Source organism: Crocuta crocuta, unplaced genomic scaffold (genome assembly GCF_008692635.1).
Source record: "Crocuta crocuta isolate KB4526 unplaced genomic scaffold, BGI_CrCroc_1.0 scaffold431, whole genome shotgun sequence".
Taxonomy (NCBI): Eukaryota; Metazoa; Chordata; class Mammalia; order Carnivora; family Hyaenidae; genus Crocuta; species Crocuta crocuta.
This window is the reverse complement of record NW_027528859.1, coordinates 2765125-2907836: the sequence shown is the minus strand read 5'-3', so window position 1 is coordinate 2907836 and position 142712 is coordinate 2765125. Positions and strand designations below refer to the sequence as shown.

Genomic DNA, 142712 nt, shown 5'->3' with positions numbered 1-142712 from the left:
TTTAAAAATGATATATAGCGGTGGGCAACTTTAGACGACTTTACTGTGATGTTAATGAACTTTAAGTTTCCAGGTACCCAGCAACGAATACATTTCGATTCCTTGACCCTCCAAGTCATATAAGCCTTAGACTCAGAAAACCCAGGTCTCTCCCTGATGGCACCCTCATCTTTTCAGAGCTTAGGTCTCCAAAGGTCTTAGCTGTCCTGGGTGGGAGATCCCTCAGGTCCTCCCAGCAGGGCCCCAACCCTGGTGTCCTGGCCTAGTGATTCCTGAGTCTCCTGTCTGGACCTCCTCCTTCTCCAGGATCTTCACCTTCTCTGACTCTCCCTTTAAAAACCCCACCCTGGCCTGGCTTGGTGCTGGACCTGGGGGGCTCACACCCAGCAGGGTGCCTCCTCCCCAACTCCCAGTCTGGTGGAGGCGACCATGGCAGACCTGCACATGACTGCAGGACTTTTGGTACTGTACTAAAAGGGACAACAGGCTCACCAGAATTCTGACCAGCTTGGGGACTTGTATCTCCATGAGCTTGGTAAGGAAGGGTGCAGGATGTGGATTCCTGTCCCAATCTCCTTCTGTTACTGCTTCCAAAGGAAAAACTGAGGCTGTCAACCACTGGCCATTAAGGGATCCTTCGTCCCACACTCCTGAGGGTTGGGGGGGGGGTGTCCCTCTTCTATCCCAGCACCGCGGGGCAAAAGTCATACTCACCAAATTCGCAGGGGCCATCACGCACCTTGTGCAGGTGGCCGGGGTGCGCGCGGGGCGCGTACCGGGCGCGCAGGCGCAGCGAGCAGACACNGAGCGCGGCATGGTCTGCTTCGGGACGGCACTGGCGCCTCTGCTTCGCGCAGCGCTGGGTTTCGTGCGCGCCGCGCCGCCACCCCGCCCGCCCCGCGGCCGCTGATTGGCCGGGCCTCCACCGCGGGGCGCCTCAGCCGGCTGCCCGGCCTGGGACCGGAGCCGAGGGGTGGGCTTCCGGCTGCCTCAATTCCCAGCTGGAGTGACGTCCCGATACCTGCTCTCCTAGACCCATTGGGTTCTTGGGAGGAAACAGACCACTCCAGGCGGGAACTTGCCCGAGGACGCTGTGGTGGCGCCGGGATTGGGTGTACGGTGTCCAGATTCAAAGCTGGGTCCAGCGGTCCTGTCCCTTAATCCTCCCACAAGGACGCGCTACTTTATTTTGCGTTTAGTAGGTTTCAAAGTTTTATTTTAAAAAGGGAATACATAGTTTAAAATTTCAGAGTTTACAAATGGATACAATGATGAAAAGAGTCTCCCTTCCACCCTATGATCCAGTGATCCACCCCAGCCTCAAGAGGCCACTCATTATCGGATTCTTGTGTCTTTGCAGAAATTCTGCATGCCCATTAAAGCACGTATGGTTGCATAGCTCCTTCCTTTAAACACACAACGCGCGCGCACGCACGCACACACTAGCATGCCCTGAATGTTACTCTGCATTAAGTTTTTCCACCTTTGGTATTTCCCATAGTTTCCCTACCTCTTACCATCTCTGAAATAGGGCTTGTACAAACAATGGAGCATTGTTTAATTGCCCCCCCCCCCATGATACTAAAGTCATGGTATATTTTACAGTCGAAAGTGACTTTGGTTGTGATGAGATATGGTCATCTATTTGGGGTTGACCTCAGACCTTCAAACTTTGCACAGTGTTTAACTGCACAAAACCCGCAGGTATTTAGTCAGTGTTCAATCCTTTTGTTACTACAAGTAATGCTGTGATGAATGTCCTGGCTCACGAGTGTCAGCATATCTGTGGTTCGTGGACAGTGCATGTTGGAAAGATATGGTAGCCCAGGTTTTTGTAATCAGATATTTATTCATGTGGCCTGTGCTTGAAGCCAGGCTCTGTGTATCCTATCCCTGGCCCAGTCAGGGAACCCACACAGGACACCCTAAGGAGTCGTGATTGCTGGAGTTTGGTGTGTGGCCAAGTGAAGACATTGGTTGGAGGGAGGAACTTGCTGACCAAGCTGTATGGAAGGCTCTTCCTGCCTTCACACCTTCATCCTCATTTGCCCTGTGCAGTTATTCCTTTCTCTGAGCTCTTAGAGATGGAGGGGCCTTTTAGGTTGTTGTCCATTTCCTTTAAAACTGCCTGCAAAGCCCATAGCCCAGTAAACTCTGGTTCCCAGAGTGCCAATTAACACTGTGGGCGACATCTGCGGGTCTCATGAGATTATGGGGAAAAGAAGGGATGAGTTCCCCTGGCAGGGAAGGGGATTGAGGCACCTGTGATGTCTGGCGGGTGGTGAGTTCCCGTAGTGTGAATTTCTACCTTCTCTGCTCACAGCTGGCACACAGGGGAGGCTAGCTCGTACCGCACTTAGAGGGGATGCATGCATACTCAGAAGCTGCTAAAGTGGGTGTCAGTGTCCCAGTCTGAGGAGCTAGGGTGGCGAGAGATTTCTCCATAAATGAACCATAGACTTGAATCTCAAGCTTAACAGTTCGGCCATTCATAGAAATCCCTCATCCAGGCTGGGAGAAAATAAAATCCCTGCCTCCAAGCCCCTGGCAGGCCATTCCAGAGCAGAGAGAGGGGTGGGTTTCCATGCAAGGGAGGGGGAGTTATAGAGGGACAGATTTCACTTTGGTACTGTGGAAGAGGGAGCATAGTCAGATGTTGAAGCCAGCTCTTCAACGATGGAAATTTAGATGTGGGGCAGCCAAGATATGACAGGGGACTTGCCCTCCTGTTGTAAATAACTGTAACACCCAGAAAGATTAATACAACAACTGTTTGCAGGTACTGGCCTTGAATGGGGATATCTGAGTGGATTCAAATGAAGGAAATGAAGTTGAGAATCTTGAGCCTTTGAGTTATTCTAAGCCTTTTTTAAATTTTTTTCTTCCAGTGGAAGCAGCCTACCAGTTATGTTGGGGTAGATTCACTTTCCCCTGGTTAAGGATCCTGTGTGAAGTTACCCAGGGCAAGTTACCTGGCAAGGCAAACCCTTTCTTTTCAGGACCTACCCCACCTGGGGTGCCTGGGTGGTTCAGTTGATTAAGCGTTGCTTTGGCTCAGGTCAAGATCTCACAGTTTGTGAGTTCGAGCCCTGCATCAGCCTCTGTGCTGACAGTGTGGAGCCTGAAGCCTGCTTCTAGTTCTGCATCTTCTTCTCACTGTCCCTCCCCCATTCATGCTCTGTCTCTGCCTCTGTCTCTCCCCAAAATAAATAAGCACTAAAAAAAAAAAAAAAAAAAAAAAAAAAAGACCTGCCCCACCTGCCTTTTGTGGCACCAGTTCCATGAGCTTGAGCAGGGCAAATACAGAGTCTAATCTGAGAAGATAGAGCTTTTATACCACAAGGATGTCAAGATTTTGCTAAATTACATTGCAGCAACTTGGGAAGCATGTGCAGGAATGGATTCTAAGAGTGAAAGACCAAAGAGGACAGAATATAACTCTTGATTGAGTTGATGCAGGTGTTCTGGGTTCAATGTGTTGGTTGGTGTAGCTGGAAGTGACTCTGTAGTTTACTTAGCTGCTTACGTGAAACTGAGGCTTAATGATGACCTGCATTTAGTTGAGATACCAGGACTTCCCTAGTGTGTTGTAAAGGAAGAAACAAAAAAGGCTTAGAGGAGATCTTGAAATAAAGTTATTACAGACAACTTGCACAACCGCCCACTACGTTCCCCAAGGGGGTCCAGAGGACGTCTCCTCCCCTATGACATTGGGAAATTCATTAGCAAGGGGAGCTCTGGTATCCTTGAAAAGCTCTGTGTGTCCTCTCTTCTGTTGGCCACATATGATAGTAACAGAGCCACCCTTGAGAGGAGCTCCCTGAGTCCTCTAGGGATGGTGGGATTGCAGAAGAGCAGAGACCAAGGGGCAGCACTTAACTGCCAAAGACATAGCAGGGTGCAGCTACCATGGTGGCCTGTAGGATGAGGAGGACATCCTGGTTTCGACTCACAGGGATCTTTGGCATTGTCTGGCTGTCACACTGTCCCTAGGAAAGAAAGAGTGAGCATCCTACTAAACTGTTACTTGCTGCGTACAATAGGAACACTGGTGTCCAAAAGCTGATTTGAATCGCCAGGGTGTCTTATCCAGTTTTCAGACCTAATGTGGAAGGGGAGGCCAGATCTCTTTACAGAAGGATGCTATACAAATTCTACAAATCCTCCTCTAAGGCCTCCCTAGAAGGGTATCTGACCATTTACTAGGGTGGCTCCCTGTAGCCCACAGTCAAAGGGAGGGGAGTGACAGCACTCAGGGCCCACATGCAAATCACAGCAACCCCGCCTGTGGTTGCTTCCCAGGTCCCGCAAAGAAGAGACACACTTGGCAACCAGCAGAATCCCAACATGAGTTCTGTGACGCATGGAAGCAGGGCTATCATAAGAGGCAGGGCCAGGGGAAAGCCCCTTGAACTTTACCTTTTCACCCAGAGAGTGAGCAGCTTCCTCGTAAATAATTGAAGGCAATGTCACCTTGTCATTGGGAGGATTCGTTTTCTTAGAAGACCACACAGCGTCATCTCACTTGAGGAAAGCATTTGTCTCCTTTTAACATGCCCTTGGCTCTGCTCCTTTCAAAGTAATAGTATGTCATTATCGTGCAGAGAAACATTCAGTCTCTTCCAGAGCCAGTGTCAACATAAAAATGTACAGTTGACCCTTGAACAACATGGATTTGAACCATGCAGATCCACTTATATGCAGATTTTTTACAGTATAGTGCCGTAAATGCATTTTCCTTGTGGTTTTCTTAATAACGTTTTCTTTTCTCTAGCCTACTTTATTGTTAAGAATATTCAATACACATGACATATAAAATATGTGAGTTGACCGTGTTATTGGTAAGGCTTCTGATCAGCAGTTGACTGTTAGTAGTTAAGTTTCAGAAAGCCAAAAGTTCTATGCAGGTTTTCAACTGTATGGATGGTCAGTGCCCCTAACCCCTCCACGCTGTTCAAGGGTCAACTGTAGTCGTTTTTGTCTTATTCTCAGATGTCTCCCTGTTGGGGAGGGGGAGATGGTTCTCTGTTCATCCTGCTGCATCACATCCCTAATTTGTAGATTCATAGATTCATCTTCATTCAGCAATCTCTCAGAGGGCATGCTACTGCTTGCCAGGCCTGTGTGGGGTGCCGGGGGTGGTTAGATGAGTAAGCCAGGTGCTGTGTGCTCAGGAAGGTGGCCTCAGGAAGGCAGATTGGAGGCGATTTTGTGCAATAAATGCTGCTTCAGCAAAGTGCTTGGGGAAAAGAGTCCACCTTCTGGAAAACGTGTTCCCTACGCTGAACCTTGAGCAGCCAGTAAATGTTGTCTAGGAAAGGAGAGAGAGGGAACAGTGTGGCTGAAAGCATGAAGACCATAGAGTACATGGCACAGTCAGGAATGAGGAGACGACTCAGCCCAGCTGTGGTGCTGTGGAGAGTGCGGAGGCCGGAGAGGTCAGTGAGGGCCAGATCACTGCCTGGCTCAGCCAGCTGAGAAGCTTGGAAACATGGAATCCAGGCCTGTAGCTCAAGTCTGTGTTGCTGTCTGTGCTCAGGTCTGTGTTAAAGAAGGACACTTTAAAGGTGTGGGCTGGGAAGGGATAAGAAATACGCACTGAAGAGCCAGAGGATAAGTCTTTGATGAATGTCCTCCCTGGTTCTCTGTTCTCTTCAGCATCTTTTCTCAGAGCTTCTACCAAATGCAAGGTTTGTGTTGTGGCCACCTGTGCACATTGCCACCTGGTGGGAAATGCAGGGATTGCAGACCTAGCAATAACATCCCGCGTTCATTAGTTCACTCTGTACTTCCTAATGATTCGAATGAACCAATGTGCTGAGATAAAGCACTCTCAGTTAGGAGGAGAGAACAGAAATAGTCACTGTGTGCTCAGAGGTGTGAGTCTTCCTGAAGCAATGGGGTTTTTGAGGGAGACCAGGCAGGGCTTCACAGAGGTGACATGTGAGCTGGGTCACGTAAGGAAAACAGGTCTTTAGAGACCCTCTCTGACATCCTCACTTTACAGAAGGGCATGACTGCAGCATAGGAAGGAAAGAAACTTACTCAACGTTACAGAACCCTGCAGGGCAGAGCTGGGGTGGGGACCCAGGTCTCTGGGTGTCCTGGCCTACACTTCCTTTCCCAGTACATGGTTGGCCTTCAGTTTAAATGGGTCCCCTCCTGGTGCTATAGAAATGGCATTTGCTGGGTGGGATCTGCTGCTCTGGGCCAGCCCTGTACAGCCCCTGCCCAGCACGCTGTCCTAGTCTGCCTTCTTGAGCAGTATTCTCATTGTCTGCATTCCATCTGCCATCAATTGCAAGCACCAAAACCTTCCTCAGGGAGGACATGGTGCTTGAGCCAAGATCTTGGCCAACATGGGAAGAAAGCCCAAAGTACGTCCCTAGAGAACCTATCCTCAGAGACTGGCATACTTCTTGGCACACAGGTGCTTTGTAAGTATTGTGACATGAATGATTGGGTGAGGGAAGTATTGCCAGATGGTACCTGCGAGGTCAGTCCACATCTCGTGGACTTATCCGGAGTTGAGTCTAGTCCTGGAAGATAAGGGCCGAAAGTCACGAAGGTGACTGCCCAGTTAAGGAGTTTGTCTTTATTCTGCCAGCAGGGGGAGCCAGGCTCATTTGTGACAGAGAAGGGATGGGATCGGACTATAGATTTTGTTTCATTCTTTTTCAAAGTGAGAAAAATTGTCCCTGGTCTAGGGTCATACCCGCTCCTGAAAGCCATCATTGTTACTTAATGAAGAAATTGCCTCGATCATCTGGATATCTGGGTTCTTCTGTTTCTAAATTTAATAATTAAGCTGGCCATATGTCTTTGGAATAAATAAAGGCTGTTCTGTGATAAGCTCCCAAAGCTCAGGCAACAAGCACTGCCTTTGTGAGGGACTGCTGGATTCCCTTCTGTCATGTCACCAGAACCCTGAACCCTGCTAAATACACGGTTGCAAGACAGTAAGTCTGCCTAACCTGGGTTCTTTCTTCACTCTCTGCCAACCGCAGGGCCATTACATGGCTCCTGGGAAGAGGTCTAGTGGAGTGCTGTAGGGCTCTGTTCTATTCAGGGCTTTTATCGATAACCTGGATGAACTCAGCAGAAGTATCCAAAACTTCAAAAGGGATAGATGTGCATTGATGTGCATTGGATAGAAGAAACAATATTTGGAAAGGTTGCATACGTTAGAATGGTAGAGGGAAATCAGATGTTGAAATGCTCTGCAAATGGATGTCAAGTGCTTTGTTTAGATTCAACACTAAAATGAAAAAACATGAGGGAGGGTAAATTAAATATATCACCTAGGGTTGTGTCCAGGTTCAAAGGGGTCATGTCTGGAGCATCGTAATCCCTTAGAAATGGGTCCCTATTACTATGGAAGAAATTTTGCTGAACTTGAGCATTTTAGAACAAGTGTTTTAGATTTTCTCCCACTTTAAAGTGGCTGCCTTCCCAGCCTCCCTGGGGCAGTTGGTGGCAACTCAATAATGACCCTTCCTTAATAGTCTAAAAAGAGAAATTGTAGAATTGAGAGAAACCACGATTACAATCCAAGAATTTAAAATAGTCATTTGAAGCACAGGCAATGGAGCCAGGAAACACCTGTGGGATGGGCTCTCCCGGAAAAGATAGTATCTCCTTGTGTCTGGAAGGAGAGGGGCTTTGCAATTCTTTTCTCTGAAGCTTGTGGCATGAATGCACCAAGAACTGATTCTTCCAGGGAAGGAGAGGGCCTGGTTTTCGAGGAAACACATTTCCAGTGTTTCTTTGTTTCTGGACATCCAATAACAGAGTTATGTGGGACCCAGTCCTCATGTTCTCTGACTTTTTTATTTTCCTTTCATTATTTTCAATTTTGAAAATAAGCATTTACAAGGCCTCCCTTGTATCCCAGAGGCATTGAACCAGATCTAGTCATGGCTTCAAAGCCACTATGATCTATGAGGGGAGCTGGGACTCAGACACAGTGATCTGTCATGTGACTGTATACTCAGCACCCAACAGAGAGTAGGTGTCCCCAGATGGCTAAGGTTCCTTGAGTGCTTAACGTGTGTCACACACCCTCCTAAACGCTTTATGGGAACTCGCTCATTCAACCTCATATGACCATGCAGCATGAATACCTTATCTCAGATTACACTGAAGGTCAGAGAGGTTAACAGTAACTTGGTCAAAATTATCCAGCTAGGACACAGTGGAGCTGACCCCAGAGTATGCACTCAGAACCCCTGTAGCTGACTGCTTCTCCACAAATATGTGTCGCATAGCAAAGAAAGAAGGCCTCCAGTGTGCCATGAGAGAGATGTAGACCACACCAAGAGAAGTAAGAGTGCACCCTGGTGACTAGGAGACACTTGACACCCAATATTACGTGTGAACTAGGACTTACTGAACAAAAACGATGGTGAAGAAGGGGGAGAATATGGTCAGGGTTGGAGTGAAGGGATCAAACACATATGGCCTGAACTTGTCAGTCATGGTGTCTGTTTGCTACCTGCATGATCCTCAGTTGATCAGACCAGGGGTGTTATGGACTGAATTATGTCCCCCCACCTCCAATTCATATGTTGAAGCCCTAACCCCAGTATTTTAGGATGTGTTTAAAGATGGGGCTTCCAAAAAAGTAGTTAAAATTAAAATGAGGCCATTAGGATGGGCAAATCCAATTTGATTTGTGTCCTTCTAGGAAGAGGAGATTAGGACACGGAGAGAGAGACACCAGAGACACACATGCACAGGGTGGAGGCCTCAGGACGGCATTGAGAAGGCAGCGCTCTGCAAGCCAAACGGAGAGGCCTCAATAGAAACCAAACTTGCTGACACCTTGATCTTGGACCCCTAGCTTCCAGAACTGTGAAAGAATAGATTTCTGTTGGTTAAGCCCCACTGTGTGGTGGTATTTGTTATGGCAGCCCTAGCAAAGAAATAAAGGGCTGTACGACTGAACCAAAGACAGAAGAACATATGACCTACCTGGGGGTAAAGATAAACTGGGGCAGAGCTTTTCTGTTAGTGGTTAGAACTGGTGGACCCTGCAAGGAGGGGATAGAAATGGAAAGGATACTCATCAGCTGTGGTGAGTTGAAGCCATGAGAGAGCAGAAACCATAAAAAAGCAAAGGCGCTGAACCATAAAGAGGTTGAAGCAAAAATGCCAAAAGGGAGAGAGAGATGAGAAAGACGGCTCAGCCAAGGGCAGGGAGGAACCATTCCCAAGAGTGGCTTCAGTTTCCAGCTCGTTCCCAGTCTGGGTCCCAAACCCCTTCAGGGGAGTAAGAAGAAACCCAGTTAGCTAAAGACAACTTGAGAGGACTCCATTCCTTGCTTCCTAAAGATCCAGAGAAGTGTGAAAGCTGTGTTTAGGGAAGGATTGGCAACTCACAAAAAATGTAATGTGCGCAGGAAACCAGTGGAGATCAGGCTGAAAAGAAGGTTGAAGCAACTCCTGGGAAGGTTTGGAATGCCCGAGGCAGGAGTGCAGGCCATGGGAGGGTGCTTGGCAAGGGCAAGGGAGGTCTGAGCTGTACTCTGGGAGATGTGTCTCTGCACTAAGCCTGGGGGCTGGAGGCTGCAAGGCTGGTAGTGAGCTCTGTGGTAATCCAGGCATGAGGCGCTGAGGCTGGCACTGGGGCGTAGCAGTGTGAATGGAAGGGAAATCATGTCCATTAGGATGAGGACTAGCTGCTGTAACAAGCAAACTCCACAGTGTGCAATGACTCTAACATAAAAGATGTTTATTCCTTATTCCTGTAAAGCCTCAGATGAGCTATTCCTCGTCTCCTCAAGTGTTGAAGGGGGAGTGGGCCCGGGCTCTTTCTGTGTTGTGGCTGCTCCATTCTGAACGTCACCTCCTCCAAGCTGGCAGAAGGGAAAGGAGGAAGTGAGCCCTCCCACACAGAGGTGAAGGGATGGGTGAGCACCACTGGGAGGCAGAATGAATGGAGTGAGAGCAAGGGAGGAGCTGCAGACAATTCTCAGGGGGGTGAGAGTGTGGTAGGACCATTACCTGGCCTAGGAGCTGATGGATGTGGTGAAGCAACAGAACAGACAGGGACACCTGTGGTCTAGTTCCCGTTTGGCTGGGAAGACCATTTGGAAACAGTGTGACCATTGAGAATCCATAGCCATTGTGGTAACTGGGAAATCTTAGCTCACCCTCAGCAGCAAGAGGCATGCTCTGCCCTGACCAGGATGCGGCCACGCCTTATATGCCTGCATCTCTCTGCATGTTATTCGGTTCTTAGTCCTGCTGACAAGTGCTTAACTCTTGCTCTGTGTCTCAAGCTCAGCCTCCCAAGACAGATGGTCTGCTGGGCAGTGTGTCTATCACAGATAATAGGTTGACATAGTTTATGCCCGGCTGCTGTTGGGTCGGGCACCTGGTTGGGTGGGTAGTGCCCTGAGGCAGAGTCCTGACACAGCTGCTCATGACCTGGGCACAGCTCTGCAGGCATGGCAGGCTTTCTGAGGCTTGGCCAATCCTGTAAGTATACTTCCCCTCCTTAAGCCTTAGTTTTCTTGCCCTTCAAATAAAGGACTTGGACCCCCACGATGCTTACGAGTCCTCCCCATTCTGTGCCGCATCAACTAGGGCAACATTTGCTATAATGAGTAAGCCCACACTTCGCTGGCTTATTGCAGTAGAACTTCATTTCTTGCTCACGGACCAGTGTGCGAGAGGACAGGTGGTGCAGAGGACAGATTCCTCTACATAACGACGCAGGAACCCAAGCTCATTCCATCCCATTTTTTTAGGGCCTTTGAGTCCTAAACCAGCAGATGGAGAAGAAGCTAGTAAAGACACACTTGCTTTGGCCCAGAAGTAATTCCTGTCACCTCTGCTCACATTCCGTTGGTGAGCCTTATTCCCATGCTTGTTCCCAGATGCCAGGGCCCGGGGAGGGTGGCCCTGGCAGGACAGGTCCTTCCAAGCAGCAGCCTCCCTGTAGGGGAAAGGAACAGGGATCCTGGTGGACAGCTAACTGGTTCTGTCGCATGAGTGGGGTTCAGTTTTGAACTTGTTCCCAGCCTCTTCTCCCAGCAATGGGTGGCCTTGTTTCCAAGGAGAATCTTGAAGCCCATGGTCCTAGTTTCCCACTTTATTGCCTCGAGGCAGAGTCCTACTTTATTGCCTGTCATAATTTTTATAGCTAGCCCAAGAGGCCTTAGCTACTGGGCAAAGTTCTGATAGCTCAGGGGGCCCAGCGCCCACACAAAGGGGCTAAAAGAGGTAGCAAGTGTCCAGGAGAGAGGAAATAGGAGGGATGTTCCTGCTTTGCAGGAGAAGAGGAGGAAGAGCAGAAAAATAGTCAGTTTTGTTCTGAAACAAGGAAGAAGGCCACCGGCCTGCTTCCATTTCTCTGGTAAATATTTGACTGGATGTTTGCCTTTTCTCTGAGGTTTTTGGGTGCTGTGAAGAGAACTGGGCAGAACATCAGGATATCCGAAGCAGTCAATAACCAAGAGGCCAGAGGAGCTCAAAGAACAATCCAGAGAAGGAGATCGCTCACTGGGACCACAGGCAGTGCTTTCCCACCAAGATGATTTCTACAAGCTCCAGGTGAGTTATCAGAGTCACACAGGGCACACAGGATGACCACACATTCATGGCAACTGTCTTCTTTGCTGTTGGTGATTCATGGAAACTGGGAGGAAGGCATACGTTTAGTTGTTTTATAGGTGGGTTTCCATGTGGGAAGGAACCATGGATGGGTTCCTGGGTCAGTGGACACGTTCTGTTTATCTTCAGTTTGGAGCCAGAGTAAAATGGGAAGAGCCCAGATATGGTGTTGGAAGACCCAAGTTGGAGTCTTGGCTCTGTTGTTTCTGGGAAATCTGAGAGCATCCGTTTCCTCACCATAAATCAAGTGTAATAACCCCAGCTTTGTGAAGATCATGTGAAAAAAGAATGTGAAAGAATATGAGGTCTGTAAAGTCCTGTCCAAATGCCAGGAATTAAGAATTCTCACTGAAACGTTGAAACTTAAATGTTTAATTAAAAAATTTTTTTAATCTTACTTAATCTTATAAGACTTGAAAAGACTAGCCCAAAATATGACAGAAAGTAGAACTGTCACTTTCTGGTGTCGCGGTGTGTCTGGTGAGATCGTCGAGGGATGCCGTGGAGGGTGAGAGACAGAAGAGGCGTCATGGATAGACAGACGGAGTCTGTCTGATGGGAGCCCCTCGGGAAAACAGATGAGGGTTTCCCCACTGTCTGAGGGCGGAGCTTCCTTCCCACGAAACCTTCCTTGAGCCAGAATGCTATAAAGCTGTTACGTGGAAACATTTTTGAGCATTCCCAGAGCCCCAAGATGACCTCTCTTAGGCTTTTCTGTTAGAACACATCTTCCCAACAGATGCACAAAATAGATGGAGATAAAGTACCAGTGCTCACAGACGGTTCCAAGCTCTAGTGGCTTGATGGAGATGCTGATGGAGTGTGCTCCCCGGGAAGCAGCTTGGCGGCCCGTCTCCCTGTGGGGGTGCCTGCTGCTTCTGTAATGGTTCAGCTCACTGCAAAACAAACGCTGAACACTGTTTTTGCTTTTGGCCTTTTTTCATAAAGGAAAAATCCTCTTTGAATTTCTTTCAGCTAGTGAAAATAAGTAGTAATGGAGGTCTTTTATAAAAGCGAGTGGCATAATATAAACGTTTGAAAAGCGGGGCGTACCTGTACCTGAAGTCCCAGGCATGGGGAAGGAGGGAGGAAGCCTGAGGGCACTGGCCTCTTTCTCTCCTCTTTCCAGCTGGCTCCTTGGGCTGGGAGGGAAGGGCTAAGAGGGAGCCCCCTCCTCCTTGGTTGGATGTGGACTTCAGGAAGGTCCCTCTGGTCACAGGGTGGAAGGGGGATGAGGGCGCAGTGTGGGAGGTATGGGGCGTGGCATCCCGTGACCCTGAAGTCCCGGGAGGGTGAGGGAGCCTAGACTGTGGTGGTGACTTTAGGGATGGAGACGTGTCTGGATTCAGCAGGGATTGGAGAGTCTACCTGACGGGGCTTGATCCGGGGGTACGTTGGAGGGCATGCCTCTGGGTCTCTGGCTTGGCCTAATGGGTGGATGGTGGCGACATTCCTGTCATGAGGCCCCCTGAGGAGGAATGGGTTGGCGGGAATGTTCAGTTGGGGTGCGTTAGACTGGAGCCCCATGGAACATCCCAAATGAGATGACCACAAGGCAGGCAATTGGATGTATGGTCAGAGCTCAGAATAGAAGTCTGAGCTGGACCCAGAGAATGTGGCCCACCCCATGGGGTCCCGTACCCTCTGGACCCCTGGCATTCTTTCAAAATCAACCCCATGTCCCCCATGGCCTCCAGGACCTCCTCTTTATCATGGTCATCTCCCTGGACCCCAGGCTGGCTTGTGCGGCCCTTCTCACCGGGCAGGACTCAGGCCTGAGCACGTCGTGCAGACTTGTCTGACCAGTGAAGAGTAGGGGGTCACTGTCTTCTCTGAGGACCCCAACACGGGACCTTTATCAATGTCTTTGTGTAATTGTAATGTGTGAGTCTGTTTCCTGTTTAGAAACTATACAAAGATGTCAGATTCCAGCTCTACCACTCACTAGCTGAGCGACTATGGGCATTTACTTCACCTCTCTAAAGCCCCAGTTTTCCCATCCGTGAAGTGGGAATAATAGTCCATACTGGGGGTGCCTGGGTGGCTCAGTTGGCTAAGCGTCTGACTTTGGTTCAGGCCATGATTTCATGGTTTGTGGGTTCGAGCCCCACATCGGGATCTGTGCTGACAGCTAGCTCAAAGCCTGGAGCCTGCTTCTGATTCTCTGCCTCCCTCTCTCTCTGACCCTTCCCTGCTCACACTGCCTATCTCAGAAATAAATAAAACATTGAAATTTTTTTTTAAATTAGTCCAAACTGCACAGGCTGTGAAAGGATTAGGTGAGATAATAACTATAAAACTGTAGCCCCATGCCTAGCACGTGATGAACCTTCAATAAATAGTACCTAGTATTACTGTTATTTTATTAAGTGAGAAGAAATGAAAATGAACGTTGCTTTATTGGATGTTTAATAGAGGAGGGAGTGGAAAAATGGGCTTTTGTCTTCTTCAGTTACCCATTTTTTTTTTTTGTGGCAACTCTGAACTTCTCAGACACGGGTGCAACACCCCCATACTCACCTTCTGAGTATAGGAACGGCTGGCCATTCCTAGCTTTGCTGTAAGCTCAGAATAAATGGACGGGGTGAAAGCAGAGGAGAGGAAGCAGAGACCTGGACACAGAGGGGGAAACGGGAGCCCCTGGGAGAAAATGGAATAAAGATACAAAAGGCCCGTTAATGCCTCATGTCTGATCCTCACGGTTTAACGTTAGTACCTGTGTTTGAGTCCTCTGTGGACAAGTGACAGCCTCTCTCTGAACCTCACTCTCTGAGGACCCAGCAAGACCTCAGGGCTGAGACTGCCATGTGGACTGTAAAGCCCCGATCTTTCCTGCGGTGCCCATAGCTGGGCCCAGGGGACGATCCCATGGCTCGTGTGCCCCAGTAGAGAGCCCTGCCCCCAGCCTGGCCGAGCTGCTTCTGTCTCTTGGAGACACTGGTGGAGCCAGGCCCCCAGCCACATGTCCAGCTTTTTCGTACAATGGCATCTGTGTCTCTCGGTGATGCTGGCGCCACCCTGGGAGAGCGCCCAGGGCTGCCCTGGGGCCAGCCACCAGGACTCCACCTCTAGCTTGTAGAACAGCATCTGAGGGAGGCAGCTCCAGGAAGGGGGAATCCAGGCCTCTGTTAACAAAGCACCATTCATACCCATTCTCTTTTTAAAAAAGATTTTTTAAAGTTTATTTTGAGAGAGAGAGGGAGAGGGAGTGCTTGTGTGTGCACATGAGTGGGAGAGGGGCAGAGAGAGATGGAGAGAGAGAGAGAATCCCAAGCAGACTCTGCACTGTCTGCAGAGCCCTACATGGGGCTTGATCTCATGAACCATGAGATCATAACCTGAGCTGAAATCAAGAGTCGGGCACTTAACTGACTGAGCCACCCAGGTGCCTCCATACCCATTCTTCAAAATGATTTAGGGAAGTGCCGGCATTCCACCCATTCCACAGACAAGCAACTGAGGCTCCAGAAGGAGAAATGATTCACTCCATGTTGCAATGTGTCTGACTCCAAATCCCAGGTGCTTCTTTCCAGACAGATCTGAGGTCTCACTTGAGCACGAAAACACCCCATACATGTCCTCTAAAGTAGGTAATTGACCTAGGCCTGACCACTTCTAGCGGTGCAACAAGGTCAAAATGAACGGGCACAGTCAAGGCAAAAGAGAAGGAAACAGATTTGGACACAGAGAAGATAGCCCTGGGGGAAAAAATGGAATAAAAACAGGGTGTATATGTATTTCCCCTGATTCTCAGAGCATCACAGAAAGTGACAGAGACAAACTATCAGGGACTAAGAGAGAATCAGAGAGAAGACACATAGGACTTTCTGGAAAGGCCTGAAGTGGGGCCATGGGACTGGGAAGAAATGGGAAGAAAACAAGAGATGTGTCTGCAAGGTGGCTGCCTGTGTGGGTTTTATGACAGTTATGGGCTTAATTTTTATTTTATTTAAACAATTTAAAGTTTTAAAATTGGAAGTGTACATATTTATAGAAAAGAAGAGGGAATAATATATTAAACCCGTGTATGTATTCCTATCACCCAGTTCCACGGCCAGTCTTGTTTGGTGGGCATCTCCCTCCTCCAGCTCCTCCAGGCAACCCAATCTCATCATGGATTTCAGTTTTGAAAGGAAGTTTGCTTCCCCCCTTGGAATTCTAGAAGCTGTGCACAAATGACCCAGCCCACAAAGCCAACTCTTCACAAGCTGCCATGAGCCTCTGGTCTTCATCTGACAGAGTCCTCCCTGCCCTGCCCACAGGAATGGAAAATTACATTGAAGGGTCCTAGACTGTGAGTCAGAAAAGTACTTATGTGAGAGTCCACATTGCTAGGATTCAAGTCCTGCTGGCTCCTCCACTTATTAGCTGGGTAGGCTTGGATAAGCTTCCTAATCGTTCAGTGCCTCAGTTTTCTTATCTGTGAAATGGGCTGATAATAGTACCTCTGTCACAGGGCTGTCAGGAGGATGAAGGAGTCACTAAATACGCGACCCCTAAAGCATAGCTTGATGCACAGTGGGCCCTTGAGAAACGTTACCCATCCCTCTACCCACTTAGGGAACATTAATGAGCACCTACCGGTCCCACAGGCTGGGCCAGGAGCTGGGCATGCGGAGATGCCTGAGAAGGAGGTCTGCCCCCAGGGAGCTCCCCATCCAGTGGGGACATGACCCAGGAAAAGACAATTCCAGGCAGTGGCCTGCCTGCTATGTCCCAACCTTCTCCATTCACAAGTGGCCAGACTGAGACCCGCAGGTCCTCTGGACCTGAGGAGCCATGGGGCTAAGCAGCAGAGCTGGGTGGCCTGGACACAGTTGTTCCTGGCCAGTCCTCTTACACAAGGGTCTCAGGTGGCTCTGGAGGGCGGCGGGGCCAGTCCAGGCAAAGGTGCTGTGCTTTGGGCCACCCTGCCTGCAGCATGGCAGTGGGGAGACGGGTCACAGGGCCAGGCGTGGGCAGCCGCCATGGCTACTGGTTAACCAGGTGAAGGACTTCGATTCAGCCCCCTGCAGGGGCAGGGGCCAAGGGCAGGCGAGTCCCTGACAGCCCCGTGTCCTAGCAGGACAGCAAGCTGGCTGTCCGTGCCGTGCACTGGATTGAGAAGGGCTGGCTGTAGACTCTCTAGGGACAGAGGAGCAGACAGGGTCTGGAGTCTGAGGAGGTAGAAATGCAGTCGGTGAGAGCTCCTTTTCAGCCCAACCTAAGGAAAATCTCTGATCCTTGGTCAGAGCTGTACAGAAGCGGGAAGGGGATGGAAAAGAAAATCAGTTCTCATTGAGCATGAGGCAGGCACTTGACTCTTACTGTGTCTGATCATAAGGTAGCCTGGAAGGGAAACATTAGATCCACTTTCAGGATGAGGAGAGTAAGGCTCAGAGAAGGCATAGCTCACCCACCGTCACACAGCCACTGAGGAATTGGGGGAGAGCGCGGGGAGCGGGGGGCTGGGCTTGCTCTCAGGTCTGCCTGGCTCCCAAGCCAGTGCTTTTCCCTCTAGGCCCGTGACATGGAAGGGTTGGCTTTATAGGGAGAGGATTCCTACCACCAGAAGTGCCACCTGAGTGTGGGTATGGGGGCTGGGGAATGTCCTAGAAGCCACTGAAGCATCCGAAGGGGCTGGATTCCAGAGCCTCTGGGTGACCAGGCAGGTGTCTGTGACTCCTGACTGAGTGGATGAGTGCTTTACCTCAAGGGTGGACAGGAAGCAGCTGTGACATGCGTGCCTACCACACCCAGTTCTACCGGTATCTTATTCTCCCTCTCCTCCTCCCCCTTCCTTCCTTTCTTCCTTTTTCTTTCATTCATTCATTCATTCATTCATTCATTCATTCATTCATTCAGCACCTACTTGGATTTGTTATGTACCTGTCCCAAGTCAGAAGCTGGGGATAGGGCTGGGGTGGAAGATGGTTGGAGTTTAAAGTTGAGTGAAATGCTTCTTGCTTTGGGAAAGCCCAGGCTAGAAGTGAAAGCCGAGGCCTGAAGAAGGCACCTGCAACAGGAAGCACAAGTGGTGAGTGCCAGAGAGCGATGTGGCTACGGAGTGGGGTGGGGGGTCCTTCCCAGGGGAGGCCGGAGCGACGGACTCTGGCACCAGGGAGATGAGCCAGGACAGGAGGTTGGTGCAATGCCCCGAAGGGCAGCTGATAAGGGCTAAAGAGTTTCCAGGTGATCTCACCTGTTTGGGAACCCCTTGGTCCAAGGACAAATACTTGCAGAAGGTGCAGTGAGTCAGAGGCCCTCCGGGATGGTGCATCCCCGCCCCAGCAATCACCTCCTGGTCAAGGCTTTCAAACGGCTGATTGAGAACCATTCATGGGCTGTAAAATTAATTTAGTGGTTATGACCGGCACGTGACAAGATAGAACGGACCAGAACAAAATGAATAGAATTGAATCAGATTAAAAATAGTAGAGGATGTGAAGCGTGTTGTGTTGCGAAAATTTGTTTTGCATGTCTGTGCACAGCCGTGCGTACACGCACACAGGAACTGGGTCATGGCTGTCGTGTGTGCTTGACCACAGCTATGACATATAGTCAGAAACCTTAAAGACACTGAATGGGTCCAATCTCCTCGTTTTGCAGAGCATGGCAGAAGAGGGTCGGTTGGGGCACTAGCTCCCTCCTGTGTTTTTTCCTCTAAACTTACCTTTCTCCCAAAGCATAGTTTATGTCGAGACCAGTTTCCCAACTTGAACACTCCTTATTTTTGTCTGTGCCCAGAGCCAGGGCCTCATCTGTCCGGCAGTGTGCCAGGAAATGTGTAACTGTGTCTCTGGAGAAAAAAATATATATTTAATACAGATTATACTGATATAGTGGATGTATCACACAACTCACAAATAATGCAATATACACTGCTCTCTATTACAGATTCCATAGAGCCAATTAATTCTCACAAAATGCTTTCATTGATTTTTACTGAACTCTTATCTGTAGCCGACCTGTAGTTGATGAACAACCATAAGTTCGACATGAATGTTATTTGACATTTTTATTTACATTAATGAGTAAGACAAATGTGAAACAATGAAGGCAAGGGTTACGTCAAAACTTCCCTCATTCATTGATCAACAGAAACTATTTCCTAGATGAATAGGATAAGAGGTTTTGAATCCTGGGAGATGACTTCTTCAGTTTTTTTCTGCTATTCACAGTGTGATAGCTACAAACATAAAATTAAATGTAATCTGCACCATTAACATTTTCTCTATCAATTTTTAAAGATGTTTATTTACTTTTGAGAGAGAGAAAGAGAGAGAGAGAGAGAAGAGAATGCATGGTGGGAGGCAGGGAGAGAAGGAGAGAGAGAAACCCGGGCAGGGTCTGTACTGTCAGCGCGGAGCCTGATGTGAGAGGCTCGAAGTCCCGAACTTTGAGATCATGACCTGAGCAGAAACCAAGAGTCAGATGCTTAACTGACTGAGCCACCCAGGTACCCCTTCTCTGTCACTTTATAGACAGTCTACAAAACAATAAAGCAAACCCTGATTTGTAGTGTCTGACCCATTTGCATGGTGTTAATATTCCCTCTGTGGCTCATTTCAGGCTGCCCATATGATGTCGCTGAATGTGGGCGTGGAAAGAGATTGTCAGTGACACCATAACATAGTTTCCACCCTGCGGATGCAATAGATATAGATAACCTCATGATTAGAAAGTGATAGGTTTTGAATCTTTGCTACCTTTCTTTTTTTATTTTTTATTTTTTATTTTTTTATTTTTAATATTTTTTTAAATTTATTTCTAGGAGAGAGAGAGAGAGACAGCGTGAGCAGGGGAGGGTCAGAGAGAGGGAGACACAGACTCCGAAATAGGCTCCAGGCTCTGAGCTGGCAGTCAGCACAGAGCCCGACGCGGGGCTCGAACCCACGAACCGCGAGATCATGACCTAAGCGAAAGTTGGACGCTTAACCGCCTAAGCCACCCAGGTGCCCCAGCTACCTTTCTTTTAAATACAACTTACTTACTTACAAGTTTATATAACTTCGTTTTTCACAGTGCTGGTGTTTCACAACGGGCCTGCAAAATTCCTGTCCCCAAGCTGGTATAGGCCAACCTGAGCACACTGCTACATCTGCCTGCAACTCTCAGGCAGGATGGCAGAGAGGGTGTGCCCAGCAGTGGGTCAGGGTAGCCCAGAAGCAGACACCCCCACACATAGACTGCTGTGTTGTTAGAGGTTCCACAAGGGCAGGTAGGCACCACACACACATAAATGCACACACGTACATGCACACACTCCTCTTCCTCCTTCCCTAATCCTCCTTCTGTGCTGAGCACCAAGGTCCTGCTGCTGCCCACCCACGAGGTGCCTGAACTCATGAGTTTCACTTGAAATAGTCTTGGGCATCCTGACTTTTTTCTGCTCACTCGCCCTCTCTGGGCCTCAGTTTCCTGAGGGAAGTTCCCTTGGAATGTTTTTTGGTTTTTTTCATTTAAGTTCAAGTCAGTTGACATATAGTGTAGTATTGGTTTCATGAGTAGAATTTAGTGATTCAGCACTTACATATAACACCCAGTGCTCATCCCAATAAGGGTTCTCCTTCATGCGGTCACCCAGTTAGCCATCCCTCACCCACCTTCTTCCATCAACCCTCAGTTTGTTCCGTGCATTTAAGAGTCTCTTATGGTTTGCCTGCATCTCAGAGGACATTCCTGAGCCTCTCCGTGCCAGGCACGGGCTGACCTTGGGAACCAGAGATGAGTCTGTAGGGTGTGAAACCTCTCCTGGCTTCAGTCCCTCATTTTAAAAAGGAGATAACACAACCTGCCTCACAAGATTCCTGCAAGGATCAGATCATCTGAAATAGCAGAATGGCTCAGCCATAGTGGCACATAATAAAGTGATATCCATCAAGGAAAGTTGTTCATATGTTTAACTTAAACTATGGAGTGATAATGTTACGGACAAAGGAAGCCAAAGGATTATGGGGCAGAGACCTCCCATGGGCCAGGGATCAATGAGGGGGTGTTTGTAGACAGGAGCTGGGAATTCAGACCACCCATAATCTAAATGCACCAGCTGTATAGCTTGCCTCAGATTGGCCATCACAGCATTTTATTAAGAATTTTTTAATTAGGGGCGCCTGGGTGGCTTAGTCGGTTAAGCGTCCGACTTTCATTTAGGTCATGATCTCGCGGTTCGTGGGTTCGAGACCCGCGTCGGGCTCTGTGCTGACTGCCAGCTCAGAGCCTGGAGCCTGTTTCAGTCTGTGACTCCCTCTCTCTCTGACCCTCTCCTGCTCACGCTGTCTCTCTCTCTCTCTCTCCTAGAAATAAATAAAACATTTAAAAAAAAAAGAATTTTTTAATTAATGAGGGGCACCTGGGTGTCTCAGTCCGTTAAGTGTCTGACTGTAGCTTGGGTCATAATCTTGTGAGTTTGAGTCCCACATCAGGCTCTCTGCTATCAACACAGAGCCTGCTTCAGATTCTCTGTCTCTCTCTGTCTCTCTCTCTCTGCCCCTCCCCCACTAGCGCTCTCTCCTTCTCTCTCAAAAATAGACATTTTTAAAAAGAATTTTTTAATTAATGAAAGATTTGTAATTTACCACCACCCACCATACATGTTTTCACTTCATGCTGATTTCACACACGTCTTCACCTCAGAATGGTGTTTTATGGCTTAGGAATGGCCTTTAGTCTTTTCCCTGGTTACAGAGCAATCCATTCATTCATTCAACATGTGTTTATTGCCTCTAGTCTGTGCTGGGCACTTGTTCTGAGCACCTGATAGATGGGCACAGCTGTCAAGCCACATATCTCTGTGTACTGCAATTCAGAAAAAAATCATAAAAAGATAGTCGAATGACCTCAAATCCCACTACCCTGAGGTGACCACGCTTCATAACTTAGGATCAAGAAAGAATTTTCTTTCACTTTATGGTATATCATAAACGCGTTTCCAAGGCATCATCTGTGGAAAGCAGATCTTCTGCATTTGAGGGTTTTGTCTCGCTGCTGTCCTGTGGTGTCCACCCTTCAGTGTTCCTGCCCCGCCAGCCCTGGAACCACCCGGAAGCAGTAGGAGTAGTAAAGACCAGGAAAGGGGCCTCAGTGGCTCTCGAACTTGGGTTGACGGCAGTAAGCTTCGTATGTTCACCGCAGCGGCTGCCGGAGAGGAAGTGTAGCCCAGAGGTTCCAGACTCTGCAGCTGGGACCCCTCGAGCTCACCTGTTCCCGGCTGCTGCCGGACTGACTGTCAGTTCAGCCCCTGCAAGCAGGAGACAGGCCAGGCGGTGAACCTGCACAGGCAGTCACCTGCCCAAAGGAGTCTGACGGGTCTGTTATACTGACACGGAAATTTCCTTTCTAGAGTAAACACATTTTCTTTCCTTGTTGAAATGAAGAAATCAAGTGTAGTCAGATCCCATTTTTGCTTTAAAACTATAGAGGTTATAAACACGCATAGTTATGGAAGAAGAGAGGGCCTTTATTTACTGCTTTATACATTAGTACATATTTTGAGTGTTTTACCATGAGTGTATATTACATTTCAAACATTATACACACGCATGAGAGAGACTGACAGAGTGAGGGATAGAGAGAGAGCGTGCACACACAAGCGTGAGAATCTGGGCATTCTGGCACATATCTTAGGCACCTCTCTGAGTATTTCCCTAGCTTACATTTTTCAGAAGTAGGATTCCTTAATGTGGAATTGCTGTATTTTGCCAGTCCTTAGTGTATATATTGCAGAATTAATCCTCAGAATGGTTAGACCAGTTTATGCCCTTACCAGTAGATGGATACTAACTTGTCTTAATCTACAGTAATGCTAGGTAGTACTTTCAATAATTCTCAATATAATAGATAAGACAGCATTTTATCTTAAGTTCTACTTTTATTACTAGTTGCAATTTTAAGAACTTACTGCATATTTGTATCTCTTCTTTTTAGTGGCTTACTCTTCTTTGGACATTTTTGTTCTTGTGGTATTTCTCTTCTAATCTCAATTTTATTTTTTTTCTCTTCCTGTAGTTCGTTGGAGTGATTGAATTTTCTTTTTTTCATAGATACTTTTTAATATATGGGTTTACTCTGTATTTGTATTCTTCCAGGAGTTCCCTGTGGGTTCTTAACATACTTACCTAGCACTGGATTTTTCTTATAAAGCCCAGAAAGAGAAAACAAGCTTCTCCATCATCCTGCTAAACAGGAGAATGTGAGTGATCCCTCTGAGTCCACATCCAGCCCCAGCTCACCCCACCCCCCACAGGGTATCACATGGGATTTTACCTCCAAACTGGCATTTCACACATTTTGTTTCACAAGAACTAATTACACAGATATTTAACAAGATATTTTACTCATTCTGTGTTGGCTGCTGCATTTAAATCCTTCTTCTTCCCAGACACCTCTTTCTTTTCTTAATTAATTAATTCATTAATTGTCACTCAACACATCTCCAAAGGCAAGGGAATCAAAAGCAAATATGAACTATTGGGACCTCATCAAGATAAAAAGCTTCTGCATGGCAAAGGAAACAATCAACAAAGCTAGCAGGAAAAGATAGTTGCAAATGACATTNTATATAGATAAGCTAGGAGTCATTCTGTTTGGCTCTCAAGAGAATGAATGTTTCTGAATTGGCTTGTTTGTGGAAACTATCATGGGGGCCCTAAATGTGTCAATCTTTGCACCTGGGTTTATGTTTTAGCTACTCTTATCTATCCTCATCCCAGCTGCTAGTATAAGGGAGGGTGTTTGTGGACTGTAGGCCTTGAGGAAGGGACTTCTATGCTTCACCAATTAGCAAAGATATATGTAGTAACTATGTTCTGCCCTTATCTGTACCTTAACCCCAAAATAGGCTCTTTGTCTCAGGGCCAGGTACAATTGTAACTCTTGTGTTCTTAACCCCCTTTATTATCTAAGTCTTGGATCTGCAAGGCCCATAGGAAGAGCCTTTTGACAATCATCCACAGTGCTTTCAGCTAAAGGTAGGAATATGCTTTTCCTTATGAGGTATCTGTGTTCAGAATATGGGTCTGATATGGAATATTGTGAGGCCTGGTCAATACCAGCAGGCTCATTTCCAACATGAGCCAGTAGTAGCAGAAGAAGATACCAGTTTTCGTTTCTCATGGCAGGAGCTGTGCAAACACTGCCATTTCCTTGCTGTGACTACCATCCAGAGAGGCCAGTGTGGCTCCCGGCAGGTGGGGGAGGGGGGAAAGGGGTTATGGGCGTGAAAGAGGGCACTTGTTGGGATGAGCACTGAGTGTTATATGGAAACCAACTCGACAATAAACTCTAATAAAAAAATCCTTCTTCTTCCTAGATACCTCTTTCTTTTTTAATTAATTAATTAATATTTAAATTTACATTCAAGTTAGTTAGCATATAGTCCAACAATGATTTCAGGAGTAGATTTCTTAATGACTCTTATCCATTTAGCCCATCCCCCCTCCCACAAACCTTCCAGCAACCCTGTTTGTTCTCTATATTTAAGAGTCTCTTATGTTTTGTCCCCCTCTGTTTTTATATTATTTTTTTTAATGTTTTATTTATTTCTAGGAGAGAGAGAGAGAGAGAGAGAGAGACAGCGTGAGCAGGGGAGGGTCAGAGCGAGAGGGAGTCACAGACTGAAACAGGCTCCAGGCTCTGAGCTGGCAGTCAGCACAGAGCCCGACACGGGTCTCGAACCCACGAACCGCGAGATCATGACCTAAGTGAAAGTCGGACGCTTAACCGACTAAGCCACCCAGGCGCCCCATGTTTTTATATTATTTTTGCTTCCCTTCCCTTATGTTTGTCTGTTTTGTATCTTAAAGTCCTCATATGAGTGAAGTCATATGATATTTGTCTTTCTCTGACTAACTTCACTTAGCATAATACTCTCTAGTTCCATCCACGTAGTTGTAAATGGCAAGATTTCATTCTGTTTGATTGCCAAGTAATACTCCATTGTATATATATACACCACATCTTCTTTATCCATTCATTCATTGATGGACATTTGGTCTATTCTCATACTTTGGCTATTGTTGATAGAGCTGCTATAAACATTGGAGTGCATGTGCCCCTTCAAAACAGCACACTGTATCCCTTGGATAAATACCTAGTAGTACAAGGTATTTATCCCTTGCACTTCCCTGCCCTTGCTGGGTCATAGGGTAGTTCTAGTTTTAATTTTTTGAGAAACTTCATGCTGTTTTCCAGAGTGGCTGCACCAGTTTGCATTCCCACCAGCAGTGCAAAAGAGATCCTCTTTCTCCTCATGCTCACCAATATCTGTGTTGCCTGAGTTGTTAATGTTAGCTATTCTGACAGGTGTGAGGTGATATCTCATTGTGGTTTTGATTTGTATTTCCCTGATTATGAGTGATGTTGGGCATCTTTCCATGTATCTGTTAGCTATCTGGATGTCTTCTTTGGAGAAGTGTCTATTCATGTCTTTTGCCCATTTCTTCATTGGATTATTTGTTTTATGGGTGTTGAATTTGTAAGTTCTTTATAGATTTTTGGATACTAATCCTTTATCTGATATGTCATTTGCAAATATCTCCTCCCATTCCATTGGTTGCCTTTTAGTTTTGCTGACTGTTTCCTTCACTGTGCAGAAAGAAGCTTTTTATTTTGATGAGGTCCCAAGAATTCATTTTTATTTTTGTTTCCCTTGTCTCTGGAGATGTGTTGAGTAAGAAGTTGCTGCAGCCGAGGTCAAAGAGGTTTTTACCTGCCTTCTCTTCTAGGGTTATGATGGCTTCCTGTCTTACATTTAGGTCTTTCATCCATTTTGAGTTTATTTTTGTGTATGGTATAAGAAAGTGGTCCAGGTTCATTTTTCTGCATGCCGCTGTACAGTTTTCCCTGCACCATTTGCTGAAGAGACTATCTTTGTCCCATTGGGTATTCTTTCGTGCTTCATCAAAGATTAATTGGTCATACATTTGTGGGTCCATTTCCGAGTTCTCTATTCTGTTTCATTGATCTAAGTGTCTGTTTTTGTGCCAGTACAATACTGTCTTGATGATTACAGTTTTGTAATACAGCTTGAAATCTTGGGATTGTGATGCCTCCAGCTTTGGTTATAGATTCCTCTTTCTTATTTCTTGAGAATTTCCTCCATTGTTTTTTCCAGAGAGGGTCTTTTGAGTCCTTGTGTTTCTAAAAATGTTATCTATGTGTAAAGGTATATAATTATTTAAATGTATATTTACTTAGAATTCTGTGCTCAGGATTTAACAGTAAGTCTGCTAATTTTTTTGCCTACTATTGCTTTTTGCACCCCTCTATTTCCTCCTAGATTTATGCTTCTTTTTAAAAAATTTTTAATTAATTTTTAGAGAGAGAGAGCACAAGTGGGAGAGAGGGGCAAAGGGAGAGAGAGAAAGAATCTTAAGCAGGCTGCACGCTCAGCACGGAGCCCAATACAGGGCTCCATCCCATGATGCTGGGATCATGACCTGAGCCAAAATGAAGTCCAATGCTTAACCAACTGAGCCACCCAGGTGCCCCTAGATTTATGCTTCTCATAGAGGAGTTCCTGTAGCAATGACCTAAGGGAGGTTCTGTATTAACTTGTCTCCTCAGGGATAAATCCCTCTTTCTTGAATTTTTGGCTACCTTTTGTGGTGTAATCTTTCCTTAAATGTTTGATGGCTCTTGATTGTGTGCTACTCTTTGTGACTGAGCTGGCCACTGGGTACCGGCTTTGTGGAGGGTGGCTTGTCCTAAGGCTGCTGTCAGGGCAGCAGGGCAGAGGGGGTGGTGCCTCTAGGTGGGTGCCAAAGCTCCTGGTCCCTCGCAGGACCATCTGTGATCCTGAGCACTGCCTCTGTCTCTCTGTCTCTCTCTGTCTCTCTGTCTCTCTCTCGCTGTGTGACCCATATACACTACTCCTGGGGACCACACTCATTGCCCCTGGATGGTCAGCAGAGATGGGAAGACAGTGAAGTCTCTGTGAGACCCCATCTCATCATTCTGTGGGCTGCTGGCAACCCCATCCTGCTTTCCTTCTTGCACTGAGGGTGTAGAACACTTCGTGTGTGGCCCCACAGTCTGTAGCCTTGTTGGCTCATGCTTTTTCTCTTCGCTTTAGTCCCAGTTGCTCTCCATCGTTCAGGTCTTCTCCTAGTTTCTGTACCCGTGGTACATCCCCTTCTTGCTTTCAAAATCTTTGTTTTCTTTCTTTATTTCTTTAAAATAACATCTTTGGGCGCCTGGGTGGCTCAGTCAGTTGGGCTTCCGACTATCGATTTTGACTGAGATCATGATCTCACGGTTCATGGGTTCAAGCCTGCATCAGGCTCTGTGTTGGTGGTGTGGAATCTGCTTGGGATTCCCTCTCTGCCCCTCCCTGCTCATGTGTGTTTTTCTCTCTCTCAAAATAAATAAATAAACTTAAAAAAATCTTTATCATTTTGAGGGTTTTGTATGGAATAAGGAGATTGACACATGTTCTCAGCATACCTTCCTAAAAGCAGAAGTGTGAGCTTTACAGTTCTATCAAATTTCTGATGGCCCAAATTCCCGCACCTTCTCCACCACTTCTAGGATCTTTCAGACCTACAGTTAGACATAACTGGGGAACATTGGGGTTTTAAAGAACTGCAGGGATGTGTGCCCTGCTCATGGGTTCCCCAGAGGAGTGCTCTTCCCTGAGACTTCTGAGGGAAGGGCATGAGCTGGAAGTGGAAGGAGGCCCAGGAGATGACCAACAGGTGCTGCAGGGGTGGGAGAGAGTCTGCACTGGCCTGCAGGTCCTGAGGAGCGTGTAGATGGGGTATAGAAGAAGTTTGAGCAGCAAGAACAGAGTTTACTAGGCACTGAGTCAATGTCCGTCTCAAATTGATAATGGTTACATAGTACACAATCATGTGATTGATCAAAGTACTTCTGAATAAAATAGAAATCTTTTTGTTTCCGGTGCCTGGGTGGCTCAGTCGGTTGAGTGTCTGACTTTGGCTCAGGTCATGATCTCACGGTTCATGGGTTCGAGCGTCCTGTTGAGCTCTGTGCTGACAGCTGGGAGCCTGGAGCCTGCTTTGAATTCTGTGTCTCCCTCTCTTTCTGCCCCTCCCCTACTTGTGCGCGTGCTCTCTCTCTCTCTCAAAAATAAATAAACATTAAAAAATGAAATAACAAAAAGATCAGATGATTGGGGTCCCTGGGTAACTCAGTTGGGCACCTGACTCTTGATTTCAGCTCAGGTTGTGATCCCAGGGTTGTGAGATTGAGCCCTGTGTCAGGATTCTCTCTCTCTCTCTTTCTGCCCCTACCCCCTCTCCATTTGCCCCTCTCCCCCACTGGCATGCTCTCTCTCTCTCTCAAAATAAAAAAAAAAAAAAAATCAGATGATCTTAGTGGTGTATAAGGCGAAGTCCTGACAGTGATGCTCAATGCTGATAGGTCAATGCCTGCAGCAGTGACTGATGATGTGAATGTGTTTTTTGGCTGTTTTTCAGGACCAGGCAGCTAAATGGCACCTGTGTCAGCTCGGTGGACATGGAGCTCTTCCTCCATTACTCCCTCATCCCATCAGTAAGTAAAGGCAGAGAAGAGCAAAGAGGAGAGAGGAGGGAATTGGGTTTTTCCCATACAGACTCCCAAAAGGGCCTGAATAGGTCAGCAGAGAGACATCAGCTGAATTTCCTTAACTTGCTTTCTTATGTTATGCACCAAAACACAGGCAGAGGAAGGATTTTAAGGGCTAAAGAGTCAAGGACACTGGTTTTTAGGGATTCAAAAAAGGTTCTTCTAAGGAAGCAATGACAGCTGAGGTCTGTTGGAAGATGTAGTAAAGAGCCTTTCAAGCAGAGAGGAGAGCATGTGCAAAGGCCCCGTGGAGGAGGTGAATGGAGAGCATGAGTAGCTGAGAAGGCTGGTGTGGCTGGAGTGAAGAGCTGAGGTGGAGTTTTCTGGGAGGTAAGCAGGCCTGGGCCAGGTGGGGCCCTGTGGGCTCTATGTGAAGCAGTGGTGTCTGCATTCTAAGTGCAGTGGGAAATAACTTGAGTATTTCCAGCATGTAGCTGGTGTGATCAGATGTCTGTTTTGAAATGATCGCTCTGATTGCATTGTGGGGATCAGGTTGCAAGTGGGCCAAAGAGGAGATGGTTTAGATTTTAGCTCATCCTGGATGGTGGTGGTCAGCTCAAGACATTGGGAGGTAAAATAGTAGGACTGAGTAATGCATTGGATAGAATAGTTAGGGAGAGGAAGGGTTGAGGACTGTGTGGGTCTCTGACTTGCACAGCCAGAAGGATGGCGGTATCTGTCATTAAGGAGAAACAGAAGAGATCCAGGTTTGGGGTGAATGAAGGCAAGGCAGGGAGGCAAATGATGAATTCCATTTAAGACATACTGAATTTAAGAAGTGCCAACTCTGTAGTTAGATGAACAGTTGGGGAGCTCATGAACAAGGTCTGGGCTGAAGAGTCAAGCTGAATCTTCTGGGCATTGGTGGCCATTGTATGCATGAACATGGGTGAGAGGACCCAGTAATAAGAGGAGTGATCCTTGGACTGAACGATGAGGAACTCCTGACTTTAGTGGTTGAATAAAGAATAATCCAGCAGAGGAGACTGAGAGGTAATGGAGAAAACCCAGAAAAGCCCAGGGTACAGGTTGTTTCTAAGAGGAGGAGGAAGCGGTCAACACTGGAATGCTGCTGAGAGATGAAGCCAGATTTGGGCTTGAAGTTTCCATTGGATTCATGGTAGTTTTCAACTTTGGCCAGAGTTCTTTCCATGGATTAGGAGGGAGAAGCCAGGTTAGGGGGCTGAAGAGCAACGAGAGGTGAGGAAACAGAGACAGCAAGTGTAGACAATTCTCAAGAAGTCTAGTAAAGGGGAGAGAAAAATGGCATCAAGTACCTGAGAATATGATTGAATTCTCAAAAAGCAGAAAATAAAAAAGGATTTGCAACCTGACAGGTATTATCCCCTTTTCACAGGTGAGGAAACTGAGGCTTGGAGAAGCTGGGTCTCTCTTCCAGTCAATATGTGAGAGAGACTAGATTTGAGCCTGTTCGGGACAACACAGAGGAAAGCTCAGTACAAAGCATTCCGGAAGCTCAAGAGCGTGTGCAGCTAGCTCCCTGACTCTGGGGACTGAGGAGTCACAGACACTCTGAGCTCTCCGCTCACCCACATGTTCTCCTTCAGGGAGGGCCTGCTGACACTCTCATCTTCTCTTCCTGTAGCTTTTCATCATTTTGGTCTTGTCCTTTCTCCAAAGACGAGAGCACCTTAAGCAGAGAGATGATACTTCTTACCTCCTGGGGAACCACTTTGCAATCATCATGTGAGTTGAACAATTGCTGATCGCTACAGCTTGGGGTACCCTGTGTTTGGGGCCAGCACCTACTATAAGGTCAGGATAACATCCCGTTACCTCCCCAACCTTGCCTCCTCTCCACCGCTCCTTTGCCTCCCTGCCTCACCCCAACCAAGCTCTGGGGGTTCAGAATTGGCATCCAAGCCATTTCAGCCTCAGCACCCACAGCTGCCTGCATATGATTAAAATGTTTCAAGCAGGTGCAGCTCACTATGGGAAAGGCCTCCCCAGCGTCAGCTCTATGGCCGCCTCAGGAAGCAGGAAGAAGAGAGTTCTCAGTTGGTCACTGGCAGCAGCAAACGTTCACACTGGCATGGCACCAGGAGACCCCGCGGACCAGGCTGCCCTCAGGGCCTTTCTGGTCTGCCATTCTGAGCCTCTGCACCCCTTCTCACATTTTCCCTTAAGCTCTAATTGCTTGTATCTCTGCCCCATCACCTTTAATAATTGATTATAATAGTGATCATAACACAGATAACAGTTATTGCACAGTGACTGTGACCCAGGCACCAGACCCATTGCTCTGCCTACATTACTTGGACGAACTCTCTTGCCAACCTAGCATCTGGAGGCCGTTTTCCCCACATAATGGATGAACAAACTCAGGCACAGAGAGGTTGAGTGTCGTGTCCAAGTCCACACAGCTAACAAGTGAAAAGAGCTTTAACTGAGGTCTGGTAGATGTTTGCTCTGATTTCCCCTGCGTCACAGCCTAAGCAAGCTCATGCGTGTAAACCTGTTGAAGTCTCAGCCTTGGGCTCTGGAGAAGGGAGAGGACGCCAAAGTGTCAGGACCAAGGCTAGTGGTGACCTAGTGCTTCAGGGTGACAACTCCACCTGCAATGTCCAGGGACCGCCTGTACCAGGTCCGAGTAGCAGACTCCTCCGGGATACCACCCGTTGGAGGGGTCAGCCCCTCCCAAAGTGCCAGGTCTGAGCCACACTGGTTGGGACACAGAGGCAGACTACCCTGGGCGTTTGACTTGCAGGGCCTGGATTAGGAGCTCGTATGGGTCACACCAAACTGCTTTCGGTTCAGTTGACAATGGCACCACCTGCTTGCTCCCTGGCCACTTTCCCATCAAAACCCCTGCTTTTCTGAGTAGTTTCGGCCCCTGCCCTCACTCATTAAAAGCCTCTCACACGTGTGTGGCATGCCAGTGTTTGTCAAGCGGCCCTTCATTTGCCGCCCACAGTGTCTCTGTGATACGAACAGAGTGGGGCTAGCCATCTGTTTTAAAGATACAAAACAGTGTCATTTATTGCTGAGGCACTCCAGGGAGGACTGATCAAATGCAAGTCATTTCAACAAAATGCATGTCCACAAACATGCATTGAGCACCTCCGCTTTTCAAGGCCCTGTGCTCTGTCCCTACCCCTTGGAGCCTGTAGTTTCCTAGACAAGTAATGACACAGGGGGGCGTGCTGAAACACGGCAAGGCAGAAGCTAGGTGGGCCTGGTTGGAGTGGTTGGGGTAATGGAAGGAAGTGGGGTGGGGGCTTCCTGGAAGAGGTGCTCCTTGAGCTAAGCCTTGGAGGTGAAGATGAGCAAGACTAAGGGTGTATGAGGGGAGATCCAGATCCTGCCCCCAGGTCCCTGCCTTCATGTGTGACTTCCTAGTTGCCATCCTGAGTTTTCATCCAAGCTGCTTCAGATGGCAATTCTTCTTTGTGAAGAATGTGATTGCTTCGGTTGATCTAGACAAAGCTATTTTGGTCAGAAGAAGAGATGGCTATCCCATAAAGCTTGTTTTTGTAAAAGGATATGAAAGGATTTTATAAAATTATAGAGATTTCACAGAAACTGCCAGGGCTGGCCTCATGGTAACTGGAACTCTAAAAATGGGCATCTCTGGGAGACTGATTTTATTTCTGCCTCCTTGTGTCACGGGAGCCCCTCAGCACCATTTTACTATTGTCCTCTCTGCTGTCCGACTTTATCATCTGACTTAGGATCTCTGCTTCCCTAAAATCACTGCTTGCCTCTACCACTGACTCTGATCCCAACTTGGCATGACTTTCCAGAACAGAATTTTAACAGCTACCTGGCTCATGTCTTCAGGGTGAGAAACCCTAAATACAAGACCAGGCATTTGATTGGCCTATCTAAAGTCAGGTGGTCACCCCTGGTCCAATCAGCTATGGCCAGGAAGGGATGCTTGTGTGGAACCAGCACAGCCCATGAGTCCCAGACCTTCTCAGGGATATTGGAACTCCCATAGTGGCCAGGTGCGGGGCAGGCTTCCAAGCCTGTCTAGCAGATAATCCTTGCTTTGGTCTCTCCAGTCATATTGTCTGTGTCTCTCATAAGTGAAACCCACCCCATTTTGTTTGTTGTCATGGCTATTGGTGTCCTTGCTTGTGTCCCCCTCCCCAAACCCCTTCCTCAAGGCTCCTCAGGGGCAAAGTTTTTTGTCTTCCTCACCTCAGTACCCTGAATCCATGCCTACCCCTAGAATTGGCACCGAGGGCCTCAGACAATGTCAGCTGGAATGAGTAATTTTCCACCTGATAATCCCTCCTCAAGGTGGGGTTGCTATTTGGAAGTGATAGGGGAATGAGCCACTGTCTGGCCTCACCAGCTGTTTCTCTTGTTCACAGACCTCTTGACTTTGTGGGCACCTTTAGTAACCGATGGTCTTATGGAATCGCCTTTGGGGCCACAGCCAATAAAGTCATGTTCTTGTTCTCAGAAGGGTACCAGCCCTTGCAGATCCCGCAATGGGCACAAGGTAAGGGCTGCCTCGTAGCTGCTGGGGGTTTCACCATGGCAAGTCTTGCTCTCAGAGACTGCCTGGCCGGGGTCCTCTGGGGTCAGGGGATAAACTTTGTGAGCAGTCAGTGTTCCCCACCTGTTATTTGCCCCAGGAAGATGCCTCGCCCACCAGATCTCTATGCTTACTTATGAGGCTTTCCCCCAGTGAGATTCAGGCTCCTTTAGACATAGAACAAAGGCTCAGAAAGTAGGTTCGCCATCACCTACCCCCAAAATCTCTCCTAAGTCCCAGCCATTGCTGCCTTCTTGATATCAACAAGCTCCAGGATTCCTCCTCACAGAACAATGCTTACTTCTTTGTCTGTTGGTTTGTGGTCTCATCAATCCCCGGGCCTCATGTTCTCCCTAAAGGATCAGCTCTAATTTACAGATTTTATCATCCTAATACAATGACTCCGAACCTCTCTGTTCAGCCTGGTTCTCTCTCAGGGGCTCCAGACCTATCTGAGCAAATGCCTACCAACACCTCATTAGTCTTTAGGGAAATGCAAATTAAAACTGAAATGATATACCACCACATACCTTTTGACGTATACAGTTTGATAAATTTTGGCAAATATTTATATCCATGAAATCATTACCACAATCAAGGTAACGAACCCCTTAAGTTGTCCCCTTCCCACTCTATTCTATCACTACCCTCATCACTAATCTTTTTCCAGAACTTTATATAAATGGGATCATAGAGAATGTACTTGTCTGTGTGTGTGTGTGTACACTTTCACACAGCATGTTATTTTGAGATTCATACACATTTAACATGTGCCAGAAATTCACTCTTTTTTTTCCTTTATGGGTGGTGCTCCAGTAAATGGAGAAAACAGAGTTTGTATACTCATTCATCTCTTGATGGACATTTGATTTATTCACAGTTTTTGGCTCTTGCATATAAAGCTGCTCTGAACATTTGTGTACAAATCTTTGTGTGCACCTGTGCTTCCATTTTTCCTGGGGAAGTGCCTATGAGTGGAATGGCTGGATCATATACATCATGTAGTAGATCATACTTAAATTTTTTTTAATGTTTATTTTTGAGAGAGACAGAGACAGAGCATGAGCAAGGGAAGGACAGAGAGAGAGACACACACACAGAATCAGAAGTGGGCTCCAGACTCCGAGCTGTCGGCACAGAGCCTAACACGAGTCTCAAACTCCTGAACCGTGAGATCATGACCTAAGATGAAGTCAGATGCTCAACCAACTGAGCCACCCAGGGGCCCTGAGATCATACTTTTTAAGGAAATTGTCAAACTGTTTTCCAAAGTGATGGTTCCATTTTAGATTATCACTGTCAGTATGCGAGACTTCTCATTTCTCTATATCCTTAAGGAACACGTGGTCAGCCTTTTTATTTTTTATTTATATTTTTGTTGTTGTCAGTCTCTTTAAATTTGTTTTAATTTGAATATAGTTGACATGCCATGTTAAATTAGTTTAAGGTGTATAACACAGTAACTCAACATCTCTATGTTATGCTCTGCTCACCACAAACATGGCTACCATCTGTCAGCGTACAACACTATTATATTATTGACTCTATTCCCTATGCTGTGCCTTTTTGCTGCTGTGACTTATTCACTCCCAAACTGACAGCCTATAAGTCCCCTTCACCCATTTTGTCCATCCCTCCACTGCCCCTAACCCCTCTCTGGCAGCCATCAGTTTGTTACCTGTAAATATAGGTCTGATTCTGTTTGTTGAAGAAATATAGTAAGTGTTGGTGAGGATGTGGAGAAAAAAGGACCCTCATGTACTGTTGGCAGGAATGCAAGTTGGTATAGCCACTGTGGAAAACAGTATAGAGGTTCCCTAGAAGTGAAAAAGAGAACTACCATCTGACCCAGTAATCCCATCACTGGGTATTTACCCAAAGAAAATGAGAACACCGGGTGCCTGGGTGGTTCAGTCAGTTGAGCATTCCACTCCTGATTTCGGCTCAGGTCATGATTTGAGGGCTGTGATATCAAGCCCTGTGTCAGGCTCTACATGGAGCATGGAGCCTGCTTGAGATTCTCTCTCTCTCGCTCTCTCTCTCTCTCTCTCTCTCTCTATCTCTCTCTCCCCCATCCCTCTCCTCTGCTTGCACCCTATTTCTCTAAAATAAAAAAAAAATCTAAGCACTAATTTGAAAAGATGTAAGCATCCTATGTTTATTGAAACATTATTTACAATAGCCAAGATATATAAACAACCTAAGTGTTCATCCATCGATGAATGGATAAAGAAGATACAGTGTGTGTGTGTGTGTATATATATATATATATATATATGTATATGTAGTATATATATATACAGTGTATATATACATATACATATATATAAAGAAGATATAGTGTATATATGTAGCATATATATATGTAGTATATATGTATATAGTGTATATAGTGTATATACACACACACACACACAATGGAATAATAGTCAGCCATAGAAAGAATGAAATCTTGCCATTTGTAACATGGATGGATCTAGAGGGTATTATGCTAAGGGAAATAAGTCAGAGAAAAACAAACACCATATGATTTCACCCATTTGTAGAATCTAAAAACCAAACGAATAGACAGTCTTTTTAATTTTAGCCATTTTAAGAGGCATGTAGTGATGTCTTATTGTGGTTTTAATATTTTGATGTGCTTTTTGCTATCCACATAGCTCTTTGGTGACATGTCCAAATCACTTTCCTTATTTATAAAAATTGGATTTTTTATTTTCTTCTTACTGAATTTCGACAGTTCTTTATGTAGTGTGTACGCGAGTCCTTTATCAGACATGGGAATTGCATTTGCTCCTAGACTGTAGCTGTTTTTTTCATTCTACCAATAATTTCTTTTGAAAAGCTGCCTTAAAAGTTTGATGAAATCTAATTTATTCATTTTATTTTATGGCTCATGCTTATGGTGCCCTAGAAGAAATCTTTGCATAATAGAAGGTCACTTAGATTTTCTCCTATGTTTTTTCTAGAAGCTTTTTAGTTTTATGATATGTTGCTTTTCGGCCTGTGATATATTTTGAGTTAATTTTTGCTTATAGTATGAGGTCTTGGTTAAGGTTTTGTTGTGTGTTGGGGTTTTTTTTTTTTTTGGCTTGTTTTGGCTTTTTTTTGCCTTTGGTTATCCATTTTTTCCAGCACTGCTTTTTTATCCTTTTTATCCTTTGCCCACAAAATTGCCTTTGGACCCTTGACAGCGTCAGTTGGCTCCACAGGCACGGGTCTGTTTCTGGACTCTGTTCTGTTCCGTTGATCTGCAGTGTGTGAGGGTTCCAATTTCTGCACATCCTCACCAACACTGTTTTATATTTTTAAACCGGTTATAGCCATCTTAGTACGTGTGATGTAGGATCTAATCACTGTCTTGATTTGCATTTCCCTAAAGATTAATGCCGTTGAGCATCTGGCTGGGTCAGAACATTATTTCTTGGTTCGTGGCTCTAGATTCCTCTCTTCAGTTTGCAGGAAGTGATCATGTAGATGTATCCTCTGAACATCTTCATGCGTCCCGAGTCCACCTCTTCCCTCGCTTTTGTCTGGACCCTCTATTTCCCAGCTCCTGGTGTTCCTGTGCTTCTCATCTTGGGGTCTTCCTGTCAGCCGTCTGCGTCAACGGGGGGCTCGGGCCGGGTATCATAGCTTCCGTCTCTTGTGTCTGCTGGCATTTTGGGGTTCTGTTCTCGGGCCTTCCTCCTCTTCCTCCTACTTCGGGTGTTGTTACCAAATGGTCTCGGGACCTGGCTTTGTTGTCGATGTTGCCTCCAGGTGTGGGGTTTGCCATTTTGGTTGCTCCGTCTGCTTCTGTGGCAGAGGGACTTCCGGCAGATTACAGAATTATGCTGCCGTGGCTTCCAACCTCACAGAAATTATTCCTTCTATGTCGTCCTTTCCTGCCAGCCTCCCACCTGTCACAGTCACAGAAATAATGACCAGCCCCAACCAGCCATTTCCCATCCTCTGGGGGAGGAATGCCCTCCCTTCCCTTCTTGCCATCTTACAAACCCCTGCTTATATTTCCTGGCCTTGCTATATGTCACCACTTTCAGGAAGCCTTCTCTGACCCAGACCCCAGGTGAAGTCAGTGGCTTCCTCTCCTTGTCCCCACAGCCGATTGAATATGCCTCTGTTGACACACCACTCACCTTCCTTCCTGTCTTCCCTATTGGACTATAAGCATCTCAGAAAGCAAGAGACTTGTTCATTCCTCCTGCAGCCTTAGTGCCTGGCCCTGGACCCAGCTCAAAGCAGCTGGGTAAAGATTGTCTTACATGAGTAGGTTTTCCTAGATCTTTCCTCTGAGGGCTAGTCAGTGGCAGAATGAATCTTATCACTGCCTCGTTTAGAGAGTATGTGATGGGTATAAGAAGTTTTGTACACACACACACACACACACCCCACCACCACTCTTCGTGTTGCCCTGGTGGACTTACAGTGCTTTACTCTGTGATTGCTGTTTGTCCATCTATGAGGCCTGTCTCTGCACTTCACACTGTGAGCCAGCCAAGGGCAGGGACCAAGCCTTCCTCATCTCAATAGTTAGCCAGCACCTGGCATGGAAGACGTCCCAGGAAGGGTCTCTTGCAAGAACGAAAGACATTCGCACATTCCTCTTTGCTGAGCTGGGGCTTGTCCACTCATTTCCTTGGGACCTGAGGCCTGTGACTGGAAGTCAGTGTAAAGCCCTGTCGCTTTGTTGGGATAAGGGCTCATAGCATCTCTGGCCCTGTCTCCCCCAGCCTTCGTGCTTCTGATCGGAGGCATGGAAGTCGGCCTGTCTTACTTCCCCTTCTTTGCCTGCCTCTCGTCGGAGTTCCAGCTGGTCAGCTCCATCCTCGGCTTCAGCTACTCTCTGATCTGGTAAGACGGACGCTGTGTGTCTGCCCTCCTGTGACTCCTTTGCTGTGGCTGCACTCTGGACAAAGGGCTGGAGGTGACCCGAGAGCTCCCTTGGAGGGCATCTTTGCTCAGACAGAGGCCCGTGATGGGCAGGTGGGGTGACTGGTCCCAGGTCCCATGGTGGCCTCTCCCTGGGACTGCACCTAAGGCTGCAGGAGGTCAGGTATTTCTTTCTGCTTCATGGACCACTCTCAGAATATTCCAGAAATTGGGGTTGTAGAACATTTCATTTCTGTCAACTGCCATGGGTCCCAATGGGAGATGTTGGAGACCCATTTGGATGCCTCTTCTCTGTGCTGTCATGTCTCCCCTGGGAGCCCAGGAGAAAAATCCATGTGCCTTAACATGGCATTCAGGGCCACTGTGGTCTGGCCTCCCCTGTGTCTCCATCCCTAGCAGTCTCTAGCACACACCTCCAGTCACACCAGACTCTTGCATTCCTTCATCCACCCACTCATTCACTCAGCAAACATGCTATTATGTCCCTGCTATGAGCCAGGGAGTGTGCTGGACAGCAGGATAGACCCCTTTGGGTCACACGTTCTGGCCTCTTTGTCTATATGTTGTTATTCTCCCCTGTGGGTTATCTTCCCCGACTGGATCCACTGACAGACCCATGCTCACCCTTCATGGATCATTGACCCCACAGATGGAGGACTTCTTGACCCTCCTGGTGATTTCTGTGCTCTCAGCATTGGCCCCAGACCCAGCCTGGAACCGGCCCCAGGAATACTTGCTGAGTGAATCTTCCCATGAACATTCTGCTTTCTAGCCCCTGCCCCCTTACTGAGCTGGCTCCCCTCCTACAGCACTTTCTGTGGGGCAGGGGTCCTCAGGCCCAGTGTGTGGGCCACTGCAGGGGGCTCTCCAGCACCTGACACACCGTGGCTACCATTCCTAAGTTTGTAAACAGCTTGCTTTATAAGATTAAAGAGAGGGTATCCAGGGTTAGACATGGGGTAATACCATCTTTCCGGCCTCTGACAAACCCTTGACCCAGGGAGGAATGGGTGGTGGGAATCACTCAGCAGCTTTAAATCCTGGGAGATGAATCAAGCTTGACTATGACCAGGCGTGTGTGTCCCGTGGGGCCAAGCCTTGAGGCTCATTCCTCAGGGCAGCGTTTCCAGACAAGGACAGTCCCAGCAGAATGAGTGTCAACACCAGTCAGGAGACCTGAGCTTCTGTCCTGGATCTGAGTGTGACTCTGGACAAATGCCTTTCCCTCTCTGGGGAATGATGAGGGCAGGGAGGAGGAGATCACTCAGGGTTTTTGTGCTCTGCTGTGTGGATCCCAGGATTGTGTCCTATATGAGGACAAGTTAAGTGAATTTGGCGCATGTACTTTGGCACGAGCAGAGTGCTCCATCTGGGTGGGATGTACACAGAGGCCTGGCAACCAGCCCTTCCAAGGAGTCGGGGAAGAGGAGGGAGCTCCAGGCTGATGGGATCTGGGCATCTTCACAGGGCCCAGGCTGGGAGAGACCACAGTGCCCCAAGCCTTGTTTTTGTCCTACAGGTTTGCTGTTACCATCCTTTACATCATACAATGTCCCCATGGGCAGGTGAGTCCCTGCTGAGCTATGTTTAGAGCATCCAGTCCTATCACCATGACCAGTTTGCTGTGTGACATTGGGCAAGCCTCTGCCACTCTCTGGGCCTCAGCTCCTTCATATGATGGAAAGGAGAGTTGGAGCCATTCGTGATGCTTCCATTTGTATAGCATCTTACCTTCATCAGGATGCTCATTCACAGACAGATGGTCTCTCAGTTGATGTTCAAAGCAACCCCCCAAGGTAGGGAACCTCTCAGCAGACCTATATTACAGGTGAGGAAACTGAGGCCCAAGTTTATTAAGTAACTCTTAAGAAATAGCAGACTTGAGGGGCACCTGGGTGGCTTAGTCGGTTAAGCATCCGACTTTCACTTAGGTCATGATCTCGCGGTTCATGGGTTTGAGCCCTGCGTTGGGCTCTGTGCTGACTGCCAGCTCAGAGCCTGGAGCCTGTTTCAGTCTGTGATTCCCTCTCTCTCTGACCCTCCCCTGCTCATGCTGTCTCCCTCTCTCTCTCTCTCCTAGAAATAAATAAAACATTAAAAAAAAAAAAGAAATAGCAGATTTGAGAGTTGACACCAGGTCTGGTTGACTCCAAAGCTCATTTCTTCTTCTTTTTTTAAAAAAAAAAAATTATTTATTTATTTTGAGAAAGAGAGAGAGAGAGGGAGGGGCAGAGAGAGAATCCCAAGCAGGCTCGACACTGTCAGTGTAAAGCCTGATGTCGGGCTTGAACTCAAGAACAGTGAGATCATGACCTGAGCTGAAATCGAGTCAGATGCCCATCTGACTGAGCCACCCAGGCACCCCTAATTTTCTTTAATGTTTATTTTTGACAGAGAGAGAGAGAGAGACAAAGTGTGAGTGGGGGAGGGGCAGAGAGAGAGGGAGACACAGAACTTGAAGCAGGCTCCAGGCTCTGAGCTGTCAGCACAGAGCCTGACACGGGGCTGGAACTCACAAACTGTGAGATTGTGACCTAACCGAAGTCGGACGCTTAACCAACTGAGGCNCTTGAAGCAGGCTCCAGGCTCTGAGCTGTCAGCACAGAGCCTGACACGGGGCTGGAACTCACAAACTGAGATTGTGACCTAACCGAAGTCGGACGCTTAACCAACTGAGGTACCCAGGCGCCCCTCCAAAGCTCATTTCTTTCCACTCCTTCATGTAGCCCCAGTTTTTCATAAAATGGAAATCTCAGACTGAATGAACCCTTCCAGCTTTGTCATGCATTGTCCTCAGAATTGGGGGAAACCAGTTCATCCATTTAGCCTTGTACACCAGAAAAAGGAGTAAGATGAGAGAGGGAGCCACACTGCAGCTAGAAGGGTTACTAGGCAGGCAAGGGGACCAGGAGGCCCCCTCGGCCAGGAGCTGACGGGAGCCTTGCCAAAGCCTCTCCCAGACTTGACCAACCTTGGAGGATTACAGGGCGTGATGAGGAGTTGGGGAGCTGGACTGGAAAATGAGCCTGGGGGCTGGGGTTTCCCTCTGCATCTCTGTGCTGGGATTGAGAACATTCTGGCATACCTCTGCTCAAAAAGATGCCCTCCTCATCCTGCTCACAGTGCCTGAGATTCCAGATCACAGGCATCTTCTTTGGTGTCTTGGAGAGCTTCCTGTCTTCCTGAGGTTCTTTTGAAATTCGGGATATTCATGGTTATTGAAAGAGAGGGCAGGGTCTCACTTCTGTGCTCAGAATCACAAACATTAAGAACTGCTGGGTGCTAGGTGTCCTAGGCTCAGTCTCCCAAATTAACTACTGCATAGTTCAAGGCGCTTCAAGGCACCTTGAAGACCAGGTGTTAGTGCCTCCCCAGTTCACTGCTAAGAAAGTGAGACTCGGGCTAAAGGGACTTACAGTTAAACATCATGGAACTAGAATCCAGACTAAGGTAATACTAAAGATTGTTTCATGTTCTCAGATGTATCTGTGGAAACATTATGTATAAAAATGAGATGCTGAAGAGTCTAAAATATCACATATTAGGAGAGACTTTAAAGTTAATTCATCTAAATAGTGTACTGTTATGCAGCATTAAAAGTGATGTCTGCAAATAATTCATAACTGTGTGGGGAGCTCATTATGATGTAGACAGACCTATGTATTTGGTATAATCTCAATTTATAACAGATATAGGTGTAAGGATAGATACAGAGGAAAGACACTGGAATATTGGCAGTGGTGATGTCTGATGTCTAAGCAGTGAGCGTATGTTGGAGAGGAAGATCAAGGGGAGATATGAGCCCCACATCTCAGCATGTCTGTGTCCCACACCCAAGCATCACAAATTCAAAACCCGACTCCCCATAGGGCAAGTGCTCTGGAAACATAAAAAAACATGAAACCAACCAGTAAATTGTGAAAGATAAATTACAATATTATTTACCTTAAAACAGTGGGGAGAAAAAGCAGGTTTTTTAGTTCCATTTTAATGGAACTAAAACCATGGAAAAACTATGAGCACCATTTTGAGAGACCCTTCCTTCCTTCCTTCCTTCCTTCCTTCCTTCCTTCCTTCCTTCCTTCCTTCCTTCCTTTCTTCTTCCCTTCTTTCCTTCCTTCCCCCTCCCTCTCTTCCTTCCTTCCTCCATCCTTCCCTTCCTCTCTCCTTCCCTCCTTCCATCCTCCCTTCCTTCCTTTCTTCTTCCCATCCCTCCTCCCTTCCCTCCTTCATTCCTACCTTCCTTCCTCTCTCTTTGTTTCTCCTCCTCTCCATATGTTTCTCTCTCTCTCTCTCTCTCTCCTCTCCAACCCTCTGCTCTCTGTCTCCCCTCCTCATCCCTCTTTGTCTCCTTCTATCTGTGGTGTGTATTTTCCAAAAGTAACATTTCATAACTAATCAGAAAAAGCTGATTAGTGAAAGCCCTTTGTATAAAACAAAATGGGTTACTAGAGGGGTTGTGCGAGGGGGGTGGGGCATTAAGGAATCTACTCCTGAAATCATTGCTACACCATATGCTAACTAACTTGGATGTAAATTAAACAATAAATAAATTTTTAAAATGGGGGCGCTGGGATTCACACCCAGGGCTGCTGGACTCTAGCCCCCTGCTCAGGTGGTGATTGGAGCTGGGGGAGCAGAACATGACCGCTGACGGCCAAGCCCTGAGAAGGTGGGCGCAGTGCGAGGGGCCTGGGGCAGGCAGATTCCTTTCCACAGCTTTCCCGGGCCAGGCCCTGCCCTGCCTAGAGCCCACGCCCCATGCTCTGCTTCTGTTGCAGTTTTTGGGGAAGTATGAGACTGTCATGTTCTACTGGCCCTCACTGCTGTGCCTGGCCTTCCTGCTGGGCCGCTTCCTGCACATGTTTGTCAAATCACTGAGGGTCCACCTGGGCTGGGAGCTGCAGATGGTGAGTACTGAGTATGAGCACCATGTGTGTGCTGGCAGGTCTCGTCTTCGCAGCAGCCTCATGAGGTAGGCGCTATTTTTACTTCTCCCATTCTGCATGAAGAGAGGTGGACCAAGAGAGGTGAGTTGCATTGCCCAACAGCATGTTGCTAGTCTGGAGTGGAGCCAGGACCGGAACAGGAGAGTTTGGTTGTTGAGGCTCTCTCTTAACCACTGTGCTCAACCTGAAAGAGCAGCATTACCCACATTCCTGCCCCCTGTGACAATAACCCATCAAACCCCCCCCCATGACCCAGCAATAGCACTGCTAGCAATTCACTCATGGGATACAGGCGTGCTGATGCATAGGGGCACATGGACCCCAATGTTCACAGCAGCACTCTCAACAATAGCCAAATCATGGAAAGAGCCTAAATGCCCATCAACTGATGAATGGATCAAGAAGATGTGGTTTATCTATACAATGGAATACTACATGGCAATGAGAAGGAATAGAATCTGGCCATGTGTAGCAACGTGGATGGAACTCGAGGTTGTTATGCTGAGTGAGTAAGTCAGGCAGAGAAAGACAGATACCATATGTTTTCACTCATATGTGGAATAGGAGAAACTTATCAGGGGACTATAGGGGAGGGGAAGGGGAAAAATAGTTAAGAAGAGGGAGGAGGCAAACCATAAGACACTCTTAAATACTGAGAACAAACTGAGGGTTTGAGGGTGGGGGAGAGGGGAAGGGGGGTGATGGGCATGGAGGAGGGCACTTGTTGGGATGAGCACTGGGTAACCAACTTGACAATAAAGTATAATTTAAAAAAAAAACACGAAGAGACCAAAACCCTAACAAGGGTTTGTGAGCCCCAGTGGATACCTCTCTGTTTTCTCACAGGAAGAAAAGCCTTTTCTGGAAGTTCACCAGGCAGAGCATGTCAAGCGGCTCCTGAGGAAGGCCCCCCCGCAGTAAGCCCCAGTGTGTTCCATTCACCCCTTGGGGTCTGCACCGGTGTTGATGATCCCTGACAGTGCTGGAGACCCTGAGATGACTCGATGGGCACATAGTAGTCAGGACTCTTGTTTGCTAATGACAGAAACTCCACTCAAACTAGATTAAAGAGAAAAAGGAAATGTGTGGCCTTCCATAATTAAAAACTCTAGAGGTGTTCAGTTCAGATGCAGATAGATTCAGTGGCCTAATTGATATCATAACCAGGGCTGGTTTCCTCATTTGCTCTTAGTTCTGCTTTAATCTGTGTTAGCTTCGTAGTTAGGTGGGCTTCCTCCCCCTTGGTGGCCCTCAGAATCTCTAAGCTTATATTCTCTTGGTTTAAGATCCTAGGAAAGAGAAACTTTCTACTAATTCAAACCACACTCCCATGAGTGTGTTTCACAGAGTTGCATCAGACCACATGCCTTCCCAGAACCAATTACTGGGCTAGGTGATTAGAGTAAATGGGTTGTTGGGCCTGTCATATGTTCATCACTGGAACTAGCAAGTGGTTCAGCCTCACTTAAATGGTAGGACTGAAGGGAGGGAGCAGGTTCCCAGAGAAACACTGCAGGGGCTGTTACCAATACCAGAGGACATAGCTCAGGGCCACACAGAAGCACCTGGTCTTCAGTGATCAACCCTATCCCTGCCACTGCCACTGTCTACCAGGGGATAAGCCCTAGAAAGGGGACGTGTCTAAGCCAGGGTCATACAGTGGCAAAGCTAGTACTCTGGTTAGAACTATGTTTAGTTACATGTAGCAGAAAATGCAAAATAACAGTGGGGACACACAAGAGGGAGATTTATTTCTTTCTCATATAAAAGAATTCTGGGGGTAGGTAGTTCATACTGACCCTGGACTGCCCACCATGGTAGGTTACTGGTCGCCTGTCTTTCTGCTCCAGCTCTTAGTAACTGTCATCATGAAGTTGTCTACGGTCCAAGATAGATGCTGGGGCAGGCTCCAGCTTGGACCAGCCTCTGTATCTGCATTTCAGACAGCAGGCAGGAGAACAGAAGAAAGATAATGGGGACCCTCCCAACTGTGTGAATTACACCTCAGTACCTCCCCAAACTGCCACATCCGGTGACATCTGACTGACCTGTGCTTAGTCTTGGTCCCTCTTTGGTGTAAGAAAAATCAGAAATCATAGCGCGTGAGTTTCGTGAATTGCTGTACTGAATAAAATTGAATCTCTGTTCTTAAGAATAAGGGGAGAATGAGAACTGGAATCTACCAGTATTCTCTAAATTCTAATATGAAGCAGAGGTTATTTTCAGAAGAATCAGGCATTTGTTTACCAACCACATCCTCTCTTTTCTGTTATTTATTCCTTCACAGGGAGACAAAAAAGTCCTGGTTCCAAACCAGGGTATATGAGTGGGACCCCTGCTTTCAGTTCCCAAGCAGAATGATTGGAACCACCGTGTTGGCTTTCATATGCCTATACCTTGTAAGTAGATCCAGACAAACCCTTTTCTATTTTATAAGTGGGATGGAGTTAGGGCAGGGCTTATTCTTTAAAAGCTGGGTCAAAATTGTGTCTGTACATCAAAGAAGTACAATTTTTTTACCTCCACCATTTTTATTCCAAGGACACTTTCACCCACATGGTGAATAACTAATAAATATAACTGAATTATTTGTGGAGACTTCCAGTTGTCTATTCCATGTTGAGAGCTTATAATATGCCACTCCATCCTAACAACAAGTAAAAATCTGAACAAACTGAAAATCAGCAGTTGTTCTTAGATCCATAAGAGAAGAGAAGTCATGGTGCAAACCATTGTTCCTAAAATTGGAGACATGTGGACCTAGAAAATCACAATGGAATTGGACAAATCAAATCCAGCAATGTATAGGATGAATTATACACCACAACCAAGTGGGATTTATGTTAGGTATGCAAGCCTGGTACAGTATTAAAAATCAATTGATGTAATCAGTCATATCTATAGCTGAGAGAAGAAAAATCACATGATTGTATCAACAGATGCAGGAAAAACATTTAACAAAATTCAACACCAGTTCATGATAAATTTTTTTCAGTAACTTAGACATAGAGGGGAACTTTCTCAATCCGATAAAAAAAAATCAAAAAATCTACAGCTAGCATCATCATATTTTATGGTGAGAAATTAGAAGCTTTCCCACAAAACTCAGGAAGAAGGCAAGAATGTTTCCCCTCATCACTCAACATCTACTTAGGAAATCCTAGCTAAGTAATAAGACAAGAAAAGGAAATAAAAGATACACGGGTTGGGAAGGAACAAGTAAAAATGTCTTTGTTTACAGATAACATGATTGTGTATGTAGAAAATCCAAAAGAATCAACAAAAAACTCCTGAAGGGGCATCTGGTTGCTCAGTTGATAGCTCATGTGACTCTTGATCTCAGATTTCTAAGTTTGAGCCCTATGTTGGGTGCAGAGATTACTTACAAATAAAATCATGTTAAAAATCCAACTCCTAGAACTAATAAGCAGTTATAGCAAGGTTGAAGGGTACAAGGTTAACATACAAAAGTCAATTGCTTTTCTATATATCAGCATCAAAGAAGAGGAATTTGAACTTAAAAAACAATATCATTTACATTAGCACCCCCCAAAAGGAATACTTAAATGTAAATCTAATAAAATATGTACATGATCTATATGAGGAAAACTACAAACCTGTGTTGAAAGAAATCAAAGAAGAACTAAATACATGGAGAGATATTCCATATGCGTGGATAGAAAGATTCAATATTGTCAAGATATTAGTACTTTCCAACTTGATCTATGTATATTGGGATTGATCTATATTGGAATTCAGTGCAATCTCAATCAAAACCCCAGGGGGTTAGTTTGTGGATATTGACAAACTGGTTCTGAAGTTTATAGAGAGAGGCAAAAGACTCCTAATAGCCAACACAATATTAAAGGAAAAGAAGAAAGTTAGAGGACTGACACTACTTGATTTCAAGCCTTACTACAAAGCTACCCTAATCATGATGGTGTGATGTTGCCAATACAGACAAGTGAATCAATGATAGAGTGCTAAGAAATAGACCAACATAAATATAGTCAACTTATCTTTGACAGAGGCGCAAAGGCAATACAATGGAGCAAATATTTCCTCTTTAACAAATAGTGCTGGAGCAACTAGACATCCACATGCAAAAAAAAATGAGTCTAGACACATACCTTCCTAAATATTAAATTAAAATGAATCACAGACATAAATGTCAAATGCAAAACTATAAAATTCCTAGAAGGTGAAATCATAGAAAATTTAGATGACCTTGGGTTTGGTAATGACTTTTTATTTTTTAAATTAAACTAAATTAATTATTATTGTTTTTATTATTTGGCATTACCAAGCATTATTAAATGTTACATTATTTCAAGTATACAGTATAGTGATTCAGCAATTCTATACATTACTCAGGGCTCCTCATGATAAATGTACTCTTAATCTCCTTCATCTGTTTTGCCCATCCCCCTACCCACTTCCCCTCTGATAATCACTGGTTGGTTTTCTATAATTAAGTGGTGAAGATTTTTTTAGATATGACACCAAAGACACAATCCATGAAAGAAAGATGATAACCTGGACTTCATTTAAATACTGGACTTCAGTAAAACATTTTACTCTGCAAGAAGATTCTGCTAAGAGAGTGAAAAGACAAGCCACACACTGGGAGAAAATATTTGCAAAAGACTCATCTGAAAAAGACTGTTATTCAAAGTATACAAAGACCTCTTAAAATTCAACAATAAGAAAACAAATAACCTGATTAAAAAATGGACCAAAGACCTTAAATAGGCACCTCACAGAGAAGATAGACTAATGGCAAATAAGCAAATGAAATCATGCTGTTTAGCATATGTCATCAGGAAAATGAACATTAAAACAATGATCAAAACAATTACTACACATTAGAATGTTAGAATGGCCAAAATTCAGAACACTGCCAACACCAAATGCTGACAAGGATGTGAAGCAGCAGGTATTCTCATTCATTGCTGGTGGGAATACAAATGGTACAGCCACTTTGGGAGACACTTTGGTTGGTTCTGACAAAACTAAATGTACTCTTACCATATGATCCAGTAATCACCCTCCTTGGTATTTACCCACATGCACTGAAAAGTTATGTCCACACACACAAATAAAAAAACGTGCACATGGATGTTTATAGCAGCTTTATACATAACTGCCAAAATATAGACATGACCAAGAGCTCTTCAGTAGGCGAATGGATAAATAATCTTTGATACATCCAGACAATGGGATACAGTTCAGCACTAAAATGAAATGAACTACCAAGCCATGAAAAGACCTAGAAGAAACTTAGATACATATTAATAAGTGAAAGATGCCAATTTGAAAAGGTTTACGTTATATGATTCCAACTGTGTGACATTTTGAAAGTCTAAATTATGGAGACAATAAAAGATCAGTGGTTGCCAAGAACTGGGGAGAGGGAGGGAAGAATAGGCAGAACACAGAAGATTTTAAGGCAGTGAAAGGACTTTGTATGGTACTATCATGGTAGATACATGTCATTAGACATTTGTCCAAACCCACAGAATGTGCAACACTGAGAGTGAACACTGATATAAACTATGGACTTTGGGTGATCATCATGTTTCAGTATAGGTACATTATTTAAGTTTACTTTCTCAAGAAAAATAAATTAATGTTGCCATAATTCTGACTTTCATATTTTATTAAGCACAGACTCAAAGCATTTCATGTAGTCAAAGTTATCTGAGGTAAAATGTCTGGGTCAAAAGGAGGGTCAAAATGGAAAGATAGAAATGGGAAGACCATATTGTCTTCCAGATGATACCTATATAAATTAATCCTGTGATTAAGTTAAAAAATTTTAATGTTTATTTTTGAGAGAGACAGACAGACAGAGCTTGAATGGGGGAGGGGCAGAGAGAGGGGGAGACACAGAATCCAAAGCAGGCTCCAGGCTCTCAGCTGTCAGCACAGAGCCTGATGTGGGACGTGAACCCACAAACCATAAGATCATGACCTGAGCCAAAGTCAGATGCTTGACTGACTGAGCCACCCAGGTGCCCCTCCTGTGATTAAGTTTTAAATGAAAGTATGAGTTAGGTGATGCTGGAGTACCACATAAACCCCTAAATTTTAGTGACTTAACACTAGATATATGTTTGCCTATGTAACAATGTTGAGTAGGTATTCAGGTTTGGGGGGCAACAGTCCTCCATGTGTTATTCTCTAACCGAGATTATTCCATCATGTGCCTCATTATCCCAAGAAACTTCACCCTCTGCATCCAGTCAGCAGAAGGGGAAGGTGCATGGAGGAATGCATGTGGGAGGTTTTCAAAGTGCCCTTGTAGAATAGCACACATTCCTTCCACTCATCTTCCATGGGCAAGAACCTTGTCACATGGCCATATCTAACCCCAGGGATGCTGGGAAATGTAGTCCAGCTTTGTGCCCAAAGAGGGGGAGAATGGATTTTAACTGGCAACTGGAGTTCTCTGCAATGTGAATAACTGACTTGGAGTTATTGTGTTCGTTTAGTCTTTAGTGGTTATCTACTGTATGCCAAGCACTATGGTAAAGAGAGAAGAGAGCTGATTCAGCAGAGTCTTGGCCTGGGAGAGACCCATGGTCTAAGAGAAGGGGATATGATGTGGTATGAAGTATGTGCCATGTAGAGAGAGACAAAGAAGAGATGAAAGTGCTCTGAAAGTTTGGTGCGTTATTCTAGTTTGAGAAGCTCCCTGAAGATGGTGGCATTTGCACTGCCCATTCAAAGACAAACAGTATTTGGCTGATTAAGTAAAATGGTAGTAGGAACTCCAGAAGCTTTGTCATGATGGAAGGCGGTATGAAGGCATGATGACAGGATGATGGGAGTGAGGAAGTGTGGCACATATACAGCAAACAGTACTTTCTCCAATGTGGTTACCACGAAGATGCAAGAAGAAAGCAGTGAGAGATATGGCTGGAATTGTCCCCAAGGTCTCTTCTTATTCAAAGTTAGACATTCATTTCACTTGGAGGTAATTAATGCTTATGGAGTGACTTGAGCCCTTGTAGGACTTAGCCTTGTATGCTGTAGAGTGAAGGAAAGAATTTGGGGTGACTCCAGAGATGTTTTCAGAGAAGTCACAATCCCACCCATCTTGGTATCGCCAGTGTTCAGAATCTATTTTTGGTGTGTTTTGAACTTCAAAGAGTTTTGACCTCATAACCAAAGAGAGGTCAGTATGTTGTTTACTTACTAGGCTGGACTTGGATAAGACTGAAATGTTTGCTCTTTGCGCCAGTTCATTGTCATGGAGTTCTGCATGTTCATGTATGTGAGAGATGAGCTGGATGTGTTTGAAGGGGAGCTGGAGAACTACATTGCCTCTATGAACGAGACGGGGACCCTGACCCCAGTCATCCTGCAGGTGAAAGAGCTGATGAATGTCAGCAAAGGTAAAACCATCCCACTCCCTTTGTTGGGAAAATTAGAAAGACTTATAACTGGTGGTGGGTGCATGCCTGGAATAATTATTGCTGGAGTATTGCTACTAACTGCACAAGGTGACTGCGTTTGGAGAAAAGTGGGTTACAATGGATCTATGCCTCCCTGGGTGACTAGAAGGCCAGTGAGGTCAGGATCCAGGCCATTTTGTTAAAAACTATTTGGGGCTGAACTGCACACTCCTGAGAAGTTTCTCATTTTAAATAGCCTATTTGGTTCTGATGCCAGTGGGAACAACTAAAATCATCATACATTTCTCACTTTGGAAAAAATAAAACAGCAAGACTTGGCTTTTCTTTAGGATTATATGGAAAATGTATTTATGTTGTTCAGATTTAATTTCTGCTTAATTCAGGCTGCTATAACAAATTACCATAGACTGGGTAGTAGAAACAACACACACTTGTTCCCCAGTTCAGGGGTCTGGTGAGTTCAAGGTGCCAACAGATCTGGGGTCTCGTGAGGGCTTGCTTCCTGAGTTCCAGACGGCCATCTCTATGCATCCTCAAGTGCTGGAGACCAGGGAGAGGAAGCAGGCCCTCTCCCATCTTTCTTATATGGGCACTAATCCCAAAAGCCATGTCTCTAAATACCATCATACTGGGTGTTAGGGCTTCAACATATGAATCTGCCCGTGGCAGTCACTTTCCCTTAAAAAGGCAGCTTTCTTTGAAACATTCTAACTCTGTGCCCATTGCCTACAGAGGGAGGAGAGTTCTTCTCTCTTTCCTGCAGAGAAAGGGCCTGGATAAGATGTCAGGTACACTCTGTGTGATCAGACAAGTCAGGTCCTCTCTCTTGTACCCTGGTTTCCTCATCTTTAAAATGGGGCACGGGGGCTCCTGGGTGGCTCAGTCGGTTGAGCTTCCGACTTGGGGTCAGGTCATGATCTCACAGTTCATGGGTTTGAGCCCCGCATCGGGCTCTGTGCTGACAGCTAGCTCAGAGCCTGGAGCCTGTTTCAGATTTTGTGTCTCCCTCTCTCTCTGACCCTCCCCTGCTCATGCTGCCTCTCTCTCTCTCTCTCAGAAATAAATAAAAACATTTAAATAAATAAAATGGGGCACGGATAGAGGAGCTAAGGTTTCCAGAAGCCTTTATTTAATGGCCATAAATTACCCTTAAGCCATGAAACAGGTGTTGCCAATACGTTTACTTAAGACTCATAAGCTAGTAGAGTATTTCCCAGAGCGGGGAAATGGATCTACTGTGAATTGTTTGAGGAAAATTCTCTTTCGTACTTGTGACATGGGAAGTTACCTTTCTTTTAAATTCAAGTTAGTTAACATACTAACTTAGTTAACATAACTAACATAGTTAGTTAACATAGTCTTGACTTCAGGATAGAACCCGGGGACTCATCTCTTACATATGACACTCAGTACTCAACCCAAAAAGTGCCCTCCTTAATGCCCATCACTCATTCAACCCATCCCCCCACCTACCACCCCTCCAGCAACTCTCAGTTTGTTCTCTGTATTTAAGAGTGTCTTATGGTTTGCCCTCCTCTCTGTTTCTATCTTATTTTTCCTTCCTTCCCCTATGTTCATCTGTTGTGTTTCTTAAATAGCACACATGAGTGAAATCATATGATATCTGTTTTTCTCTGACTGACTTCTTTTGCTTAGCATAATACTCTTTAGTTCCATCCACATTATTGCAAATGACAAGATTTCATTCTTTTTCATTGCCAAGTAGTATCCATTATATGTATATACCACATCTTCTTAATCCATGCATCAATTGATGGACACTTGGGCTCTTTTCATACTTTGCCTATTGTTGATAGCGCCGCTATAAACATCGGGGTCCACATGCCCCTTCGAATCAGCATTTTTGTATCCTTTGGATGGATACCTACTGGTATAATTGCTGAGTCATAGGGTAAATGGAAAGTTACCTTTTATGTGAACACTGGAGCAGATACTGCCTCTTCTCTATCACCACACTTTATTGTTGCCCTTGAACATTTGTATTCACCTTTAATGTTGATTTATGTTCTGCCTTTTGAGTCCCTGAGGACAGTACTCAGCAAGCATACTCTAATCTTTAAGTTCAGTAATACCAGTTCTAAGTCATACTTTTTTAAGTTTACATTTCCACCCCTCTTCTTGGCAAGTTTTTGTTTTATTTATTTTTTTTTAATTTTTAAAATATTTTATTTTTTAGTCATCTCTATGCCCAGGGTGGGGCTTGAACTCACGACTCCAAGATGAGGAGTTTCACCCTCCACTGACTAAGCCAGGCAGGCACCCCTGGGCAAGTTTCTAATGCCAACTTGAGTTACTTGGCTCTGGGTGAACTGTAGTAGTAAATATATCATCTTGTTCACTCATGTTTTACTCCATCTTACATGAATTTCCTCACGTGTTTAGGTTCTTTGAGAATCAAAATATAAAAATCACTCTGTCTTGATTTTTTCCAGCTTTAAAACAGCTGCCCTCTGGCCAAGAGAGACTTCTTTTTTCTTTTAAAATTTTTAACATTTATTTATTTTTGAGAGACAGAGAGAGAAAGAGCATGAGCTGGCGAGAGTCAGAGAGAGGGAGACACAGGATTTGAAGCAGGCTCCAGGCTCTGAGCTAGCTGTTAGCACAGAACCTGACGCAGGGCTCAAACCCATGAACTGTGAGATCATGACCTGAGCTGAAGTCGGATGCTCAACTGACTGAGCCACCCAGGCGCCCCTGGCCAAGAGAGGCTTCTAAACTGAACATGCTTCATCTTTGTTTGAGAAGATAAAGGTGTGTAGTCATGTTCTTGCTGCTGGCTGGCGGGAGCCTGCACTCACTCTGCTTGTGGCCAGACTCCTCTAATTCTTTCCTTTCCTTCAAGGATTGCTGCACCCCCAGGGGTGAGACTTTTGGTGGTTTACTCACATCCTTTGTGTTGGTTGAGGTTTGGGATATAGCAGTTGCCTAATCCTGGTGATTCTGGGGCAGAGACATGTTTGAAACTTGAAAGGAATGAAAATCAGCTTCTTTTTCCTTCTCTTTAAGAGAGTTTTTTGAAGATCTAATTCACACGCATACAAATCATCCATTTAAAGTACAATTCAGGGGCGCCTGGGTGGCTCAGTCGGTTAAACGTCCAACTTCAGTTCAGGTCATGGTCTCACAGTTCATGAATTCGAGCCCCATGTTGGGCTCTGTGCTGACAGCCCAGAGCCTGGGGCCTGCTTTGAATTCTGTGTCTCCCTCTCTCTCTGCCTCTCCCTACTCATGCTCTCTCTCTCTCTCAAAAATAAAATAAACGTTAAAAATGTTTTTAAAAAGGACACCTGAGTGGCCAGTCAGTTAAGCATCCAACTTCAGCTCAGGTCATGATCTTGCAGTCTGTGAGTTTCAGCCCCACATCGGGCTCTGTGGTGACAGCTCAGAGCCTGGAGCCTGCTTCCAATTTTGTGTCTCCTCTCTCTCTACCCCTCCCCCACTCACACTCTGTCTCTCTTTCTCTCTCAAAAGTAAAATAAATATTAAAAAAATAAAAAGCAAAGAAAATAAAGTACAATTCAGTGGTTTTAGTATATTCTTAACCATCCCCACAATCAAATTTAGAATATTTTCATCACCCTAAAAAGAAATCATGACCATTTGCAATCATTCCCCATTTCCCCTCAACTCTCCCAGCCCTAGATTACCATTGTTTTCTGTTTCTGTGGATTGGGCTCTTCTGGATTTCTTACATAAATGTGGTCTTTCTTCATTGGCTTCTCTCACATAGCAAATGTTTACAAAGTTTACCTATGTATAGCATGGGTCCCAATTTCATTATTCTTTATTGCTGGATTTTAAAAATAGTTTTTAAGTTTATTTACTTTGGGAGAGAGAGAGGGGGCACAAGCAGGAGCGGAGCAGAGAGCAAGAGGGAGAGAGAGAATCCCAAGCAGGTTCTTCACTGTCCACATGGAGTCCTATGTGGGGCTCCATCTCACAAACCATGAGATCATGACCTGAGCCAAAATCAAGAGTTGGACACTTAACCAATTGAGCCACCCAGGTGCTCTGCTGTATGTTTTTTAATTACAGCCATCTAGTAAGTGTGAAATGAGATCTTTTTGTGGTTTAGATTTTCATTTCCATGATGGCTAATGATATTGAGAATCTTTACATGTACTTATTGGCCATTTGTACATCTTCTGTGAGTAATGTCCATGGAGATTCATTGCCTACTTTTAATTTTTTTAATGTTTATTTTTGAGAGAGAGACAGAGAGACAGAGCATGAGCATGGCAGAGGCAGAGAGAGAGGAGACACAGAATTGGAAGCAGGCTCCAGGATCTGAGCCCTCAACAGGGAGCCTGATGTGGGGCTCGAACACACAAACCATGAGATCATGACCTGGGCCAAAGTTGGACACTTAACCTACTGAGCCACCCAGGTGCCCTCGTTGCCTACTTTTAAATTGAATTATTTATTGATTCCTGAGCTGTAGGAATTCTTTATATTACACATAATCCCATAGAGAGATACAATTTGAAAATATTTTCTCCTAGTCTGCGTGTTGCTTTTTCACTTTTTGGTTGGTGTCCTTTGCAACACAAATATTTCAAACTTTGATGGAGTCCAACATATTCATTTTTCTTTTATCACTTGTATGTATTTAAGAAAACATTCCCTAACTTGAAGTCTACAAATATTTATTCTCATATTTTCTTCTGAGACTTTTGTAAGTTTAGCTTTTATGTTTAAGCCTGTGATCTATTTTGCATTAATTTTTGCCTATGCTGTGAGGTAATGTTCCAACTTCCTTGTTTTGCATGTGAATATCAGTTGCCCCTGTCCCATTTGTTGAAAAGCATATTCTTTTCCCCACACTGAATTGTCTTTTCATCCTTGATGAAAATACAGTGACCATGAGGGTTTACTTCTAGATTCTCAGTTTATTACATTGATCTGTTTGTCTATCTGTATGGCAGCACCCCACTTCACGACTAGCTTTGTAGTAAGTTTGAAATCAAGAAGTTTGAGTCTTGCAATTTCCTTCTTCTCTTTCCAGGTTGTATTGCCTGTTCTGGGTCCCTTCATTTTTATATGAATTATAGGATTTGCTTATCAATTTTTGCAAAAATGGCATTGGAATTCTGACAGGGTTGGGTTGAATCTTTAGATAATTTAGGGAGCCTTGCCATGTTAACAAAGAATGTCCAATACACAAAAGCGGCGCGTCTTTCTGTTAATCTAAGTCTTCTGTAATTACTTTCAACAATCTTTTGTAGTTTTCAGTGTATGAGTTGTATACTTCTGCTAAATTTATTCTTAAGTATTTTTATCCTTTCTGATACTAGTGCAAATGCAGTTGTTTTCTTAATTTTCACATTGTGCATTGCTAGGGTACAGAATACAGTTGATTTTTATATATTTGTCTTGTGTTCTGCAGACTTGCTGAACTCGTTTATTAATGGTTTGAATATTTTTGGTTGTTTGTTTATTCCTTGGGATTTTTAAGTATAAGAACAAATCACCGGTGAATAGAGATAGTTTTATTTATTCCTTTGCAGTTGGCTGCATTTTCTTGCCTAATTGCCATGGCTAGACCCTTTAGTATGATGTTGGATAGAATTGGCAAAAGTAGATGTTGATTTTCTTAGTCCTGAACTTAGAGGGAAAGCAGTCAGTCTTTCACTGTTAAGTATGATGTTACCTGTGGGTTTTTTGCAGATGCTTTTTATCAGGTTAAGGAAGTTCTCTTTGGTTTTGACTTTATGGAGCATTTTTAATGCTGAAGAGCTGTTGGGTTTGTTTGTTTTTTTTTAATGCTTTTATTGGACTGACTGAGAAACAGCTTGTCCAGAAGGTTTTATACCTACAAATCATCTCCCTTCCCTCTTTCTCCATCCCTTTCTCATAAGCACACGGGGTCACATGAAAGCATGTTAGATACAATATATTAAAAACTGTGAGTAATGTCTGTGGAGATTCTCCACAGGATCGATGGGATGAAAGAAAGATGAAAAAATATTCAAGACCTCTTGATTCCAGTGATCCTTGGACATGGTTGCTCTTTACTGGAGGTGGTAAATAGAAATAAACTATTAGTGGTTTTACAAGGATGGAAGGTAACTATGATGTGTATACTCCCTAACTTTCCCTTCCCACTACTCACTGTAGATGGAAAATAATAATACCAAAGGAGAGGCTTGTGCAGGAAGTAAAGTATATCAAGGGTGTGTCTGGCTGAAATGAAACAGAAATATAAGCAAGACTTTATTCTCACAGCCCTTTCTGTGTGAGCTTCTGCATTTTGAAAATACTCTTTCTGGTTCATCTTGTCAGACCTCTCATGTCCCTTTTTCTACTTCAGGAGTCTGGCTGGTGACCATCTTGCCCGCCTCCCTCACGTGTGTGAGCTATCTGTTCCACATACTGGCGTGTTACAGGTAAGAGGGCTCTGGGAGTCATTTGCGTGTCTTCAGCCAGAACCTTTCTAAAAATTCCTAAGCAGTGACAGCAGTGCCCATATTGGAACCAGGGAGGTGTGTGTGGCCCAGAGACAGCCACATCCATTGGGAGTAAAACAAACCCCAAAACGAAAAAAACTATTCATTTGAGCTTCTACCATAAGCTTGATGTTGTGCTTAGAATCTTGATTTTCACCACAACCGGAGAGGTACTTTCAGCTCTGTTTTTACAGCTGAGAAGGCCGAGACTCCACAAAATAACTCACCCAGGCCATTAGCAGTAGGCCGTGTCCTCTACCCTGAGGGGCCTTGTCGCTTCTGCTACACTCGGCATCCCTATTGGGTGTCAGGCCTGCCCTGCTCTCCAGGACTGACCACACGGGGTTCCCAGAGGGTGCATCCAGCTCAAAGGGACATCAAAGGAGATAGGGTCAAGGGCACCAGGTGCATCAGTCTCAGAAGAGCAGAGTAGGAGGAGGGGACGGCCTTCAGTATGTAGTGAGCTCTCCAGTGCAGACAGCAGTATCTGCCCTCCCTCCTCTCTGTCAGCTCCTTCCTCCCCCCACCTCAGTCTCTCACTCATATGCAGTCACAGGATCCCAGGGCCAGCTCCTACCCCTCCAAAGCATCCTGCCTTTACATCCTCCCCATCTGGCTGCACAAAGGGTGGGTCCCTGGCAGATCGCATTCTGGCACGAAGAGGCCCCAGCTCTCCATCACAGCCCTAGCCTCTTCCCTCTTTCGCTTTCTTCTCTCCAGACCCCTTGGGTAGCTGGACACTACTGCCCTCCCCGACCCTGCCTGATGCAGGGCTATATCTGCTCCCCCCTTCATTGACCTGCAGGTGCCTAGGAGATGATTAGTGAGACATTAGACCACAACTAGTCACAGCCGCCTTTTAGAGCAGGCTGCACTGACANGCACCAGGTGCATCAGTCTCAGAAGAGCAGAGTAGGAGGAGGGGACGGCCTTCAGTATGTAGTGAGCTCTCCAGTGCAGACAGCAGTATCTGCCCTCCCTCCTCTCTGTCAGCTCCTTCCTCCCCCCACCTCAGTCTCTAACTCATATGCAGTCACAGGAGCCCATCTCCCATTCAGACTCCACAGTTTGTTACCCTAGAACTAAACATTACTCATTTTCTGCATCCTTCCAGAAATTTCCTCTGCATCATGAAAATATATCTGTGTGTTTATATTCCTGGTGGCATACTCTACTCTGAAACATAATAAAAACCAGAGATGCAATTTTGACTTNGGCACTGTGCCAGTATTTTTATTTTTCTTAGAATTATTACAACCTATATACAGCCTCTTTTTTAAAAATGTTATAAAAATATTTAGTATAAATCTTTCTCCCATTCAGACTCCACAGTTTGTTACCCTAGAACTAAACATTACTCATTTTCTGCATCCTTCCAGAAATTTCCTCTGCATCATGAAAATATATCTGTGTGTTTATATTCCTGGTGGCATACTCTACTCTGAAACATAATAAAAACCAGAGATGCAATTTTGACTTTTCTAACAGACACGAGTAAAATGTAAAAAAGGAGATGAAAATAATTTAATAATATATTTTATTTAACCCAACATAGCCCCAAACCATCATCTTGTCATGTAGTAAATATACAAACTATTAATGAGATATTTACATTCCTTATTTCATACTAAATCTTTCCAATTTAGTGATTATAATGTTGCAAAACCTCCTGGAAAATGCTGGAGATAGAATATTAGGGGGAAAGTGGGACATAGACGTAAATGGGGATTGTGAACATAACCAACCTAATCTTTGTGCCAAGGACCAGGCTGAGGCCAGCACATAGGGAAAGGAGGCAGAGGATTGCTGGGGGGCTGGGCTTATGAAGGGCTGCGGTTCCTACCAGGTGCATCTATCATTAAAAACAGTTTTCCATTTTTACCTATTTTGAAATATTATTACATGAGTAATACATATGCATCACAGAAAAAGTAATAGAGCAAAGTGAAGAAAATAAAAGCCACACATACAGTCTCAACTATCACATTCAGTCACCATTAAGACTGGGGAACTACATAATATTTTTGCATAATATGTTAAGATTTTTAAATCATCAGGGAAATACATGTCAAGACCACAGCATGGTAGGTACCCAAAGACAAGAAATGATAAGTATTGGTGAGGACATGGAAAAAAAGGAACCCTCATGCGCTGTTAGCAGGAATGGAAGTTAGTGCAGCCACTGTGGAAAACAGTATGGAGGTTCCTCAAAAAAGTAAAAATAGAACTACATATGATCCAGCAATTTCATTTCTGGGTATTTATCTGAAAAAAACAAGAACAAAAACAAAAACACTGTTTCAAAAAGATATTTGCACCCAGTGTTTATTGCAACATTATTTTCAATATTCAAGATATGGAAACAACCTTAGTGTCCATTGATGGATGAATGGACAAAGAAGACGTCTCTCTCTCTCTCTCTCTCTCTCTCTCTCACACACACACACACACACACACACACACACACACTGAAATACTACTCAGCCACAAAAAAGAATGAAATCTTGCCATTTCCAGCAACACAGTTGGAACTTGAAGGTATTATGTTTAGTGAAGTCAGACAGAGAAAGACAAATACCATATGATCTCACTTATATGTGGAATCTGAAACAAAACAAAACAAAAACCCAAGCTCACAGATACAAAGAAGAGATTTAAGGTTGTCAGAGGCAATGGTAGGGGGTGGGGGTGGGTGAAGAGAGTCAAAAGGTACAAGCTTCTAGTTATAAAATAAATGTCATGGGGAGTTACCATGCAGCATGATGACTGTAGTTAACAGCACTGTGTTGCATATTTGAAAGTCAGTAGGCGTAGATCTTAAAACTTTTAATCACAAGGGAAAAAACTTGGAACTATGTAAGGTGATGGATGTTAACTAGTCTCCTCTGGTGACCATTTTTCAACATGCACAAATATGGGATCATTACGTTGTACACTTGAAACTAATGGAGTGTTATATGTCAATTATATCACAGTTTAAAATGTATTTTATTTTAACATAATTTAGGAGAGAGAGAGCACATATGCGCACAAGCTGGGAAGGAGCAGAGGGAGGGAAAGAATCTTGAACAGGCTCCATGCTCAGCGCAGAGCCTGACATAGGGCTTGATCCCAGAACCATGAGATCATGACCTGAGCCAAAATCAAGAGTCAGATGCTCAATGAACTGAGCCACCCAGGTGCCTAAAACAGATTTGAAAAATATTTTTAAGGCTAATGAGAACTGTCCCATGAGCCATGGTCAGTAAGGGAAGCTGACCTGGCTTCCATGTCCCTCCTCAGGCTCTTCTGTTTGCATCGCCTGAGCTCTGAGTACATAAGGCACTGTGGTTATGAGCATTACTGAGTCCTCACTGTTTCTCTAGAAAGCACATGAAGAGGCTGTGGGCAGGAAATAAGCACTTTCTCCCTTTGAAGTTCCATCATCCTTCCTCGTCGGAGAGTGTGGTGAGTCTACAGAGGCCTGTCTATGAGACCAAGTGGCCAAGTCCTGCTCTCCTGCCCCTTTGACATCCTGGGGGGAGGAACAGCCCTGCACTGGGCGTCCAGAGTCCTCAATTCTAGTACACTCAGCTGCTGGGTGACCCAGGATAGTCACTATCCCCGTCTGGCCCTTGGTTTCCTCATCTGTAAAATGATGACAGTCACGGCACCTGTCCTGGTGTGTTGGTGGGTGAACCTCAAATGAGGCAGGGATGCTGGACCCATGTATTAGAGGTAATCAGTGTTTTCTCCCCTCTCCATTTCCTTTTTAAATCTCAGGTGGCCATTGCAAGGTACTCTGGCTGGCAAATAGCCTATATTCTGTGGGGTAAGTGTTATCATGTGACCCATTCCCTGGGCACCGGTGGGGTCCTGGCTGTGAGAGAGAGAAGAGAGGTGAGGCAGAAGGGGGTGGGGGTGGGTGAAGGGAGAATCGCACACTCACAAAGCTGTCCTTACTACCTGCCCAAAGCCCATGAGGCAGAAATGCTAAATGTGGTGGTGACTTAGAGGAGGAAGTGACTCTCCACACCCAGGGCAGGACACAAATGCTTTCTAGCAGGGTTGACATTTGAACTGCAGGCCAAGCCGCAGGTCCGCGGGAGGAAAAGGGAGGTCATGCCAGGCAGAAGAAACAGCATAAGCAAAAATGCCAGGGCCTTTGGTGGGAGGAAGATAGAGGGGGGTCTTCACGGAGGGACATATATGACCAGGTCGTGAAGGGCCTTGAGTGACCGTAGGTTCTCTTGGCCCACAGGCTACCTCATCATCCACGTGGTACAGAGCCTGTGTGGCCTGATGATCATGTACAGCCTGGTGTTGCCTGTCGTCCACAACCAGGGCCTGGAGATGCTCCAAGGACTGGGCATCGGGACGTGAGTGCGGGGTGGGCTCGCTGTCATCGCTCTGGGCCTACACACTGCTGGACCCTCAAGCTGCTATTCAAAGTACCCCTTCCCTGTTGGGCTCTCACCAGTTCCTGGACCCACACTCTCAGCTCTGCCCGAAGGATGAGCCAAAATGGCAACTCATCTCAATGGGAACCTTATAGTTCATAAGATGCTTCCATTCTCATTGTTCAGTGGGGTGCTCACAATTGTGCCTGTAGGGGACACACATATATCCATTTTATAGAGGGGAAGGTTACAGTTCAGGGAGGTGACAAGGGAGTCTGGATGGTACAGGGGCAGCAGAGAGGGAGTCTGAGTTTAGGTTTTAGATCAGCTATGTGAGCTTGAATAAATTGCTTCTCTGAGCCTCAGTTTACCCCATATAGAAGTTAAGAGTGAAGGCTGCCGTTAATGAGAATTCACTATGCATCTTTTCTCTTAAGAAGGCTTTAAAGGCTGGGTCTCATATTAACACTCATCTTTCAGACAAGGAAACAGAGGCACAGAAAGCTAAGCACTTTGTCCAAGTAGGGGAAGAGGAAGGGTTGGGAGCCAGCAGTCTGAAGCCAAGGCCCCATTTAACTGCTACCCACACTGCTGCTCAGGGGTTGCAAACACAGGGTGTGGCGCTGTCTGGGAACGTCCCTGCTCTGACCTCCTCGGTTCCATATTCCCCCAGAGCCCTGCAGGAGCCTGGGCAGAGCCTGCCCGTCCACTCTCAGGACCTTCATGAGCTCCTTAAAACCTGAATGCTTGTTTTTGCTTCCCATGCTGTTAAACATGCACCCCCGTTGCCAGTCATGGACAAAGGGACATCATTAAATCCTGGAGTTCTAGCATGGAGCCAAAAGACCTGACTATGTGACTTTGAGAAAGTCACCTCCCCTTTGTGAGCCTCAGTTTTCTCATCGGACAGTGGGTGTACACAAAGCACAGAGCATGTGCCACACTAGTCTCGCCCTGTGTTTCAGCCTCACCATATCCATCGTCCTGGGCCTCATGATTCTGCAGGTATGGATCGCCACTGGCTGCTTCCTGCAGCCAAAGATGAGCGTGGCTGACAAGCAGAAGCCCTTGGCTCTCAACAACAGGTGAGGGCAAAGAAGAGAATGGGGCTTGGAGGCTTTGGCCTTAGCAGTCTCTCCTTCCTTCCTCTTCACCCTAGGCAGGTTCCTGGGCAGACAGTGCCCTCTCTGAGTGTGAGGGGCAAGGGCTCAGGAGTGGGCTCTGGAACCAAACTGCCTGGGTCCAAATCCTGGCACCACTCCTTATGAGCTGTGTGACCTTATGTGACCTTACGTGACCTTACTAGACACCTATGAACCTCAGTTTTCTCATTTTACAAATTATTGCACACACTTCACAGAGGTTTTCTGAGAATGAGATGTGTTAAGATACAAAGTCAGAATGACAGTGTCTGGCCCATGGTGCTCCTTTCACTCATTCAAAGCCGTTCACTCAGGGAGAAAACAACAGGGGCATGGGAGATAAGGAGATATTGCTATGTGACCTGCCTGGAGAACGTCACGGACACAGACACGTGGCCACAGTAGGCTCCAGACAGTGTGAAAGGCTCATAAGAGCAGCATGGGTAATGGAGAGAGGCAGGGGTGGTTCATTTAGCTGCAGGTGGGGCATTTGAGCTGAGGTCGGTAGGGTGGTGGGATTCCTATGGGGAGAGCTGAGGAGAGGGTGTGGCCAGCAGCCCTCATTGCTCAGATGAAGGCAGGAAGCCATGAAAGGGCAAGACATATTGAGAGAACCGTGAGAATCCAATATGGTGGCCTTAGATGGTGACGGACAGAGAGGGGGCACAAAATGATGACCCCAGAAAGGGCCCTCTCAGAGATGGCCCAGAAATCCAGCATGCAGAGTTTGGGCTTTATCCCATAGGCAACAGGGAACTACACAATCAAGTTTCCCTTGGAGGAGTTGGAGCAGTTCCAGCTGGGGGCAGGTCACTGTTACAACAGACAGTGGGAGAGCCACAGCCTCTGTAACCACAAAGCCAGCTGTAGCCACATGAGATTTCTTGTTGTACAGGAAACCTCAAAACCCAAGGATCCCATGAAACATCACAGTCTCCACTGACATTTGTCCTGCCCCAGGCTCAGCGCCTTCTATGCTGTATCTGAGCCAGTCCCCAAACCAGTGCTGTGTGGTGGGGACAGTCAGCTCCCGCTTATAGCACAAGGTCACAGGGCTGGGAGGTGGGAGAAGCAGGACTTGACCTCAGGTGTGGGGCCCTGAGCCAGCCTGCCTAGCCGCCTCCTCATACTGAAAGGGTGCTGCCTGTCTACCTCCTTCTGTTTGCAGGAAAGCTTTCCACAACTTCAACTACTTTCTGTTCTTCTACAATGTGCTGCTGGGCCTGGGCGCCTGCCTCTCCAGGCTGCTCATCAGCTGCATCCTGGGCACGTGGCTGATTGCCCGCATCGACAGGACCATCATGCAGAACGGCTATGAGGGGGCAGACATGGGTAAGTGGCCAATCCCTAGATGCCATACATTGGGTGGGGGGTGGGGGTGCTGGTCTTGTACCTTTGTGGTGCCTGCAGGCCGGATACCAGAGGCCTGGACTGCATGCTCTTCGCCTCAGAACTCGGCTTCTCATGGAGGCTATAAAGCTGAGTAGAAAAAACATTCAGGGGGCTCCTGGATGGCTCAGTAAGTTAAGCGTCTGACTCCTGATTTCGGTTCAAGTCATGATTTCACGGTTCTTAAGATCGAGCCCTGTATCAGGCTTCGTGCCGACAGCGCAGGGCCTGCTTGGACTTCTCTCTCTGCCCCCCTCCCCAGCTTGTTCTCTCTCTCTCTGTCTCTCAAAATAAATAAATAAAGTAAACTTAAAAAAATAAAAAAGAGGGGCGCCTGGGTGGCTCAGTCAGGTAAGTATCCGACTTTGACTCTGGTCATGATCTCGCAGTATGTGAGTTTGAGCCCCACATCGGGCTCTGTGCTGACAGCTTGGAGCCTGGGGCCTGCTTCAGATTCTGTGTCTCCTTCTCTCTCTGCCCCTCCCCCACTTGTGCTCTGTCTCCTTCTGTCTCTCAAAAATAAATAAATGTAAAATAAATAAATAAATAAGGAAAAGAAAACCACATTCAGCCTAATAGTCAGAAGACAATTCAGGTGAGTAAGTTACTGCATATTTGACAGACCTTCAAGGTATCATGGAGAGGCATAAGAAGTACTGGAAATTCTATCTGAACAGTTAAAAGGTAATTTATGAATGCACAGCTCTGAAAATTTTGAGAAAAAACACATCTCGGAATGCCTGGTGTGTCATTTTCTTAGTTAAGAAAATAGTCTATTCAGTTGAAATACTCCAAAATCAAGCCATTTCTGTAGAGCAAAAGTAGCTTTTGTTTTATTTCTGACCTGTGTCCATTCATTCACTCATCCATTCACGGTAGGACTGAGCCTTTCCCTATCAGCCACAGCTCTCCTCCTGCTTCAAGCTTCACTGTCTTCAAGCTTCGGATGGATTAGAGTCCTATCTTAAGAACCCTTCCTGCTCTTTATACCGAATTTTCTAGATTCTCAGTGAAAATGAGGGCACCATTTAGGAACAAAGTGTCACTGCAGCTACATCCTTAAGAGCACAGGCTCGAGCATCCTGGGACACAGGGCACACTGCATGGCCCGACCTGGCTTCTGCGTTTCAGGGTTCAGCGCCTGGATTGGCATGCTCTATGTGGATCATTATCATACCAACCCTGTGCTCGTCAGCTTCTGTAACATCCTGATCACAGGGCACAGGGAGCGGAGGCTACAGCAGGCTATCAAATACTGGTGCCTAAATCAGTCAGCAGGTAAGGCTCTGTCGGAACCCGTGCTGGGGTTGGACAATAGGAAACAAGTACCCTAAGGCTTCTCTGGGATCCCTGAGATGTCCCAGCTTCCCCCTTCCCTGCCCCCCTTCTTCCATTCTCCCTGCCCAGGGGAACCTTTGACCTAGGAGAGCAGGAGGCTTAGCCCCTGCCAGCCTGGCCATGGGACCCCTGAGGTCTGGTGTCCTTGCCCTTCTAAATGGGCTCCTCTGTTGTTACCAGAAATGAGCTCTAGTGCTGCTGTCTGAGTCCTCTATTCCATTTGTTGGAGACCCCTGCCCCCATATCCCAGACTTCAGACCAGACACTCTCCAAGATGAGGCTCAGTTTTGCTTACCACAAGCACTTCCGGCCCTGACGCCTGCCTCCTCGAGGCTCTATGCTGTCTGCGCCACCCCTCCCTCCCCTATTACTCTGCTCTGCCTTCTGCTGGGAAGCCTGTCCATTAGTCATGTCTTGTGGACACCAGTCTGGACTAAGTTCATCACTGTTCCCAACTATATCTGGCTATATCCAACAGATAACTGGCTCTGGGACAAACTCAAGTCCCTCCAGCCGCCCTCACGTCCCGAGGGGACCTGGTCCAGCACCTTCTACCACGCCTCCCACATACCAGTCAGCTTCTCCTATAGCTTCTGAGAAGGACAGAGACAAGCTGCCCCATCCCCCAAGTCTGTCTGCTCTGATTCTCTCCTAGGTCCCCGAGTCTCAGGCAGGTCCAGGACACGGTGGCTTCTGCTGCAAACCCTGGTCAACAACCCCCAACTAGCCATGCTGAGAAAATCAAGATGAGGTCATGGCTCCCGGGAGTTTACTCAGATTCTGTTGATGGGCTCAGAGAGCTGACAGTGACCTCCAGTCTTGCTACAAGGCCATTCCAGAATGACTTCCCAGAGAGAAGGTCCAGGCTACCCAGCAGCTGTCCCCTGCACAGTCACTGTCCACTGCATACAGCACTGGACACTCATGGGCGGCGCCTGGGCTGACCCATGACATCTCAGGCCTAATAATTCACCCCCCTGGTAAAAAGATCAAGAACTAAAGAGAATTTCTGTTGGACAATCTTTTCACAATAATGATTTCACTATCCATGGTTAGGAGGCAGCCTCGGGGCGCTCCATGTGGACAAACACTTAGTTTGACACCAAGGGCAGAATTTGGTGTCACTGAAGAATGTGGTAAAATGGCTACACCAGGAGAGTTTAACTATTGGACACAGTTTTCCTCTGGAAGAAAATATGACCTTAATCCAACAGGATCCTCATTGCTTCCCCCCTTTCCAGGCCTCCTGGTGGTGGGAGAGGCCCCAGCCTCTAATCTGCTAGTGTGAGCAGGCACGCATTGGGCTCTCCCTGCCATGGCCACTGGGATGAGGAACAGATCGGAAGTGACCTGGGCCTTGGGCACACAGAAGACATACAGATGTGACGAGGAGGGGACAGCTGCCTATCTGCGGAGGCAGAGATGGGAGTATGCAGGCATTCTAGTCAGAAGACAACAGAGGTGTGGGAGCAGGAAAGCCCAGGCATGTTGGAGGAGGGGAGGCCTCTGGTGTTTGCAGTGCAGGGCATCGGGGGCCGGTTAGACCACCCAGGGAGGCTCGGATGCCAGACTGGGAGGCCTGAACATTTCACTGTGTCCAGAGGGCCCAGTCCTGACCCCAAGTCTTCATACCCACGTGTAAGGTCTCTGATGGCTCAGGACTTGTACAGAGTGGCCAAAGTCATGAAGCTTGTGCAAGTGCCAGGAGGACCTACCGACAGGGTGAGGGAAGTCACCATCCACCTCATGAATTCCAGAGCCATTGAAGTTCAGTAATCACATTAAGCATCTACTGTAAAGCCAGTCCTGTTGCTAGACATGTCTGCCGGACTCATCTCTTTTAATTTAACCTTTGCAACTCGACTTTGTCACTCTGCTTTCAGAAACTGAGAAACCTGTGACTAGCATATTGGGATCCCCACACGACCACTTCTAGCTGTGTGACACCGGCTAAACTCCTTTGTCTTTCTGTGCTGCTTTTTCCTTCTGAATAAAAAGGTCAATACCTGGGCACCTGGGTCCGTTGAGCATCCAACCTGATTTCAGCTCAGGTCATGGTCCCAGAATCGTGGGATGGAGCCCTGCATCAGGCTCTGCACTGCGCATGCAGCCTGCTTGGGATTCTGTCTCCCTCTCCCTTTGTCCCTCTCCCCTGCTTGCTTGTTCTCTCTCTCTCTCTNCCCCTTTCCCCTTTCCCTCCCCCCCCCCCCCCCCCCAAAAAAAAAAAAAAAAAAAAAAGCCAATACCTGGAATACCCAAAATTATTTTGAGGATAAAATGAGTTAATACATACAAACACTCCTAAATTAGTGCCTGATACATCCTAAACTGAATAAATATCAGTTACTGTTATTTTCAGTGTTTCACTTTGTGATGATGTGATTAATTTCTGTTCACCTCACTATGCTCTCAGCTACATGAAGAAAGGAGCTTGTGATGGTCTCCCTGAGGGGTTGCCTTGCAAATTACTGCTGATTTTCCCCAGGATCTACACTCACCAGCTCTATTTGCTTCTAGACCTACTAGTAGACTTGACCTCAGAAGGCATCTTGGCCAGCAAGGGAGAGTGTGGGGATCTTCTCATGGCCAAGTATATGGACCCTAAGCCTGGAAAGTCGGAAGTCATCTGTGATCCATCAGGTCCCTACCAGGGAGGAGTGGCCACGATGTACCTGACAGGCTGGAGCCTCTAGGGAATGTCTGTCTTTAAAAGAATTGTATAAAGAGGTGAGGGAATGCTGGAAATCCTACTTTATAGGTAGCATAAGTGTTGATGGAATGAGACCCAGCTGTAGCCTTGAAAGGTGCCTCACAAATCTTGCCCCTGGACATGAAGCAAGCAGGAAGAGTGTGGAGGTCATGCACAAGGATCCCAGGAAGTATGCTAATGTAGTTAGAGAGGAAACACGGAGCCCCTAGAGAGGGACTGAGGATGGAAAGTCCTGGGACTTCTTCGTCCATTGGCAAATTCTCTTTCTCCAGTGTTGTCCTTCCCACACGCAATGTTTGGTTTCCTTACGTTATTCCTCTACTTGGTGCTGATATAATTCGAGAGATGGAACTAGAAATCTATGAGTTCCTAATCTGTGGCCAAAAGAAACATCAACAAGAGAAGCAGAGAATATTTCCTCTTCCTTCGAAGCTGTAGAAAGGCAGCCACTGTCCTGGGGCAGCAAGGGGCCTGGCAAGTATTATTTCTAGACACCAAAACTTGCGTGGGTGTTGCTATGCCTACAGAAGTACCTTCAACCACTGGACCCCAGGAGTTCTGAGGGGCTGTTTCTGCTCCTGGCCCAGGTTAGTGATACTAAAATGACATGTCCTCTGCGGAAGGGGGACTTGGGGGCCTTCTTCAGTAGTGAGGGAAGGGGCCCGGCCCATCTCCCTTCTTCCGCACACAATAAGCTGGTGACCCCCCAGGATTTCTTAGTTCGTGGAGGAATGTCAAAGTCAGTATCTCATTTAAATTGGCATGGGAAGTGAAAGACCCAAACCTTAACTCTCAGGCTGTAAAATAAAAAGAAAAAAAACAAAAACAAAAAAAAAGGATTTTAAGATAATAATATTCAAACCCAGCATTTGCTACAAATAGATACACCCTTCCATAACAGGTAGATAGGTCTTGGAGAAGATCAAAGAGGGAGATGAAGCAGCCCTTAGGGGAGCCCCAGAAAGGGCTCACAATGTTCTTCACCTCCTATGGGATAGCTGACCTAGTGCACTCCAATGGTCCCAGGTGCTGAGGAAGAGGTCTCACTGGAGCTGGTCTCTGGGGTGTGATCTGTTGCTCATACTGGGCTCTGTTGGGGGCTTGGTGGCTGGCTGGAAGAGAGGAACCACCTTGGGGGATGCCCCCCCAGGGTCACGGCCCACCCTCCCCACCCTGCCCTCATTGCACTGTGCTCTACGCAGTGTGCTGCCTGCTTAGGCAGCCAACAGTACCCCATTTGTCCCTGCCATGTGAGTGATCAATCCACATCACCCATTTATTTCATAGATGAGAAAACTAAGTCTCAGAAACCAAAGGTGAATTGTCCCAGGCGCAGGTCTGGTCAGTGGTGGAGCTGGAATTTCACTCCCCAAGACCACACTTAGTCTGAAGTTTTACCTTAAGCCCCCAGGATTCAGCTACTGCCCAGCCTGGATGCTCACCCATCCCTGAGCTTATTGATGGCCGGTTCTTTTTGGCCTATTTGGCCTAGAATGTTCTGCCTGCCAAATAGGACAGGAGCTTCCCGTCCCCTCCCCCCCACCCCGTAGGACAAGTTGTAGCTACAGGACAGAGTAGCACCCGTGAGCCTACCAGGAGTCACACTCAGATGTCCCTTCTAGTGCCTGCCCAGCAGCTGTAATCCAGGCACCCCAGCCGTCCCCATGCAACAGGTCTGGGGCCAGCCAGGAATCACGGCTAAAGGCTCTCTGCAGCCAGCCACCAGACAGATACCAAGAAGAGTCTGTACCTGCTCTCGCTCACTCCTGCCTGGTCTCACTTCAAACTGCCCCTCAGGCTCAAGGCTGTAATGACTTGCAGCCATGAGGAGCAGCTGCATGACTTTGCATTCCTGGGGCCAGAGGGAAGGACAGATGCAGACAGCGCCTGGGCAGGAGGGTACTTCTGGGACAATATGCGGTGGCGGAGAGAGGCAGGAGGCTGGTTCCCGGGTCTTTGTACCCAGGGGAAACCCTCCAATTCCATCCAGGTCCTACCTATTCTCTGAGATGGATGTGAGTAGCTCCTCCTCACGAAGTTGGACTTACCCCACCACCAGTTTGATGGGTTTCCCACTTGTCTGTTATCAAACTCTCCCACCTGTCGGGGGAGGAGCTCTAATGCCCCTCTCCCCACCCCCACCCCCGATTTCCCTCTTCCCCTACGGTGAGTGCCACAGCTGACCTCATTCCTCTTACAGAAGCTGATTTGATTCCTCCTAGAGGCAGACAGCCAGCGGCCCTCAGAAAGAGCCCTCAAGCCCACCCTAGCCTGCCTTCCCCGCCCCGTGTCACGTTGCACTACCGCCGATGCCCTCCAGGGGGCAGGGCATGCACAGAAAACAGGACTGGGGCGTAGGCCAGGTTCTGGGCTCTGAAGAAGGGGGCAGAAGAGAGCTCATGCTCAGGGATCCTCTAGCCCAACCCACTCTGGCGACAGACAGGGAGACTGAGGCCTCAGGCAGGAAGTGACTGCACTAATGGGTTGCCTGACTTGGAGGAACCCGCCATCTCTCTCCTCCCTGAGGGCACCTGCTAAAGGAGAGGCCGAGGCCCACTCTGACGAAACCTCCCGCAGCAATAGGGCAGCTCCGCTGCTCCCCAGCCTGGGTGACAGGGACACGCAGCTTCTAAGGCGCCCTTGCGGAGTCATTCCTAAGAGGGGCAGGACGCTCCCCCGCGGGAGCGGTTTGCCGGGCGCCATGACCTCAGGACTCAGCACGGGCCTCTCTCCTCCCAAACCCCGGGCTCCCGGCTCTGCTGCCTGGCCCCAGGTTCTCTCACCTCCAGATAATCCTGCATCGCAGTGTCCAGCAGCCCCAGGTCAGTGAGAAACGTGCAGAAGAAGGGGAACACACCCTGTGCCATCAGGGTGGGAGTGGGGGTGAGCTCTGGCTCTCAGGTGCCCCAGGGACCCTGCTCTGAAAACTCCTCCCCTTCAAGCCTCCACGCTAGGGTCCCACATGAAGCACCCTCAGTTCTCCTCCCCTCACCCTCCGAGAACACCAGGCTCCTACTACTTGCCTTCCAGGGCCTGCTTTGTGCAATCCCAGGGTATGTCGTCCTGGGTCCTGGTCACTTCTAATGGGGGATTTCTGGCAAGTGGCAGCAGGAGGCAGAGCGGGAGGGGGAAGGACCTTCCTCTCTCTGTGGAGAACTCTGGGAGGGAAGAGCCCCCTCTCCTCTGACCTTGGAGCCCCTTCTCCACAGGCATACCCACCCTCTGCTGCAGTCTCTTCTGGGCTCTCTGGGGGATCATCTCCAGGGTGGCAAACTTGGAGATGCCTCCTGCCAAGGTCAAGGACAAGGTCAGTGAGGCCATTGTCCCCTCATTCCATTTCTTCCAAGATCCCCTAACCTCACACCTTGGACAACTGACCTAAGTCAGTGGCTACCAGCACTACTCTGTCTCCTAGTGTGCTCTGATTCTAGAACAATCCTAGCTCCAATATTCGCCTGATATGTGGCCTTGGGCCTGTGACGTGGCCTCCTTGAGCCTGTTTCCTCATCTGAAAAGTGTGAGAACTCCACCTACCTCACAGGGCCTCCAGAGGACTCAGTATCATACTACTATCATCATTATTCTCCTCTCACACCTCCAACACGTTCCTTTCCTCCCTTCAACCTTGTCACCACCCTGTGAGGCCTGCACCACAGGATCATCACCTTCCATTTTCCAGATGAGGAGACCGAGGTCCAAAGAGAGGCAGTGATTTTCTCAGAGGCCTACAGAGGAGAAGCAGCCCCCATTTCCGGCCAGAGACCCTGCTCTAGAGCTGCCTTTACCCCAACCCAGCCCCACCATTGACCAAATCCTGTCCTCTGGGCTCTCAGTGTGTCCAGGCCCCCAGCCCAGCCAAGCCATGGATGAAGAGCAAGAGGGATCTTGGGTGCGTGGCTGAGTGGCCCCTGCCTGCCCCAGCCCACTGGAATCTCTACCACCCAGGCTGGGCCAAGGCCAGGCCAAAGGCTTCATCTCCCCAAGGAACCCCTCAGGACATTCCTCTCCACAGCAGTCTTTCTTCATCCTCTCAGCAGGGGACTGCTGAGGTGCCATCTCTGACTGACAGAGTCGGGGGCAATCAGGGCCCAGGGTGGTCACACCTTGCTTCCTCTTTTTGAAGCTTCTGCCTTCCCTTCAGGAAGGATCCTCTAAGAATCTGTTAGTTCCCCCAAAGTCTTATAAGGTATCTGGGACATATGTCATGGCCAATTAGGCACCCTGAGGAGTCTCCTGACAGTGACTGATTAGCACGGATGCTTGAGGGCAAAGTAGGAAGTCACAGAATGCACACATATCTGTCCCTGGCCCAGCCATTTGCACCCAGGATAGCTGTTTGTCCATCTGGCCCATGGGATTCCCCTGCAGCGCCCACCCTGGTGCAGTCAGGGTGTCCTCCTCTTGGAGATGGACTGAGTACCGGAGGAGCAGCAGGGGCCTGGCTTCCTGAGGACAGGCTGGGCTTATTTAGGGAAGAATGAAACCCCCACTAATCCCCAACAGCCTGGAGGAAGAAGCTAAGTGCCAGCAGGATGGACCGGCATGGAAGCCAGACACCTGCTAACTCTGCCAGCTCAGCACCCCTTTGTGGGCAGCCCAGCTGCCACCACTGTACCCTATGACCGGGGCCGTCTGCCCCGCAAAGTGTTCCTCACCTGCTCAGAGACCAAACAGGTCCTTCTTTCTTTTAGTGTAGACAAGACTGTAATTTTCAAAGATTTTAAGTGAGCAATGAAACTGCAGCCTGTCCAGTCCTCCTCCCTCCACTCACCCCTTCCTTCTTCAGACCTCCAGCCTCCACTCTACTTTGAGAAGTAGCCTCCCTGCTCAGTGAGTTGTCTTTGCTACAAAGCTCTTGAAATTTTCAGGAGCTCTTCCTGAAGGGAGGAGAAGTTGAGGGAATGATGGGAGGGGTGTGAGTACACATACTTTTTAGTTGAGAACCCACAAGATCCAAACTGTCTGGATGAGGGTTTCCACTGGGCTCCTCTGAGCTCAAAGGGCTCTGTGGGCCCAGGGAGGGGCCCTGGGGAGGGGAGCCTTCATGTTGGTCACCTGGGATCTCCATTCTCAGCTCTTCCAAGCATCATTATTTCAGCCAGTTTGGGTTCCAATTGGACATAGAATTTGTTGCTATAAAGTAAACACTCAAAAATCTCCAGTTTGGCTCAACAGAATCTCTCTGACATTGAAGGGACCTGAAGCAGAATTGGTGGCCTAAGGCTCTAGGGAGGCTTAGAGGCCCCACTGCCAGCTCAATCCCTGTCCCTAAGGCTTGCTGCCTCCCAAAAGGTCCCAGCTGAAAGAGGGGGCAATGCCAGCCCTCTGGGAGATTCCTCACCCGCCCTGCTCTTATGGAGAGAGGACTACCCACCTGGAAACTTCTCCCCACATCTTCTTCAGATGGCAAATGGCATGTGGTAAGAAGTTCCTGAGGATCAGGCATTCCCAGGAAGGGAAGAGAATGAGCTGGGAGGTGGGAAGCTCTGCCTTCTCTAGCCCCGCCTCCTGTCACACCTTGCTCACTGGACCCATGGCTCCCCTCAGGTGAGTCCTTTGTATATCTGTGGCCTCTGAGCACCCCGAGTCCTCTGGGCACTCCCAGTGCAATCAGGTCAGTCCAGAAGAGCCTGTAGAGGAAAGAATTCCTTTTCTATCTTTCCTCTTTTAGCTTTAGAATGTATTGTCAAACTTTTCACAATTTTGTCACATTATGACTGAGCCTGAGAACATTTTCGTAGATTGAAGTCTATTTATGTTTCTTTTTCTATAAACTGTGGCTTCATGTCTTTTGCCAAATTTCCCACAGTGTGTCTGTTCTTTTTCTTATCAATTTCTAGGAACTCTTTATGTATTAGGGAGGTGAGCACCTTTGTCATATGAATTGCAGACAGTTATTCCCGGTTTATCCTTCCTTTCTCTTTTGTTAGGATTTTTTTGGTTGGTTCAGTGGTGTTTTTGTTTCTGGTGTTTGCTTGTTTTTCCACGTATTGCTAAGATGTCACTTCTCCCCAAACTTATCTATAGATTTCATACAATCACAATAAAGTATGTCAGCAGCTATCTAGTGGACATTAACTATATGATTTCAAAATTTCCGTAGAAATAAAAGTGGCCAAAAATAGTCAAGACAATCTTAAAGAAGAACAAACTTGGAGGGCTCGCACTGCCAGATGGTGAGTCTTAGTATAAAGCAACAGTAATCAGGACAGTGCACTATAATAGTGTGAGGATAGACAGAGTCCAACTGACACCCATGCATATGAACATTTTGTATGTGACAAAAGAGGCACACAGAACAATGGATGGAAGGTAGTCTTCTCAGTAAATGGCCCAGGGTCACTGGTTATCCATATGGAAACAAAATTAATCTTGACTCCTACCCTCCATCATAAACAAAATCAATTCCAGGTGGGTTTTAAATATAAATGTGTATGTTTATTTTTATTTATTTTTAATTTTTAAAATGCTTTTATTTATTTTTGAGAAAGAGAGAGAGAGACCAAGTGCAAGTGGGGGAGGGGCAGAGAGAGAGGGAGACACAGTCCGAAGCAGGCTTTAGGTTCCTAGCTGACAGCAGAGAGCCAGATGTGGGGCCCGAACTCGTGAACCACGAGCTCATGACCTGAGTCAAAGTTGGATGCTTAACTGACTGAGCCACCCAGGCGCCCCTAAATGTGTAAGTTTAAAACAATAACATTTATAGTAGATAATATAGGAGAATATTTCATGACCTGGGGGCAGGCACAGGTTTCTTAGGACGTAAATTACTCTAAGTAGAAAGGCAAAAATTAAAAATTGGACCTTATTAATATTAAGAACTTCTCTTTGTCAAAAGACATCTTCCAGAGAGTAAGAAGGCAAGAACAGAAGGGGAATACACTTGTCTTACATTTATCTGGGAAAAAGCAAAAGATAGAATATGTAACTCACATCAATTAATAAGAGAAAGAGACAATCCATGGGGGAAAAAAAATGGGCAAAAGATTTGACCAGGTATTTCACAGAAAGATAGCCAAATGGCCAAAAAGTTTATGAAAGGTTACATGACCTCAGGACTCATCAGGAAAATGCAAATTAAAACCACAATGAAACACCACTACACATACACCAGAATGGCTAAAATAAAAAATGCTAACAATGCCAATTTTTTTACAGTTTTATTTACTTCTGGGGGTGGGGGGAGGGAAAGGGGCAGAAAGAGGGAGACACAGAATCCAAAGCAGGCTCCAGGATCTGAGCTGTCAGCACAGAGCCCGATGCAGGGCTCAAACCCACGAACCATGAGATCATGACCTGAGCTGAAGTCAGATGTTTGACTGACTGAGCCACCCAGGCGCCCCTAACAATGCCAAATGAGGATGTGAACAATTGGAACTCTCATACATTGCCGTGGTGTAAATGCACACAACCACTTTCAAAAACTCTTTTGTAGTATCTGCTAAAGAGGGACTTACACAGGGGTGCCTGGGCGGCTCAGTTGGTTAAGTGTCTGCCCTCAGCTCAGGTCATGATCTCACAGTTCGTGGGTTCAAGCCCCGCATTGGGCTCTGCGCTGCTGGTGTAGAACCTGCTTGGGATTCTCGCTCTCTCCTCGCTCTCTGCCTCTCCCCGACTTGTGTTTTCTCTCTCTCTCTCTCTCTCTCTCAAAATAATTAAACTTAATACAAAAAGATGGACTTATGCATACTCTATATGACCCCAGGATTCCACTCGAAGGTAAATAGCCAGTAGAAATGTCTACATATGTTCACCATGCAAAAGAATGGTCAGAGCAGCATTATTTGGTAATTTTCTAAACTGGAAACAACCCAAACATGCATCAGTAATAGAAAGGATAAATAAAATGGGGCATTTAAAAATAATGGGGTGCTATACAGAAATAAAAACGAACTCACAGCCACATTCAAAAATGTTTGGACCTTTACAAACATAATGAAAAGAGTCTGACAGAAAGGAGTACATTTGTATGATTCTATTTAGATAAAGCTCAAAAATGAGCAAAACTAATTCAGAAATTAGACTATTTGTTATCCTTGGGGTAAAGAGGGCAGTGACTTTGGATGAGTACATGAGGGAGGCTCCTGGAGAGTTGGTAATGAATGTTCTATTTCTTGGGGGTACTGGGTACCAGGTATACCAGCTATATACACTTATTATTTCTGTACTTTTTGGTATGTATGCCATGCTTCAACACGCAAATCCAATCAGTTTGATCCAGAATTTTTTTTTTCTGTTTAGTGGCAAGGCCAGATGGGATAGTGTTTGGTTCAAGATTTTGGAATTACATGACCTCGATTCATATCCTGGATCTAACCCCTTCCTATCTTAGAGATCTTGGCCAGGTTACTAACTCTCTGAGCTTCAGTTCCTTCATATGTAAAATAGGCGTATTATGCTACCCTCAGCATAGTTATTGAGGGGATTAAATCCTCTCAATAAATATTAGCTCTTGTTGGTCTTTATTGGTCTTCATTCTATGGACTGTGGAGAAGATGGATGATGACCAGTGGAAGAGGAAGGAAAAAGAATGAGACTCTAGTCAAGAGACATTTTCAAGATGAAGACGGAAGGGGAAGATATGAAGGTGAGGTGCAGAAAAAGAGTCTAAAGGCCTGGCTGCACTCAGGACTCCACTAAGGACCATTCCCTGTCTCTCGCCTCCTGCCCACCTCTAATGTGAGAGAGGGACTAACCAGATGGTTTCTAGCTGGTTAGTCTTCTAGCTATCACATTGCAGAGTTAGGAGAGCAATGCAAATGCCATCTAAAAGCCAAACACAAACTCCCATATTTGATCCAATCTCAAACCCCAAGGTCCAGATTCAGGTGTTAAGGGAGGCAAATTCTCAGTGGTGAGACATGGCTTATTTTTATGTTCTCCATGGAATTTTTTTTTCTATTTTATCCCATAATAAGTATGTTGCTTACTCAGAACAAAACACTATATGTGATATATCCATGCCCACATATTTATATCCAAATATCTAAAACAAAAAGAAAACCCAGGTTATAGATGTGCCAGAAATGAGAATCCAGAAAACATCTGGACAGGGAAGACCCTGTTTCTGATGTATAAAGGTCAACCAGTGTGGCATGAACGGAGGTACAGATGACTGCAAATGAGTCCTGCACATTTCCCATATTTTTACCCTTTCCCTTGGTTACCTGCACTTTCTCTTTTTCCAGTTAAAATTTGTCCAATCTTTTTTTTTTTCTTAACAATATTTCACTTTGGTAATAAAACTCAGGACCAAAGAAGGAGAATAAAGGTGTTTTCTACTCACTGTTAATTAATTTCTGAAGCTAGTCTGGATGGAATGACCACTTGTTCTAGGAAGTTGTCACAGGGAGCATTAACTAGCAATTGGAACAGAGATCCCTGCCGAGGAGAGGAGTTTTTCTGGCAGAGTTGAGAACCTCACAAAACATAGGAAACCCTCAAACCAGGTTCACTGTCAACCACAAGTATTTTCAGGTCTGGCCATGCAGGACTCTGGCTGGGCATGTGGGAAAGAGACAGACTCTACAGTGTCAGACCAGGACATTCCAGGTATTCATGCATTTACCCAGGGAGCATTCACTGTATCTGAATCATGTGCAAGAACCTGTGCTAAGGGCAACTGCGGCCAAACCAAAATTAATAAGGCATACCTAACCTTCAGGAAATACCTACTCTGGGTGTTCTGAACTCCTGTATTTGACTGCAATCAACATCCAGAGATGAGAGGTTATAGGCGGTCTCTGGATGTTGATTGCAGGTTATAGGCGGTGAGGAAAGTGAGTGGAAGGGATAATTGTTACTGACAGTGGAAGGCTGGCTGGGTCTGGGATGGATTGTGGANGTAATGGTGGTTACCAGATGGCGGGGGTGGGGCTGTGGTCACCTAAGACTGAGTTGGATTTGGCAGGGGCTGCAGAGTTGATGAGGGACTTGTGAGCAGGAGAGAGGTAGGTCAAAGCCATATTTAGGAGGGTTATGTGGCAGTGGTGGGAGGATGAATGGGACTCAAGAGTCCTAGAAATTAATCTTGTAATTCCATACAAGCCTGACGCCTGAATTCTGAGCCCTTCAATCTCATAATCTGAGAAAGAGATGGCCTTTTTAAGAGAGGCTTTCTGCATCTTACAGCCAAGCACTGTGCTGATACTTGCCAGCTGAGGTTGGTTTTAATCAAGTAAAGAAGATAGGGTGGATTTTCTTGACTACCAGGGCTCGGAGTTACATCTCCTGTCTCCTGCCGCTTTCAGAGCCTTCAGTGTGCTGCTCTGGAAGCTCCTGACAGCCCCGGAGCGCCCCCTTGCTGCGAGGAGAAACGGGCTTGGAGGGAATAGTTTCTGAGAGATTTACCACTCCCAGTGGGGCGCTCCTGTGGCCACCGGCAATCCCCTCCCTCCTTGGAAAGGAAGTGAGGGCGGGGCCGGCGGGGCTCCCGCCCCTCTGCGTTGCCTTGGAGACCGAGTGCGTCCAGCTGCAGTTGAGGCTGGACTGGCCCTGGCGAGTAGTGCCTTCTGCAGGTGGGGCGGCAGGCCCCGGGGCGCAGGGCCTCCCTCCTTTGGCCGGGTTTAGAGGGGATGGCCGGGGACTCCACCGCGCTTCTGGGTAGGCTGGCGGGCTGGTGGCGTGAGAGGAGCCCGCTGGGTCTTCTCAGCATACAGTAGGTGCCTAATTAGCATTGCCAGAGCCAGGCTGTTTGTTCCCTGCACTTCCACCTCTCTGTCCACTCTTGGCGGGGAGTGGGGAAAGGAGGGAGTCAGGGATCCTTCAACGTTGTTCAGCTCCAGTTTGGGGGAGGGGCGTCAAGGCCAGGATGAGATCCAAGATGACACCTTGAGCACTTTTCCCAGGAGAGCTTGGGAGAGTGAAGCACAAAACAATAACGATTTATTATTCTTCCCCACCAAAGTCCTCTGGATTTACACACTGCGAGGCTGGAAGAGCCAGCCTTCTACGGGAGTTCGGTTCTTGCCTGAGGTTTGTTTCCTTTTTGCTTCTTTGCCACTCCCTTCTTTGTTGCTTAAACTGAAAACTCTGGGGCCTGAGAAGGGCCCCTGGCTTTCCCTCAGAGCAGTGGGGTGCGTCCTCTCCCGGCCAGGTTGCCTGGGGCGCTGGGGGGCGGGGCAGGCGGCAAGTCCTAGGCGGAGGACTTGTCCTGGAGGTTGGGGCTTTGGTTTCCAAACCCCAGACATGATTCCCGGACAATGAATTCCCAACAGAGGCGTCCATTCAGCCAGCTGCCAAGATGTCCTCAGTGGGGAAGGTGACCCAGGTTCCCAGTGGGAAAGTCTACCAGCAGATCTTCGAGGCTGAGGTAGGTGTGTCCCTCTCTGCCCCTTCCCCTCTGCTCCCCTACCTTCCCTCCCTGTGAAAGCTTCTTGGCTTGGGAACCCAACGAAATAAGGGCTCTGAAATTGTCTTGATTTTAAAAATAATTCCTATTGGTTCTTAAAATGTAGGAATATAAAATTAGAATGTCTATTCTTGAAAATTAAAAAAAATTACATTCAAATTTTAGTTAAATTAAATTAGAAGTTAAATTATTCAGAAATAGCCAAAATTAACCAGTGGGCGTTTTGGGACCTTTTCCTATGCCCGAAAGCATTTCTAATTTTTCTATTTAAATCCAGGGATTGATTCTATACCAGTGTTTTCAAACTTGCTTCTTCCCTGTTAACAGTATTACAAGACCTTTTCCATGTCGAGGGGCATTAATGGAATGGCAAGATGTTTAGAGGCTGCCCAGTTGTTAACCCAGGACTTTCTGTAATGTATTAAAGTAACCCTCTCTCACAACCATATAGGTTGCTGAAATTGCCTTGTCTATAAAAAACTTGTCTATAAAAAACTGCACAGACAAGAACAGTATCTTAAAAGAAACACACAAACTCAAACCCTTCCTTTGAAGCTCTGTACTGCTTCTTTAAAAGGCATTTTCATTCCTACTTTGAGCCCTAAATAATGCTCTTTGTAGGAGGCTTGGAAATTAAAAGTATAAGGAGGCCAAAGAAACAAATTCCTCACATGATCCTGCTTCCTGGAGGCAACACCCCATTCTTAACATTTGGCACACTTTTTCCTGGTCATGTTTCTGAGTTTAAAATTTTGAGATCATACAGTATAGTTTGGGTTATAATTTTTAATTTGTGCTTTTAATTAATATGTTTTATGGTATATCATATCATAAGCATTTCCCTGGGTCTTAACTAGTCCCTTGGAAGTCTCATTCTTAATAAATGCCTAGCATTCCACTGACGGGACATAAGAAGTTTACTCCACCAGTCCCTTGCTATTGGACAACCTCATTTTCTAATTCCTTGTGGTTATAAAAGATGCTGGGATAAACATCTTGGCCCTCACCAAATTTCTTAAGAGATACCCTTCTAGATGGCTGAATGTCTTCTGGGGGGGTATCTGCACGGGATATACCCTGGGGATGAAGGCCTCCCTGCAAAGTGCCTTCCTGCTGGCAAGTTCTCACGTGACCTTCTAAGACTGCGCAGTCAGTCCTGGGTGCTGAGGAATCTGCAGCTCGGATCTCCCACCCGGACCTTTTGTGCATTCAGGTGCAGCTGGTCCGCTCTCTGGCAGCCACCAGGAAGCGCGCTGCGGAGCATTCCGAGACCCCAAAGAATGGCAGGAAGCCCGTGATGAAGAAGGTGGATATTCCTGAAGGGGAGATGATGTCTCCTCGGCAGCGGAAGTGGGCACACAGCCTACCCAATGACTGGGTCACAGAAAATCCTGTTCGCTACAGGTGGGTCCTTCCTGCAGTCCACACCACACCTCCACACACTAGGGGTGTGTCAGAGTCTTCGGAAACTCAGAAAACCCTCACACAAGATGAGTGCCATTTAGGAACGAAGTCCCAGGTATCTCCTCTGAGAGGGATAAGTAATAGCTCCTACTTTGCCAGACTGTTTGTTTCTCCCTCCCTTCCACTTCCTCCCCTCTCGGCAATTAACTGAGTGCCTAGGACCAGGTCCTGGGTATGGGGATCCCACTTTCCTGGAACTTGAGGCCTTGATAGTAAATAAGTAAGCAAGTCCCCCTAAAGATGGAAAGGCTCTGCCCCAGAGGACGAGTGGTAGCACAGGAGTCAGGGAAGCCCCTGAGGAGGGGCCTCAGCTGAGACCAGAGGATGAGGGAAGAGAGGCCGGGGGCCAGGCTCTGAGGCAGGAAGGGTTTGGTCCGCCCTGGGGGGCGGGGCGGCGCATGGCGGCTCTGAGGCAGGAAGGGTTTGGTCCGCCCGCTTGAGGCGGGGCGGCGCATGACTGCAGATCACAGTCAGGATTTTGGACTACTGAAGTGAGCAACTGATTGGCCTTTTTGAGGCCTTTTGGCTGTTGGGTGCAGAATGTACGGAGTGGCAAGAAGAGGCAGAGGGGCCAGGGAGGAAGCTGCTGCTGTCCCTATAAGCCTGGTGCGCTGGCTACCAGAGGGAGAGTAGCCATGGTATTTCAGGTGTATTTTAGAGGCAGAACCCATCGGAGTAGGTGGTGGATTGGATGGGAGGAGAGGGCTCCCGAGAGTCCTAGATCTGTGGCATGAGCGCTTGGGTGGACAGTGGAGGCGTCATTCCCTGAGACGGGCGCATAGGTACAGGGGCAGGGCGATCAGGAGTTCGTTCCTTCAGAAGGAACGTTTAGAAGTTGAATTTGAATGANGGGGGGGGGGGGAAGAAGTTGAATTTGAGATTCCTGAATACGCCATTTCAACTCCCTGAGCTCAGACTCCTGGAGGAAAGAAAAGGAAAAGGACGGGGTGTATCTTCCTCACCAGGGCGCTGGGGGCGCCTGGAGCTGATCTTCCCTTTGCTCTTCAAGCTCTGTGCAAGCTGCAGTCCCCTCTGGGACTTGGAAGGGGAAGCCAGTCTTCCTCTACCTGCTTTTGTTTTCTCTTTCACCTGATCCTTGGCAGAGATGACCCAATGCTGGGCAAAGCTCTGTGCCCTGACCTGACCTTTGACTCTTCCCAGGGAAATCTCCCCTGAGGCTTCTGACCCTCAGATGGGCAAACCCGTGTACAGATGGGCAAACTTAACTACCTTCTGGAGGTCAGTGTTCTCTAGCCCATGTGCCTGCTGCCCTGCAGGGATTGAGAGGCACAGATGTCTGGGGCCTGTTGATGCTGCCCCTGCCAGTGACTTTGGCTCCTACAAGGGTCTACGCCCCCTCTCAGCTGACTTGCGAGTTATCTATCCCTCCTAAGAGTCCCCTCTTCCTCAGGGTTTAGCCTAAGATCACCCATCATCCCAATAACCACATATAGCATCCGTCAGGAGCTCTTAGCACCCACAGGACCGTGTTTTAGGAAAGGCACTTTCCTGAGAGGTGCTGACATTGTGCTGTGCTGGCTTCCTGGGAAAGACAGACAAAGGCAGATCTGCCCTGGACATAGATCCAGAGGACCACTCCCTGTGGCCTGTGGCAGGAAGAAAGATGTGTCTGTAACCTGCCGGTTTCTGCCACCCTCAAAATGATTGGGGTCACTAACTCAGCATTGGTGTCTCTCTGAAGTCCCCTGTCCCCTTCTTGAAAGTTCAGCCAGCCAAAGCCAGTGAACCTGTGTGTTCATTCACCCTGGGTGAGTGGAGAGGAACCTAGATTAGCACCAGTGTAAACCCAGTCCTTGGGTCGAGTGGCCGAGAAACCAGAGCCATTAGCATTTCCTGTAGTCAGGGCACCCGGGTTCCCAAGGGGCCACCTTAGTCCACGGGCACCTGATTGACGAGATTGAAAGACCCACGTCTGGAGGGGCAGTCTAGGCCCTGCAGTCCTCCTTGTGGGTAGTAGGTCTGCAGTGGGGATTGGATGAGAAATGACTAGAAAGCGCTGCACATGTGGAGGCCCTGAGGAATGGCAGGTGTCATTGAGACCTGTTGCATTTCTGTGGTGCTTGTCCTGTGGACAGTGCATTCAGGGATTTTTATGCCAAAGCTAAGGTCTGTGCTCACCCACCCTGGTCCTCCCCGCTGAGATAGCTTGTTCTGGGGTCTCAGCTTCTTCCTCCCACACTTAACCCCCAGGGACCATGGACCTTGGCATGACACACATGTGGGTCAGGGAGTCTCAGCTCTGCTTTGTATAGTGACTTCTCTAAGCACCCTTCTCCCATCCCTGACAAGGGGGTTATTGTAACTGCCTCATAGGATGATGGGTTGCTGAAGGAGCAAATCCTGAATGCCCAGCACTGGCCTGGCTTTCTCAGGCTGATCATGTCCCTTCTGGTCCTCAGTTTCCCCATGTGGAAATGGCTCTTGCCTACTACCCACACTTGGTTTGCAACCAGAGCAGAAGCAGATCCTGATTTCTTGTCTAGGGACCATGGTGCCTACTGACAGCAGATGCCCAGGCAACATCTGTGGGGAGTCTGGCACAGCCTCGGGGTTGTCTGGAATGGGGTGGGCCTGGGTTCTCACCAATATCGAGGTCTCTCTGAAGACTCCCTTCTGTGCCAGAGATACTCTGGGGGAGGGGAGGGGTCTGAGGGGTTAGTGTTTCCTCTGCTTGTGCCCCAGGGAAAAGGAAATAATCAAGAAGAAGAAAGCTGAAGAAAGTGAGAGCATCAGGGCAGCCAGAGAGGTCCGGGGCCTCATGGACACCATGGGTGAGTCTCTGTTCAGCTATGAGGGCAGGCCCTGCTTTCTCCCCTTGGCTCCTCCCTTGAGCCTGCTCCCCTGGGCCTTCTCCTCAGTACAGTGAGCTGGGGAGGGAGCAGGGGGCTTGGCACAGTCCGCATTTCCTGTTGAAGTAAAGGATATTTTTTGCTTTATTGAAATTTCACAAGAGGATTTCAGTCTGCATTGTCTTCCTTCATACTATGGAGGAAGGTTCTTTTCCTTTATGATAAAAAAATAATAATACACATTTACTGTAAGTAATCTCTGCACCCAACATGGGGTTCGAACTTCTAACCCTGAGATTGGGAGTCACATATGCTACCTACCACTGAGCCAGCCAGGCTCACTGTGGAAAAACAAAGGAAGGAGATAGGCAGAGAGTAAAAACTCTCCCTTCACAATAGCACCGCTTCTCCTCCCAAGAATGTTCCCCACCATGAAATCACAGGATGTCCCAGTCCTCACACAGATTCAGGGGACGGCAGAGCACAGGGTGGGAATGCAGACTCTAGAGCAGACAGCTCATGTCCAGACCCCTGCTCAGCCACTGACTCTGCTTGTTCTTTAACCCCCATGCCTGAGTGTCCTCACTTATAAAATGGGGCTGATAAAATAGAAGCTGCCTCTTGGCCTCTTCAGGAGTGGTAAACAAATTAGAACGATGCCTGGTGCGTGGTAAGTGCTATATAAGTGTTGATTATTCTTGTTTGTATATGTATTTACTTCTATTAACTTTTTTAGAAGAAACGTAAATGGTCCCATTCTATACCTACCATTTGGAAACTTTTTCTGGCATTTAACGGTGTATGTGAGGCCTTATAGCACTTACAGATCACCTTTGTCTTTTCTCTTTTTCCTTAAGCCTCTGACACTGTGGCCTGGTTTTGGGGTCCATCTCCTGGACGAAGTCACTTTCTGCCTTGCTGCCTTTCCTTGGATGCCCTCCCCTTACTTTGGAGCTCTGAGGGCGGCCTCATTACCTCTCTTGTTCTCCCCCAGTTCCCGAGAGGATCAGTACAACCAGCCTGGGTGGAGGAGACTCCAGGAGGCGGGGCTATGAGAGTGCCCTGGGGAGTTTTAAGGAGGAAATTGCTCAGATTGGGATGGTAAGAGTCCTCCTCTCTCCCCCTAATGCTCCCGGGGCCATTCTCAGGGCAGGCCTGTCACCGCACCACCCTCCCTTCCCGCCCAGCTCAGAGGCCCTGAGTGGCTCACCAGGGTGCAGAGGAAATCAGAGTAGCCAGCTGCATTTGAGTGGCTCATTGTGAGTGCTCTTTATGCACTCGGGTAGCATTGTTACTCCCACTCTACAGGGGAGGCTCACAAAGTCGTGCCTAATTTGGCACATAAGGGGCCAGGCGGGAACTGGGCTCCAGGGCTGATGCCAAAGCCCAGCCCGTGATCTCCTGCTCTCCCTGCTCAGTCCTACTAATGAGGGACCAAGGGGCCTGGCCCTCCGGCTTCCCACCCCTCGTGCTACCTGGCCATTTGGTACCACCCTCACTTGGCTCCCTGTTCCTCTACAGAGACATTCCATCTCTAACCACACTGGTTCCCAGAATATTCCCTAAATGAGACCCTTCTGGGTCCTCTCTGAGCCTTGGACTGCACTCACCACTCTCCCCTCAAGTCTTCTCTGACTCCTGTCATTCCCCTGGATTTGTGCAGCTGGCTCTGTACCCAAAACACCAAGAAGCTCCCCAAGCCGGTCATCGCTTTACTCATCTGTCCCAACTGTATGTGAGCCCTACTTTTGTCCATGACTCTGTGGGTTTGGTCATACATCATAACTGAGCCTCAGTTTCCTCATCTGAAGTAAACTTGGAATCTTTCCACTGGCCGCTTCTTTAGTGAATATTTGAGCCCCATCCACAGGCCATGCCTGATGTCAGTACCTACTTCATAGGCTGTGGTGACGACCAAGCGAGGACAAGGGCTTAGCCTAGAGCGGAGCACCCAGCACACGGCACGTGCCCAGATAAATGGTGCCTGCCCTCATGCTCTGGCTATGAACTAATAGTAAGTCCTAGCTCCTTAGGTCTAGGTAATGATCATTAGTTTTGAGGCAGGACCACAGCTAGCACTTTGCCACCACAGGGCGGCAAATGGGGGGACGGGACGGGCTCCCCCTGCCCCGGGGATGTCAAGACCACAGCCATTGCCCTACTGGCCTATTGTAGGAAACAGAACCTCTCATCTTAGAGGCAGGAGCACTTCTTTTAAAAAAGCTGGATGAATCTGATGAGGACATCGACCAACTTTTCAAAAAGGTGGAAAGCGACATCAACCTCAAAGACTACACCATCCAAGTAGGGCTTCCCTTGTGGCCGGGCCTGCCCCACGGGGTCCCACTCCTTACCTCCCTGCCATCTGTCCTCCCAGCCTGACCCCACCTTCTCGGCATAGACCCTGACGGAGCTGTGGGATCAGGTGGCGGGGAAGTTCCAGTTCCAGAAGCAGGGGATTAAGGAGCTGGATGAGGCACTGACCTCGACCGAGTTCTCCCGGGCAGATAAAGTGAGTTGGCCTATGAATGGGCTCTTGGTGATTTTCACCTGTGGGATTTGTGAGGCACCATCTGTTTGCTTTCAGGTCTCTAGGAAAAAGAGTCACTAACAATGGCACTTTGTTATTTCTAGCTCAAAAGCGTGTTGAAGAAATATGTGGAAATCATAGAGAAAACTTCCTATCTCATGCAGTCCGAGGTGTACAGGCTGATAAGTAAGGAAGCCATGGTGAGTGAGTGGTTTTCATGTGCAGGGGATCAGCCCACAGAAGGGGCGGGGCCTGAGGGTGCCCCAGAGCCTGGTATCTCAGGACCGATGAGCTTCTCACGTGTCATGTTTCCAAGTAACTTGGAATCAGAGTTTTTGTTAAGTATTTTCCATAGAAATCTTTCTGAAGTACGTGTCTTCCGTCCCTGCTGTCTTAATCCCAATTACCTAACGCAGCAGCACTGGCTTCAGCACCGATGGTTTTACGAGCGCCTACCGGGCCGTGTCTCAGCCACCGTGTGCAATGCAGTAGGTGCTAGGTGGTGGAGCTGTCCTGGCCTCAGAGTGGGACCCCAGCCTGCTCCGTTTGTTTTCCTAGTGGTGCTTGTCTGCCTTCCTGCTGGCTGTCAGTGTCTAGTGCCAAACCATGCCTGCCTTCCACCTCTGTCCCCACTGTTTGCCTGTCCACACCCCACCCTCACCCAGCGGCTCTCTTTGGGGGTAGAAAACAACAAATTCAAGGTTGTTCATAATGCTTCCAAAGTTAGAGTGAAGCCTGACTCCTCTGGCATCTGAAAAGATGCTTATGTATGTACGTATGTATGTATGTATGTATTTTCTTCAAGTGTAATTAACATACAGTGTTAGTTTCAGATGCACAGTACAGTGATTCAACAGTTCTATACATTACTCAGTGCTCCTCATGACAAGTGTACCCTTCATCCCCTTTACCTGTTTCACCTATCCTCCTGCCCTCCTCCCCTCTGTCATCCATCAGTTCTCTGCGGTCAAGAGTCTAGTTTTTTGTTTGTCTTTTTTTTTCTTTATTTGTCTCTTAAGTTCAGCAGATGAGTGAAATCATGATATTTGTCTTTCTTTAACTTCTTTCACTTAGCATTATACCCTCTAAGTCCATCCATGTTGTTGCTTCCTTTGGCTACTCAGAAGCACATTTTGCTTGTATGGGCTTCCAGGGCCTGTGCAGAAAGCCGGGCTTGTGGGGGCTTCCAGGCAGTACATGGGGTGAAAGGAACCCAGCACTCAGAATCACAGATGGGATCCACTTTGGGTCTGCACCCAGGAGTCCTGGACGAAGCACAGACAGGGAGTGAGCACTGACCTCCCTCTCCACCGCCCAGACACACAAGCTCCCAAAATAACTCCTCTCCTGCCCTTGGAAATCCTTGCCCATAAAATGATACCTGTTGTGGGGAAGGGGTGATAAAAGAGGGCTCAGCAGTGGCCGCTGTCGTCTGAAACAAGAGATCCTAACTTTTATCCATTTGATCCTGTAGGGGGGGTCAGAGCAGTATCCCGGGGCTATTTCATTGTCTGACGTCCATATGCTTGTTTTACTCATTACAACAGCAGGCGCTTGCTACTTACTCTATGTGCATTTATCTCATTTAATTTCACAAAATCCCTATGCTGCCAGTAGCATTCTCTTCACCTTATGGCTACAGAATCAGAGGTTTAGGAAATATCTGCCAGTCCGCACCCCTACCCCTACCCCACCAGCTAGGAAGGAGAGCCGGCAATAAATCTCAGGTTCTAGTGAAAATTGTTACTGGAAATTCTACCCACTGAGCTTGGCAGGTTCTCACCCTTACTCCAGGGCAGTGCCCAGAGAGCTTTGGGGGAATTCTGGAGTCATTTGGCTGTTCCACTCCCTGTGGGCATGGGAGAGACCGCTCTCATTGCACAGGGCAGGCTACTAAAAGCAGAACAGGACCACACGATGAAGAATTGTCCCCACTGCCATGCCAAGGATGCCCGGGTGAGGGTCAATGGGAGGACTGCAGAAGAATGTTCTAGCCCTGGTCTCATTTGGTAGTTGGGTCTTCATTCTCGTCACAATCATATGTGACTGACTGGTCCCTGATGTCGTGAGCACTCTGCTTTTGGAACAAATTCCATTAAAGAAAAGAAAACACAACAGTCAGACACTAAGAGCCCACTGGAGTATTTATCTCCAGTGAGCTAAAATCAGCTTTTTTTTTTTTTAAATTTTCAACGTTTTATTTATTTCTGAGAGAGAGATAGAGACAGCGTGAACAGGGAGGGTCAGAGAGAGAGGGAGACACAGAATCGGAAGCAGGCTCCAGGCTCTGAGCTGTCACCACAGAGCCCGATGTGGGGCTCAAACCCATGAGCTGTGAGATCATGACCTGAGCCGAAGTCGGACGCTCAACCGACTGAGCCACCCAGGCGCCCCTAAAATCAGCTTCTTTAACAAACAATCTATTATGGTCTTGGGGCTACCACCGCCCTACCCAGCCCCACTGAGCCCCAGGGCCTCTGCCTGCACCTCACCAGGCCCCTCTACGGGCTCTCTCTGTCCCCCTCCAACTGAGCCTTGCTCTGACCTCAGAGAGCCCCCACCCCGTGTAGAGCCTGCCCACCTGTACCACAGGTCATAAACCAGGCCCTCCTGGGCAACCGGAGGGCCATCGCCCAGCTGTCCGTCAACCTGATGGAGGCCATGCTGCAGCAGGAGCTTGAGGGCCATCGCCGCTGGCAGAGCCTAGTGGACACCTGGAAGGCTCTCAAGAAGCAGGCCCTGGTGCAGAGTTTCAGGTCTGTGGCCGCCCACATTGCCCACAGCTCTTCCCCCAGCCCACCTGGGAGGCCGCCGCCACAAGCCGGTGGTCCTCACCCTCCCTTTTTGTCCTTACCCCAAACGCTCCTGTTCTTCCGGGGGGGGGGGGTAAAAATGTGTGTGTGCTCTTCTCTTTTTTAAAAGTTGAAGATACAAGTATAAAAAAGAAATTAAAAATCACCACTAATTCCTCACCACAGTGAGAAGCACAGCTGATATTTTGGTGTTATTTCCTCCCAGGCTTTTTTAGATCCACTTTCTGTCTTATTTTCTTCAAAAAATGTTATCACATAAGCGTTTTCTAAATTATCACAGTACAGACTGTTTGAAAACACCCGTCTGATTATCTGCCCAATTTCCGCTCTACTGTTACTCAGAACCCTGTGTTACTGGGCCAAGAAGAATGGCAGTCCATCGGGCTTTGGTCCCCACGGGAGCAGGGGTGAAGAGAGGGCTCATCTCCCTGCTTCCTCTGCCTTCCTCTGCCAGGTGGCACTTCTGTTAATACCAACACAAGGATCCTGCAGCTTTGGGCCAACAAGCAAGGTTTTCTTTTGCTTGTTGGGTCAAGACATCTGAGGACGCTGAATAATGTCTGTCTGTCTGAGCTGTGGGTCTGGGGATGGGAGGCCCGTCTGTATACCTGGATTTCCAGGTGGAGAACACCGCAGTCTGATACCAGGGATGAAAGAAAAGCATGCTGAGACCTGGCTCCACCTGTACTTCCCTTGTGACCTTGATCAAGCACTTGAACATTTCGGAGCCTTTCTCTCCTTATGCAAAGCAGGCACAATGATGGGCCAGTGATATGGTTTCAGTAACGATCAAAAAGATGCTCTATGGAAAGTGACTGGTCTGGGTCAGGGCCTGGAGGTTGTTACATATGTCAGTAATCATCCACAGTGATGGCAGAAGCTGGCATCTACTGGCCATTTCCCATGAGCCAGGCATGGTGCTGGGGGCTTTGCTTGCAATATCTTAATCAGTCCTACTGTGCAAAGTACTCTCATTAGCTCCATTACAGAAAAGGAAGCAGATTCAGAGCAGGGAATGACTTGCCCAAGGTCACAGAGCTGGCAGGACCCACACCCGGATCTGTGCCCACTGGTCCCATGCTTTTAGCTCCAGAGCCTTGCTGGTGGCTCCCTGGTTCTTCAGTCCTCCCCTTTCACCATTGCCCCAGAGACCTACAATGGGGAGGAGGGGCTTAGATTCCGAATGTTCTAACCATGGGCCTCATCCCCTCTTTCCCATCCACCCACCCTGCCCTCTTCTCCATGGTGCCAATGTGTCTGGACACCCAGTGAGTTCATGGCCAGTGAGAGGATCCGGACTCCTCCAGCCGTGAAGAAGGAGATAGAGAGCTTGCTGAAGAACCAGAAAGCCATGCAGCAGAAGCGGCTGGAGCATCTCAGCACCATCTGGTACAATAGGAGGGGGTCTCTGGGGAGGGGTGCTTTTGGGGGGCCCGTGGGAGAGACAGTCACAGTCCTCAGCATTGACCCTTTTCCTGGGGCATCCTCCAGGCCTGGCCACCTCCTTGTGCTCTGGTCCTGCGTTGGCTGGCTGGGCCTTTGTTCTGGGGTGTTCCAGTGGTGACAAAGAATATGACACATTTGCTGGGGAAAGTTTAGTGTGACTGCCAAAAAAAGTGGAAGGAGGCAATGGCAAAGGGGGTAAGGGGTTTGTGGGGGAGGAGGGGCCAGGTTAAGGGGTTGGACTTTTTCTAAGAGCTGGTGGGGAGCAGAGCATCTCCAACAGCCCCGCGGTTTGGGGGTGAGTTGGCGGGTCTGAGGCTGGAGCCTGGAGGTCAGTGATGAGGCTGCTGCCATCAGACAGGGAACCTGTTAGAGGCTATGGATGCTTCCTCAGATCTGGGTCCACCCAGCTCTGATCCCTAATAAGCTGTGTGGTGAGGGGCACAGTGAATGTTCTAGACCCACCACCGGGGGATCCTATAGCATCCACCCTCAGTAGCAGAGGAGCCTGCGTTGTTCTGCAAGTAGGGACACTTCTCGTGCTTAACTGCTCCTCCTTTTCCTGTGAAACTTGGTCCCTCCTACCCCTAACCCGGGTAACCCCGGGTTACCCTCTTGTCTCCCCACCCCAGAACTGAAGTTCTCCTGGGGTATCAATGACAATTAGAACCTCATACAGTCTCCCCCAGGGCAGACACATTTTCATGCAGGTGTAAAATTTACAAGGTGAATAAAAATCTCAATGTAAATTACTTTTCTTATTTCCTGTAACTCCATATTAATTTAAAATTTTTTTAATTTATTTATTTGAGAGAGAGAGAGGCAGAGAGAATGAACAAGGGGGGAGCAGAGAGAGGGAGAGAGAAAGAATCCCCAGCAGGCTCAGCACCATCATTGCAAAGCCCGACACAGGACTCTAACTCACGAGCCGTGAGATCATGACCTGAGCCAAAACCAAGAGTCAGATGCTTAACTGACTGAGCCACCAGGTGCCCCATATTTATTTCTGACTCTATATTTATTTCTGACTGTAAGTCCCTGAACTGGGCAAAACTCAGTTTTTTGGGGTCCTGTCCATTGAGGGGAAACTGCGAAACCCCATCCAACGCAGGGCTGGTGATAGAGTCTGTTCCTCTGTGTTTGATCCACCCACGTGCCCGAGAGCAGCTGCTGCCCCTTGCAGACGACAGGATGCGGGAATCTTGAGGAGGCTGCTCCGAGCCCATGTGCCCTCGTGCTCAGGAAGTGTTTCCCTCCGGGGACCTGGGTCTCCGGAGCTGCCCCCACAGTCTTCCACCAGGAAGCAGGACCCGGGCTGCTGCTGCCAGGCCCCCGCCATCCTCTCTGTCCACCCCTGCCTCCAGCCCCCTTCTGTTGGGTGAGGAGACAACCCGGGTCTCCAGCTCTCAGCTGCCAGCCCATCCCCCCTGCAGGGCTCTCGGCCCACTCCAGCTCAGGCTTCCCCCACCAGTGCTCTAGGCTCTCCCCAGAACTTAGTCTTCGAGAACAACATCCAGAAAGATCTCTAGGCTGCTGTCTTTTCTGCACCACCACATCTCTGACACAGACTGTGAACGTGGTGGGGGCAGGCTCCCTGCCTGAGTGGACGGGAGAGATAGGGCCAAAGACACAGAGAAAGATGTATTCCCTGGTGCTCTGGCCACCACTGGGAAACACTAGAATGGCAGTGTCTGCGGGCAGAGCCTGGAGCTGGTGTGTGACTCGACCTGAACTGAGGAAGTTGGGGGCCACTCTGAAATCAGAGGCAAGAGCGAGCATATACAGGACCCAGCAGCTCCTTCACAGTGGGAGTATAGAAAGGGGTGAAGCCAGCACACAATTTGTGTCTGGAGGTGTGTACTACAAACTCAGGCTTGAAGGTATAACTTAAAGTTGCAAAACCTTGATCACAGAATTCCTGTGAGTGTCTAGAGAGAAGGTTGGGCTTTGTGGTTTGTTTGTGCAAGGAGGTCTTGATAGCACCCACAAGGCACACTGTGTAGATACCCACCTATGCCTTGCTCACCTGTCAAGCAGCCGGGGAGACTTCTAATCAAGCCCAGGGCACTGCCTCATAGGGGATTCCACACCCCATCCTGACCCATAGCTCCAGGCCTTACTTCTGAACCCCCAGGGCCCCAGACCTGGTGGGAATCTTCCCTTCTCTGCATGCCCAGAACCTCTGCAGCCTTGTGGGCAGTGGTGGCTCAGGGCTGGGGAGTCTTGATAAGATTCCGGGGGCTCCTAAGAGAGAGTTTTCCAACGCCCTGGGAGAATTTCCATTGATAACTCTGATGCATTCCCATTAACTAGACACCAGGCTTATTCAGATTATACCAGATTTTCTACCATTGTCCCTTTTCTATTCCAGGACCCAGCATATGATACTGCATTTAGTATAATGTTTAGATTTGAGATTATGCTGTGTACACTCTTGTAACTATCTTTTGCTCTTTACTGTCCCACCATAAATAAGTAGGGTGCCCAGGACCATCCTGGTTACATGTCTTGTCCTGGTATAATCATTAATAGAATCCCTCTCTTCATCGTCAAAAACGTCCTGGTTTGGACAATAAATTATATGGTTCTCCTAGCCATACACATCTTTCCATACCGTTAATCACCACCCAAAATTTAGCGGCTTAAAGCAACCTGCGTTTCTTATTTCTCACTATTCTGTGGGCTGTTTCCTACAGGGTGTTTCCCTGGTCTGTGCTGGCTTGGCTGGGGCTGGATGGCCTAGAGTGGCCTCACTCCTGTCTCTGGAGCCTGGGCTGGGACAGCTGGGGTTCTTTCCATTTGCTCTTTCAATCTCCAGGAGGCTAATCCCAGCTGGTAGGCTGGTGCTGGTGGCAGAGCTGCTTGTAACAGGAGAGGGCAAGGGAAATACGTAAGCCTTTCCAACTTTGCCTCCACTTGTTTGGTAATGTCTCATTGGCCAAAGCAAATCACGTGGCCCAGCCCAGCCCCAGGGGTGGAGAAGTAGACTGATGCGAGGAGCTAATGATATTGTCTATCTTTTAATCTTCCACACTATTTTTTTTCTTTGAGAGAGCAAAGGCAAGCAAGCCAGAGGGGAGGGGCAGATAGGGGGTATTGGGGAGGGGGCAGAGAGGAAGAGAGAATCCCAAATGGGCTCCACACTGACAGTGCAGGGCTAGATCTCATCCTTCCAGAGATCATGACCTGAGCAGAAATCAAGAGGCAGAGGCTTAACTGAGTGAGCCTCCCAGGTACCCCTGACACAATATTTTTAAAAAATATATTTATTTATTTTGGGGAGAGCACAAGTGGGAGAGAGGCAGAGAGAGGGGGACAGAGGACCCCAAGCAGGCTCTGTGCTGGCTGACAGGCTGACTGCACAGAGCCTCATGTGGGGTTAAACTCCTGAACCCTGAGATCATGACCTGAGCGGAAGCTGGCCACTCAACTGACTGAGCCAACCAGGAGTGCCCCTGCTACACTATTTTTAATGACTTCAGAAGAAAATTCACTGTACTTTATTTAGACAGATCCCTATTGTTAGATATGAAATTTGTTTATGATTTTTTGAGTGCTTATAAACAGTACTGTTAAGCGACTCTTTTTTTAAATATAATTTATTGTCAAATTGGCTTCCACACAACACCCAGTACTCATCCCAACAAGTGCTCTCCTCAATGCCCGTCACCCACTTTCCCCCTCCCCCATCCCCCCATCAATCCTCAGTTTGTTCTCTGTATTTAAGAGCCTCTTATGTTTTGCCTCCCTCCCTGTTAAGTGACTCTCTTAATGCATAAACTTTGTATACATTTTATATCATTATCTTGGATTCTATTCCTAGAAGTAGACTTCCTTTCTTTGTCAAATGATGTGAACTATTTGGGTTTTTTCCCCATTAGGAAAATTCAGTTTGATTCTCTAAATAACAGACTTCTTGATATCAAAAGACCTTTCATGAATTATATTTTTGTCATCAGGAATCCCCAGTAAGTCAATTGTTTCTTCAGTATTTATAGAGATACTCCTCTGGGGCTGCATTCCTTGAAGATGCTACCAATTCTGGTAAGTGAACATTTTATCCAACCGTGGCTTATTTGTCGTATCTTCCTTCCCCAGTGACCTTCTGCCCCCCAATTACAACAAAGCTCAGCTGACTGAATGGCTTTCTTCTCTCAACTCCCAAAATAAGCACATCGGTGAGTGAGGTTTGTGGGATTCCACTTGGGTCTCTTCAGAACTCTGTTTAAGTAGGAGCCATTCATTTATGTGAGAGTCTATCATGAACTTGGGAGTGGGGGCAAGTCCCCCTGGAGGAGGGAGGGAATGTAGATAGAAGAGTGAGTTCTGAGGGTTCACAGAGAATCTCTGAAACCTTGCCTCGTAGAGCTCTCTTCCTCCCTCCCACAGCTTCCTGGTCACTGCCCTGCTGGCAGCCACACCAGCCGCACACTCTCACTCCTGAACCCTGACCCCAGCAAGGAGCCAGAGGAATGGCTCCAGTGACCTCCTGTGAGGACAGCTTGGGGGTCAGGTCCTGAGCATGTGAGATGCCAAACATGTGTCCCTGCAGTCAGAGAGATGTGGGTTTTACCCCCAGCTCTGTGTTGTCCCAGCTCTGTGACCCTGGGGGAGTCATGGCCTTTCTTGGCCTCAAACTGCTCCTATATAACGGGGATCTCGAGAGGAATGATAAAGGTACCTACCTTGTAGAGCTGATGTGAGAATTACATCCTACTGTCCAGTTGTAGTTCAGTGCCTGGCTTACATGGAGAGTGTTCAGTAATAAATGGTAATGTTTAAAAATGCTCTGTATCAAAGGCTTCAAACTCCTACCCATGGGTCCCTGCTTGTTTGTAAATAAGTGTCACTGGAACACAGCTGTGCTCATTTGTATACATATTGTCGCTTCTGCTCTACAATAGCAGAAACAAGTATTTGCAACAGAGACTTTATGGCTGGCAAAGGTGGCAGCATCTACTATCTAGCTCTTTATAGAAGAAGTTTGCCAAGCCTTGCTCTAGAAGATATATGATATTTCCCTCTCCTTTGGGGCTGATAGCAGTTGGTAAGGTCGGTGGTGTCATTGTCCCCCTGTGACAGAGAAAGACTCAGAGAGGTGAAGAATCCTGCCCACAGACAAACAGCTGATGAAGTGTCACAACTGCACTTGACCTGGGTACTTTGGTTAATAGTATCCCCCACCGCTCCCAGGGCTCCCAGATTTAGAATTGCAAAGGTATACTTACAATACCAAGGGTAAGTGCCCCAAGACCCTAGATAATAGCAATGGCTGCCATTTATCAGGCACCTCCTACGGATGGGCATGGTTCCAGGCCCTGGTAACAGATGGGGTAGATCACCCCTTGGGTGTTTCCAGTCCAGAGCAGAGGTCAGGCCATGCAGGATGTTACAGCAGAGAGCAGACAAGTGGCCAGCGTGTTTCTGGGGTCACAGCTTGGTAACAGCTTCATCCAGTCAAGAACTGCAAGGCAAGTTAGAGTCAGCCAAGCGCAGGGGTGGGAACAGCTTTCCAAGAAGGAAGAATAGCACACATGAGGAGGCTCAGGGGCAAGGCAGAGCTGGGGCTTTGGGGGAAAGGAGAACACGGCAGATGAGGCTGGAACAGGCCAAGGGGCCAGACTGTGCTGGCCATGTGATCATGTGGGGGAGGCTGGGCTTCATCCTGAGGGAGTGGGAACCCAGGGCAGCCTTCTGAGCTGGAGATGATGAGGTGAGAGTGGGAAGAGGTCAGAGCGGTACAGGAGTGGAAGCACAGATCACGGTGGAGATGTGCCGGCCTAGGAAGCCGCCATGCGGATGCAGGAAGCAGCTTCACAGCCTCTCCTCACAGCTCCACTGCATGTCTGCCCTCCCTGGTGTCCTAGCTTCCACTCACCCCATCCTTTCCTCAGCCCTTGTCAAAAACCGACCACCACAGCATCTTTGTGCTGTTTCTTTCTAGAACTGCCAGGAACATTAAACATCAGCTGCTCATCTTAGACACCAAGAGTCATGCTGAGTTGATTGTAAGGTGGGAAACAGTAGACGGGGAGGAGAGAAAGTCAATCAGTCAGCACCTGAGTGTTCTGCTAGTCTATTCACTTCTTAAGGAATTAACCACAGACATGATCTGTAAACTCTCATTAGTTTGTACCCTTGTTATTGTTTCATGATTTGGTACAGGCATCTGAAAAGGATTTCATTAGCCTTGAAATGGAGTCAGGATGGTTTCAGAACAGATAAAGACGACTCCTCATTTGAGGTCCTTATCTTGGGCTGTCTGGGACTTTGTGAGGAAGGAGATTCCAGCCTCCGGGCCAGTAATCTCACCTCCGTTATCTTCGATAAACGGAGATGCTGCCTCCCTTGCAAAGGGGAAACTCTAATCTCCCCTCTTTCTTCGGGAAGAGAAGCTGACATGTTTTGTTTTTGCCGGTGGAGATGCCTACCACATGGGCTTCATGATGCGGATCCGCCTGCAGTATGAGAACACCTGGCAGGAGTGCCTGGCCCAGGTGCAGGAGTGCAAGGTGGGTGCCCTTCCTGGCCCGTCCCTGCCCCTCTCCAGCCCGAATCCCCTGCTTCTCTTCCTCACATGCTGCAGGTCCTCAGTGGCCTCTGGGCGTCCCCCTTCCCGGACTCCCCCACCCCCAGTTATTCCCACCCATCGCTCAAGGTATAGCCCAGCATGACCTCCTCCAGGAAGACTTCCCTGACCCCACGGATGAGGTTGTACACTCTCTGATCATGCTAGACTTCAACCTTGACCATCTGTACAATTTACAGCACTTGATATTATTTATTCAGTAGAGGTCGTATGGGGGTGGTTATTTCCAGGGCTTCACTAGTATAAGTAGCGCCACCACTGCTGTCACGCCCAGCCCTTACGCCCACACTGCCTGCCTCTGTTAGAGGGTGAGATGGTGAGTTCACTCACAAACCACGTCGATTACAATGCCTGATTTTCTGGGGTGCAAGGAGATGCTTTGTCAAAATGCCCCCTCCCTGCGTCCTGGCTCCCACAAGCTCCTGCTACTCTACTCCTTATGAGTCTGTAGGGCTTTTGTTCTACCACCAAGACTCAGAGGTGAGCAGAATTCACAGGGGGCAGAGTGCCTTACGGTGCCGTGCGGGGCCCAGTGCTGCATCCCCATGGGCCACGCCACCTGTTCGCACATGCTCACATTGAATCCTACAAGGTTCTGCAGGGTGGCTGTCCCCAGCCCTATCTGGAGATGAGACCAAGTTTGCAAAGGGCCCAGGGGCTGCCCATTGCTCTGTGGCCTTAGGGGCAGCCGCATGCCTCTCAGTCAGCTTTTTCAGGGCGCCAAACCTCAGAAGTAAAGCCTGGAGTGAGAGATAAGGGAGGAAAACCTTTGCCCTAGGAGAGCCTTCCCAGGACCATGACCTCGACAGCCTCCTCCCATCCTCCTGCTGCCTGGGACCTCCCCAGGAGCCCAGTGGCCCATGGTCCTGGATGCTGATCCTTGTGCCCATTCTCCCTTCCTTTTTCGGGCACAGCAAGGGATATGTTGAAGTCAGCACACACCCCAGGAGCATATTAGCCTTGACAGAGGGAGAGTGCTTGGTTATTCCTATTCAGCAGCATCGGAAGTATACAACTATGGACAAGTCTTCATTTGGGGGAGATTGGTTTATATTAGATTTTGTGCAAAAAACAACGCTTTCTTAATATGAAGAGGCTGCTTTCTAGTTGGCATAATTCAGCTTTAGGAAATAGGAGCCCTGCCTGATGTGCAGCAATGCTAAGGCCGAAGGGTCGCTGATTACCCCTGTAGGGTCTGCGGTAGGGCCAGGATCTGATCTCAGATCCTGAACTCAGTTCTGAGATCAGATCCTGGCCCTGCCATTTGCCAAAGGTGTGGCCTCCAGCAAGTTCCTTCACTTCTCTGAGCCTCCGTTTCCTCATCGGTAAAATGGGGCTAATCGAAATGCCTTCAGGGACTCAGTGAGACAACAGGGACAGCACACAGCACCTGGGCTCCGAGGGCAAACCATAAAGATGGACCATCTCCCCCGCTGTGAAGGCTTTCCCTGAGGCTGAGTGAGAGGCAGACCTCAGGAAGCAAGGCCAGGCTCCGAGGTCAAGCCTCCACCAGTCCTAAGCCACCTTGGTCTTTTTCCCCTCCAGAAGCAGCTGCTGGACTGGAAAGCCTTCACTGAGGAGGAGGCAGAGAGCCTGGTGAGCCCGTACTTCTTCCAGATGGTGGGAGTGCTCCAGAGCAAGGTGGAGGAGGAGCTGGAGTTCTTGGACGTGCGTAGCTGGGGACCCGCACCGCTGGGGAGCAGGGAGGGGCGGTCACCTGGAGTGCCAGGCTGTGAGAAGACCAGGAGTCTGGGGGCCTCCAACTTTGCTGCCACTAGTGAGTCCATCCCCCTTGTCTTGGCCACCCCCTCTGGTGCTCCAGGCTCACCCTCGACCCCCCAGCTGCCCGCTGAGCCCGCCGGCTCAGGTAGTGAGTGCTCCTTGGGACCCTTGCTGAGTCTGCGCGCAGAAGGGGCCACAAGCAGTAATAAGCCCCCGCCCCCCAACGGGCTCAGAGTCTGGAACTGGGGGCGGGGGGGAGGGGGCAAACCTTTTCTGTAAGGGCCACATAGCAAATATTTCAGTTCTCTCTGAGCCAGTCAGGGCTCTGTAACAAATTCTTACTCTGCTGCTGTCACGCAAAAGCAGCGGTGGACAGTGCGGAAACGATTGGGTGTGGCTATGCTTCAGTGAAGTTTTATGTACTTGTGGACATTGAAATTTGAATTTCATATAATCTTCACATCATTAAATATCTTCTTCTGATTTTCTTTCCTTTTTTCCCACAAAAAAAAAAAAAAAAAAAATATGCAAAATCTATACATAGCTCTCAGGGCCAAACAAAATTAGGCAGAGGGCCAAATTTAGTTCACTGGCTAAGTTTGCTGACCCCTGACCCCGATGAGAGCATAAAATACATTTATAAAATGGGGAGAGGTAAGGATTTAACAGCAGAGTGTGGTGGTTGGCTCAAATGCTGAGAGTCGAGGAACTCCAAAGAAGGAAAGATGCCCACACTGAGATGGGTGTGGCCCACCCGAGGGCCCTGGCTGGTGTCTATGATTGCTCCTTTCTTCTAGGTCCAAAATTCCCCCTTGTTCCCATGAGGGACTTCATTGGGCATGGGACAGGTCTAGAGACGGGACTTCGAGGTCAGCCAGACTGAGGCCTTGGCTTTGGGCAGACCAGAAGCTGTCCCAGAGGAGGGAGGGCCTTGAGCCAATGTGTGATCTGGGAAGATGACCTTGAAGGATGGTGCCCAGGCAGTAACGGCCAGCCCTTGGGGATGTGGGACCTCCACTGGCAGGTGAGGGGCGGGGGGATGCCCTTCTCCTCACCCTGGGCCCCTTCTCTGGGTTCTGCCCCTGCAGAAATCCTTTGAGAGCCTGGCCAAGCAGACAGAACATCAGAGCTCAGATCTCTTCAGCTACTTCCAAGAGGCCGTGCAGCTGTGGGAGGCACATCAGAGCATGCTGTCAGAGCAGGAGCTGGAGCTCGAGAAAAGGACGGAGCAGCAGCGGAGGAAACACAGCCTAGAGGAACAGGTGTGGCTCCTAGCGCCCAGAGGAGTCCCTGCAGGGGATGAGGAAAGGGCCACACCTAGGATGTCAGCGCCAAGAGGGCTCTGCTTGGTGGCCTGTAACCTCAGCCAGCATTCAGATGCAAAACCAGAAAAGAAAAGAAAAAACAAAACAAAACAAAATCCCACCATGTTTACTTCACATCTGTCAATAAAAATTAACCCCAAACTTATCTTAGACTCCAATGTAAAAGCCTCAAGCTAGAAAACTTGCACAGGTGGAGAAACCGAGACTCACCTTGGTCATGGGCCTGGATGGTCATAGAAGAAATCTACCTGAGTTGGGTCTGGGCTAGTGATAGGTCCCTGGATCCAAATGTGTTTGTAAGAGAGAATGCATAAGAGACAGACAGACTGGGGATGTGGAGCATCTACTTCTGGCACTCACCCTGTGTCCCCAGAAGATGATCTGAGCCCCCACCCCACCTGCCTTCACACGGTCTAGGGAGTGGAGGGGCACACCCAGCATCTGATTTCAGACACAGTTGGTGAGTGACAAGGAGAGCAAGGAGCAGGCACCATGGGAAGGTGTGGTGGGGGCCTTTTGGGCCGGGTGGATGTAAGGGACCGGTCCCTGAGGAGTCCCATCTGAGCTGGGTCTCCAGGGATGTAGACAGAGAAGAATTACAGGCACAGAGAAGAGCCTGGAGCATTGAGGGTAAATGTGGCACATTTGGTGCCCCTCTTTGTAGGACAAAGTCCTGCCTTTGCCCTGGGGTGCCTGCACCTCAGTTCCAGTGGCAGGGTCTCTGCATGTCACTCACATGCACTCTGCGAGCTTTGGTAACTCACATCTACCTCTTCCTGTTTCGGGGGTGGCTTCCAGGCCCAGGAGGCCCATCTTGATAAGCTCTTGGACCAACTGAGGCAGCAAAGCCGTGAGGAAACACTGAAGTTTCACCTGGAAAAGGCCAAAGATTTTCTGAAGAATATGAAACACAGGTAGGCAGACCAGACCCCAAAAGACAGAAGGGGATGGCCTGAAATTCATAATCTAGGTCAGAAGCTGCCTGCTTAGGGGCTCGGGGTGTGCTCAGCAAGCTCAAGATTAACATGTTGCCTCTAGCTTTGATCTCCTAGCAGTCCTTAGCAGGTCTGCTCTCAGCCAACACAGAAGCTTCCACAGAGAACTTTGATCTGAAAAGTTTATGGAGGGCAATTTCAAGGCCGTGTAGTTTTTTTTAATTTTTTTAATTTTTTATTTTTTAAGGTTTATTTATTTTTGAGAGGGAGACCGAGACAGAGCATGAGTAGGGCAGGGGCAGAGAGAAAGGGAGACACAGAATCCAAAGCAGGCTCCAGGCTCTGAGCTGTCAGCACAGAGCCTGATGCAGGGCTCAAACTCACAAACGGGAGATCATGACCTGAGCCAAAGTCTGGCGCTTAACCGACTGAGCCACCCAGGCACCCCAAGGCCATGTAGTTTAAAGGTCAAGGGATAGGCCCTCCCACTACCTTTTCAAACTTTAAAATCTATGTGTTCTTTGTTAAAAAAAAAAGTTAACCAATACAAACATGAAGAACATTTCCCCTCATTTCTGCCCACCTCTTCTTTCGTGGACACGTACATTTATGTACGTGGATATATACACACATACATAGTGTTTTCAAAATAAAGATTTTATCATCCAATGCAAATAGATCTATAACTGCCCATATATTTCTATTTTCTAATGAATACAGAATTCATCAATATGGATGCTTCATAATGGTTTAACCATCTCCCAATTGATTAGTTTTTTAAGATTGGTTCCAGTTTCTCAATATTATAAACAGTTCTCTGTGAACTATCTTAAATCTTTGTGGCTTTGTTCAACTATTTCTGTAAGGACCCTTCACAGAAATGAAATTGTGCTGTCAAATGATCTTAGTACTTAGTTCTCACCTTCCTCCCTCCCAGGTACCAGTGTTTCCACAGGATCCTGACAAAGGAAATGATGGAGTACCCAGTGCTCATACTGAGAGAACTCAACTCCTACAGCTCCACCCTTAGCCGACATTTCTATGTTCGTGAGATCTTTGAACAGGTATGGACAGGGCTGCAAAACCCAGCCAGTCACCAAGAAGCAAAAGGGAAAGGATATCTTCTAGCTTCCCTAACGCCTGCCCTGTTAGAATCTGTCAGGACATCAAGGAGTAAGAAGCTGGAGGCATTTCTTAAAGAGACCATCTCTTGCTTAGATTAAAAGAGGTTGAAGGGCTCAGAATTCAGGCATCCCCTCTCTGGATGTGCTTGTATGTCAGTTGCAGTCAAACACAGAAGTTCAGGGCATCCAGGGTAGGTATTTCCTGATGGACAGGTAACGCCTCACCAATTCTGATTCTGCTTCAGTTGCCTTTAGCACAGGGTCTTGCACATGATTCAGACACAATGAATGCTCCCTGGGTAAACGCATGAATACCTGGAATGTCCTGGTCTGACACTCCTAGAACTTGTCTGTTTCCCACACGCCCAGCCAAAGTCCTGTGTGGCCAGACCTGAAAATACTTGTGGTTGACACTGAAACTAGCTGAGCCTTTCTCATATACACAGGGTCCCCAGCTCCTCAGAGAATCCTTCCTCTCTGGATGGATCTCTATTCTACTTGTTAGTAAATGTTTCATATGGTACCTAGGTTGAGGTGGACTTCAAGCTATACAAGGGTAGGCTTAACCATCTGCACTTTGAGATCGGTCTGGTGCCTGGATTAAAGTTAAGGTGCCTTGATGATCTCCGTGTCACAAGGGAGGACACTGAGTCCCATGGGGCTTAAGGAGCTTGGCCAAGGTCACTCAGCTTGAAAGGAGCTGGGATTCAAATCCAGACTGCAGACTCTACAGCCCATACTGTGTCATGGTATCCATGTTATCCATGACACAGTATATTCATGACTTCATCCAGAATTTGTAGGCTTAATGAAGGTTCCAGGTCATGTAAATCATGTTCGTTCTATATGTTCACATTCAGATTCCTGCCCCCTTGTTTGCGTCTCTCAATATACTTTCTTGCTCTTTGCCCCAGATCACTACAAAAATGTCAGAATGAGAGTTTATTTATTAACACCTATTATGTGATAAAAAGATTGGCTAGCCTGCTTGGGATTAAGGAAAACTGATTCCCTGGTTTGAAGACACTCTGATTATTCCACTGAAATCAGTTGTCAAGGCCTGTAGCAAATGAAGCGGAAGGATGGGTTATTTTACTTAGAAGAGATGCCCTTAGAAAAGTGGCATTCTAGGAAAGGCAGTGCTGCTCACTCAGTGTCCCATGTTTTTTCTTTGTAGACCTTGGATGGGGAAGTCATTTTCAAATTCAGGGAACCAGGTAACCCTATTATAATTCAAATCTGATCCTCTCTGACTCTACCATGTACATTTGTTGGCCAGGTAGGCCCAATCCGGGCGACCATGGTAACCTTTTTTTCCTTGCTCTTCGGGGTTGGTGACCAACAGAAGCACAGGAAAAGCACTTCCATGAGAGTATGAGAAAATGGAGGGGCATACAGAGAGCTCGAGTGGAAATGAGCAAAAGCGAGGATGAAGAAAGCAGAGAAATAAGTTCCTCCGGGCTAGCAGAAGAGATGGAAGAAGAAGATCAAGACGTTGCGTATTCCTTAATTGAGGAAATGGCAGCGAGCCAGCAGGAACGATCTGCGCCAAGTGACGAGATGGATGAGTCCAGTGAGGAGTCTATTCAAGAAGAAATGCAAGTTAAAAGAGACAGCTCCTTAAAACCATCCCAGAACCAGGAGAATGTAACGGTTCAAGAAGAGGAGACTGAGGAGGAGGCGAAGAGGAAGAAGGAGGAGGAGGAGGAGGAGGAATATGAAGAGGAAGAAAAGCAGGAGGAGGAGGAGGAGGAGGAGGAAAAGGAAGAACATGAGAGTTTATTTATGGGTGAGGTAAGCCAGCAATGGATTCATCGTTGGGTATGAAGAAATGTGCTAGGCTCCCTCTCCGAATCCCTATCTGTCAACAGAGACCCAATTCTCACCTCATAACAATGCTTTTAAAAATTTACCTTCTTCTCCTAACATCTTATCCTGCAACTTAACTCACCCGTGAACTGTATGGGTTTCCTTGTCCGTCTTCGGTCATCTCTTTCCCAACGCCTCTTTATAGTATAGACCAACCTAGCCTCTCCGTTCCTCCTCTCTTCCCGTTCTCTTGTGTAGCACAAAAGATCCGCATCCAAGTTGGAAGGTAGGGCCCTCCTTGGAGTGCAGGGAAGAGACCCTCATATTAAAGAATCTTGTCCTCAAAACACATTCCAGCTCACAGAATAGTAACTTGAATGCCATAATCACAAAAGATTCTTTTCCTATATTGCTGTCGAGAATTGGCACGAGACTTGTTTTTGAGTAGGGATCCCCAATTCAAATGCCCACAGGCATGTAATAGAGAAGAGGTCTGGAGACCCAAGTGGAAAGTAGTGACAAGTGTAGAGGACTATTGTCTTAGCCCCTTGGGGCTTCTATAACAGAATACCATAGACTGGGCAGCTTATAAACAACAGAAATTTATTTCTCACCGTTCTAGAGGCTAGGAAGTCCAAGATCAAGGTTCTGGCAGATTTAGTGTGTGGTGAAGGCCCACTTCCTGCTTCATAGGCAGACAGCTATCTTCTCACTATATTCCTGTGGTGGAAGGAGCAAGGGAGCATTCCAGGGTCTTATAAAAAAGGGCACTAATCCCTTCATGAGGGCGCTGCCCTCCTGACCCAATCACCTCCTAAAAGCCCCTACCTCCAAATACCAACACACTGGGGATATGAATTTTGGAGAGCATCCACCATTCAGTCTCTGGAAACTGTATAGCCATACTCAGCTCCACACAACAATGCATGTGGGAATGGAGAGATGTAGAATTGCCAGATTTTCTGATTTTTAAGAGAAATGCAGACTATTTGTAGAATTTCCCAATTTTAAAAGCACTATACGGGCAAAAAATAATTATAGGCGGATTCCACCCACAGGTCTATAACCTTGAAATCAAAGATATATCCTGGGTTGGATATCAAGGGTATATCCTGGATTGGATCCCCAGGTCTGTTTCATGATGTCAAGCCTAAGTTCTTATTTTCCGCATAGGCCGAAGCCCAGAAAGAGTGTCTGGGGGAGATCTCTTGTGAAGACATGGAGTCCTTCACAACCTCTGGAGGATACACTTATTTTGTCTTTCTACCCCTGGAACAAGAAGAAGAAGAGAGTTTCAAGGGGCCCAATTCCAACTTTTCTACCATTCTCATCAATGATACTTCCAGTGCCAACTTCCTAGAACAAGTGACAATTCCAACTGGACTAATTTTAGGAATTAAGAAGCAGTGAGTAGAAACCCCATTTATTCTCATTCTCTTGTCCTAAGTTTTATTAACAAGGTGAAGCATTATAACAAAAGGTTGGACTAGTTTCAGCTGGAAAAAGAAAACGTGTAGGTAACTGAGGGTCAGTTTGTTCTATATATTTAAGAGTTTCCTATAGTTTGCCTCCCTCCCTGTTTTTATCTTATTTTTCCTTCCCTTCCCCTATGTTCCCTGTTGTGTTTCTTAAATTCCACATATGAGCGACCTCATATGTATTTTTGAATGTGGGTTTAGCTCCTTTTTATTCCTATATAGTATTCCATTATAAAAATACACAACCCATTTTATTTGTCCATTCTACGACTGATGCACATTTGGGTTGTTCTTCACTGGGGAAGGGAATGTTGCTACTCTAAACAGTCTTGTACAAGTCTTTTGGCAAACACATGTCTACATTTCTGCTAGATATATAACTGAGATTGGAATTGTTGAGAGATAGAGTAAGACAACCAAAAAGATACTACCACCGAGTTTTCTAGAGCGATTTTGTTCTAACAGTTTACAACAGTGTGTGAGAGTTCCAGTTGGCCCACATCCTCACCAGCGCTCGATATTGTCAGCAGTTTTAATTTTAGCCCGTCTGGCATTTGTGGAGTGGTATTGACCATTTGGTTATCATTCTTGAAACGCCTAGTCAAATCTGTTGCCCATTTTTTTCTGGTGGGTTGTCAATCTTTTTTCCTATTAATTTATGTAAGTATCACATATCCTAGAAATGAGGCTTTTGTGAGGTAAATACCTGGAAAATGTTTATCCCTGTCTGTGCTTGCCTTCTTTTACCCTCTTGAGGTGTCTTTTGATAGAGAGAAATTCTTATCTGTAGTAAAGTCCTTTTCATCAACTAGTGTGCTTTCTCTCTTATCTAAGAAATTTTTGCCTGCCCCAAGGTCATGAAAATATCCTCCTATGGTATTTACTACAAATGTTATTATTTTAAATTTCCACAGTTAGATGTAAAATCCACCTGGAATTAATTTTTATTTATATGTGAGATAGGAATTAGATTCATTGCTGTCAAATGACGTCATGTTCCTAATACCTAAGGGAGCTCCCATATAAAGAGATTGATAAGAAAAAGAGCATCTTCACAATAGAGAAATGGGCAAAATATATCGATGCATAGTATGCAGAAAAAGGAATTATATAGTCTTAAACACAGGGCAGTGTGCCCAGTTTTGGTCATAACATGATGAAATTGTCAAGTTTGGCAATACGCTCCAAGGCTAGGGAGAAATAGGGACAGGCTGCCTTGCCATGAACGCAGTTAAGCCTTATCTTCAAGAACCACACATGTATTTTAGCCTTTGAGTCAACAATTCCAGTTCAGGGAATTTATCCTACAGAAATGCTTCTATGCTTGACTTATGTACAGGGTTTTTCATTGTAGCCTTTTTTGAAGAACAAATGGTTGGAAGCCATCCAGTGTCTTCCAGCAGGCATCTGGTTAGATTCAATGATGGTCCATCCAGACCAAGGAATATAATGTAGTTAGGAAATAAAATAAGGAAGAAGTGAAAGAGGGAATCACTTTATATAGCGTTATGGAAGCTCTCTCCATGGCCTTTGCCGCTGGTAGAGCTGACCCTCACTGGTCTCTCCCTCAGACTTCGAGCTGGCTTTTTCGAGCACCTAGAGAAGTGGTTTGACCAATGTGTCCTCAAAACCCAGGTCACTGTGGCCACCAAGATTAATGAGCTGGACTCAGAACTAGAGATGCACCTGCACCTACACAAGCCAAGAGCCGAGCGCATTGAAAAGGATATCCACAATGTCAGAGCAGGTACAGATCCAGCTTGGGGAAGGCCACCCTGCCTCAAACAGCTGTGTCTGTGCCACCACAGTTCCACGTTCATTAGGTGCCCCTGTGTCAGGGTCCCACCTCCCCAGGTTGGGAGAGAAGGTACCCGCATTTGAGATTTTTAAAAAAATCTTTTTTAAACAAGACTTTTAGATGCTAAAATGAAGAGTGTTGTTCTGCTTTAGCAGCATGGCTCTCAGAGGTGCTCACACACCTGTCAGGTTACCTGCATAAGCATACAGATGCTTCCTGTAGCTCAGGAATCAGCTATCAGGCTCAACGTCTCTAGCTATGTGACTCTGGACAGCTTACCTGACCTCTCTGATCCTTCCCTTGCTTGCAGAAGGGGATATTGTTGGTAGTAATCAACTCCCCCCTGAAATGGTACAGTGAGCAATCATGAGCTGTGGTAGCCATTAATGTCAGCTTATAGTTTATAACTTAAAAAGAGGTGCCATTTCTCTCTTAGGCAGAAGGCCCTCTTAGTGGGTGGCACACTTTTAGTTGGATCCTCAATGACCCTGTTTGGTTTCCGCTTGGGTCACAATTCAGACTTCTTTGTAGACCCTTCCAGCTCCCAGAGAGACCCCCACATGGTCCCACACAAACTCCTCCTGCCTGGAGCAGTGACAAAGTTGTGGAATCAGACATCCCAGCCTAGAATCCCAGTGCTTGTGGCCTTCGGACACCTGCTTGGCTTTGGAACCTTATTGTCTTCATTTGGAAAATATGTGCATTAAATCTAAATACACATTTAGATGCTCTATTTCCTGCCCTTCCCTGGCTCCCTGGCCCAATGCACAACTGGGAGATCAAGGTCAGAGAAATAATGCCCCAGAGTCACTGCACTCATTCTTGGCAGAGCTGGGAGGACACCACTTTGAGCACTGCAGGCAGGAGGGAGGGAGGGAGGGTGGACTGACCTGGGGCTATCTGCCAGCTCTAAAGGCCTGTGATGGAGCCCTTGAAGCCACATTCTCGTTCTGTTTACTCCACCATAGAAGTCTGTTGGAATTCAGGCTCCCGGAAAGAGTCATCACGGATTTAAAGCAATAAATTCCGACTGCCCAGTGTTGTGCTGGTTGTTTTCTCCAGATCCTCTCACCACAATTCCTGCCCTTCCCACGTCCACCCATCCCACCTGCTCCCAGGTATCTCCACCAGCAAGGACGTCCCTGCACACAGCCTGGACAGCCCCCTCTCTAGTTAAACACCCTAGGGCAGTGTCAGATTGGCCTCTCTGAGATCTGCACCCGTTCCCAAGCCAACCCCTGGCAAGGACAGCTGTCACTGTCCAGGACAGGAATGTCCTGAGGTGACTTGGCATCCCAGAGAGCCTCAGCTCCCCTTCATTCTTTTCCAGCTGAGCTCTTGCTTCATCAAGAGCGGCTGGACAGCCACTGTGCTGGGTTGACCGAGACGCTGAGGAAGGAGAGGCTGATGTTCTACCAGTTCCAAGAAGAGCAAAACATAAAGAGCAAAAACTTCCGCCGCAAGATTTATGACATGGAGCACACCTTCTTGAATGCCACGAAGAGCCAGAGGTAGCGTCCTGGGAGTCTCCACCCTTGCCCCATGGCCCTAGAATCCCAGCCAGGAGGCTGCTCTCAAAGGAGTGGTCCCTCTTTGATGGATTAAAGAGTCCATTTTCCAGGCCCCACAGCAACCTTTTCTTTTCAGCTCTCCTCTTCACACAACTGAGTCTGTGTGAACTGTCTGGCTGGGGGCTGGAGGCTCGGGGGCTGGGTGAGCAGCTAGGGAGAGAAAAGGACATACATGTTCAGGATGCAGGGATGCTACTAACCTGCCCTGAATGTCCATGCTGGGAAAGACCACTTCCTGCAGGAGGGAAATCAGGGCGAGCTTCCTGCAGGAGGCCTCCTGGTCTGGGATGGAGGAAGGTGAAGAGGAGACAGAATTTTCCCTTCAGGAAGGAGCACTGGCCCAGCTCGAGGTGGGGATATGCTCGCGTCAGAGCAAGGGGTTCCAAGGAAGCCTTCAAGGATTTGAGATGAAGGCTCTTGCGTGGTTAGGGAGGCCTCAGGTTACAGATGAGGAGCCCTCACAGGTGTCTGTGTAGGGTCAGGAACACAAGAGTCGCTGGTTAGGGTGGACTTAAAGGCAACGAGGGAACTTGCAGGGTGCTCCTTCGGAAGAACACCAGGCGCAGGAGTGAGAGAAAGTTTGCGCTGCAGGGAGCAGGAAGATCCAGTGGGACCCGGGGCTTCCTTTAGTAATTTGGTGGCAAGGGCCAGAGAGAGGAGACAGATGTCGTCTGATCCAGCACACTGAGAGTTCCACACTGTGCCCTACACACACTGGCATTCTGAGCTTCCTTCTAAAGCTTCTTTTTCTATCCAGAGGAACATGGCAGTGGTCCTGGCGGTCCCACAATGGGCACCACAATAGAGCTCAGGCAGCACCCCCAGGCTGCCCTCCATGCCCAGGTCACCATCCTGCCCTCCTGTGCCCTCCAGGCTGGTTACTCTCAGCAGCACACTGCACCGGGAGCTGCTCAGCTACGTCGATGTCATGCAGGTGTCCCTGCGCAGCTTCCGCCAGTACTTGGAGGAGAGCCTGGGCAAGCTTCACGACACCAACATCGAGTTCATCAAGCACTGCAGGTGGGAGCCAGCACTGGGGCCTCTGTGCACACCGGGCTTTCTCTGTTGAGAAGTGGTCTTGTTTTCCCCTTAATGTTTTATTGTGACAAAATATATAGGACATGAAACTGTCCATTTTAACCATTTTCGGGTGTACAGTTCAATGGCATTAAGTACATTCATGTGGTTGTGCAACCATCACCACGATCCATCTCCAAAATCTTTCATCTTCATAAACTGAAACTCTGAACACATTAAACAGTAACTGCCATTCTCCTCCCCCTGATGCCCAACAGCCACAATTCCATTTTCTGTCTCCATGAATTTCACTACTGTAGGTGCCTCATGTAAGTGAAATCATACAATATTTGTCCTTTTGTGTGTCTGGTCTATTTCACTTAACATAATATCTTCAACACTCATCCATGTGATGTGTCAGAATTTCATTCCTTCTGAACACTATTCCATCGTGTGTACATACCACATGTTATTTCTCTGTTCACCCCTTGGAAGACATTTGGGTTATTTCACTGCTTCTGTCTTTGAACCATCTGCATTCATTTTTCTATGATCTTATACTTTTAATCTAAAGCCTTGTCAACCACAGTATTTGGGATGGGTGGGAAGTTTCAGGGCTGATCAGTGGCTTTTCTTTCTCCCAAACTATTTTCAGATTGTTTTCTGATGGAGGCAACTTTTCTTCTGAAGAAATTGACTCACTGTGTCATCGACTGGAGAAGGAAGCTTCTCGGATAGAGTTTGTTGAAAGTTTAATTATGATCAACATGGAGAAGATGGAGAGTGACTACCTGGACCAGGTGGGGGAGCCCTGCACCTGACCTACAGCCAGGCTTCCTGAGCACCCTTGCTCACTGCCTGACAGGCCCTGCCAAGCTGTCTTTCCAAAACATTGAGCCTGTCCCCCTCTGCTTCTGAAGTCCATGAGTTCCAAAATAAACCTCCCGCCTTTACTCTTTTTTTTTTAAAGGATTAGTTTTTTTTTTTTTTTTAAGTTTATTTATTTTTGAGAGAGACAGAGCACAAGCGGGGGAGGGGCAGAGAGAGATGGAGACACAGAATCCAAAGCAGGCTCCAGGCTCTGAGCTGTCAGCAGAGAGCCCGACACAGGGCTCAAACTCACCAACTGTGAGATCATGACCTGAGCCAAAATTGGATACTCAACCAACTAAGCCACCCAGGCGCCCCCCTCCTTTACTTTTTATATTTCTTTACAGGCCAATGATGTCATCAATAAGTTTGAAAGCAAATTTCATAACCTGTCTGTGGACCTTATTTTCATAGAGAAAATCCAGCGATTGCTGACAAATCTGCAAGTGAACATCAAGTGCGAGGTAGGACAGATTCACTTTACACACACACACACACTCTCTCTCCCTCTCTCACACACAGCCCTGCACTGTCCCAAGTGCAGGAGATACCACTGTGGGCTCTGCCCCATGAGACTTAAAACCCAGCCAGGAAGACAGGGATTAAATCAATTATAATAGCCTCTAGGATTCACTGAGTTGTTATGCATGCATACTGATAACTGACTTATTTTGATTAGCCATGTTAGTTCTCACAAGAACTATAGGAGGCAAGTACTGTTTTATTCCTATTTAAGAGAGAAACTGAGGCAGAGAATAATTAAATGACTTACATAAGAATACAGAGCTCTTAAATGGTGGAGTCAAAATGTGAACCCAGGGACACCTGGGTGGCTTAGTCGGTTAAGCGTCCGACTTTTGCTTAGGTCATGATCTCGCGGTTCGTGGGTTCGAGCCCCGTGTCGGGCTCTGTGCTGACTGCCAGCTCAGAGCCTGGAGCCTGTTTCAGAGTCTCTGACTCCCTCTCTCTCTGACCCTCCCCTGCTCATGCTGTCTCTCTCTCTCTCTCTCCTAGAAATAAATAAAAAACATTAAAAAAAATTTTTTTTAAATGTGAACCCAGGTCAGGAGCATCTGGGTGGCTCAGTTGTTTAAGCTTCCCACTTTGGCTCAGGTCATGACCTCATGGTTCTTGGGTTTGAGCCCTACATCAGGCTTTGTGCTAACAGCCAGAGCCTGGAGCTGCTTTGGATTCTGTGTCTCTCTCTTTATCTGCCCCTCCCCTGCTTATGCTCTGTCTCTCAAAAATAAATAAACAGTAAAAAAAATTTTTTTAATTTCAAAATGTGAACTCAGGTGAATGATCTCAAACAACCTAACTGTATACCTCAAGGAACTAGAAGAAAAAAAAAACCCCAAAGTTAGCAGAATGAAGGAAATAACAAAGATCAGATCAGAAATCAATGCAATAGAAACCAGAAAAACAATGGAAAGGATTGATGAAGCTAGAGCTGGCTTTTCAAAGATAAACAAAATGGACAAACCTTCAGCTAGACTAAGAAAAAAGAGATAGGACTCAAATAAAATCAGAAATTAAAGACATTGCAACTAATACCACAGAAATACCAGAATCATGAGACTACTATTATTACCAAGTATATGCCAACAAATTAGAAAACCTAGAAGAAATGGATAAGTTTCTAGAAACGTACCTACCAAGATTCAGTCATGAACCAATAGGAAATCTGAATAGACCAATTGGTCAGTTGCTTTTTCTGTACCTATTGTACTGATCAAATGATTTTTATCTTTTATTCTGTTAATGTGGTATCACATTGATTGATTTGCATATGTAGAACCATCCTTGCATCCCAGAGGTAAGTGCCACTTGACCATCATATACAATCCTTTTAATGTGCTATTGAGTTTCATGTGCATGTTGAATTTTTTGTTGAGGATTTTTGCATATATATTCATAAGGGATATTGATCTGTAGTTTCCTTGTAGTATTTTTTTTTTTTTTAGAGAGAGAGGGTGCAAGTGAGCAAGGGTGGAGAGAGAGAGAGACAGAGAGATTGAGAGAGAGAAATAGGGCTTGTCCAAAAAAATGTAGCTGTGTTCGCCTCAAACGGGGCTCATTCTCACCAGAAGTGAGGCTTATGCTCACCTGAAGCAGGGCTCATGCTCACGCATTATGGGGCTCGAGCTCATGAGCTGTGAGATCATGATCTGAGCCGAAGTCAGATGCTTAACCAACTGAGCTACCCAGGTGCCATTTTTGTAGTGTTCTTATCTGGCTTTGGTGGCAGGGTAGTCTTGGCTTTGTAATATGAGTTTGGGAGTATTCCCTCCTACTTTATTTTTTGGAAGAGCTTGAGAAGGACTGGTGTGATGTTTTCTTTAAATGTTTGGTAGAATTCACCCATGAAACCATCAGGTCTTGAGCTTTTCTTTGTTGGGAGGGTTTTGATTACTAATTCAATCTCCTGTTATTTTGCAATATACACATGCACCAAATTAACACGTTGTATACTTTAAACTTGCATAATGTTATATGTCAATTATGTCTCAATAAAGCCACGAGAGACTTTGACTTATTTTTAAGCTTTTCTCTGTACATGGAAAGATTTTATATATACTATACATGTTATATAATATATAAAACATATATATGTATATATACATAAAACAAAACTGGCCTCTTGCTATTTATACAATTCTGTAAGCTATATAACTTTTAAAGATGATCTGAAAACACTATATTGTTCTGGCTTCCCTCCCTTGAATGTGTTGTCATTTTTACTTAGCCATTCCTTTTTGGAGAAATATTTGGTGGATTTCACGTATTATGCCAATGGTATGATAAATACTTTTGCACGGGGAACTCTGATTATGTCTGTAGGGTATCTCCCAGAGCTAGAATTACTGGGGCAGAGCATGAATGTTTTAAGGCTCTACATGTTTTCCAAGTGGCTTTATATGGACAGCACTCACCAGTAGGTTATGAGTGTGTTCTTCCTAACGCCCTCAACCACTATTGTGGGTTGTCAATTTTATTTTTGACAGTAAAAAAAACAAAACAAAACAAAAACTTTTACATTTACATTGATCTAGTTTCTGATAACAGTATGCATTCCACCACCCCCCTGCCCCCGATTTCATTTTTCCAATATTTAATTCGTCTCTTAGGTAATAAGTTTTGCTGAACATTTTGCTGATCAAAATAAATATTCTAGAAACAAACCTTGGAAGTTCTGATTTTTCTAGGTCGCAAAATCCAATCTGCAAACAGATGGATTGAATTCTTCTCTGGAACAGCTTCAAAGGAAAATAGAAATGTGTCGAAACTCTCAGGGAGATAAAAAAGTAAGTATTCAGTATTTGCTAAGCTATGAATAGTAAAGATGCCATTACACAAGTATCAAACTGAAAGTAAACTTACATCTGTCATCAAGATTTCTCCAGCTGCAGAGGGCCTCTAAGCCTTCCAATTTAACCCCTGTTTGATTCAATGGAATTAAGGAAGAGAAGAGAAAATAGCCACCTCCTCCAGCCCCCAGTCCTTTCCCGGCAGGCATGTAGAGTCCAGCGAGTGTGGGGCTTCAGTGTGACCTCATTCCCCCTCTGATGTCACCAGGCTTCCCTCCCTGTAATTGGAACTCACCCCTGGATGAAAAACAGAAGCAGGATTCCACCTTCTGAACAACCACTTTTTGCCTGTTTTTTCACTCACTTGTTTTGATCATTGCACATGAACTGGTGACTACCATTTCCTACTATTACTACTGGTTAAAAAGTCCAAATTAGAGCAGTGTGGGTCGGCACAGCAGGTCTCTGGGTGTTTACGCTGTTCACTTGCTTGTTATTCTGCCACCAGCACACATCTCTGTCCCCTGTTCCACATCCGTCCTGGCCTCCCCAAGCAATCTTTTCCCAACGGCTCAAGTAGGCACCGGAGAAGCGGATGTCTCAGCTGGAGGTTTCTTGAGTGGGATGTTCCTTCCTCACCAAACTTTGTCTTTTCTCTTCCATTTCAGTGACTGAGTTGAGGTCTTAGTTTTGTTTCTCTTTATTGCTTTTTCTTGCATAGTAACACTTAAGAAAAGTTCAAACTTCTACAAAGCACTGAGTGAATACACATCCCTCATATTATCCTCATTTTTTTGCAGAGCCCCTGTGACCTCTGTGTTTTCACGTGGTTATTTATTCATGACCCCTGGGGAATAGGGGGAAACCAGGTCAATCTGCCATGACTCCTTTGTCAGTCCCTGGAGGGACAGCTCTACCTCTCCAGAGCAGAAACATTTGTTCCCCCGCATTTCCTCACCTCTCCAGCCCCCTCACTGCCCTCTTCTTGTGTTGGAAGAAGAACACAAGAAGGCCAGGGTGTTGGACAGTGTGCCTGGGGCTTTCACAGCCTTCTGGCCAGGTCGGGGGGACATGGACTTAGGTGGGCAGGCAACCCTGTGTTGCTGGAGGAGGCTGGTTGTACACTTTTGCAAAGCAGTGATCAGGAGATGGGAACGATGCCGCAGCTGCATGGTGAAGACGGTGGGGACCAGGGACAGGTGTGGCCAGGGTCACATGCTCAGTGCCACATACATGCGAGGAGGGCCTTCTGGTTGCTGTGTGCAGAAAGGCAGGGAGGGAGAGAGGAGTGAGGCAGGGTGTCGTAACTGAAGCAGAGAGAATAGTGGCCTGGACAAGGTATCACCAGGGACACCTTCCAATTCCAGAGCTGAGTGGTGGAGGAATGGTTGTGACTCAGAATGCACTAGAAATGAAGGAAGTAAAAGAGGCCAAGTCCCCTCCTGGCCTGGTTCATCTGTATAGGTCAGTTGAGTGGTGCGGGGGACAAGTGTGAGGACTGCCAAGTGATGTGTGGGTGCACGGCAAAGGTGAGCATCCTTACACGTTCTTTCCCGCACACCTGTGGGACTGCCGCTTCGGGGGTGTGTATCTGACCTTGTCGTGGAAATGGTTAGATGACTTTCCAGAAAGGCTGTGGTCATTTCACTCATACACAGTGTGGCCATTTTGGGCCATACATTTCCTTCTAAGAGCGTCAAAGCTGGAAGAGATCCCAGGGAACATTCCGGGTCCCACTGCACAGATGGGGAGACCAAAAATTGAGCTAATTTAAATCATTTGCCCAGAACGAACCCATAAAACCAGGACTAGAACTCTGGCCCATTTAGTGAAGGATTTGCTGCCCCGCTGCAGCTGCCCCAGAGAGCCAGCTAGCATCACCCTCTCTCCTGGGGCCCTCCCTGCAGGTGAGGGGCCTTCCTTGAACCAAGAAGCCTGTGCTTCAGATGGAGGGCGGCGGCCCTCCTGCAGCTTGCTTCCTACAGCTTTCTTCTTCTAGGTGGTGACAGCGGATGACCTCCTTGGCTTGGTCCGGACTTGGAAAGAAAAACTGGGCCAGAGGATTCAGTACCTCAATTGCAGGCTGGACACAGTATCCATGACTCAAGTGGTCTTTACAGTAAGGAACGCACACTAAAAGAAGGGATTGGGCAGTGGAGGAGGGTGGCTGAACTGTTGTGTCTAGGCTCTCAGGAGGCCTGCAGAGCTCAGCAGAGCCTAAGGAAAGAGAGCTCCCAGGCTCCTGCTGGACACCAAGTCTACCACGTTCCCTTGGAAAGACCATACACCATATGCTGTGAAGCCAGATCTGGATTCAAATCCCAGAGTGTCCCCTTCCCTGCAACCTCAGGAGATTCCTCAGCTCCTGGCACCATCTCCTCACCTCCACCAAGACCTACCAGTTACCAGCTCTCAGGCTACCCTCGCCTTTCAGCCTTCTCCTTCCCACCCACACCCATAAGCAACCACTGGCTTCTCCCCACCCCACCTCCACCACCTCTTCTTGCCCACGTGGCTGCTCTTTTTCTCTCACTTCCCCTCCTGATCCACTCCCTGAACTGTTGGAGATCAGTCTGACTGTGCCACTCTCCCGATCACTCAGGGTGAAATCCACATCCTTCAACCGAGCCTTCACAGCAGCCTCTGTGGTCTGCCCTCCATGGTCTCTTCATTTCTCACCCCCCACTCCCACCCCAAAGACATCACTTCCCACTGGGCCTTCTCTCACAGACCACAGTGACGTCTCCATTTTTAGGGGCTGTCTGTCCAGACTGTGTGCCCCAGGAGGGCAGAGCTTCTGTCACCCTCACCCCGCACTCAGCCTCTCACACCAGGTTTTAAACACCAGGGGCACTCAACCAACTTCCAAGGGTGTGTGGCATAGAATCAATAGGGACCTAAGTGGACATCCCTCAAGTTTTGCTTGGCCACCTTCTCGCTGCCACGTTTTGAACCAGCCCTTCCTTCTCTGGGGAGGCTCTTCCCACCATGCCACCAATACTAACCCTCCATCGTACCACCAGCACTGTGCCCTTTAGGACAGAACTCAGGAGTCCAGCTAGGGTCCTTCCCACCCACACCCACGAGCAACCACTGGCTTCTTCTGAGACGAGACTCAAATAAAATAGGGAACAGCCTAACTAAGCCCTCATTTCGGGCCACTACTCCTACCCTTTCTCTAAGATCTGACTTGTAGGGGGTGTTGGCCACTCACTTGTCCACACATTTATTCATTCACTCATCCATTTCAAGAACACTGACTGGACACATCTTTGGGCTGGCCTTGTAAATCCATGACCCTCAGCCTCATGGAAGACTCTGGAACTTTTCCTTCATAGCACTGGTCCCAATTTTGATCAGACATTTATTTGTAGAAATGCATGTTAAATGTTTGTCTCTGTGACTAGACTGTAAACCCCGTAAAAACAAAGGTCACCAATTACCTCTCTACCCTGTATCCCGGTCAGAGCCTTGCAGAAAGCAGGTACTCAGGAAATATTTTTCAAAGCCAACATGCACATATAAATGAATGAATGAGTGAATGACTCTAAAGGAGATATGACCATTACCATTTTTTAGAAGGAAAATAGAGACTCGAAGAGTCAGGCAGCTAGCCTCCAGGCACAGCCCCTGGGCAGGGTGGTATTGGAACATGAACCCGACCTGCCTTCATCCCCGCCATGTGGACTGGGCCCACACACTCTGGCCCTTCTCTTGGGGCTGCAGGACGACCTCATGACTGATCTGGAAGTGGAGAGTGACATCCTGGTGTCTTCAGAAGCCCTTGAAGAGGAAGCCAAGGTAGATTTGGTCACCCCTGAGTCCTTCGCCCAGCCGAGCCGCATGGGGAAGTCCATGATTGAAGACCCAGCTGTGGAAGTGGTCAAGAAGATCCTGCAGTGAGTGGCCATGGGGTGTACAATGGGGCCCTGCCACAACAACTTTTGGCCCTGAGCCTTCAAGGACCATCTGTAGGGTCCTACCTCCAAGGTTCCCACCTGTGACAGCCTGTGACTTTGTATAAGGGCTTTTTCCCTAGAGCCTCAGTTTCCTCCTCTAAAATGGGCCCCATAATAGGACAGGTTTACATGGTATTGTGCACTAACTGGGATGGTACTCAATGCCTGCCCTGAGATGTCCTCATGGTCATGGGAAAAGCTCACATCCTTTCTTTTGGTTTCAGACTTCCTGACTCGAAATGCTCAACCCAGCAGTGCGACAAAGAGCGGTCCCAGATAGGTAGAGGCAAACAGGCCTGTGGGTCTCGGGGCATTGGCAATGGGGAAGCCAGTGTTGCCACCTGGTCCATCCTCACCTCGGGTCCTCTGTTCTTGTCCCGTGTCCTCATCACCCAAAGGCTTGAAGCGACACCGGAGCCGGGGAGAACACATCATGAGAAAGGCCCTGTCCAGTGCCAGTGCCACTTCAATAGGGAGGTAGGGATGCTGGGCTGCCGAGGGGCTCCCCTTCCCAGGTGCCTTCCCTGTCCCCCTAGATGTAGGCCAGAGACCACCCTGTCCATTTACCCATCTGTCCTCAGAATGTACCACCTGTACTCACAGCTCTGAGACTCCAAGGGACCCAGTGAGAGGTTGGCTCTGGAGCTGGTGTTAGTCAGGTCTGTGCTCATTCCTGCTGAGTGATGCGGCTCATAAAGGCCTCCTACCTTGAGAACCCATCTGGGTATTCAGTGTGACAACTGGTAGATCCCAGCCCTCTTCCCACACCCAGTTATCCTGGTCAAAAAGAGGGACATTAGAGATGGCTTTCCTCGCAGGAGAAATCCTGGGCCTCTGCATCCTGATCAGGCACTCTGCCCATTATGCCCCCATAGGGGTCATTAGACTCATGGCTCCGTAAATGTGAGCCCTGCTGACCCCTGAGACTGATTCAACAGAAGGCAAGTAACAGAGCCAGTGACCGAACTGACTTCTGGGTTCTCTGTGAGCCCTCATTTATATGGTTTGATTCCTGGTTTTGAGGACGTAGCAATGAGATAATTCTTGCTTTGCATACTTCAAAGGTCCATGAACATCAATGCCATCTGCAGTGTGGAAATAAACCTAAGACCAACCAAACTAGAAAACCAAAGGCTATCTATTCAGAGCTTGGTACAGCAAGGGAGTCAGCCATCATTGCATATGTTTTAGCAGAGACTCAAAGGCAGGCCAGGGAGTGAAAAGGCTGTATAGCAGAGAAAGGGAAGGCTCTAAGTGTGCCTTTATTGGACGTTGTTGATGTGGGGAAGCTGGAGTCAGGCCAATTAGCCTCGGGGCATTCTATGTGATTATTTAGGGCTGCATATTTGACTTTCCCTAGTTGGTTCTAAGTTGAAAGCAGGGACAAAATTAGGGAAGCTGTCAGTCAGTAATCAAGTCCTGACCACGTGGAGATGATTGTTACAGGGGTTATTGTATAGCATTCCGGATTGCCACTAGAGATGACAATATGGCTTCCTCCAAGTCTGACTTCTATCAGACTGACTTCCTGAGTTGTTTATTACAGACAAGAAGTTGGTTTCCTGGGCATGTTGCAGGTTCTGGGTCAGAGTTCTGTATTTATGTGCAGTCTGGCTATTGTCCATTTGTATATTCAGTCCCTCAGTGGTTACAAAATGAAGTCCATGTTGCGGGGGCTGTCTGATGTTGCATACGACATACTTACACTAAAAATTATTTGCTCCTTATATATGGAATTCAACTTTTATTGGGCATATTGTATTCTTATTTGAAAATCACCCAACAGGTTTTTCTTTGGGTCCTCCCCACAGGGAGGCAAGGATACAAATTTCTAGCCCCTCACCCCCTCCCGGGCGTCTTGGGTCAGTTTTGGCGATATGGACTTCGCTCCCATGCTACGGTTGTCTCCACAGCTGTTGAGGAGTAGGGAAGTATCTTGAAGGATTCAGGCCCAGACATGGGGGTCACGGTGTCCCCCAGGCAGGCCCAGAGCCTCCAGCAACCTAGGTGGGGCTCCCACAGACCTGCCTGTCTACCCCAGCCTCCAGACCACTGACCCGCCTTTGTCCCACAGCATCGCACGGTACTCCAAGCCCAACCGAATAGACAGAAGGTACCAGGTGCTCGGGGAGAAGCCACCACCTTTGGCTGAGTAAGTGGCACCTTTTCCTTCAAGTCCATTCTAGCTCATTGTCTGGGTGAGCAGGTGGCTAAACCTGACACAGCTGAGGGGAAAATAAGCAGAGCAGGAGAGATTGGCAAGGGGACAGTTAAGGGTCAAGGCCAGTTTGTTTCATCCCATTTCACCTAAATTTGTTGAGAGACATTTTCACCAAAACTTCACATTTTCTAAGCTAAGGTTTTTGGGGTAGCGGGCAGCACACCCCTTTCAAGTCTGGGATTTGTTTATGGGGTTTTTTTTCCTTCAATTTTTTAATGCCTCACCTCCCCCATTCCTCTTTTCCTTAATTTTAATTTCATTGATTAAAATAAACTCCGTTCCACTTCATATGGCTGCATTTCAAACAAATAACAGCTTCAGAAAATTGAAAACACTAAAAGTCAAGGTCTGCAGCAGACACCCTCTCCCCCTTAATCAGGGAACTCACCATCAGCCTTTTTTGCCCCACTGATCTGATCTCTGAGGTTTGTGAAGTTTGCAGACAAGGGTGGTTTTGGGGGCACCTGGGTGGCTCATTTGGTTAAGCGTCCAACTTCAGCTCATGTCATGCTCTCATGGCTCGTGGGTTCAAGCCCCATGTCAGGTTTTGAACTGACAGTGGAGAACCTGCTTCAGATGCTCTGTCTCCCTCTCTCTCTGTCATTCCCCCAGCTCTTTCTCTCAAAAATAAATAAACATTAAAAAAGAGTGGCCTCAGGACCTAGAAGTTGCGTCCAAGTCAGCAGCTAGATGCTCCCTTGTCCCATTCACAAAAAAGCAATCCTCATCATTAAAATCTTGACTCTCTCTCAATTTTATAGAGTTCTGCCATTTTATCACATGTGTATATTCATGTAACCATCACCACAATCAAGAAACAGAACTGTTCCATCGCCACCAACTGTACATCACTCCTGCCGCCATTTTATAGCCACGCCCTCCCTCTCCATCCCTAACCCTGAGCAACCACTGATCCCTTTTCCATCCCTATCATTTTATCTTATTAAGAAGGTCATATAAATAGTCTTATATAGTGTATGACACTTGCAGAGTGGCTTTTCATACTCAACATAATTCCCTTGAGATCCACCCCAGTGGTCACAGACATCAATAGTTCATCCCTTTTATTGCTAAATAGTTAGCCATAGCAAGAATGCACCACAGTATTTTAGTGGTGAAAAAAAAAGATCACAGGCTAAATAGAAAAAAAAAAGAAAAAAGAAATTGAGCACTTATGAAATCTCTGAAAGGGAGAGACTTTCTTAGCATAGCGCAGTGGTGAATTGCTCAGAAAATGGAATCAGATTGATGTTTTTACCCCCACATTGGGACTCTGGCTAACTGGCTTCTCCCCAAGCCTTCACCTTCCCTGTGCACAGAAGGTCGAAGAGAATCCTCCTCTTGGATTTGTAAAGAGGAGGCAGCAAGTCTTCTGTGGGCCTCCCTTGTGTAATACAGGATCATCACTCCAAGAAGCACTGGATGAAATCACAGGGAAAAAGATGGAAAATTTTGGCAAACAAATTTTTAAACTCTGTTGAGGTAAAATGTAATTAAAAGCTAGATAACAACCATCCAAGACACAATAGTGGTAAATAAAGCCGAAAAGGGAAAAATTGGCTCCTCTCCTCATCCCCTTCCCCCAGAAAATTGCTAAGGAAATTTCCAACACACAATATGGTAAGGGCAGAATTGGAAGAGACCACATATGAGGAGGAAGTAAAGTTAGGAGCAAACATGTGGAGAAAACACTAATTCTCACTAGAATGCAAACAAATGAAAGGGGAACAAATCCATTCCATATTTTGCCCAAGATTAACCAATATGTAAATAGATTTTAGAGGAAGTTCCCAGTTTATCAAGGGAGGGTGCAGATGGTCCCTCCCAGGCACTGCCAGTGGGAGGTGTTAAGGAAAAAATTATTCTGATACTTGTTAAAACAGTAAGGAATGCTTTATATGGGACCATTGCAATAGGTGTCAAGACAGTTGCAACAGGAAAGAGGGATGGGGCTCAACTCTGAATACAGTGAGGACAAAGTGAAGAGCAAGGAGCTCAGTACATTGAAAACTTGAGGGCAGTGGGATTCTTGCTTACTTATCAGGATTCTTGCTTCAGGTAGGCCATGGCTATCGGAAATCAAAGGTGCTCGGATATTGGATGGGGGGCTAGTATCTGAACTGACTTAACAGTATTTTTTAGATTATTTATTTATTTTAATGTTTATTTATTTATTTTGAGAGAAAGAGAATCTCAGGTAGGCTCCATGCTGTCAGTGCAGAGCCCAATGCCAGGGCTCAATCTCATGAACAGTGAGATCATGACCTGAGCCAAAGTCGATAGTCTGATGTTTAACCGACTTAGCCACCCAGGCACCCCTGACTTAATAACATTCTTGCTAACATTGGACCCAGCAAGCCAAAGGTGGTGCCCAAGGATGAGGCCTAATCAAATAGTAGACAAAGGAAATAAAAGAAAAATTAATTATTGGGACCTTATCAAGATAAAAAGCTTCTGGGAGGACCCGGGTGGCTCAGTTGGTTAAGTGTCCAACTTCAGCTCAGGTCATGACCTCATAGTTCGTGAGTTCAAGCCCCATGTCAGGCTCTGTGCTGACTGCTCAGAGCCTGGAGCCTGCTTTGGATTTTGTGTGTGTGTCTCTCTCTGCCCCTCCCCTACTTTCTCTCTCTCTCTCTCTCAAAAACAAACATTAAAAAAAAAGGATAAAAGCTTCTGCACAGCAAAGGAAGCAATCAACAAAACTAAAAGGCAACCGATGGAGTGGGAGAAGGTGTTTGCAAATGACATATCGGATAAAGGGTTAGTATCAAGAATCTATAAAGAACTTATCAAACTCAACACCCAATAAAACAAACAATCCACTGAAGAAATGGGCAGAAGACATGAATAGACACTTCCAAAGAAGGCAACCAGATGGCTAACAGTCACATGAAAAGATGCTCAGCATCACTCATCATCAGAGAAATACATATCAAAACCACAATGAGATACCATTCACACCTGTTGGAATGACTAAAATTAACAACTCAGGAAACAACAGATATTGGCAAGGATGCAGAGAAGGGGGAACACTTTTGTACTGTTAATGGGAATGCAAACTGGTACAACCACTCTGGAGAACAATATGGAGATTCCTCAAAAAGTTAAAAATGGAACTATCCTATGACTCAGAAATTGCACTACTAGGCATTTATCCAAAGGATACAAAATGCTGCTTTTGGGGGTGCATGGGTGCAGTTGGTTAGGCGTCTGTCTCTCGATCTCAGCTCAGGCCATGATCTCATGGTTTGTGAGTTTGAGCCCTGCATCAGGCTCTGCGCTGACGGCACAGAGCCTGCTTGGAATTCTCTCTCATTTCTGCACCTACCCCATTTGTGCTCTCTCAAAAATAAATAAACTTTTAAAAAATGCTGATTTGAAAGGGCACATGCACCCCACTATTTATAGCAGCGCTGTCAACAATAGCCAGATTATGAAAAGAGCCAAAATGTGCATCGACTGATGAATGCATAAAGAAGAGGTGGTACACTCCATGGAGTATTATTTGGCAATCAAAAAGAATGAAATTTTGCCATTTGTAACAACATGGATGGAACTAGAATGTATTATGTTAAGCAAAATAAGTCAGTCAAAATATATGATTTCACTTATATGTGGAATTTAAGAAACACAACAGATGGACATAGGGGAAGGGAGGGAAAAATAAGATAAAGACAGGGAGGCAAACCATAAGTGACTCTTAAAATACAGGTGGTGGGGGATGGGCTAAGTGGGGGATGGGTATTAGGGAGGGCATTTGTTGGGATGAGCACTAGGTGTTCTATGTAAGTGATGAATCACTGGGTTATCTCCTGAAACCAATCCTACACTGTATGTTAACTAATTTGAATTTAAATAAATAAATTTAAAAAGAGAAAGATTTTTAAAAAATGAGAAAACCTGACATTCCAAAAATAGAGGATTACAAACCATGGTGCTTACATACTCAATGGTTTTACACAGCCATTTAAAAAGATATCTTAATGTGGGGGAACACTTAACAAGTGAACAGAATGTAGAATACACATGAACCTAATTCCAAACTGACTTTAAAAGCAGCCGGAAGGTAATACAATAAAATGTTGGCATTCATTTTCTCCTTTGCTTTTCAGTATATTTCTAATTTTCTTTAATTATGATGAGTGAATTTAATTTTTTTAATGTTTTATTTGTTTCTGAGAGAGAGAGAGAGAGCGTGAACAGGGGAGGGTCAGAGAGAGAGGGAGACACAGAATCTGAAACAGGCTCCAGGCTCTGAGCTAGCTGTCAGCACAGAGCCCGATGCCTCGAACCCACGAACCGTGAGATCATGACCTTAGCCAAAGTCGGACGCATAACCAACTGAGCCACCCAGGCGCCCCATGATGAGTAAATTTTAAAACAAAACCGTGAGTGACCTATATACATATGTTTTAGAAATTGGCCAGCAATGTGTGGTGTACAACAGTGACTGCATCACTTAACAAAAATTGTGAAAAATTAAGTGTCCTGCATCTTATTAAGGTTCTAGGTTACATTGAGTTCTAATACATCTATCCCTTCCCTTACTTCACTCTTACTATTGAGAAAATTGACTTCACTGGCCAGGAATATCCACTGGATCTGTGCAAATTTGTTTAACACAGCCCTGGTGTGCACAGAGTCAGCCTAAAGGCCAGAGGTACCAGAAGGAGGCTGTTTGGTCCTACAGGAAGTCCTGCTTATTTGATTAATATTTACGAGAAACTGTTCTTTCTTCATTCAACCAATACTGAGGCATTAATAAGTGCAGACCCTATGGTGGGACTGGGGGTTCCGTGGTGAGCAAAATAGATGCATGCAGTCTGTCTAGGTGCACTTCACCATCTTCTGGGAGAGAGAGGGTTTAATCAGCTGGTCACAAAAATCAGTCCCAAACCCCTCTGTGGGGAGTGCTGTAGGGCTGAGGACCACTCTGAGAGCATTGCACCAGGATGGTCTGGAATTGCCACCAAGCTGGGATCTGAGGAAGAGCAGGAGCAAATGTGACCAAGAGGAAAGTTAACCGTGTTCTCTGGGGAGAAATCCATGTGTGTAAAGGTCCCAGGGTGGGAGCAAGTAGCTACAATGAATGAGGAAGGGGCCACACCCAGCTTGTCACAAACAAGAGCCATTAAACTAGACAAATAGAAATATTAAGTGAGAACACAAGCTTGCAGCTGGGTGTCACAGGCACTGACCAATTCTGGCTGGGCTGCTGGGCACTCCGGAGCCTTTTGGTTTTGACTCTCCGGAGTCCATTTGGTTTTGGCCACACCATTTGGTGTGATCAGACAAGGCCCCTCAGGGATCTATCTTTTGTGTCTTGCAGGGATTTTAAAGGCATCATCCTGACCCTCCTCTGGGAGAGCAACGAGCATCTGCTGAATGTCGTGGAGGTGAGGGCTGCTGCCCACAGGCCTCTGTGTGCCCCTGGACTGGCTTCTGGCCACATGTTTCCAGCTGCTTCTGCCTCTTGTATTTTGCTGATAATGGCTTTGTGGGTAAAACTGAGGAAAGGGGATTCCAGCTCCCACAACCACAGCTACCAAACTTCTGTCACCTCATGCAGTGTTTTCTTCATCCTAAAAGTTAAACCTCGTTCATTCATTTATCCATTTATTGAGCCACCAGACATTTCTTGGACACTAACTCTATGTCAGATACTGGGTGGGCCAAGAAGAACAAGCCCAATCTCCATCCCTGGGAGGCCGGCACCCTGCATAGGGTGACGGACATGGCGGCACCACAGGGAGATGGGTGGAGCTGTTGAGCTACTCAGTACCCAGTTCCAGCACGCCCCACACAGAGGTGTCTGGACGCGTTCCTGCCAGCCTCCCACTGGGCTGCAGATCCTTCAGAGCAGAGGCTCTGCGGCCTCCATACTGTGGCCTCTGGCCTAGTCCCTAGCTTGGCACTTCATACAAAGCTCTCAACCTGGTCATTGGAATGAGATTCCATTTGGGTCTTGGACAAATGGAAGGACAAATAAGAGTCTTGCCATTTTCAGTCACTTAGGCCTTGCGTACTGGGATATTGTCAGTGGTAAAAAGGGCAGTTGGGTAGGGAAAGTGTGGCTGGCAGAGGTGACATTCAGAGAAAGGGCTAGGAGGTGTGGAGAGCAGGGTGGAGGATGCAGGAGCATGGGCCAGAGCTCCAGGGTGAGCATCCTTGCCCAGACACCGTCAACCTCTCTTGCAGGAGTTTTACCGCAGAGAGAAGCGCTCAGTCACCAGACCTGACTGCATGTACGATAACTTTGACCAGTGCGCCGAGAACATCTGCAAGAGGATCCTGGGGTACCATGACCAGACAAATGAGTACCATAACTCCTGCCTCATAGGTGGGTCTGGGCGGCAGGCGGGCAGGCAGGTTGAGGGTGTGGCACGTGTCACCAGTTGAGCAGAGCCTGGGCCTCACAGCCTGGAGGGTGCCCTCCTGAGCTGGAGGTCACCGGGGGAGGCGCAGGAGCCTCCCTGTGGAAAGCTGGCATCTTCGAATTAGGTAAAAACACTGATCAGATGTAACTGGGAGACACAACGATGCTGAAAAACAATCACTTTTCTTGAGAAATCTGGTGATTTGTATCACTAAAAATGTTTTGTTCATTGCACAGGTAATTTTGACAGCTCTATTGAGATATTCACATACCACACAATGCACCCATGTAAAGTGTCCAATTCAGTGGAGTTTAGTATATTCTCAGAGTTGGGCAGCCATCACTACTTCTCAGTTTTAGAACCCTGCCCCTCCATCACTGCCCCAGCCCTAAACAACCACTCAACCACTTTCTGCCTCTGTAGACTTTCCTCTTCTGAGACTGCATATGAACAGAATCACTGTGCGGTGTTTTGTGACTGGCTTCTTTCATTCTGCATAATATTTTCAAGGTTCACCTGTGTTGTAGTGTGGGTCAGTACTTTGTTCCTTTTCATGGCTCATTCTTATTCCATTGTGTGCATGTGCGACGTTTTGTTTACCCTGCATCGGTACACGTTTGTCTGTTTCCACCTTTGGCTACTGTGAATACCGCTGCTACAAACATTCACACACACGTTTTGTGTGGACAGATGTTTACCTTTCTCTTGGATGTATAACTAGGAGCGGAATTGCTGGGTCACAAGGTAACTCTGTATTTGAAGGTCTGAAGAAAACTTTCCACGGATATTTGTTAAGTGTCGACTGTACGCCTGGCCCGTGCTGGGCTCTGACGACCCCAATAGGCACAGCCTCCTGGAGAATAGGGACATGAAAACAGGCAGATAGAATACATCGTGCCATTTACACTTATTGTAATGACGTCAAAGAGGTTGTGAAAACATGCCCAGCGCACACCTTTGCCCATTTCTTCACGTTCCTCTGCATCTTTGCCCATAGCCACACATGTTTGATGCAGTTGTAAGTCCTAATTATTCCTGCTTCTAAAGCAGGGAACCTGAGGGCCCATCACAGGTCTGCTGTGTTGGTTGAGGGGCAGCGTGGGTAGAAGGGGGAGAGGATTAGAGGGCAGCCAGACCTGGCTTCAAGGCCCAGCACCGCCATCTCCCTGCCTTATGACCCTGACCAAGTCACCTCACCTCTGTGAGCCTCAGTTTCCTTGTCTGTAAACTGGAGATAAAGACAACACTCACTGTGCAAGGCTTTTTTGAGGATTAAGCCCACCACACAGACCTGCCATATACAAGGGACATAATCAGTGGTGGCTCTCACTCCTGTGGCTGTCGAATGACTGGCATTGAAACTACTATAGCATTTTGTTTCTCTAGCACAAAATGTCCCCCTGGGAAGTCTGGGCTCCCATCCTATGTGACCTTCCTCAAAAGAAAGGTTCAGTGGTCAGACGGGTTTGGGAAATGCTACAGATTATGTCCCTCTCTGGAAGAGTCACAGTTCCCACTAAATGGCGACTTCCACTTCCTGCAGTTTGGGAGTCCGGTATCCTGGCCAAACCCCTCACTGAAAACATTTACAAGTATTGGATATAGTATTTTCGAGATGAACTCTTTCAGATGTATTGATGAGTTAGCCATAAAGTAAGAAACACACAAGGCTCCCAAACTGAGTGACAATAGGAACTCCAAGAGGGAAATTGAACAGTAACACATTGCCCTAAGGGCATTGCTGACTCCTAGGTGAGCTTGAACCTTGTTTTCATGGCCTCCGGGGTTTTGGGAACAGGAGACAAATCCCCAGACCACCCACAGTTGGAAAGTCTGGAAGGACACAAGCCACAGGAAAACTGGGACCCCACAGGGCTCCAGCTGCAGAGTAGGGTGAATGAGACAGAAACCAAGCTCCCTCCCCTGTCCTGCACCATCACCAGCAGCTGCAACTAGAAGGAAACTGCCTTATTAAAACACCTTGGTGCTGGGTAAAGCAGAAGGGAAACTCCAATATAAATCCATAACTATTAAGTGGCCTTTGTGCTTGAAGTTGATTTTGTTTTGTGGATCATCCAAAAGACCTCCTGCTGATAATTTAGCGTAAAATGATCTTGAGTTGGTGGTGCCCAGATGCTTCTCTGGTAGACACCACAGATCCTTTCTAGAAAAGGAACACACCTTCTATTCACACCTCTAAGGATTCTCACAAATCAAATTCTCAGAATAAGAGCTCACAGTAAACAAACCAGACAGACAGACAGACAGACAGACACACACACACACACACACACACACACACACACACACACACAGAAAAGACCCCTAAATCATGAGGCAGCAGAATGAGATCAGTAAAGACTTCAGATACTGAACATATCATACAAAGGATATAAAATAATGTATTCATTGCAATTAAATTTAAAAGGACACTGGAAACATAAGAAAGGAGTGAGAGACTATGAAAATGACCAAATAGAAAAGAAAACCACATAGAACTTCTATATTGGAAAAATAAATAGTTCAAATTTTGAAATTGTGAATGGCTTCTACTATCAGAGAAAATATCCAAAACTCAATGCAGAAACGGAAAGAAATGACAGTCTGGGAGAGAGGTAAAGGGATGTGGAGAAGGTAGGTCTAACATAGGGGTCCCCAGGGACAGAGGGGGACCAGGGTTGAGGCAGTCTTTGAGGAGATAATTGATAAAACAGACTCAAGACTCTATGCACTTTTCATGAGCTGGGAAGTCCTGCAGAATATCAAAGAGAAGTTCTTTGAATTTACTTAATCCAGTATTTTCTGTACTGCTCTGACCACAGGACCCCTCTTGATGAGATAGCTGTTACCACATTGTAGACCAAGTCCTTCTCTTTGGGAAGTTGCTTTGGGGCTTTGTGGGAGAGATCACTTCAGCACCTTGGCTCTGCTCTGTTCCCTCCCCTGGTCCCTCACCCCCAACTTCTACAGAATTACGGGCCCAGATGAGGAGATTTGAGGAGCTACTACCCCAGGTCTGCTGGCTGGTGATGGAGAACTTCAAAGAACACCACTGGAAAAGATTCTGCACCTCTGCCAAAGAGATCCGGGAACAGTTCTGGAATTATCAGGAGAAGCTAGAGATAAGGAAGGTGGGGGTCCCCAGGACCAGTCTTCCTTCTCTGGGACCAAGGGCCCCTGGGAGTTCAGAGATGGAGGCAAGGCATAAGTAGACCTGGTCAGGTTGGCAATGTTGGATGGGGGCTGAGGGACACAGAGCATTGGAGAAATGCCTTCTTCTTCATAGGTGTTCTATAAACTCCTTTTTGGATTTAATGGGTGGGTTTGCTGATTCTGTAGGAGTGTGGTCACTGACATCAGCAACAATGGTCTACAAGCCAGAGGACGTGGATGCCATTGATTTTATTGGACTTAAGGCCTTGGTTATGCTGGGGCTGCTGCTGAGCTCTCTCACTCCCTAGCCCTCAGAGTCCGCTCCAACCATCCCCCCATCTTGCTTTCTCTGCCCTCCTCTGCCCAGCCATGGCCGTTCACACACGCAGGTCAGAGCACACATCAAATCTGACTATGGCCATTATTAGAGGACATGGGCCCATGACATTCTGGCCCTCACCTAGAGACCAGGTCAATATCCCCACTGATTTCTGGATTGTTTGATTGAAGGATGAAAATGCCAAGAAGCTCCATCAAAATCTCGGACATCCTGAAAATATCCAAGAAATGGAGTCTCTGTGTCAAGTGGAAAAGAAAAGGCAGGAAGATTTAGACACTGTGATTAGGACTACCAGGGAGAAGCTTGAGGTCAGTGGGACTGGGTGCTGAGCACTATACTGCCCCCAGAGAGACTCCCCCAACTGACAGTCCAGCAACAGTACTGAACATGGACTCTTGCTGGCACCTGGCCAAAGGGGGCATGAAAGCCAACAGGTTTTATAGGGCTGACTGGCCATTATTGACTGCTTAACTTGCATCTTTTGATTTCTAAATTAATTAGTTACAAAATTACTAATGAGAACTTTTTTCGATATCCACATCTATTTATTTTGTATTTAGCTAATAATCTGTGGGTGTTCCTTGGCCACCTCTTTTTTAAAATGTTTATTTATCTTTGAGAGAGAGAAAGAGAGAGAGCGTGAGTCGGGGAGGGGCAGAGAAAGAGGGAGACACAGAATCCGAAGCAGGCTCCAGGCTCTGAGCTGTCAGTACAGAGCCTGATGCTGGGCTCGAACTCACAAACTGTTGAGACCATGACCTGAGCCAAATTCAGATGCTGAGCCGACTGAGCCACCCAGGTGCCCAGCTTGGCCACTTCTAAATCATTTCCTATCTTTGAACCCAGTCAGCTCTTGCAAGAAGCCTCTTTCCTTAGGACCAGACACCACTTAACTTGGACATAACTGATTCATGGCTTTGGTTTTGTCTCACCTGCCGGCTCCCCAAGTCCTCCCTCAGCTGGTCTTTGGAGGCAGGCCTCTCTCCCTGCAGCAGCAGGGAGAACATTCCCCCATGTTTCCTGCAGGAATCCACCAGGAAGTACGGCCGGTTTTTCATAGCCAACCTGGCCAGCTTCGCCGAGAAGTTCCTGCTGCAGTTGGATGAAGTGGTCACCATCGATGACATCCGGGTTGCAAGTAAGTGGTGCCACTGACCTTGTGCCTGAGCCCCAGGGGGTGGGTGAGGTGGAGGGAGATGGGCCAAGGGCATCTGCTTTTCCCCAATTCCACCAGAATGAAACCAGATTCTCTACCGAGAGGACTGATGGTTTTTGGTTTTCATTAACAGTAAGGTGGTTTTTTTATTATTATTAAAAAAGTAAATCCCAAATGGGTCAAAAACTATATGTAAAAAAATAATCCTAATAGTAAATATTTTCATAATCTTGGAGTAGAGACAGCTTCCCTGAGTATCAGATGAGAGCCAGAAGCCGTGAAGGCAATGGCTGGCACTCCTCCGTGGCCAAAACAAAAAAAAAAAAGAAAAATGTCAAAAATTTGAAAGACTACTGGACAAATATTCCTAACAGGCTATAGGTAAGAAAAAGACGTAACATCCCTATGGTAGAGGTTAAATTTCTAAAAAGAGGCAAAGGACAAACACATGCAAAAGAGAAGCAGTTCATATCTCCAATGAGTATGAAAGATGCTCGACCTCGCTGATGATGAATGTCAACACTATTAAGATATCATTTTTCACCAACAGCCTGGCAAGGTTTCTAAATTGAGCAACAACCAGCCCTGGTGCGAATGTCAGAAAGCCCAGGTACCATAGAGACCTTTGGAGAGGTGTACGTCAATATCCCTGTCTTGGAGAACCTTCTGTCAGCACCTGCCAAAATTTGGACCATGTATGCCTTTCACCCAGCAATTCTAACCCTAGGGATTTATCCGAAAGAAATACTTATACAATTTTCCAAAGAGATCTTTTCAAGCATATTCATCACAGCACTGTTTGATGTGCAAAGAATTGGAAACAACACTAACATCCACGTGTAGAGGATTGGATCAGTAAATTATGATCCTGATGTACATGTGCATACTGTGCAGGTGTGAAAGGGGGTCAGTGTGTCTACACATGCCAACATACAGAGTCAGGAAGGAATACTGTTATGGGGGAAAAAGTTGACAATTAGTATTTATCCATGATACCATTTTTTTAATGCATACATGATATAAACATGTATATTCACATATATGTATGTAAATCTGTGTGACAAACAAACAGAGACAGAGCCTGAGGGACAGGTCCCACACTGTTGACCATGATCATCTCTGATAGGTAGAAAGGTGAGAGACTCCTAAATTTTTTTCTTTTCTCCCATTAGGTAGTGTTTAAACTTTTTCTAATGTGTGTTTTGCTTTTATAACTATATAAAGATTAAAATTTTTTAATGGTTATTTTTTTTTTAAATTTTTAAAGATTTTTTTTAACATCTATTTATTTTTGAGAGACAGAAAAAAACAGCATGAGTGAGGGAGAAGCAGAGAGAGAGGGAAACACAGAATCTGAAACAGAGTCCAGGCTCTGAGCTGTCAGCACAGAGTCCAACACAGGGCTCAAAACCACAAACCGTGAGCCAAAGTCAGACACTTAACCAACTGAGCCACCCAGGCTCCCCTAATGTTTATTTTTCAAAGAGAGAGAGAGTGCACGTGAGTGGGGGAGGGGTCGGAGAAGGAAGGAGACACAGAATCTGAAGCAGGCTCCAGGCTCTGAGCTGTCGGCACAGAGTCCAACAGCTCGAACTTAGGAACCGTGAGATCATGACCTGAGCTGAAGTCTGACACTTAACCTTCCAGGCACCCCAAGATTTAAGTTATATAGTAAATGTTATCCATTTACTTATGTAGTGAGTGATTAAAATACATCATTTTTATTTTTAAAAGTTTCTGGGGTGCCTGGGTGGCTCAGTTGATTGAGCGTCTGACTCTCGATTGCAGCTCAGGTCATAATCTCATGGTTTGTAAGGTCAGTCAAGCCCTGTATCAGGCTCCGTTCTGAACGTGGAATCTGCTTAACTGTCTCTCTCTTTCCCTTTGCCCGTCTCCCACTTGCTCATGCATGCACTCTCTCTCAAAAGTTTTTATTACAAAAACAATGCATTTTTATAGTAAAAATTAAAAACTGAATCTTAATTACAAAGAAACAGAAGAACACAGTCCTTCCACCCAGAACTAAGTGCCCTTAATATTTGCCATCCCATCTTTCCAGTCCTTTCCTCTTGGACACAGGCCTGAGTGTGTGTGTGTGTGTGTGTGTGTGTGTGTGTTATAGAGTGTGTGCCCTTTTATAACCACCCTCAGACAGACATTGGCCAAACCAGTCAATCATCTTCTTGAGTATTTTCACTTGCTGTGCATTGTGATTTATTCATTAGTCCCCTGCTGTTGAATGTTGGGCCCTTTCCAATTTTTCACTCCTGTAATTGTGCTACAGGAAACATCTGCATCCTTACATCTCTATTCTGGGGCAACAGGTTCCTAGAAGTGGACTTTTTGGGTCACGATGTACATGCATTTTGAGGTACTGGTCATTTTCCCCTACTGGAAATCTCTCTGTCCAGTGCAGGCCTTGTTTGGGGAAGCGAGGCCTGCAAAGGCACTAGAGATGAGACCTGAGGGAGACCAGGCAGAGCAGCCAGCAAGAAGTTCCTTCTTGGTAACTTGGAAGGAACCGTGGAGCTGGAAGACCCCCGTACCAGCCCCAGGGAGGCCTCTCTCCTGCTGCAGCTCTGGCTGCTGGGCCAAGCAGCCTGGCCCTGCTCTCAGGGCAGATCGGAGCAGCTCCTTCCTGCTGGCCGTCACTCTGCTAGGTGCAGCCCTGTCACGGAGGCACTTGAAAGGACAGGTCTGCGAGCCAGACATCAGAGGACAACTTTGAATGTGTTTGCCCCAGGGATAGTTCAGAACCCACTTGAGCCAGTATAAGCCAAGGAAGGGTCTATAAAGCTTATCTGGAGGCTTGTGGAAGCCGTGCGAAGGTCAGACCATCATGCTCTGGGCTTTGGAGGAGGGAAGACCACCTAAATCACACCTCCCATCACCAGCCCCCCAGCCCCCACTGGGCCTTCAGATCCGCTGCTTTCAGCTTCTCTGTGGGAAGAAGTGTGGGCTCTGCCTCCCACTGGACACTCCAAGTCAGGAGGAAGGGAGCAAGTCCTCATCCCTCTAAACATAAGGTCGGGGGAGAAACCCCCTTGATCTCAGCCTGTGTGTGAGGTTATGGTCATAACCTGTCTTTTGCCTGCCAGGGATGGAGCCCACCAAACAGAAGACATCAATTCTCATACGGAGGAAACTCGCTAGGCTTTCCCTGAAGGAAGAAAGTGAGAAGCCCCTGATTGAGCGGGGGAGCAGGTAAGACCCAAGAGCATTGAAGAGTACCACCAATGGCTGCGTTTGCTGGAGCACGATGCAGCGGAATAGTTAGGGGCAACTGGAAGCCTTGGAAAGGCATTCTGTTCTAAGCCTCAGTTTCCTCGCCTGTGAAATGGGCATGGCAGCCCACCGTGCATGGTATTACAAAGAGAAACTTTAATGAGATTGTACTTAGAGTGCCCCTGGCACATAGTAAGAGCTCAGCAGCTCTTAGTTCCCTTGATAGGGAGTCACAAAGGGGCCCCCAAATAAAGGGAGGCCCATCCCAGTATGGGGCACATTCTTGGATCCCTGGTGGTACTGTGAAGCACTGTGCGTATGCTGAGAGCTGTCAAAGTCCTTGTTCCCTGAGCCCCAAGAATGTGACTCTGGAAGAAGAAGTAAGGCGGTGATTTGCCCAGCACAGTAGGAAACCGGGGCAGGAATGGGTGACTGCCCCCTGGCTGGCCCACTGACATGGAAACTGAGGCCTGCAAAAGGGAGACAACTAGAAGCGGGACATTCCTCTCTCCCACGCAAAAGCCAAGACCGGCTACCCGCACGGAGTCAGTGTGAAAGTAGAAAAAAGAACTTGAAGAAGCTTAAATGTTTAGTAAGGTTTTTCTTTTAATGAAGACATTTAAGACATGATCTTTTAAAAAAAAAAAAAAAGATACGTTAAACTTTTCCACTGGGATTGGAGGGTACGCTGTGAAGGACAATGAAAAGCATGTCGGACTTTCACATGCATGTTTATTTGTAGGAAGTGGCCAGGAATCAAACCCACTGAAGTCACCATCCAAAACAAGATTCTCCTCCGGAAAACATCATCCATCACCACCACCAAAACGACCCTGGGCCACCTGGCGGCTGTGGAAGCCCGAGATGCTGTCTATTTGGTGAGTCAAGAGACGGGGTGCAGATGGGCGTGTCCCAGGGAGCACAGGGCAGCTCAGTTTGGCTGCCTTGGAAAGAAGGGAGCTTCCTGTCACAAGGTACCCTCATGTTTGGCCCATGGAGCAGGAGACCCATGCCAGGGTGCCCCAGAGCATAGTGTCAACACTCAAGATAGTTGATGGTCACAGGCCTAAGGATGTGGGTCATGTCCGGTCCCAGTGATAGTGTGGGTCTGAGGGTATGAGCCCCAGGGCCAGGGGAGCCCAGCTGAGGGACACCCCACCAATTTGGGGGTGAAGAAAGACCTTCTGGAAGAACAGTTGAGTCAGAGTGAGGGGACAAAGTAGTAAGAGGCACAGAGCAGTGAGAAGTGGTGGGTAGAGCAGCTGACAGTTACTGAGGCATCTCACTAACTCCTCATAATGGCCCCATGAGGAAATGAATTGTCCCCTCGTACTGATGAGGACACTGAGGCTTAAAGAAATGTGTCCCCCTCATGCTGCTATGAAGTAACAAAGGCAGGATTTGAGCCCAGTGCCTATTAGTCACCCCTGGTGCCTGCCTAAAGAGGAGGCTGCACCCAGATGCTACCTGTGGGTGTGTTAGTCCTGGTGCCCAGAGAGAAACTGTGTTCTGTCCATGGTACAAGATACACTGACCCCCATAGGAGGAGAGCCCATCCCCTTCCCTGGCCACCATGCCAGGCCTTGGGCAGAAGGGACAACTCTGCCAAGTTCAGTAAGGGCTCAAGATGTGGAGGGATCAGCCTTATAAGGAAACCAAGTCCCCTGAGCTACAGGAGGCCACAGTGCGGGATGGCAGTTAGGAATGGTGCAGAGTCCAGAGTCAGGGGGATGGGTCCTTGCCCCTGCTCAGCCTCTTTCTAGCTGAGTGGCCTCAGGCAAGATTCTGAACCTCAGTTTCCCCATCTATGAAATGACTGGACCTGCCCATGGGTTGCTGGGCAGACTACATGAGAAGTGATTTGTGAAACTCTTGTCAGTGTCTGGAGTGGGTTAAAAGCTATCTGCCACTGGGGTACAGCATTCCTTTAGGGCCCAGAGTACAGAAGTCCCTCCTCATCTGGCCTCCTCCCGCTGGTTTGCTCCTAGAAATATTTAGCGTCGTTTGAAGAGGAGTTGAAGAAGATCCAGGACGACAACACATTGCAGGTGAAGGAGGCTCAGCACTGGAAGGACAGTTGGAAGCGCTCCGTGGATACCATCCAGGGCCTGTACTTGTGAGAGCCTCAACCCACCCCACATAAAGGCTCATTTTTTATGGACTCCTTCTCTATCCATCCATCCATCCGTCCATCCATCCATCCATCCATCCATCCATCCATCCATCCGTCCATCCATCCCTGCTTTATACCCAGCACTGTAGCTTCATCAGTGACCAGGACACGATGTGGTTCCTGTCCATGTGGATGGGTGAGGAGGACAGAGGTGAAAGGGGAGTTCCACGTGGTTTGCAGGGCTGGTGGGTCACAGACGTGGGCCACTTAAAATAAAGACCAGTACTTCAGAGGACATAATTCCAATAGGCATGCTTGGCACTTCGTCTTAGAAAATGAAATAATCAAAATATATGGGCATAGGTATATTTACATTTAACAAAGTAAGATAATTGCAATCATGCAACCAACAAAGAATTCATCCAGCCTTTTTTTTCTTCCTTAGTTTATTGTCAAGTTGGTATACATATAACACCCAGTGCTCATCCCAACAAATGCCCTCCTCCATGCCCATCACCCCCTTTCCTCTCTCCCCCACCCCCATCAGTCCTCAGTTTGTTTTCAGCTTTCAAGAGTCTCTCATGGTTTGCTCTCTCCCTCTCCCCCACTATTTTTCCCCTTCTTCTCCTGCATCGTCCTCTGTTAACTTCCTCCTAATCCACCTATATGTGCAAACATATGGTATCTGTCCTTCTCTGCCTGACTTGTTTCGCTTAGCATAACGCCCTCAAGTTCATCCATGTTGCTACACATGGCCAGATTTCATTCTTTCTCATTGCCATGTAGTATTCCATTGTATAAATATACTACATCTTCTTGATCCATTCATCAGTTGATGGACATTTAGGTTCTTTCCATGTTTTGGCTATTGTTGAGAGTGCTGCTATGAACATTGGGGTACATGTGCCCCTATGCATCAGCACCCCTGTATCCCTTGGGTAAATTCCTAGCAGTGCTATTGCTGGGTCATAGGGGAGTTCTATTGTTAATATTTTGAGGAACCTCCATACTGTTTTCTAGAGGGGTTGCACCAGCTTACATTGCCACCAACGGTGTAGTAGGGTGCCCGTTTCTCCACATCCTTGCCAGCATCTAGAGTCTCCTAATTTGTTCATTTTAGCCACTCTGACTGGTGTGAGGTGGTATCTCAGTGTGGTTTTGATTTGTATTTCCCTGATGATGAAGGACGCTAAGCATCGTTTCATGTGTCTGTTGGCCATCTGGATGTCCTCTTGGAGAAGTGTCTGTTCATGTCTTCTGCCCATTTCTTCACTGGACTATTTGTTTTTCGGGTGTGGAGTTTGATGTGTTCCTTATAGATATTGGATACTAGCCCTTTATCTGATATGTCATTTGCAACTATCTTTTCCCATTCTGTCAGTTGCCTATTAGTTTTATGGATTGCTTCCCTTGCCGTGCAGAAGTTTTTATCTTGATGAGGTCCCAATAGTTCATTTTTGCTCTTGATTCCCTTGCCTTTGGGGATGTGTCAAGTAAGAAATTGCTGCAGTTGAGGTCAAGGAGATTGTTTCTTGCTTTCTCCTCTAGGGTTTTGATGGTTTCCTGTCTCACATTCAGGTCCTTTATCCATTTTGAGTTTATCTTTGTGTATGGTATGAGAAAATGATCTAGTTTCATTCTTCTGCATGTTGCTGTCCAGTTCTCCCAGCACCATCTGTTAAAGAGGCTGTCTTTTTTCCATTGGATGCTCTTCCCTGCTTTGTCAAAGATTAGTTGGCCATACATTTGTGGGTCCAATTCTGAGTTCTCAATTCTATTCCATTGGTCTATGTGTCTGTTTTTGTGCCAATACCATACTGTCTTGATGATTACAGCTTTGTAGTAGAGGCTAAAGTCTGGGATGGTGATGCCTCCCGTTTTGGTTTTCTTCTTCAATATTACATAGGCTCTTCGGGGTCTTTGTGGTTCCATACAAATTTTAGGATAGTTTGTTCTAGTTTTGAGAAGAATACTGGCGTGATTTTGATTGGGATTGCATTGACTGTGTAGATTGCTTTGGGTAGTAATGACATTTTAACAATATTTATTCTCCCGACCCATGAGCATGGAATGTTTTCCTTCTTTGTGACTTCTTCAATTTCCTTCATAAGTTTTCTATAGTTTTCATCATACAGATCTCCTATATCTTTGGTTAGGTTTATTCCTAGGTATTTTATCCTGTCGATAGATGCAGAAAAAGCATTTGACATGATACAGCATCGCTTCTTAATAAAGACCCTTGAGAAACTAGGGATATAAGGAACTTACTTAAACATCATAAAAGCCATCTATGAGAAGCCCTCAGCTAACATCATCCTCAAGGGGGAAAAACTGAGCGCTTTCCCCCTGAGATCAGGAACACGACAGGGATGTCCACCCTCACCACTCTTGTTTAACATAGTGCTGAAAGTCCTAGCATCAGCCATCAGACAACAAAAGGAAATAAAAGGCATCCGAACTGGTAAAGAAGAAGTCAAACTTTCACTTTTCGCAGACATCATGATACTCTACATAGAAAACCCGACAGACTCTACCAGAAGCCTACTAGAACTGATCTATGAATTCAGCAATGTTGCAGGATACAAAATAAACATACAGAAATAGGTTGCATTTTTATACACCAAGAATGAAGCAACAGAAAGAGAAATCAAGAAACTGATCCCGTTCACAACTGCACAAGAAAACATAGAATTCATCCAGTCTTCATTGGGTATCTGTCTGGCAATTTGCCTGATCAGATTATAGCATTTTGAAGAAAATCTTCCAGGACTCCTTAATTTTCCTGGGGACCCCTTTAATCTTGCGAGACTCAGATCCTTCCCTCTGGAAGCCTCCATCTTGCCATGTTCCTTGTTGATTTTCTCTTCCTAGATTAAAGGGCCTAACCATCCCAGATCTCATTTGTTAGTAGCTTTCTGTGGCACTTGGACAGACTGCTCACATTCCTTCTTTGACTTCATCATCTCCTGTTCCTTTTACCTGGTTTGCATTTTGACTGCATCAGTTTGGATTTTCCTATGCTTTACCTCCTTTAATAATCTGATGAGGTAGGCTTTTGCTCCCATTTTACAGATGTAGAAACTCAAGTCCAGAAGGTCAAGGCAACCTCCTCAAAGGAACACAGCCAGTATAGCACCTTAGCTATACTCACTTTTTGGTTCCCCAAAAGTGGACAAGGACTTGGGGGCAAGTCGTTTGTTTTGGAGATGATCCCAAGAAGCATGAATGAGGTCATGGGGTAGGGGAGCCTGGAAGGAGCCTTGGCCTCACTCCGGGCCCCTTCTACCCACCTCCACACACCCTGGGGACACCCTGTCCTCACCTGTCCCCCACCCTGCATTGGCTGTCCCCTGGCTTGTTGAGTTGATGATCTACCTCCTGACTTGTTTTCCTGTAGCCACTGTCCACACTAGGGGCTATGGGCTCATTGTAGTTCCAGGTGCCCACAGAGGTGGATTGCAATACACCAGTCCTTCCTCTGAAAACTACCCTTGGAACCTTAGGGACTTTCCTATCATGCAGGTAGTTAGGGAAATCGATGCTACTGCCTTGTGATAGAGCTGGTTCCAACCTCTTTCTATTCTCCCTCCTATAAGTTCTGCCATGTCTGCTCTTTCTTGACCATACCTCCATGTTCCCCACCTGAGAAGTCAGTGTGAGTGAGTGCACCTGAGCACATGTGAGGATGTGGAGATGAAAATGATCCCCACAATGGAGAGAGGGTGGCAGGGGCCCCCTGGGATCTAGAGTCTCTCTTCACCAAGTAAACTCTTTCAGAATGTGTTGAGCTCTAGCCTACAAGGCAAAAGCCCTTCCTTATCCACCTTCTGGGCTCAAGACTTGTCCCTGATTCACTCTCGGCCTCAGTTTCCCAATTGTGCAATGAAAGCCTGATATAGAACCACATAAGTGGATGTTCAGTGAGGTCTGACTCCATCAAAACACTTTGGGGTATTGGGACAGAGTGATATGGGTACAGAAAGGAGCAGTGTATGGCAGCCAGGCTTTGTGTCCATGGTCAGGCACACACAAGGGGTCCTGGGGAAGACCCAAGAAGAGTTCATACACGTGAGCCTGTAAGTTGATGTGTACGCATGTGCATTGTATCTGTAGCTCCACACATGAGATTGGTCTCCTTCAGCCAGCTCTGTGCACCCCACAGCTGCTGAGGACTGGGTCATATGTTCACCACTGGACCCAGGAAGGTGTGTCAATCTCACTTAACCACTAGGATGGAGGGTGGGGAAGGGGCAGTTCCCTAAAGAAACACTAATGTCCTATTCCCAACAGAAGAGAGCATGAATACGAGCCAGGCAGAAGCACCGAGTCTCAGAATCCTGCAAGCTGCCTGCATTCCTGTCTCTGCACTAGGCACAAGGGGCTGTGTCCCAGAGAAGGACCGATCTTGTCCAAGATCACGTAGTGATTCAGTGCCAAAGCTTCTATTTTGGTTAGGCTTACATTTGGCTATGTATAGTAGAAAACCCAAAATAATGCGGCACAAACAAAGAACTTTCTATCTTTTTCACATAAAAGAACTCTTTTTTCTGTTGTGGGACAACTCCAATGACCCCACCCCAGGCAACAATAGCTCTGATTTATTTGTGACTTACTGCAATAACCAGAGAAAATCACTTATGTTCCGGGAGATGGACCGTACCCTGTAACCTGCCCTTTCCTGTATTCACGAAACTTTCCTACAACCCGTATGGTGGAGGACATTTAAAAACAAACCAAAAACAAAAGCAAACCCTCAAAACCCATAAAAGCTCTAGGGGGAGGTAGGCAATCCTTCCTGGTCCTGGACTGCTCGTCATGAAAGACCACAGGTCATCTCTCCTTCCCCAGCATCTTAGCATGTGGTTTCCATCATCAAGGCCGTCCATGGTCCAGGTCTATACTTGAGACCGCAAGCAGAAAAAAAAAAAAGAGGGAAAGAGGCCCTCCCAGTGGTATCTGTCCCCTCTGACCAGCCTCCTCAAAGTCCCACATACACTCTAGTCTCATGTCATCAACCTGAACTTTGTCTGGTTACTCTTAGCTGCCAGAGAGGTTAAGAACTTTAGTCTTTTCACTTGTTGAGTTGCTGCCCAAATTAAAACTGTTTTTAAGCAAAGTAAGAATGAAAATGTGGTAACAGTGCTTTTTCCTACACAGAACTCCAAGATGAAGAGGAGAGGGGGTTATCTCCACAGCCTCCCTTTCCATGGTGTTCACTCATTCACAGAAAAAACAAGAAGTCTCGGTTCTAAACCACAGTGTAGGTGGGACTGTGTTGGCTTTCATCCGCTTATTCCTTATAAGAAGATCTCAGAAAACCCTCTTCTGTTTCATAAATGGGGTGGGGAGAGGTGGAATTGTGAAGTCTTCTAGGCAAGCAACATGTTCCTAAAAAGCTGAGTCAAAATTATATCTTTATAAATCAAGGAATAGAATCTGTTGACCCCACCATGTTTGACCCTCATGGTGAATACTAGTAAAAATAATATGCACAAAATAAAACTAAAGAAGTAGTTAAAACTTCTTGTGGCAAAGTTTATCATGGACTAAAAATTAAAGGAAGAAAAAATATATTTGAAAAACATTTTGATATGCATAATTTTAATTATTATTAAAAATAATAATCCCTAAAGGCACCTGGATGGCTCAGTCAGTTAAGTGTCCAACTTTGGCTCAGTTGGACATCTCAGTGGTTCATGAGTTCGAGCCCTGCATAGTGCTCTGTGCTGACAGTGTGGAACCTGGAGCCTGCTTTGGATTCGGTGTCTCCGTCTCTCTTTGCCCCTCTCCTGCTTGCGCTCTGTCTCTGTCTCTGTCTCAAAAATAAATAAACATTAAAAAATTAAAAAAAAAAATAATCCCTAAAATGTACTATAGCAGAATCTATAGTCAGTAAATTATGATATGGACCCAAATCCAATTTACATAAAAAGTAATTGATCCTGACGTAAATAATTGCAATGAATTAATAATAAAAGTAGATAAGCTACAGTTGACTTTCTGTGCTATGTTTTTTCTCATATGTTATCTCATTTAAACTTTTTAATACTTAACAGACTTCATATTTTAGAGCAGNAATATCCTGTAACAGTATGGTTCATTTGTTAAAATTTATGGACCAACTAAAGTCCATATTTACATTAGGTTTCACTCTTGGTGTTATACTGTTTATGAATTTTGACAGATACTTAGTGCCACATAACCACCATTATAGTATCATGCAGAATAGTTGCGCGACCCTCAGATCCCATGTTCCACCCATTCTTTCCTCTCTTCCTCCCCCAATCACTGACAACTATTGATCTTTTTACCTTGTCTATAGTTTTGCCCTTTCCAGGATGTCAGATAGTTGGAGTCATACAGTATGTAGCTTTGAGACTGGCTTCTTTCATTTAGCAATATGTATTTCAAGTTCCTCCATGTCTTTTTGTGGATGGATAGCTCATTTCTTTATACTGCTGAATAATACCCATCATCTGCATGTACCTCAGTGTGTTTATCCATTCACCTATTAAAGGACCTCTTGGGTGCTTCCAGCTTGGGGCTGTTTTCATAATTGCTGTTAAACATTTGTGTGCTGGTTTTTGTATAGACCTGTTTCCAACACTTGTTGGGTAAATACCTAGGAGCATAATTACTGGATCATATGGTAGAACTATGTTTAGCTTTTTAAGAAACCGCCAAATTGTCTCCCAAAGTGGTTGTGCTAGTTTGCATTTCAACCAGGAACGTTGTTCAACACCATCGTCAATATTTGACATGATCAGGGCTTTTTTTTTTTATTTCATATTTATTTTTTGAGAGAGAGACAGACAGACAGACAGACAGACAAAGCAGGAGCAGGGAAGGC

The 142712-nt window shown here is 46.9% G+C and overlaps 3 protein-coding genes across 6 annotated transcripts in view; 2 read left to right on the top strand and 1 right to left on the bottom strand.

Moving 5' to 3' along the window:
• The window catches only part of IGFBPL1 (insulin like growth factor binding protein like 1), a 19710-nt gene extending 11232 nt beyond the window's left edge, over positions 1 to 8478 (bottom strand). Inside the window, exons 1-3 of the mRNA XM_077756061.1 lie at positions 8390 to 8478; positions 5282 to 5412; positions 715 to 906 (exon numbers count right to left, since the gene is read on the bottom strand). Coding sequence (XP_077612187.1) covers positions 715 to 906; positions 5282 to 5412; positions 8390 to 8478 — 412 coding nt within the window. The remainder of the gene's footprint in view (positions 1 to 714; positions 907 to 5281; positions 5413 to 8389) is intronic.
• Positions 8479 to 28077: 19599 nt separating this feature from the next.
• On the top strand, positions 28078 to 66824 carry LOC144224986 (stimulated by retinoic acid gene 6 protein-like). Its single transcript, XM_077756069.1, has 17 exons — positions 28078 to 28113; positions 29774 to 29874; positions 32508 to 32638; positions 37408 to 37528; positions 39087 to 39132; positions 42349 to 42477; positions 43363 to 43433; positions 44804 to 44915; positions 49763 to 49916; positions 56269 to 56344; positions 59770 to 59851; positions 60167 to 60215; positions 60645 to 60762; positions 61749 to 61868; positions 63094 to 63257; positions 64446 to 64592; positions 65308 to 66824. Exons 1-17 carry the CDS (start codon positions 28078 to 28080, stop codon positions 65400 to 65402), a joined length of 1752 nt encoding a protein of 583 aa, XP_077612195.1. The 3' UTR covers positions 65403 to 66824.
• An 11025-nt stretch (positions 66825 to 77849) lies between these two features.
• On the top strand, positions 77850 to 135910 carry CCDC180 (coiled-coil domain containing 180). 4 transcript variants are annotated; one of them, XM_077756139.1, is made up of 40 exons: positions 77850 to 77879; positions 78269 to 78336; positions 78579 to 78673; positions 79926 to 80116; positions 82880 to 82968; positions 83981 to 84087; positions 85162 to 85290; positions 85388 to 85498; positions 85621 to 85716; positions 88109 to 88272; positions 89599 to 89718; positions 93871 to 93950; positions 96196 to 96284; positions 97907 to 98029; positions 99172 to 99345; positions 100207 to 100322; positions 101281 to 101407; positions 102645 to 102684; positions 102813 to 103261; positions 104450 to 104682; positions 106326 to 106501; positions 107883 to 108063; positions 108997 to 109143; positions 109796 to 109940; positions 110358 to 110474; positions 111806 to 111826; positions 113217 to 113315; positions 115318 to 115437; positions 117045 to 117217; positions 117502 to 117557; positions 117676 to 117754; positions 119352 to 119429; positions 124828 to 124894; positions 125697 to 125838; positions 128846 to 129006; positions 129539 to 129676; positions 130395 to 130506; positions 133623 to 133728; positions 134492 to 134627; positions 135738 to 135910. In XM_077756139.1, the coding sequence occupies exons 3-40, from the start codon at positions 78605 to 78607 to the stop codon at positions 135867 to 135869; spliced, it is 4893 nt and encodes a 1630-aa protein (XP_077612265.1). In that variant the 5' UTR covers positions 77850 to 77879; positions 78269 to 78336; positions 78579 to 78604; the 3' UTR covers positions 135870 to 135910. The 4 variants fall into 4 exon arrangements, with proteins under 4 accessions (XP_077612265.1, XP_077612267.1, XP_077612268.1 ...); XM_077756141.1 differs by lacking the exon at positions 111806 to 111826; XM_077756142.1 differs by lacking the exons at positions 110358 to 110474; positions 111806 to 111826.
• Positions 135911 to 142712: the final 6802 nt, after the last annotated feature.

Coding starts and splice junctions, on each gene's coding strand:
- LOC144224986 (XM_077756069.1), top strand. CDS start 28,078: ATGGAGCTCTTCCTCCATTACTCCCTCATCCCATCA. Junction 28,114..29,773: donor ATTACTCCCTCATCCCATCA/GTAAGTAAAGGC, acceptor CTCTTCCTGTAG/CTTTTCATCATTTTGGTCTT. Junction 43,434..44,803: donor CTGAGGAAGGCCCCCCCGCA/GTAAGCCCCAGT, acceptor ATTCCTTCACAG/GGAGACAAAAAAGTCCTGGT.
- CCDC180 (XM_077756139.1), top strand. CDS start 78,605: ATGTCCTCAGTGGGGAAGGTGACCCAGGTTCCCAGTGGGAAAGTCTAC. Junction 109,941..110,357: donor AGAGTGACTACCTGGACCAG/GTGGGGGAGCCC, acceptor ATTTCTTTACAG/GCCAATGATGTCATCAATAA. Junction 119,430..124,827: donor AAGCCACCACCTTTGGCTGA/GTAAGTGGCACC, acceptor TGTGTCTTGCAG/GGATTTTAAAGGCATCATCC.